The 144,179-nt window shown below is 44.4% G+C and overlaps 3 protein-coding genes across 4 annotated transcripts in view; all 3 read left to right on the forward strand.

Annotated features, from left to right (window-relative positions):
- The first annotated feature begins 8,642 nt into the window (after positions 1 to 8,642).
- LOC137438421 (uncharacterized) lies at positions 8,643 to 9,864 on the forward strand. Its single transcript, XM_068133540.2, has 2 exons — positions 8,643 to 8,858; positions 9,002 to 9,864. Exons 1-2 carry the CDS (start codon positions 8,646 to 8,648, stop codon positions 9,740 to 9,742), a joined length of 954 nt encoding a protein of 317 aa, XP_067989641.2. The 5' UTR covers positions 8,643 to 8,645; the 3' UTR covers positions 9,743 to 9,864.
- A 23,888-nt stretch (positions 9,865 to 33,752) lies between these two features.
- Positions 33,753 to 118,818, forward strand: LOC137421110 (TBC1 domain family member 2B-like). 2 transcript variants are annotated; one of them, XM_068106837.2, is made up of 14 exons: positions 33,759 to 34,037; positions 48,631 to 48,974; positions 57,697 to 57,809; positions 58,830 to 59,032; positions 60,700 to 60,849; positions 60,935 to 61,156; positions 64,653 to 64,763; positions 68,860 to 68,990; positions 76,952 to 77,092; positions 77,270 to 77,623; positions 79,831 to 79,948; positions 103,677 to 103,862; positions 105,899 to 106,020; positions 116,931 to 118,818. In XM_068106837.2, exons 1-14 carry the CDS (start codon positions 33,834 to 33,836, stop codon positions 117,100 to 117,102), a joined length of 2,571 nt encoding a protein of 856 aa, XP_067962938.2. In that variant the 5' UTR covers positions 33,759 to 33,833; the 3' UTR covers positions 117,103 to 118,818. The 2 variants fall into 2 exon arrangements, with proteins under 2 accessions (XP_078628019.1, XP_067962938.2); XM_078771893.1 differs by lacking the exon at positions 48,631 to 48,974 and having other exon boundaries at positions 33,753 to 34,037.
- A 9,842-nt stretch (positions 118,819 to 128,660) lies between these two features.
- Positions 128,661 to 144,179, forward strand: part of LOC137421109 (death-associated protein kinase 2-like) — a 150,800-nt gene continuing 135,281 nt past the window's right edge. Inside the window, exon 1 of the mRNA XM_068106835.2 lies at positions 128,661 to 128,806. The gene's annotated coding sequence lies outside the window, so the exon portion shown is untranslated. The remainder of the gene's footprint in view (positions 128,807 to 144,179) is intronic.

Raw genomic sequence — 144,179 nt, forward strand, 5'->3', positions numbered from 1 at the left:
CCACCTACATACTAGCCCTCCGTGGAGCACCCACCTACAATCTAGCCCTCCGAGGAGCACCTACCTACAATCTAGCCCTCCCTCCGAGGAGCACCCACCTACAATCTAGCCCTCCGAGGAGCACCCACCTACAATCTAGCCCTCCGAGGAGCACCCACCTACAATCTAGCCCTCCGAGGAGCACCCACCTACAATCTAGCCCTCCGAGGAGCACCCACCTACAATCTGGCCCTCCAAGGAGCACCCACCTACAATCTAGCCCTCCGAGGAGCACGCACCTACAATCTAGCCCTCCGAGGAGCACCCACCTACAATCTCGCCCTCCGTGGAGCACCCACCTACAATCTAGCCCTCCGAGGAGCATCTACCTACAATCTAGCCCTCCCTCCGAGGAGCACCCACCTACAATCTAGCCCTCCGAGGAGCACCCACCTACAATCTAGCCCTCCGAGGAGCACCCACCTACAATCTAGCCCTCCGAGGAGCACCCACCTACAATCTAGCCCTCCGAGGAGCACCCACCTACAATCTGGTCCTCCGAGGAGCATCCACCTACAATCTAGCCCTCCGAGGAGCACCCACCTACAATCTGGCCCTCCGAGGAGCACCTACATACAATCTAGCCCTCCTGCCGAGGATCACCCACCCACCATCTAGCCCTCCGAGGAGCATCCACCTACAATCTAGCCCTCCGGGGAGCACCCACCTACAATCTGGCCCTCCGAGGAGCACCCACCTCCAATCTGGCTAAGTGGCTTTTCCACCGACTCAAACACTTAACACATTCAGCACACAATGTAAAGAACGCCAAAGATTTTATCAACAGAATCAGAAATGTCCACATCAAGAGTGATGAAATAATGATTTGATTCGATGTGGTTTCATTATTTACATCCATACCCATCAAATTAGCAACGCAGATCTCAAAACAACACATCACCAATGACCAAGAACTTGCGAGCAACAGCCGCCTCAGGTCTGGTAATCTCATCGCACTCATTCAACTCTGCCTCAAATCAATGTACTTTGTATTCGACAGCACCATATATCATCAACATGAAGGAACCCCGATGGGCTCACCCATCTCAGGACCCATCATCGAATTGGTGATGCAACGCTTTGAAAATCTAACGCTACATTGTGATCCTTCTCCGAAGTTGTGGCTGCGTTACGTTGACGACACATTTGTGATAATAATGAAGGCGGATGTTGACCGTTTCCACACAAAGATGAATTCAGCATGGCCAGCAATACAATTCACATGTGATGTAGAACAAGCTGGGTCTCTACCATTCCTGGATGTACATCTTTCCAGGGACGGAAACGGCAAGCTACACATGCAGGTGTACCGTAAACCTACTAACACAGACAAAGTATTGGAATACCGTAGTGGCCATCCCACCTGCCACAAAAGAAGTTGTGTTCCCGCTTAGTAGATCGTGCAAAAACACACTGTAGTGACCATGAGCAACGCCGGATGGAAATGCTGCATGCCACACAACTTCTGCGAGAAAACCACGACCCAAATGCATTTATCAAATCTTGTCGCCGGAAATCCAACTACAGCAACAACAATCCAACCACAACTCCACACACGGTGGCACATCCATACATACAACACACTTCTGAAACCACAAGCCGCATTCTATGTGAATACAACATCAACATCACCCACAAACCACAAACATCCTTACGAGCACAGCTGTCAAAGCCAAAAGACCAAGTGAACAAAATTTGACAGAAAGAATGTCATCTACAACATACAATGTGAAGATTGTGAAGCCAATAATGTGGGCCAAACATCCAAATGCTTAACCGCAAGGCTAACTGAACACCAATGTGCTGTAAGACGACAAGACAGGTTGTCATTGGTTGCGACACACATACACACACACCAAGACACATTCTCATGGAATCAGACCACGATCCTTGGCACAGGATCTTTGAGAGTGAACCGCGAGATTATCGAGGCCTGGTAATCTGATGAAAACTCCATCAACAGACACATCGACTTACACCCCAAATACAAAGCACTACGCAATCAATTACAGCGTCAAAAACGGCAGAGTCATTTGAATGCAGGGAAGCCATGTGATTGGCAAGGACTTGGACCCAATCCATCACGTGAACCATCCCAAACGGAACTTAACGGTTAACACCACACTCAACGCCTCTGAGGAAGAGAACTTGTTTGTTCTTGAAACGTCAGGCTATTAATTAAAAAAATTAAAATCATTTTACTGCTCAGTGTGCTGCCATTTACAATATATATATATATATTGTTGTGGATATGAGGATTGTTTTTTTATTGTGTTTTTTTTTATTGCTTTATTCTGGACCCTCCTGCCTCCAGTCTGTGTATAAAGGCCAAAGGTCGTTCCGTAGTTATTTCATAAACAATCACGTTAGCCAATCATAGATTTCCTCCTTGTTGGTAGTTATTTCCTTATTCTGTGTATTAGGCTAAGGATTTGTCTTCCATTAATTGACACTCCATTGCACCGAATTCAAATAAATAAATCCCCTTTCATTCCCATTCCCAAAGCCTTTCCTGCCAACTGCATTTGCTGCAGCTGTGGGTTGTTGTTTTCACCGCGACTCCATGAGCCACGAGGTAGGCTTGGAGAAGAAGGGGGAGGAGCTGCCGAATCCTGGGTGTGCCCACCCATCTTCATCAAGGGTGGAGCCAGAGGGCCCGTGCCGACCAATCAGGGCCGAGGCGAGCTCACCGATGGGCGTGTTCTAGCGGCCGGCGGCTTGATTGCCCGCGGCGTTATAAAAAGCGCACGCGGAAGCCTTTGAAAGGAGTGATGAGAAGGAAGCCTCTGAGAGAAGTGCGCGAGAGTGATGAGAAGGAAGCCTCTGAGAGAAGTGCGCGAGAGTGATGAGAAGGAAGCCTCTGAGAGAAGTGCGCGAGAGTGATGAGAAAGAGTCGAAGGAGGGTTGCGTTAAAGAGACAAGTGTCAAGAAAGAGTTGCGCTCCACCAGCAGGTTGGCTCCACCAGCAGTTCGGCTCCACCAGCCGTTTTGACTCCACCAGGAGCTTCGACCCGTGACCCCACGGGAACCAGATTGCAGTGGCATCGGTGGCCGTCAAGCTCCAGCCAGCTCCGTGCCTTCCTCCCCTTCTCTGCCGTCCCAAACCATTCCAGTCCTTCCATTCCTGCCTGCAAATTCCCCATTCGTGTGAGTCCGTCTTTGTTTGTTCTGTCCAGGGTATTAATTAAGACTGTAATAGGTAAGCTAGAATTTTCACTGTGTCTTTCTGGTCCGTCCCTCTTTCTGTCTTTATTTTATTATCCTTCCTTCTCCTTGGTTACTTTTGATTGTAAATAGAAATAAATTATATTCGTATTCCCTACTTCTGTCTTCCTCTTCTTCACATCCGTGTCGCCTTTGTCTTTTCCCCATTGAATATCTGTGGCACGATTTGGCCCACGTTTAAGGGATCGGGTCTAGTCATTGTAAAAACGGTTCGGGCCGCGGCGCCATCCGCTCGGCAAATCAACATCTTATCCGCGGTCCGTAACAATATATATATTGTTACAACCCGGGGTTCAGGTCTACTACGAGGGGGTTAGCCGCCGTTCCCTCCCGAACTTACCGGACCTGTGGATGCCATGCACGAATAACTTCATCAGGATGCGAACCAGTAACTATGAACGCCAATTGGCCCATCACACGATACCTGTACCACGTGACGGTTTCAATCGGGGAACGTACCTTCCCTCCGGCGGTACACCACTTTAGACGGCCGAGTGAAAACCGATGGTAACCGCCAGAGTAATGCTAATCTTGTTCTGGTCGATCTTTAATTTTGGAGGAAAAGACATTCACGTTCAGAAAGAAAAGGAAACGTTTAACGATTTGATTTATTTACAAATATTTCGTGAAACTATTCAATAGGAAAGAAAAAGGGACAAGAAGCAGAAACCTAGCTTATTCTATGCCTTATTACAACAAATAGACACGACATGGGCCCAGCACACTTTCACGGGGGAGGGGAAAACAAACGTTGGAAATCTGATAGCACAAAGGCCACGATGTGCCAGATAACTCTCCTCGCGACGACCTTCGCCCTGGTGTCGCCACTGAGCAGTGCGAGCAGGTAATGGTGATCCCAGCAAGAACACGAGCAGGCAAGGTCGATCGTCAGCATGGACTTGGGTAGGTGAAGGTCGATCGTCAGCATGGACTTGGATAGGTGAAGGTCGGCACATGCAGGTGAACAAAGTCGAATGCGAAGAGGAGTGCCAATAAAATGTGTTCAGCCACAAGGTCCAGTGTGAAAGAGAGTAATGCAGGCACGTGCTGAGGCCTGTGAGAGGGTCTGACCAAAAGAGGGAATCCAACCATGTGTGCTTCCAACAAGATCCAATGTGTAAAGAGCCAGTCATGTGCAGAGCTAACAAAGAGAGAGTGTATCCAAACACGTGTGCATCCCACAAAATCAAAGGCAAAGAGAGAAGAGAACAAAACACGTGTAGAGGCCCGCAAGAGGATCTGGTCAAGAGCGGATGGACACGTGCTCTGCTAACAGTCCAAAAGCCAAGAGAGAATAATGCAGGCATGTGGAGAGAGAGAGAGAGACAGAGACAGAGAGAAAGAAAAAAAAAACACGTGTGCAAGGCCCTTTTGTCAGGCCCTTTCCGAGGGTGGGGGGGGGGTTGTTGGAGGGTATCCTGGCTCCCGATTGGTGGAGCCCGTTACTCCGCCCCACAAGCTCCCCCAAAGTGATTCAGGCTCTGATCGGTGGAGTTCCGTTTCCCCTGCCCCCACAAACTCTCTCGGTGGGACCTTTACCTGGTGCTTGGATGGTGGGCCTTTGAGACTGTGTGCATTGCCTGGCAAATTATCCCTTATGAGTGGAGGGGCTATCTTTCCCTTCCCCAACGCATAACATAATGTCGCATTCCCAGGGTGAACCGAATTGGGGACGGATTAGCTGAGCAAGCTTATCACTCCGAGGCGTTCAGTCAATGATGGCAGAGTTAATACGTGCGGGGGAATGAGACAGTGAAGGGTAACAAGGCTCTTACTTTCACAGACCCCACTGGATGTCTTCGAACCTGCAATAATTAATTCAACCGACATGGAATTATAATACAAAAATACCAGCTTTATTGAAAGAAATGCTGGTAACAAAAGAATGCACGGTAAACCTAATATTCCGAAAGCCCAAGTCACACCGGGCCTGCGACCAGGTTACGACCCAGCTGCGACCGAAAATTTTCTTAATCGCGGGAAAATCGTAGAAAGAGCGCGCGACTGGTCGCAGAAGTCGTGGGTGATCGCCAGAGCAAAATCAGTCGCAGCAAGGTCGATGGTCATGTTCAAAACTTCTGACCTGCGATTCCAAATCGTAAGAGGTCGCAGACAGGTCTTACATGGTCGTACCACCAGTCGTGCATGATTGCGGGTCAAGTAGTCGCACGATTGGTCGTGCTACTAGTCCTGCCACCTGACGATTGGTGGTGCCACCTGTCGTTTAACCTCACGATCGGTAGTGCGACAAGTCACGACCTGTCCCGACGGGTTGCACGACCTTATGCTTTCGGAATACTCGCCCACCGCTGGAGGTGCCTCCTCACAACCATGCAACAGGAACATGAGACTGTCAAGAATATCTTGAGTGCGTGCCTCTGCCTGCATAACATGATGCGGATTCGGTACCCTGGACTGCAGAACCGGGACGTTGCCTGCATGGGGAATGACCACCAGGTCATTCCTGGTGCTTGGAGGAACGAGGCAGTGCTTCAGGACATGCAGAACGTGCAAGGCGAGAATCGTGCGACACGGGAAGCCAAGGCTGTGCGCGTTTACCTCAAGCACTACTACAACAACGTCGGCAGTGTCCCATGGCAGGATGAAATGATCTAGTAACTGTTGTGTGAATGTTTGAATTTTGATATTTTTTTTGAGATGTGAGATATGCACTCTGATATGCATTGTGAGCTGTGAGACCTTATATAGACAGGTGTGTGCCTTTCCAAATCATGTCCAATCAATTGAATTTACCACAGGTGGCCTCCAATCAAGGTGTAGAAACATCTCAAAGATGATCAAGAGAAATGGGAGGCACCTGAGCTAAATTTCAAGTGTCATAACAAAGGGTATGAATACTTATGTAAATGTGATATTTCCGTTTTTTATTTTTAATAAATTTGCAAAACTTTCTAAAATCCTGTTTTCTCTTTGTCATTATGGGGTATTGAGTGTAGATTGATGAGGGAAAAAATGCATTTAAACGATTTCAGCATAAGGCTGCAACATAACAAAATGTGAAAAAAGTGAAGGGGTCTGAATACTTTCTGAATGCACTGTAGATGACTTCTTTACTAAATTACTTCTGCAATACCCTATCCCATTGTAACTTTCTTTGATGTATTCTCACTATAAAGTTGAGGAGGTAAATATTACTGTGAACGAACAAGCTGATATGAGACAGCCTGATAATCCTGCCAGAATCTAATTATTATAGGTTCAACTCGTTAGCAAAATGAGTCACAATTACACTGTTGCAGTGCAGGAGCAGCCACTATACTTTATGGTTCATTAACAAGAGTGCTGCTCTGTACACTGTACAGCATCATCATTCTGGAGGTTTCTCACTGCAAAGCAACCCACATGATAATATGTCATCCATATCAGGTTTTTTTTTTTGTTTTTTTTTGTTTTTTTTGTATACAGAGTCGAGGCTCGTGAAAGAGCTAACATTTATCAAACAAACAAATCAAACAAACAAGCAAACAAAGTATATAAAAAGGGGAGCGGTCGACAAGATGGGGAGAGAAGGGGAGGAAGCACACAAACACAACATTTGAGAGCAGGGACATCTGGATGTTTGGATATAAACATCCAGAATTTTATTTTTGAGCTAATTTTTTGTGGGTATGGTGGTGGACTTATGACAGGAAACTAAAATGGCACACCAGATGTTGTGGTTCCAAATATCAGCGGAAGGCAGCGATGCAAATGACTTTGGTTTTAAGTTTCTCGGAACCATGCAAATTTCAGCAGCATTACCATGTCACTCTGAGATTGTCACTCAATCGGATCAATCAAATTTCAATCGAAAATGGAAAAATTAATACTTATATCTGTGACATGCCACCAACAAACGATTCATTGTCGAGTGATGTGATTCAAATAGGATTTTACTCCAGCTGTGTTTTCTGCAGTGTGAGATTTTGGAGATCCCTGGTGTTCAAAAAATGTCAAGGTCACTAAGAAATTGCTTTGCAATACAGTACCGTACTGTATTACAAGAAGTGAAATCAAGTGAAGTGACCAAGTGCTGTGGCTGTAAAGGATATTTTTGATTTATTATTTATTAATTTCACTGGGCTGCATTTGAAATATTTTTTTCAGAGGTCTAGGTTATCTCAACGTTTCCTATATGTTTTTTGCATGCTGAATTCAGAAATGTATCTAATTTCGTTCAATCAGGTCAAGTTTTTATGCTATCTCAATTTTAAGGAAAAAAATAATCAAAAATTTTGTTTTTTAAATTAGCATTTTAAAAAATTCAAAATCAGTCTTACATTGACAGAAAATGTACAAACTATACATATAATGACACACAAGTACACTTAATGTGGAAGAAAGTGCTTTCTCAATTACTTTCATTTCAATTTCAGAAAAATATAGATAAATCGTTGTTTCTGGCAACACCCAACTTCAGTCGCTCCAGCAGCTGCGTGGCTCAGTCTGGTGTCTCCTGTCCACTTAGGTGCACGTGAGCGGCAGTACGTCCTGCGTAGTGTCCTCCTTACTATAACATTCCTGTGATTCACGATGAATTGAAAGTGCAAGAATGACCCAAACAAGTTCTGCTATATCTGTGGTAAAGTGACCATGCCAGACCGGCAGTCTAACATCACACGTTTTGTAAGGAAAAGCTATCACGCATACTTTGGAATGAAACTTGGTGACCAGGACAAAGCCTTTGCCCCTCACATATGCTGCAAAACGTGCGTTGAGAGTCTGCGGCGCTGGAGCCACAAGAAGATTGAGTGTCTGCCTTTTGGTATCCCAATGGTGTGGAGGGAGGGAAGAGATCATACTAATGACTGTTATTTCTGTATGACAAACCTACAAGGTGAGTTTATCAATTTTGTTTGAGTTTAACTTTATGTTTAATAAATTCCCAAACATTCTAAATTGTTTAACTTTATATATCATGTCACCCCCTTGACGGTATGTCTATCTCTTTCATTTTAGGCATAAATCGAAAAAACAAGCAACACTTAAAGTATCCAGACGTTCCATCTGCCATTAAACCAGTGCCTCATGGACCAGGAATTCCAATTCCAGCACCGCCCGAAAATTGCAGACATTCGGCGTCCGATTCCGATGAATAAATGGAAGATGGTGACATATCTGGTACATATCAACCTACGGGCGAGACAAGTCAACCCAAACTCTTTAGCCAAGCGGAGTTGAACGATTTGACACGAGATTTGTGTTTGTCCAAAGAATCTGCTCAGTTGCTAGGGTCATGACTTTGTGAAAATCGTTTGTTAGCTCCTGAAACTACATTCTCCTGGTACCGCAGCGGTGAAGAAGAGTTTCGAGAATATTTTAGTTCGGACGATGAAGTTTCTCTGGTTTACTGTAGCAACATCACCGGCCTCATTGCAGCTATGGGTTTAGCGTATGATCCTACAGAATGGCTCGTCTTCATCGACTCCTCAAGTAGAAGCTTGAAAGCAGTACTACTCTTCAATGGCAACAAGATCGCGTCTGTTCCGGTGGGTCACTCGGTACAGATGACTGAGAACTATAGTAACATGGAGCATTTGCTAACTGCTTTGAAATACAAAGATCACAATTGGATGATTTGCAGAGACCTAAAGGTATGTTGGTGTCAACCTAGTTACATATATTTTTCTACTTTATTTATTGAAATATTCTTAACATGGATTAAAATATATATTTTTAATAAACTGGAATAACAAATTTTAAAACAAATATGTGTGTTCTTTATTTTTATTTATAGGTTGTGTCCATGGTGCTGGGTCTACAAGGCGGCTACACCAAATACCCCTGCTTTCTCTGTCTGTGGGACAGCCGAGCAGACAAGCAGCACTATGTACAACGCAACTGGCCAGAAAGATCTGGCCTGGAACCAGGTTCCCACAACGTTGTGTCACACGCTCTTGTGAATCCTCAGAAGATTCTACTTCCGCCACTGCACATCAAGCTCGGACTTATGAAGAATTTTGTCAAAGCACTGAACAAAGAAGGTCGAGCTTTCGCTTTCCTGAACAAGAAATGTCCTCGCGTAAGTGAGGCCAAACTGAAAGCAGGCATTTTTGATGGCCCTCAGATCAGGGAGCTTATGAAAGATCCTAAATTCAACGAAAGTATGGAGAGCAATGAGAGGAATGCCTGGCTCTCATTCAAATCCATTGTGACGAACTTTCTGGGCAATCACCGAAGTCCAGAGTATGAATGTGTTGTGGAAGGGCTCCTGCAGAGCTTCCAGGCTCTTGGTGCACGCATGTCCATAAAGATGCATTTTCTCAGCTCGCATTTAGACTACTTTCCGGAAAACTGTGGTGATGTCAGCGAGGAGCAAGGAGAACGGTTTCACCAGGATATTCGAGTGATGGAAGAGAGGTACCAGGGCCGATGGGATGTCAACATGCTTGCAGACAACTGTTGGTGCCTCAAGAGAGATGTTACAGATGCGACACACAGACGAAAATCTTTGCGAAAGCCATTTATTCCGCATTAATTGTTTTCCTTCGTCTTTTTAATGTTGAATTTCACATTAACGGTACTTGTGCATCATTTTATATATAGTTTGTACATTTTCTGTCAATGTAAGTCTGATTTTGAATTTTAAAAAGGCTAATTAAAAAAACAAAAATTTTGATTATTTTTTTTCCTTAAAATTGAGATAGCATAAAAACTTGACCTGATAGAGCGAAATGAGATGCATTTCTAAATTCAGCATGCAAAAAGCATATAAGAACCGTTGAGAAAACCTAGACCTCTGAAATGACGCAGACCAGTGAATTATCAATGAATTTTTATTTTTTATTTTTTATTAATGACTTTTTTAATTTTAAAAAAGTTACAGCTTCAGATGACACACAGGTGGTTGAGGTATATGCTATTAGCCAATTGATTAAGAAATTATTTTACGACTACTATTTATTGATTTTAATTATGCAATTAATCAATCAATTATTGTACACCTCTGTGTGCTGCATGGCGGTATCGCCGAAGGCGCCCCGGAAATGCCGCGCTGGAGGATGTTATTTATTTATTTGGCATGGGGGAGGTGTACTTTGAATGTATCTGTACTTGTTTGTTTGCTGCATTAGCATTTCATGCAGGGTCAGTATGAGGATGTGAAAGAGGTTGAATGTTGTGGACACAACACTGATGTCCAGAGGTTGTGGGGTTAAATCCAGCTGAAGACAGCAGTATACTCCATAGGCCCAAAACACAAAAGCACCCCAAAACACCAAAACAGATGAAAACACCCAAACACACACCCAAAAACACACCAAAACAAGCCTTGTTTGAAAAGGTCTACATCTGGAGATCACATTTTGGTATGATCGCAATACATGACTTTCAAAATGATGTAATCTACCCCAGGTTGCTCAGTGCGCATGTGCAGAAACCCCCAAGTAATGAGGCCCATTGTGACGCAGTCTGTATGTGTGTGTGTGTGTGTGCCAGATAAGGATTGTAGCATGAAATGGCTCACAAAGCTTTTAAAGAAGTCAAACATACTTGGAAACCTATCTGTGAGAAATAGGTGTGCCTCTGCACATCAAAGGATTTGGAGAACTTTCTGATCAACTTGTCCAAAAAGTTGATGTTGTCGTGGAAGAGTGTACACTAATAGAATGTCCACACCTCAAGAACAATGTCAAAGATTTAATTTAATGGAGAAGACTCACTCAAATATATAATAAGGATTACAACATAGTTTGACAGTACTATGCCGGCGTACTCAAACAGGACTCCATACAACGTATTCAGCAAATCTTCTGCCCGATTCGGTTTGTATCTTGTCTTTTATAGTGTTATCTTGAGGCAACAGGAATTCTTCTGTGCTTTGAGGCATCAGACTGAACGATGAGAGGTCGAACAAGGGGTCAGGGATTTGAGGCAAGTTGTCGCCATCAGCATGGTAAAACATCTGTTGTTCATTCAACTCAGGCCATTTGAGATAAGCTTTTAAACATGAAAAGAATTCACACATGGTGTTTTTTCCATGCCGGTGCCAGACGTTGTTCTTTACATAATCCTACTTTGCACAGATTATCAATGCACTCTTTATTCGTTCGTATTTCAAACTACAGCAACACACAACATCTATAATTCATAATGCAGATTACTCAAAGATTTATCACTAAGTATATGTTTTTTTCACTTTATTAGCATTCCATATTCCAAAGATTATAACACTGCTGTGCACCACGATGTGTATTATAAAGCAACACTCATGTTCCCTAGCTTTCCTAAAATTGAGCAGAGTAAGAACAGATTTGAACAGGATGCAAGCGATAACTCACGTACTCCATAGAAGAGGGACGTTTCAATAAAATCAGAAGTCCATGTGGACTTCTACAATATCTTGCAGCCTGTACCGCAAAAACTCCTTACCACGTGGGTCTGTAAAAGGCCCGTAGATACATAGAAGTGTGTGTTCTACCCAAAACGTTGTGCTTCTTAACACCGATGGGGAAGGCTACTCCGAAGGCCATTGTTTATTCCGAAGAAGGTTATTCCGAAGGACGGACTAACACCGAAGGCCATCATTCTAGATTTTTCCATCTATTGGTGAAAGAGGTGTTGGTGCGTGTCGTTGGTTATCTCTGTTTGTGCGTTTCAGGAGGTGCAACAGAGTGCTCCCATGACTCAAAGTATCCACATCTGCTCTGGTAAGGGATCACGGTTCATGGACCAAGCTGTTGAATTTTTGTTGTTCTCAGTTTTGTTCGGAGGGCTCTTTTCAGGATCGTCACCGAACCATGGACTGCCTTGCCTTCAACTGTAGCTCGTTTGCGGTAATATTCCGGGTGATGGTTAAAAAAAAAAAATCTCAGTGAGGTTCTTCTTCATCATTTTTTATCTTCTTTGTCTTTATCAAGCTCAAAGTATACACCAGTCAACCAGCCGCATGCCTTCTCAAATATGCACACAAATTACCTGAAATGGCACCACCAAGGGTGTACAAGCTTTGAAATGGTATCCAAGAAAACAACAGTGCAGTATACGACAGATAGATTCCACGAGTAGAAGTTCAGCAAACACTACCTCACAGTGTATGATATAAGAAGCGAAGCTGAATCTCCACAGACAAATACACAGTAGTAGTGTATATATGTTGCTTCTGGGACACTCTCATTTTCCCATTGACTTACATGTTAATTTTTCCCCTCCCTCATTGCCCCTAAACACCTCTATTTCTCTCACCCTGTTCTTTACGAACCTTCTAACCTTTTGACATGTTATCCTTATTCATTAGACCACTTAAACAATGGTCCTTCTGTGTGAACCTGTGATCCTTCTGACCTTATGGACCTTTTAACCTTTTACTCTTAATATCATCTGGTGAATCATCTTTGACCCACTCACACAACGACACTACAAATATTTGTTTATGCGTGGGAAATAATTTAATTCTCTTGCCATGCTTCACCATCTAATATATTAACAAAAAAGATGTTTGAGTTTGGTTCTTTATTAAGATATTTTAACTGAGCTAAGATAAAATGGTAAACCTCCCTCAATGTTCTTGTTTGAGCACCTCCAGTGCCACACACTTTTTGGTAGGCTCTGTCCACCTTTTGTTAAGCTCCGTTCACTTTTTGGTAACCCCCCCCCTTTTTGTTAAGCCACGCCCACTTTTTGTGAAGCCCCGCCCTTTTTGCGAAGCCCCACCCACTTTTGATAAGCCCCGCCCACTTTTGCTAAGCCCCACCCACTTTTGCTAAGCCCCACCCACTTTATAAACTCTTTAGCATTGTATCATTTCCAGGTAATACATTACATCATTTTCAGGGAATTCCCATCACATCATTTCCAGTTAAGACACGCCCAGGGAATTTCCACAGGAAATGACACACCCAGTCCTTATAAAAGGCACCGACCACACAGGCTTTTTCAAACACGCTTTCTGCTTCACTTGAGAATGGACTGCTATGCCGAAATGGAATGGGATAACTTTGCTATTCCTTGGAGTCCTACTACCTGTGTAGAACTCAACCTTCAGATTGATGAACTGGACTCGAACCTCTTATCAATGGAGGTAAGTTTGTTTATTTATTTATTTATTTAATTAATTATTAATTTAATTCTTTATTTTAATTTTTTTTTTTTTTAGATGAGACTCGTGTAAGAGTTAACAAAGTTTATTTTAATATTCATAGAGCTTGATTTATACAAATAAAAATATTGTATTAAATTAATACATTGTTATTTTCTTTCACAGGAAATTGTATCTGAGATACGAAATGAAAATTCTGCTTTTAACACAACTTGGGATGAAGTTATTTTTTTGTTTGAAGACATTTTGAACAACCAAGACCCCCAGAACGAGTTCTACCTTGATGACCCAGCCAAAGAGTTATACCTTGGAGATCCACAAAATCCTGAAAAAGAGTTTTACCATGATGATACTTGTTGTGAGTTATCAAAACAAAACCCACTGAACAAGTTCTACCTTGATGAGCCAGAATACAAGTCATACATTGGAGACCCACAAATTTCTGAAAATTGGGAAAGGGGAGTTCTCCCTGATGGTCCGCAGTTATACTATGTGAGACACATCATAGAAACCCTAAAAAATTGTGAAATGGGAATTCTCCCTGATGTTCCGCAGTTATACTATGTGAGACACATCATAGAAACTGTAAAAAATTGGGCAAGGAGAGTTCTCCCTGATGGTCCGCAGTTATACTATGTGAGACACATCATAGAAACCCTAAAAAATTGGGAAAGGGAAGTTTTCCCTGATGGTCCGCAGTTATACTATGTGAGACTTATCACGGAAACCCCCAATATTTCTGAAAATTGTGGTTCTACCTTGGGAACTTGGAAAGATGGTTATATTTTTGGAGACTCGGAATGGGGGTTTTGTTTTGATGACTCGGAATGTGATACCTATCTTGGAGGCTCAACAGGAATGTGGTTATTCCTTGGGAACTTGGAAAGTTGGTTTTATTTTGGAGACTCTACCTGTGGGGTTCCTCTTGGAGACTCTTTGGATTCTAAAGCAATGAACAATGTTCTTTATTTAATGACGCTTGATTTAAGCAATATCAAGAAAGTTCGAGGAAGAAAATGCTGGAAAATTCTTTCTTCCCATTTCTACTTCTTCAAACTTGAAAGCCTTGAAAGACAGAATTGGAAGAAGAGGAAAAAAAAGAAAAAGAAATACGTATTTAAAAAAAGAAGAAAAGAAAGATTATGTTAGGGTTTGGGTGGGATTTTGAATGTGAGGGTTAGGGATGGGATTGGGTTAGGGTTGGGATTTTGAATGTGAGGGTTAGGGATGGGTTGGGTTAGGGATGGGGTTGGGTTAGGGTTGGGTTAGGGATGGGGTTGGGTTAGGGATGGGATTGGGTTAGGGTGGGATTTTGAATGTGAGGGTTAGGGATGGGGTTGGGTTAGGGATGGGGTTGGGTTAGGGTTGGCATTTTGAATGTGAGGGTTAGGGTTGGGGTTGGGTTAGGGATGGGATTGGGTTAGGGTTGGGATTTTGAATGTGAGGGTTAGGGATGGGTTGGGTTAGGGATGGGGTTGGGTTAGGGTTGGGTTAGGGATGGGGTTGGGTTAGGGATGGGATTGGGTATGGGATTGGGTTGGGTTAGGGATGGGGTTGGGTTAGGGATGGGGTTGGGTTAGGGATGGGGTTGGGTTAGGGATGGGGTTGGGTTAGGGATGGGTTTGGGTTAGGGATGGGGTTGGGTTAGGGATGGGGTTGGGTTAGGGTTTGTATATTATTATGACTCACTCACACATACACACACACAAAAGTTAAGCCCCAACTGGAAAGTTGAGGGATTCTGTGTTTGGGGTTCACAGATTTAAAAACGCATCCCCATTATACACACACAAAAGTTAAGCCCCAACTGAAACGTTGTGGGATTCTGTGTTTGGGGTTCACAGATTTAAAAACGTATCCCCATTATACACACACAAAAGTTAAGCCCCAACTAAAAAGTTGTGGGATTCTGTGTTTGGGGTTCACAGATTTAAAAACGTATCCCCATTATACACACACAAAAGTTAAGCCCCAACTAAAAAGTTGTGGGATTCTGTGTTTGGGGTTCACAGATTTAAAAACGTATCCCCATTACATTTTATTTATTTATTTATTATTTTCAAGGGTATTATCTGCTTACTTGTGTTTTTTGTAATTCTTGCGAGTAAAATGAACCCAAGATTTCTTCTCCATTTAAATCATATAATTTGTAGGTCCAATGGACTGTATCCATTACATCAATGATTTTAAATAATTCACGAGTCCATTTTTGTGTATAACCTTTCTCAAAATGACTTTTCCATTTGTATATTCTTACAATATCACCAACTTTGAACTTGGGCTTTCTCAAATTAATCTCCTTTTCATATTCTAATTTTGTAAATGTTTCTGATGGTTTTGATTTTGTTGATGAATGAACTGTATTATTGTAATTATCTACAATATCCTGAATTAAATACACCCATTTTTGAGAACCGAGTTGTGTGAATTTTTTATATAATTTCTCTTTTAAAGTACGATTAAAACGCTCAATAACAACTGCCTTTCCTTCATTAAAGGTGCTGTATAATTTAATACCCTTCCCCTTAAGAAATTTCATGAATATTTTGTTATAGAACTCTGTTCCCTCATCAGTCCATAACTTCTTTGGTTTCCTTTTATCCCGATCAAATATTAGCTTAAAGGCTAACATTAAAGTATCACCCCTTTTATTTTTTAAAGGGACAACCCAGGCAAATCTACTCCTCAAATCAATAACGGTTAAAGCATACCTGTATCCCCTGTCATTATTCAGTTCAATTAAATCAGCGGACCATATGTGGTCGGTGTATTTAGAATAAACCTTCCTTCTTTTAAACTTTGTGATTATAGGTTTGTGTAATTCTTCAGCCAAAAGCTCCTCAGTCTTGATAACATCATTAGAGCCTAATAGTTTTTTGAGGAATAACCAAGACCAAGTTTCAATTTAGCATTTATCAAATTTCTCACAATAAACCTATCAACTTTCTCTCTCAACGTTGGATTTTGTATCAAAGACAAATTATACAACATTTCGCTGTCGGCTTTATGTTTTTCAGTCAACGTAGTGGTTTTCCCATAAGCAATATCATGCTTCATACACACTTCGTCAACCCTATTTGTAGGTTTAGACCAAGGTTTAGGATTGTCAGCCTCATCTAATCTTTTATCCAAGTTTGTTCCTGGACCACAGAAAGAATACCCTGGAAGGTGTAATTCCCCTGGAATTCCAGTTGTTGTAAATTTACTTCCTGACAGAAACTTTTGTATGTCTCCTCCTCTTTTAGGAGAGATGAATTGGCACTTTTTAGAGCCACACACTTGACATATTCCTTTTTGATAAACTCTATAATTTTTAGCTTTAACATAAGAGATATTTTTAGATTTAGATTTCTTTTTACATTTGAGACAATAACTCATATTTATTTATCAGAAAAATTCCGACAGAGTATCAAAACCTTTTTGGTTTTCAACATATACATTTCAATCTTTATTTTTAAAACATAAAGAATCCTAAGGAATGCCTTCACTCTCTCCTCCATTTATTTACAAATAAAAACTAACTAAAGTCAATGACACCAACATCATCAATCACATAATCTTTTCCTTCTTCTTCTTCTTCTTCTTCTTCTTCACCACTTTCTCGTTTAAATCTCCTCCCTGAAATTGAAGACATTGACGTTATTTTTGAAACCATTATCTTCATAAGAGTTGTTAATTCTTTAATTTCCTCTTCGGTGCGTTGAGATTGATTTATTTGCTGTAATACACTCAATCTTTTACGAATCTCACTGATTTCCATCTTTTTATATTTTTCCTCCCTCTCTCTTTGCTCCCTTTCCTCCCTCTCCTCCTTCTCCTTTTTCTCCCTCTCCTCCTCCTTTTTCTCCCTTTCCTCCTTCTCCTTTTTCTCTCTTTCCTCCTTCTCTTCTTTAACTCCTTCCTCATTTATCTTAGCAATTTTTGATATCAATATTTTCACAGCATTCATTCTTTCTTTATTTTCCTCTTCGGTGAGTTGAGATTGATCTTCTTGCTGTAATACATCCACTCTTTTTTGAATCGCTCTGATTTCCATCTCCCTCTCCTCCCTCTCTCTTTGTTCCCTCTCCTCCTTCTCTCTTTTCTCTCTTTTCTCCTTCTCTTCTTCAACTCCTTCCTCATCCCTTGCTACCCTTGAGTTTAAACCCCAAAGAATATTATACATATACTCATCTGGATTTTGAGATATTCTTGTATCTATAATTATTTTTCTCATAATAGGATACCAATAAGATTTGTTGACGATTTCTAAAAGAGTTTTATATTTCATAACTTTGAGAAGTTCATTTTTATTTAATACTTTAAACAAGTCTCTATTTGTGGGTTTAACAATATCAGTATAAGGCCAGTTTTTTATGACAAAATTCCGATGTATATGCTCCAAATCATAAGGTATGTAATACCGAGCACCCTTTTCTTGTAGGTATCCTTGAATACAAAAATTATAATTCTCTTGTAGTCTTCTTCCTGCCATTTATGTATCAGAAATATATGTGAGATTAATATTATGACAGGTAATACCACCCCATCTTCCCACTACCAAATCGGTTTGTATTCCTCGGCTTTCTAGCCTTATCTCATGACCTTCCTTCTTTGTCATGCTAACCATCGCTATACTATCATATATTTTTCTTTTCTTAAAACCATGTATTTGTTGTTTATTAATTGTACTTCCACATAAATCCTTATCCTCACCAAGTGGATAATATTCTTCTTTACGAGACTGATTAAAATCATGTAGGTCTTCTATGTTTATTGAAAAAGACCAATTATACCCTAAATCAGGCATATCATACCCACATTTATTAATTCGCATATTAACTATATGTCCTTCTTTATAAAATTCAATTGTAAGCAGGTAGTTAAATTCAATGAGGAAAGGTGTATGGTCAGTATAACCAGGTGTTGTGGTTGTAAATTTTACTTGTTTAACAAAACGTGCTGTTTTCTTTAAAAATATATATTGTGATAAATCACTAAATCTAATTAAGTCATTTGCATCTGTAGGGTTTGGATAATTGATTAATTTATAAGTATTCTTCATATTAATATTTTTACTTACACTATATTTTTGTCGTTCAGCCTGTGCCTTTGTATAATAATTTGATAAATCAATATCCTGAGAGGATTTTCCAAAGATAGAACCATCTTTTCCAACATAAGTCATTTATATTAGATTAAAAATGATATCATAAAAATTTTCATTATTGTTGAGTTGAAATAATACATATAAACATAATTGACCACAACATTTAGAATTAATTTCTTGAACTTGAAATGTTTGATAAACACCATTCTGTAAGAATTGTATTACTTCAACAGGTGGTGGCATACCATAACTATCAAAATAATATTTATCCTGACTATTATGAATACAAACCCAATGAGAACCATTCTGTGTGTCTAAATTCATAATAATATTCTTTGTATTCTTATTTATATGTATTAATTCATCTCTCATACAAATAACCACATTATCAATTTTAGTGTTTTACAATACTTAGTAAGTTCTATATTTGACGTTGTATTCTTTCCAAATTGTTTAAACCATTTATCCATTTATTTATGAGAAAGATACAATCCATTACCCCGTTTAGTTAGTTTAACACCCGCTTGAGCGATAGAGGAAAGCATATCTCCAACCAACAATCTAATCTAGCTTTATCAGGTAGACTTTCAAGTTTTTGAGCAAAATCTACAATTACACCACTTCCACTAATTTGGTTCTCCAACTCCTTGTTATGTCTTTCCAATTCTTTTTGAGCTTTTAGTTGTGCCTTCCTTTCGTTAGCAGTTTTTACCGCTGCTGAAATACCACCAGTCAATGCTCCCGCCGCACTTAAACCAGCAAATAAAGGAATTAGAAATGGGAGAAATCCTCCTCTTGACTCGTCTATTGAATATTTCTTTAACATAGGTTTCGTCATTTTAATTTTAAGTGAACCAGTATCATTTAGTGTTTTTACTTGTGTGTGTGTGAGTAAAACATCAATTCTTACAGCTCCTTTTCTTTGAATTGTATTAACATTAATAATACAAGGCTTTTGATTTTGAATACAAGATGTTAATTTATTAAGATTGATTTGATTAACATATACCCCAACCATTTATTTATGAGAAAAAACCTATGTGATATTAATCATAACACCATTATCTGTATTAATCTGTAATTCTGTTTCCTCCAAAAGCAAACAATATGCATTAACCTCTTCACTCTCCCCTCTTTCAATGTATAGAGAAGTATCCACTCGATTAGACTTTATAGTTTCCTTTTGAGAACTCAGGTCAATTGCGTAGATTGTATAAAGTTTTTGAAACGCAACCATATCCAAAATAGGATCATTATTACCATTACTTTCACACACCTTTTGGTAGGACTTGTAGGCTTCCGCATAATCATTTTTTTCCCAATCAATTTCCAATCTATCTCGTGGATAAAATGTGCCATCAAGAGAAACCCGAAGTTGTTTTACCTTAGCATTATCACTCAGCACATTATTCTTATTAGTACCGTCCTCTCCATCTGGTTTTTAAAAAATGAGCCAGAGGTATCGTGGCTTTCCTTGAAGAACACCCAAATTCCAAGTGTAGGTAGTGTGTTCCAGTTTAACGTGTTGACATCTTCTTTTAAGGTATGATACATTTAGCGGTTTCTTTGAGTTAAGTCTTCTATTTAACATCTCTTCCGTTTTAAGATTAGGAGTATATTCACTGATATACCAACACAAATCATTAATAACAAATTTATTGTTGTCTCCAAAAGCATTTTCATCCCCAAAAAGCAACCTATTTACATTATCATTCCTTTGTAGTTGAAATCTAATTTTAAGACCATACAAAACTTTATCATAATCGCAAAATCCAAATATACCTTTAAGAGGTACTGCTACGGTAAAACTATTCTCTGCTTTTGTTTCATCATTATACATTGACTTCCTTTGACTATAACCGGGGTCAGCATTTGTTCCCGTTGACATATCAGGAATAAAACCTTCAACAGCTCCCTTACCCATTCTATCACTAAACGAATATAGTGTAAATTTCATCATTTCAGATGTAGCAGAGACATAATCAACCGCTTCAACCTCTTGTGTTCCAATATACAGGCGGACACTGTCAAACATTTTCTAGAAGAAATCATTTACGAGTGTAGCATTAGTATTATTCGCAGCCTTAGTGAATTTAAATTTAAACAGCAAGAAACTATCAGCTATATTCAAGTAAGTTTGTTGATTATTTATTTCAAAACTTTTTGTTCCGTTTGAATTCCAGTCTGTTCCTGTTATAGCATTTACCTTAAAATAGTCTTCCTTTTTCGTGGAGTTTGAAATGATAATTGTATCATCCAAATCATAGATACTATCAATCGCTTCCATACTTGTATTTATATAGTATTAAAATCGTTGAAACCCTGACCCAAGTATTTTAATGATTTTTTGTCGTTCTTGTGAAGATAGTTGAGTTTTACCTTTTTTTATTTCTTTGATTGCTTGTAATTTATGAGACTCCTTTTGAGCATCTTTTATACTCTTTATAGCACCCGCAACTGAACCCACGGCAGAAGCAGTTGAACCAATTAGGTCTTTATGTTTAAGGATGGTTGAACCAATACCCATTAGAGTATCAATTATCCCATCTCCTTTATTTCGAAATTGATGACCTACACCTCGTTGTCTCTTTGGTTTATAGTATCCTCTACCCACATACCTTGTATAGTATGGTGAAAGGTACATGCCCTCCCCTGTAATTATTTTATATTTTCCCAACTCGTGTTTTCTCACAATAACCATTATTTATTTATTGAAAAACTTCACGTAGGTGAATTCTGATGGATATAATTTCATCATTAAAGGATATCATACGATTATCTTGGTCGGTTATCCTAAAATTTACTCTGTATATGGTTTTTCCTGACACAGGTAAATAGACAAGATTTTTTGGTTCCATATTAAATTTATAACCAATCGGGGTTGAGTATGCACTGAATGAAAATATTGTATTTGTTCTTATTCCATCGTTATAAGCACCATCAATCAAATCACAATGAATTAATACTGAATTTATACCAGAGGATATTTGGATAACATTATCACTGTAAAACGTCCCGTTATTTTCAATCTTTTTTGAAGAGAAACCCAATAGCTCTCTAAACGAATTTTCAATCGTGAAATCAACTTTATAATTATTTTTAAGTTTAATAGTTGATTTTGAAGTGTGTTTTTGAATATCTATTACAATATTTTTTGGTTCATCACCTTTTTCTTTCATAAGGCGAGAGACTTCTGAAGATATTTGAGAAATCTCGTAAGCTCCAGGTGAAACGGTTATAGTTTTATATCCACTTCCTGGATTATAACTAAACTTGTTGTTTTTCTCTGTGATATTAAACAAGGTATTATAAGTTTCCATCGACAATAAAGATGCCTCATATGAGGTAAGGGGGTCAAGTTGTAGTGGGTAAGGGAATGAAGCTGTGTAATCGCTCGTTGTGAAATTAAAACTAAGAATTGTGCTTCTCATCTTATTTAATATCTAATAAAATATCTTTGTATTGACATTTATTAATTATTTTCATATTCATCAACTGATCTAAAATGGCTGAGGATTCATTAAAACAATTGTTGTTTCCAGCCTTCTTACTACCTAACAACAATAATAGCCTATTAACTAATTGTGATGGGTCATTTGGAAGAAAACTAACACCTGAACCAAGTTTACTTAAAGCATCAATAATATGTTTCTCCTTCTCATTCTTCTTACTTTTACCAGCAACAGAAACTCCATAATCAAGTGCATTTAACAACTCAATATATACCCTATCTTCCTCTCTTTCCATATCAAGTGGTTCCTCAAAATATTTTGAACCGCTGAATCCGGGGTTTGTTAGAAGAAACATTAATCTTGGAGTTAATTTAACATTTGGTTGAGTAGAACTCAAGAACATCAATTCATCATTAAATATCAATACCTTTTCTTCCACAAGATGAAACACTGCTGGTTCTTCTGTTGGAATGAGACCTGCTCTGGTTTTTGAACCCGCCGAATATTCATTGTTTTGAAGAGCTTCCACAACATAATTAGGGGGTTGATTTACCTCCTCAAGTTTCCGAAATAATCCCTCGTCATCATATTCTAATTCACCAAGTTCTTGTTTTGTTATCTGACTAAAATCTTTGAGCATTTGAAGTTTTTTCGGAGTAAATTCTACCGTGGGAACTGTAGGTGAGTGTTGAGTTTTCAAAAGTGGTTTAAAGAATTTCTCTTGTTTTCTTTCAAAGGCTTCTTCACCAGTTAGTTTCTGTCTCCGTTTCTTCTTTATCTCTTCCTGTTGTTTAACAACTTTTGAAACCAACTCTTGATGTTCCTTAAACTTTCTTGCTCTTTCTTCAGCATTCATTTAGTATTGAAAAATATCATTTAATGAATTGTAAAGGTCAATGGGAAAATTTTCCTTTTCTTCATCATTATAGTAAATGTGTTGAAATAAATCTTTTTCTTTAAATATTTCATCAAATTCTTTATTGGTATTAATACGAGTTGTTATTTCTTCTTCACTAATACTTGTATCTCTGCTTTTCATACGTTTGCGTTGAGTCTCCTCATCGATATCAAAACCGAATGATAAAATCTTAACTCCATCACCACACAATTGTTTAATAATTTGTCTCATTCCTTCAGGATTAGTTTCTAAAATCCCAAGACCATTAGATTTTACTTTATTTAACTCACTCTTACAATGTGAATATTTTGTAGAACCAAGAGAGACCTCCTCAAATATTTGACCTTCGTTCCTCAATCGCATATGTTCCTCCATTGAAATGTAATAATAATCTTTCCCTTCAACTTCTCCTGGTCGCTTTGCTCTAGTTGCAGTACTCACAAAACGAATCATAGGGTGTTTTAAAAAAAAACTTACAATCTTTTCATTTTTACTATTCAAGAGTTTAGATTTATGAAAGTTCTTTCCTGAAGCAGATTTACCCACAAGATTAATAATAATAGTTATCATTTATATATGTAATTATGTTTAAAATAAAAATACATCCTTTAATATCTCATCTTGTTTCACAACAATATATTTATATTTTTCAATCGTGTGTTTCATATAATTTTCAAATTCTTTTTTACTACATAACGTAGAGCAATTATCTCTCCAAAAATTATTTACATCTATTGAATTTAACTTAAATAAAATAAAAGTATTGGCATTGTTTCTTATTGAGCGTCGAGGGAGTTGAAAATATGATTGACTAAGATATATACAATTACAAGAAGAATGTCTCCCTCTTGTATAGTAGCTATCCATTACTGTTTGGTTTCTCTCATTAACACAATCATCAAAGATGACGAGGTTCTTTTTTGATTTATCTAAATCTTGAGGTGAAGGTATATCATCCGTATTATCACTGAGAATACAAGTTATGGGTTTTGGTTTCGATTTTGATTTCTGTGTATCACAAAATAATTGTATTATATCTTCAATATTATAATCATTTAGTTTGTTTTGAAGTTTAAATAAACCGATAATGTCTTCCTTTTTAAGACCTGCATTAAAACCCTGTGAGAGTAGTTGATACTCGGGTTGAAAACTAGACTTTGTAAAAATTATTAAATTATCATAATCTAAAAAATTAGGACCAAGGAGCATCTTTAAAAGTAAACAGGTTTTTCCACATCCGCTTGAACCAACTATTAGACATCTCAATGAATTTGGAATGTTTTTATGGTTATTAAATTTTATCTTATTTTCCCAAACGGGTAAAAAATCATTCATTTATATATTTGGAAAACAAGTCATCTAACTTTTTTTGAGCTATTTTAGAAACTCTATATTTTATCCTGAGTTCGGGTTTAATTTCAAGATAATTCATTATTTTATTTATATAGTATCTTGTATTAACATTTCCATTAAAATTATTTTGAATAATAAATATCATTAAACCCTTATACATTTCCTCAATACAAATAGTCTCTTCCCTTGAAAGAAATGGTGTATTATCATCACAATACTTAACATTCATCTCTCTTATTAATCTTGTAAAGTAATTCATTTTTGGTTCTAATTTAAAAGAGTTATATATTTTTTTATATTTTTTATTATCATTAATTAAAATTAAATCACAGAAAATACATTGTTTATATGAACCCTCATTATTAAGCCCTATTCTATCACAAGCCGGACAATTCTCTAATTTATCATACTAGGGCATGCCCGTACTATATATATATCTAAAATTATATCCCCCCCCTCTATTTACATGAAATGGTTTGGTCCATTCGCAAAGCCAAAGCGAACGGCTTGCGAGTACGGTGACAACCCCCCCCCCCTCTATTTACATGAAATGGTTTGGTCCATTCGCAAAGCCAAAGCGAACGGCTTGCGAGTACGGTGACAATCCCCCCCCCTCTATTTACATGAAATGGTTTGGTCCATGAAATGGTTTGGTTCATTCGCAAAGCCAAAGCGAACGGCTTGCGAGTACGGTGACAATCCCCCCCCTCTATTTACATGAAATGGTTTGGTCCATTCGCAAAGCCAAAGCGAACGGCTTGCGAGTACGGTGACAACCCCCCCCCCCCCCCCTCTATTTACATGAAATGGTTTGGTCCAAAGCGAACGGCTTGCGGAGTTTGGTAAAGAAATCGCCATAGCTCGGTAACTACTTGTCCGATTAATATGAAACCTTGAAAAGGCACATCCTCAGGTCCCCAGCAATATACCTGGCAAGTTTCAAGTATATCGGACCCGTGGTTGTCGAGAAACAGCGGTCACAGACACACAGACACACACACATACACACACACACATACACACACACATACACACACACACACACATACACACACACATACACAGAGAGATTACTGGAATTATAGATAGATGGAGAGTCTGGAAATTCTAAATATCCTTCAGAACTTATCATATTTATATGGTAAATTTTTACTTAAACTAAACGCAAGTTTATTCATTAATAAATACAATGTTTCAAAGCACAAAAGACAAATTTCAATCAATCTCTACTTCAGTGAAAGATATAGAAAAATATGTCAAAGATGTTAAATTGAACAAAGATAAATATGGAAATTTTTGGGTAAAACCAGTTATGGAAAATAACATGAGCCCCTCTATTTCATTTAAAGGAAGAGCTCTAACTATACCTGGAAAGACATCCATTAAAGTAAATCTAACAAAAGTTTCTCCTCTACTCCTGGCAATTTATTCAAAGCTTGAAAAAGTGATTGACCACGATACTTTGAAAAAGAATGATAAGACCATCAACAATACTCGTGGAGAAATTTGTATTTACTTTAATAATCCAAAGGGTGTAGATCTAAGTAAAATGAATGATGTTAATATTTCTGGTGAAATGTCATTTCGTTCTATGATAGTTAGAGATTATTTAAAGATAACTTTTGATATTAAAAATGTAGAGATTGAATCCGTTAATGAAAGAAAGTATATTGGTATAGATGGAAAGGTTTTTTTCTGCTAATTAAATATGAGTCATTACAGCAGTGAAGATTTTACTATTTCATTGAACTCGGACGATAGTGATGATAGTATTTCATTGAACTCGGACGATGGTGATGATAGTATTTCATTGAACACAGATGATAGTTATGATACTAATAGTTTGTGCTCAAATGATAGTTATGAGAGTAGCTTTATTGATGACTCTGAGTATGATTCTGAGTATTCATGTGATAGTTATGACTTAGATGATTCTGAGTGAAAAAGTGTTTTAGTTTAAGCACAGCGATATATATAAAACGGAGCTGTAAAGCTCAAAAGTGTTTTATTTTAAGCACAGCGATATATATAAAACGGAGCTGTAAAGCTCAAAAGTGTTTTATTTTAAGCACAGTGATATATATAAAACACCACGTTTTCTCACGCTATAAATATGGTTTATTGTGATACTTGCGAGAAGGAAGTAAAATATTATAAACAACATATTCTCACCGCAAAACATACATACAATATTCTTAACAAACTTTCCCCTCTTCCACCTAAAACAAAACATTGTAAGGTCTGTAAAACAACCATCCTCAAGAAGGGGTTTAAAGCCCATCTTAAAACTAACAAACACTTGTCAAAATTGTTTACTATTAAAAACTCTGATGGTGCATTCAAAGGACATATTAAAATAAGAGTCTTTAACTTCAAACCTCCTGAACCAGAGTCTATAGTTGATGCTGTAGAAATAGTTAAACCTGCTGTTCAAACGTTGATTGAAAAAACACTAAAAGAAATGAAACCACTTAAATTTTATATGGGAGTAAAATTAGAAATGACAAAGGACGAAGGAGTTATAGATACACCATACATGAGAACTGCGCCACACTTTATATCTTCATATCAAGATTTTAAAACATCAGGAGTCTATGATGAACTTATTAAACAAGAGCAAGATGTGGATAATTCAATCGTAGGAAGTGGATTCAATATAGGAAAAATTATTTACATAGACATTCATATTCTTAAATCAGATCCTCTAAAAGCTTCTTCTTACATTGATTTACCCAGTGTTATCAAAAATAGAAAAGCAGTTATCAATATCAAAAATAAAGACAATAAATGTTTTCTCTGGTCTATTCTAGCACACTTACATCCTCCACATTTTCATGATGAAAGAGTATCTCATTATAAAAAATATGAGAATACATTAAATACGAAAGATCTAAAGTTTCCGATGACTTTAAATGATATTCCTAAATTTGAAAAGTTGAATAATTTATCAGTTAATGTTTATGGTCTAACAGAAACAAACAACATTCAGGTTTTAAAGCTTTCTGACAATTGTAAACAAACTCATATTAATCTTCTATATTTTAATTCAGACGAAAATTCACATTATACATACATCAAAGATATTACAAAATTAATAAAACCACAAGTATGTAAAAGAACAAATAAAATATATATTTGTATGCGTTGTCTTAACTTCTTCCATACACAAGAAAGATTAGATAAACATTCAAATTATTGTGGTGAACATAAGTCAACGGTAATCAACATGCCTAAAAAAGGCTCAAAGATCACATTCAAAGATGAAAAGAAAACAATAAAACATCCATTTGTTATATATGCTGATTTTGAAAGTATTTTAGAAAAAATTGATACTGCTTCTCCAGATCCAAAAGAATCATACACAAATAAATATCAAAAACATACTCCTTGTGGTTTTTGTTATTATATCAAATCATCCGTTGGTGATAAATATAACAAGTTAGAGATGTATAGAGGCTCAAATACCCCAGAGGAGTTTGTGAAACGACTAGAAAAAGACTGTGTTCGATTAACCAAGATAATGAGAGAAACCAATAAACCAATGTCCTTAACAAGTAAAGAAAAAAGAGAATTTAAAAAAAACAATGTCTGTCATATTTGTGAGGAGAAAATTGGTAAAGGTCTAAAGGTTAGAGACCATTGTCATCTCACTGGTAAATATAGAGGTCCGGCTCATCAAAGTTGTAATATTAATTATCAACTCCCCTCTTTCATTCCTGTCTTTCTTCATAACAATGCTCATTATGATACACATCTATTTATCAAGGAACTCTCAAAGACTTCTGGAAGTATCTCAGCAATTCCAAACACGGATCAGAAATACATTTCATTCACAAAAACAATTCACACATCTCCTATTACTCATATCAGATTTCTTGATACATTTAAATTCATGGCAAGTCCATTGGCTAACTTGGTTCAAAATCTAAAAGAGTTTCCATGTCTTTCAGAGTATTTTTTAGATAAAGATTTTCTAACACAAAAGGGAATTTACCCCTATGACTATATGGACTCATTTGAGAGATTCAATGAAACACAACTTCCTTTAAAAGAAAATTTCTATAACAAATTAAATAATAGTCATATATCTGATAAAGATTATGTACACGCACAAAATGTTTGGAAAAAATATAACATTAAGAATCTTGGTGAGTATCACGATTTGTACCTCAAAACTGATGTGCTTTTGTTGGCTGATGTGTTTGAGGCTTTCAGAACAATCTGTCATTCTGGATATGGATTGGATCCTGCTCACTATTACACTGCTCCTGGATTGGCTTGGAGCGCGATGTTAAAAATGACAAAACAAGTTTTGGATTTGATAACCGATGTTGATATGCTTTTGATGATTGAAAAGGCAAAGAGAGGAGGAATTTCACAAGTCTGTTCAAAGAGATATGCTAAAGCAAATAACAAGTACATTCCAAATTATAATCCATCGGTAGAGAGCTCCTACTTGATGTATTATGATGCGAACAACCTGTATGGCTGGGCAATGTCTCAGGCTCTTCCTTATGGAAAACTTAGATGGGTAAAGGAAAAAGATTACAAAAAGGTTTTACAAGATGTATGTATCTCTACACAAAAAGAATTGAATGATTCAAAGGTTGGTTATTATTTTGAGGTCGATTTGAAATATCCAGAGGAACTTCATAACCTACACAAAGATCTCCCATTTGCTTGTGAAAAGGAAAGTCCAAAGAAGGAGTGGTTAAGTGATTATCAACAATCATTTAATATAGGTGAATCAACAGAAAAATTACTTACTACATTATATAACAAGAAAAATTATGTTCTACACCAAAGAAATTTGCGACAATATTTATCAAAAGGTCTAAGAGTAGAGAAGATCCATCCATAGGGTTCTAAAGTTCAATCAAAGTCATTGGTTAAAGGGGTACATTGATTTTAATACACAAAGAAGAACAGAGTCAAAAACAGATTTTGAGAAAGACTTTTATAAATTGATGAATAATGCGGTCTTTGGTAAGACCATGGAGAATGTGAGGAAAAGACAAAATATCAGACTATCAACATCTTGGAAACAAGCATCAAAATTAATTAATAGACCGAGTTTTACTCGAGCTGAGGTCTTTACTGAGAACTTTTGTGCGATCCATTTGATTAAAGAGAGTATTGAAATGAACAAACCTATTTATATTGGAACATCAATTCTTGATTTATCAAAGTCATTAATGTATGATTACTTTTATAATAACTTGAGGAAGAAATATCAAAATGATGTTCATCTACTTTATATGGATACAGATAGTTTTATTTTGCAAATTAATACTGATGATGTTTATTCAGACATGAAAAAGGACATTAATATCTATGACACTAGTAATTACAGTCCAGAGAGTGAGTTGTTCTCTTCTAAAAATAAAAAGGTGATTGGAAAGTTTAAGGATGAATTAGGAGGAAATGTCATGAGTGAATTTGTGGGATTGAGGTCTAAGGCTTATGCTTATAAATACATTGTGAATAACGTTGAAAAAACTGATAAGAAGTTAAAAGGCATAAAGAAAAATGTCATTAAAGAAACAATAAACTTTAAGGATTATTATAACTGTTTAACAACAAAGAAAGAAGAGTTTAGAAAGATTAATGGAATAAGAAGTTATAAACATAAATTATATTCAGAAGAGGTGAATAAGAAAGCATTGGGGGCTTTTGATGATAAGAGGTTTATTTTAGAAAATGGAATTGATAGTCTCCCTTATGGTTATATAAGTATATAAGTGATAAGTTAAAAAGGGGGGTTAGGGATTTTAACGGGCTACCGCCGCCTTTTTACTATTATATAAATGATAGAACCAAGTACCAACCAGACTAAAGAGTGGAGGTGTAATCAACCTTGGTATATAAATGGTAAACATAATGAATGTGAAAAATATCAAATAGGTATAATTGAAAAGACAACTGGTAAAAAAATTTACAAAACAAATAAGAGAATTAATTTAAATACCGGTGAATTGGGTAAAAAAGATGGAAATATTTTTGAGTGGACGGAAAACTTTGATGGTTGCCAGGAAAATATATACTTTAATTTAAAAATGGTATGTGGCACTGGAGGCGCTCAAACAAGAACATTGAGGGAGGTTTACCATTTTATCTTAGCTCAGTTAAAATATCTTAATAAAGAACCAAACTCAAACATCTTTTTTGTTAATATATTAGATGGTGAAGGGAGTGGCAAGAGAATTAAATTATTTCCCACGCATAAACAAATATTTGTAGGGTCGTTGTGTGAGTGGGTCAAAGATGATTCACCAGATGATATTAAGAGTAAAAGGTTAAAAGGTCCATAAGGTCAGAAGGATCACAGGTTCACACAGAAGGACCATTGTTTAAGTGGTCTAATGAATAAGGATAACATGTCAAAAGGTTAGAAGGTTCGTAAAGAACAGGGTGAGAGAAATAGAGGTGTTTAGGGGCAATGAGGGAGGGGAAAAATTAACATGGAAGTCAATGGGAAAATGAGAGTGTCCCAGAAGCAACATATATACACTACTCACAGTGGGGTTAAGTTGGTCCGTCTTAGTCATGGAACAGGTGAGTCACTGATCCATGTTCACATACAGAAGACCCCTGATTCCTCCTTCACTGAGAATGTCGATTTTTAAAATGCTTTGCAACACTTGAAAACAAGTGTGACAGCTCAGGAGAACTTGTTGTTTCCTTCGCCTCCTCATTTCCCTAGCTCCTTCTCCTTCCATTCTGAAGACGGTTCTTTTATTTTTCTCCTTTGGTTGTTGGTATTGGTGTTGGTGTTGTTGTTGTTACTACTTAACGGGAAATTTAACCTTCACTGGCGCACCATTAAATGTGTTGGTGTTGTTGTTGTTACTACTTAACGGGAAATTTAACCTTCACCGGCGCACCATTAAATGTTAGACTAGTCCGTAACATAACAGTCGCGTATTGCATTTATGTATTGTCAGGTCCATGGCCAATGAACACCGGTCTCAGATGGATAGCCAATCGGTTAATTCCAAGGCAGCAGTCCGAACTTGGCGGGATCTTTTTTGGCGCGCACGGGACGGGAAAGAACTGAGGTCTTACCTGTACGAGCACACGGGGTCTAATCTGAAACCCACAGAACAAAGAAACGCGACACAAGAATAAAATGCACAATAAATTAATTTAATGAAAATAAATGCGGTATGATCAAAATAAAAGGTGAGGTAAAACTATAATTCCTATGGTGAGGATCGTCCATTCTCAGACACAATTATACAACAGAGGAATGATAAAAGAAAATAACTGTTCATTAGTCGGCCGGTACTCAGCTCCGGCCTCGACAAGTGCTGTGGGATGCCTGGTGGCCATGGAACGGGTCCGCAGTTTGGCTAACAGCCCGATCGTCGACGGGAGCAAGATGGTGCCGAATCGCTCTTCCACCACGCTACAAACGTGAGGTAACTCGGGCAGGCGGCCCCGGTCTCTCCCCACTACGTTCGAACTGCCATGAGCCCCGCGAAGCGTCGCTTTCTGGCTCCTCTTCGACGGCTGTGATAATCTCTTCCCTGAGAGTGCGAACAGTTCACAAAGGCTCTGACATCACTCCACATCGCGCCCGGGCACAAACACACAGCCGTTCCCTCACACGACCAAGAACAAAGAGAGCGAGCAAGGGGGAGACGTCTTCTTCTTCTCTCTCTCTCTCAAACGTTCGACCTCTGACGTCTCACTGTGTCCAATCACCGTGTTCCGCCCAATTGCTCCATGGTCGGATCGTCGAATGACGAAGATCGGGGCGTGGTCTCTCCGTTACGATCCATCGGAGGTCGGAGTTTTGTCTCTTTTTGCAATTGTCGGTTGTTGTGGTTTAAGGGTCCGAGTTCATGGCTGGCCGAGTGGATGTAAAAACATAAAGGAACAAGAAAAAGAGCAATCAGAGATTGCAAACCCTCGCCAGGATGTATTTTCAGTGGTTTTTAAGGCTTTAGTGTTAAAACAAATATGGCGGCCGAACCACGTGACCGATGACGTAATCATAATATTTTTCCTAAACGAATTTATTCCTCGATTATGCTCAAGAATTTCATCTTGATCGGATGAAGTTTTGTACTTGTCGAATTATGACGTCATAATGGAAGCACCTATGACATCATCATTAACATATTCTATTCCCCATGTAGAGTTCTTTACAATGAGCCATGTCTCAAATTTTTCGATTCAGCACTTTCGGAGATATAGAGGTGCAAAATTTTTCGGTTTTTCCAAGATGACGGCCGAACCACGTGACCTATGACGTCATAATTATCATCAAAAAATTCTACAGGTGGAGTTGCACCTACGGTGAAAATTTCCTGTCAATCGGACCAAGGGTTGCAGAGAAAATCATATTTATTCTGTGCAGACAAGCGGACAAACAAACAAAGAGACAAACAAACGGACTCAAATGCAATACCCTCTCCTCTGGCGAGGGTAAAAATCACAAGGGCCAATTACACACTGGGGAATTAATCTTAAGCCCTGTATAGTTAACACAAAAACCACGACCCTTATGGCGACATGCAAACACTCATAACCTGACAGGTTCCCTGCTTATTCCATCGAGGTACTGCTTCTTCGCGTCGATGGTCCATCCTAAAATCTATACGATCCTAACTCCACTATGGTATTTCTTCCCTACCTCCACAAACGTAATAGTATTTATATTCTGTATGCAGAATGAAAATTAATACACAAAAAGTCCACAGTTGTCACGAGACTACACTGAGTCTTCGTAGTTGTCACATGACCTCAAACAAGGAAATGAGGCCATTTGGCCCACCATTGCCGTGGTGTACTCCTGGCCCTGGGTTAATATTTGCTACAGCACATTAAACATCAATGTTCATCAAAACATCGAAGAGTAAGCAAGCAAGTTATCGCTGGCACCCTAAATGAATTACTCCCGTGATGAAGCTGATTCTAAGGGTCTTTCACTCTCTCACCGCAGGGAGGCAGGTGGTCTTTTTGTTGTCTACCGGCTCCTCTCCCGCATATCTGCCCCAGCTCTGTCTGTGCTCTGTCCCCCAAATATTCCTTCAGGACACACAAGATCTGCCAGAAAACCTCTTCTTGTGAAAATGCCAAAATCAAGACTCTCTACTCACCTTTTCTCTTTCATTCCTCTTTTTTCCCGCCTCTCGAACAATCTCCCACATTCTCTTCACTCCATCTCCTCCCTCCAGATCTTTAAAACAGCTGTTCACCACCATCTCTTATCATCCCCCTTCCAAAACCTTGATCTTTTCTACCCCCCTTAAAACACCCCAAATCCTCCTCTTTCAATCTCCGACTTCATTCCTGAAATTCCTAGTGGTGTTTTTTTTTTTTTTGTTATATACCGTTTACGGGGGTCTCTCTCTCGGGGGTCTAAACTCAGACACGAGCCTCGATTCTGTATACAAAAATAAAGAAATAAATAAACAACTTCCTGTCGTGCCTACCACTAAGAAGTGGGAAGGTAATGGCAAACCATCCACGACTGTAACATTTCTTGCCACGAGGCTGCTTGAGCAGCACGGGAACCTGTCCTTGGACAGAAGTGCGAGGTGTTTCACGTGAACCAAGTGTTACCAAGAAAGAGTGAAGTGCCACCAGCCAGGACTTGTCCCCAGCGGAGAATAGTTATGCCCTCGGGTCTCACTGTACGCATTCTGATATGTAGGTGCGGTTTCGGCGTTTGGGAAGACATTTTCACTTTTGTCGAGAGTTGGTCCACGAAGAACTTTGGTGCGCTGCGCCATGGACGGCGAAATGTTTGATTTCACGTGCGTCATGCAAATCCGATGGGTGAGTTACGACCCACAGGTGGGTTGTCTGCTGCTGCGGAGTACGTCGCACACCGAACTCATTGGCCGCATTCCATTAGCTGGCGCTACTCTGACCTGCGGAAGGCAAGAAGGCCTTTTCGTCGTGCGGTCGTTGGGGCGCGAACACCTGTTTAAGGTAATACACAGCCCCGCGACCCTCACACGTTACGAATAGCGAATCAGCTGCACCTAAGTTACTCCTGACTTCAGGACACAAAAGTTGTCATGTTTTTACAAAGTATAGGTATTCTATGTATTACTGTTAGTATTACTGTATTACAACGTCCACATGTTAGCAACGGTACCCGCCCTATGGGCGGGGCTTCAATTGGGAGGCCTAAATGAAAAGGCAAAATATGAGAAATTGAAGGATTTTATTTTATTTTAAACGATTTATATAAACATCCGTTAAATCATCAAAATCAAAACAGTATTTGTAGAATTTCAATAAAAGCCACATCACTGTTCATATCGGTAAATATTCCATCGTGTTTGGAAAAACTGGAAAAAAAATAATGGAAAAACAAGAAAGCCATATAGGTATCCATGGAAATCTCCACGCATGGCTGGCGGACTTCCTCTCTAGTCGTAGTCAACGTGTGGCCCTGAATGGGTTTCTCTCATCTCCTCTTCCTGTTCAGGCTGGAGTTCCTCAAGGTAGTGTTCTGGGCCCTGTGCTTTTTCTGGTCTTCATCAATGATCTCTCTGACTCTCTTGAAAATCCTCTCTATCTCTTTGCTGATGACTCTACTCTCTGTCGCTCCATTCCTCATCCCTCAGATCGGCAGTCCGCAGCCTCCTCACTCTCTGCAGACCTGGACAAAATCACAGACTGGGCAAACAAGTGGAACATGTCTTTCAATCCTGATAAATCTCACACTCTTACGATGTCTCTCCGAAAAGACCGACTGGAAAACCCTTCCATCCACTTTCTGAATAATCCTCTCCAAGAAATTCTGTCACACAAGCTTTTGGGTCTCACTATCTGACATGATCTTTCCTGGGAAAACCACATTTCCAAGCTGGCCTCCAAAGCCAGTCGCCGACTGGGCATCCTCCGTCGTGCGAAGTCCTTCCTTGGCACACCTGAGCTCCTCGCCACACCTGAGCTCCTCACCACATACAAGGCTTTCATCCGCAGCTCAATGGAATACTGCTCTCCCCTCTGGGCTGGTGCTCCTGCCTCACACCGAGCTCGTCTTCACACTGTTGAAACCAAAGCATTCAGAATCATTGGAATCTCCCGCGATGACGCTATCTCCGAGGGCCTTTCACTTAATCACCGCAGGCAGGTTGGTGGTCTTTCCGTCTTCTACCGACTCCTCTCCGGCCTTGCTCCCCCAGCTCTCTCTGGGCTCTGTCCCCCAAATATTCCTACAGGTCGCACAAGATCTGCCTGCAACCCTCTTATGGTTAAACTGCCAAAATCAAGACTCTCTGCTCACCTTCACTCCTTCATTCCTCTTTTCTCCCGCCTCTAGAACAAACTCCCTCACTCTCTTCAATCCCACTCCTCCCTCCAGGTCTTTAAAACGGCTGTTCACCACCATCTCTTATCTTCCCCAATCCAAAACCTTGATCTTTTCTACCCCCGCTAATTTCACCCCAAATCCACTTTTTTGAGGTGACTTTTGACTTCTTTCCTGGAAGTCCTTGGTGTCCTTGCGTTTTATACCTATCCTGCCCCCCCCCCCAGGCTCTCTCCCTCCCACACATCTCCCGATGTCCCTGCTCTCAAATGTTGTGTTTGTGTGCTTCCTCCCCTTCTCTCCCCATCTTGTCGACCGCTCCCCTTTTTATATACTTTGTTTGCTTGTTTGTTTGATTTGTTTGTTTGATAAATGTTAGCTCTTTCACGAGCCTCGACTCTGTATACAAAAAAAAAGCCGATTTTACTCCAGGGGGTCCCAGGATTACCCACCCAAAATTTCGTTGCGATTGGTTCAGCCGTTTTTGCAGTACCTGGGAACAGACATTTGGCGAATTATAGTAAGATAGACGGATGTTGTAAGATTTAACACTTTATATTCCACAGCAATTATGATTGACACGAGGGTAAAATGAATGTATCGGTAGGTACTTTAAATGAAAGTACCGATCCTTGGTTCATATTGGTACCTTATTCATTTTACAAAATGGAAGTACCGATCTTTGGTTCATATTGGTACCTTATTCATTTTACAAAATGAAAGTACCAATACTTGGTTCATATTGGTACCTTATTAATTTTACAAAATGAAAGTACCAATCCTTGGTTCATATTGGTACCTTAGTTCATTTTACAAAATGGAAGTACCAATCCTTGGTTCATATTGGTACCTTAATGATTTTACAAAATGAAAGTACCGATCCTTGGTTCATATTGATACTGTTACGGACCGCGGATAAGATGTTGGTTTGCCGAGCGGATGGCCCCGCGGCCCTAACAGTTACCCCGACTAACCCGATTCCCAAACGTTGGCCAAAATCGCGCCACAGATATTCAATGGGGAAAAGACTAAAGCGAAGGATGTGAAGAAGAAGAAAGACAAAGGGTAAGGTATACAAATATAATTTATTACTATGTACAGGATTGAAATAAACCAAGGAAGAAGGAAAGATAAGAAAATAATTTACAGAAGATATTAGAGACACAGTGCAACGCTAGCTTACCTACAGTCTTAATTAACCCAGGGACAGAACAAACAAGGACAGACTCATCTGGGGAATGATGACAGGAATGGCAGGAGGTGGATGGCTGGAGGGAGAGGAAGGTCCACGGGTACTGCAGCACGATCGGCGCGTTTAGCAGCCGTCGTTCCTTCGCGGCCCTGGTCAAGAACTGCCGTCAAGGCCCCAAGCTGCTGTAGCTGAAGCTGCTGTTGTTGCTGCTGTGGCTGCTGCTGTTGTTGCTGCTGTGGCTGCTGCTGCTGCTGCTGCTGTGTGTACATCGCGTGCTCTTTCCAGGACTCATCTGAGGTGGGGGCGCCTTCTGCGGGTTATATATGCCACGCCCCTGAACCTTCGCGAACCTCCTTGATGTTTCTCTCCACACCCTCTCCAAGTCCAACCCCTTGTTCGTGGTTGGTTGAGTGGGGCTGACTCACTCCTCCCCTCTATGACGAGGTGGGGACACGCCCTTCTTCCCCGACCCGAGCACATGTTCAATGGTGGTTTTGGGGCTAAATCAACAACCCACAGCTGTAGCAAACCTGGCAAACTGCCCAGTGCAGTTGGCAATGGAGGCTTGGAGGGGATGTAGCTGGAAATTGAGGCTTGGCAATGACGCAGTTGGAAATGGAGGTTTTGGGAATGGGAATGAAGGGGGATCTATCTTATTTCACTTGGTGCAATGGAGTGTCATCTTAATGGAAGACAAGGCCTTACCCTAATACACATAATAAAGATATAACTACCAACAAGGGGGGAAATCTATGATTGGCTAACGTGTATGCTTTATGGAATTAACTACGGGAACGCCCTTTGACCTTTATACAACACTGGAGTGAGGAGGGCGATATTTTACAACAATTTACTGTACAATAAAAAAACACAATAATAAAAACACAATCCTCATATCCACAACACTGCACCCTCCTCCTCTTAGGCACGGCCCGGGCCTATAACTTTAACTTAGTGTGACACGTAGGTGTAGTTCCCTCTACATTTAACTTGACCCTGAGTGCGACAGTTTTAAAACATAAATAAATATGTCCCGCTGCTCCATTGAACCCTACCTAACAGACTCACGCCCACAACTAACCGAATTGCGGAATGGTCTTCAAACTATACATGGACGGTGGGGAGCATTATTGACAGTGACGCTATTTTATTTACAAAACTAACCCAGGACCTGTGATTGTTCTTTCTGGGGGGGAAACAGTCTGCTCTGCATCAATGCACCATGAAAGCACCCAAAAACGCACCAATACACCCTCAAGCACCAATCGGTGCACAGTCATCACTGTTCATGAAAATAAACACAACAAACAAACCCCAAACCCTGCTGGTGGTCTCTTGCTCTTCGGCTCCCTCTGCTGGCTATTACTATCTTGTTGTTGTCATCTTCTTTGCTGGCGGCCTATTTGCACTATTAAAATGCACCCAACGTGTCCATTTTTATTTTCTTTATTTATGGCCCACAGGGCCGACTAGTGTGGTTCACCTGTGGGGCATCGGTGCCCTGTGATCAAGGTCCGCCAGCAAGATTTCAGGCCTTCATGGCCGGTTCCAGCAGAGGGGCCATGCCCCAACCCATGGGGTCCATAAGTGGTGCTCAGCCACAGACATGTGGTCCATAATGTGGTGCATCGATGCAGACAGCTGGTTCTGGGAGTTCCGGGCGCACAATGGCGGACTCACGCACGCTCCCCTCGGTGCCCAGTGGCGCACAGGTCCTCATGTGGGAGACAAGGGGGGAAAAGACAGATGAGCGAGGGGTAAGGTCTCAAGGGTACACATCAAACAAGGCAATGCAAGGCGAAGTGCGTACGGAGAGCGAAGTGAGAAAAGCTCGTCCCTACCATACGTCACCCCCCCCCTTGTCACCTACACTACCCTTGCCCTTACCCCATATGTACAACAATCTACACATTTACAAATCCGTCGCTACCGTCACATCTTCCCCCTATACCAAATTCGTCTTCACTCCCTCTACTTCAAAATTTGCCATCACCCAATTCATCGTCAATCCTCATAAGGAGGAAGAGATGGAACATCAAGCACAATGTCACACCCACGTCATGATGCGTCTCACATTCCAAACATTTGCATCAAAAATAATAAAACAACCTGGCATGGTGTGGAGGTACGTCATCTCAGGTGAGTGGATGCAGATGGTGCAAGGAGACTTCAATCCAAACTATCCTCTAAATGACTTTAACACACTTTACACTACCCGGGGTCTTTCCCTGCCAAACCATTGGCAATCTTACTCTATGTGGTTTTAAAAACCAATTCCCATTGACCAAACTGTGGTGCTTCTCAATTTGGGGTCTCACTCCCCCGATTCATCTCCCTGTGCCCTTACACAATTTCTGGGCTGGGTCGTGCAGCTCTCCCAGCAGGTCTACCCACCTGCACACCTCCACCACTGTAGTTGCCTCCGAGCTTACCTTTTCATTACCTAACCTATCTAACTGGGGAAGGCCCCTCCTGGCTCTGTCACCCCTCGGTGCACTCTGGCACTGGGCTACCCGGGTCCGTCCTCCGGATCCTCGGGCCCCATCCACAACAACTCTACCGGCTACCAGAGCCCACCTGCGGCCTCACCTGGCCGACATCCTCACAGTGGTGAAGTGCCCAAACCAACTACACACACCAACAGGCTACACGCCCAGCCATTTCCACGACACTAATGCACCCATCACTACACTCCTGTGCAACTACCCGCACCACAGATGCCAATATCCAACCACAATTTACCTGTACCCTCTACCTAACACTTAAAATACCCTCCCCGGGTATTCGTGATGGGGGTCCATCCTTCCCCCATTCACACCTTCGCACCATCCACTCCACTCCATAGTTTCCACCATACTCACTCCAAGACCATCCATTGCAATACTCCATATATTCCACACTCCATGTATTCCACACTCCATGTATTTCACACAACCATTCTCCATACACCTGTTGTTGCACACCTGTGCAATCTTACCTGGTGCCAGCTGCACCCTCCTTCCTTCCTGGACCATTTGGTCAGCACAATACTCATCACCATCACTCACTCAAACACTGCTCCATACACCTGTTCAGTTGCACACCTGTGCAATCACACCTGTTCACCATACACACGGCATCATCTAATCTACCTGGTGCCCTGCTAACTTAGTGCTCCCCGTCTTCCCTTTAAACTAAGCACATACCACGTCATTATCATCCACACTAATCTCCCTGCATCCCCACTACAGGTATCATTGTCACTACCTAAACCTTACCGTTACCTATTGTCATCTTCTCTAGATCCCTACCGTTATATCCTAACCCTCCCGGGCTAGTTTTCACTGCCAAACCCCATAAATCTAGTGCTCCTTTGCCCCCCGTTGTGAGAGATGGCAGAGTTGCCATCCCATCACATCGGGTATCTCTCACTATAAATTTTGCACACCAAATTCCAGCCAATCAAAAATTTGCCAATCACTACCAATCATCTGCCAATCATCACTCTGCCAATCCTCAAATTTTGCTTTTCAATTTCGGGTCCAAAACACTATCCTCATCATCACAGTCTACTCACTTGAGCCTCTCGGTGCGCCAATTCACTTCTACAGCCCGGCTTCGCACAGCCGAGCAATGAATGCGGGTTGTTTGGTGCCGGCAGCTGGATGCGTCCGGCATTCAGTGCTGGGAAGGACGCTTACCCGGGCCGAGATCCCACGCACCATCTCGGCACAGAGCCGTCCAATGGCCCGATCTCGACCTGCCAGAACGCCTCAACAAAAAGGGGTCGCCATGACGACCCTTCCTATTGGGCTGCCCGCTCCGCCTAGTGGAGCACGGACGCGGCCGTTCCGAGCGAGGCCCAGCGTGGATCGCGTACGGCGGTTCTTTCGAAACCGCCGTGGTTCGGATCCCCGCTGGTCCTCGCGGCACGCGAAGCTGCCCGGCGCGCACCGAGGGCCCGATTCGGCTATACGTCGCTCTAACCGCTAACCCGGTTACCGTCGATGCTTCACCTGCATGCTTACACCCCGCAGCTCGTTCGTTGCTCACACATCCAGCCGTCTCCATGCTACTTGTCATTGCACCTTCTCTTCCACACCCAGGTACACTCATTCTGCTCACAGACTTGGTCACACACCTGACCACCGCACACCTTTGCACACACTCATCGTTCGCACACCTCACCAACACACCTCTTCGCGCCCCCTCCTCGGTCACCTCCTCTGTGACAACCACAGGTGTGTTCTCACTTGCACACCCAACCACGTGCCTCACTACTAACTCCAGCGTGCATTCCCACACACGCTCTACCATTCCAGGTGTGCATCCTTCCATTCCAGGTGTACATCCTCTCTCACCTGCCACAACCAACTCATGCTCCGTGTCACTCTCACTACTCTCACCTCCACACTTGGTCGCGCACTCACCCTTACTCTCGCCAGCGCACTCTTTACTCATGCACCCGTCCGTTATGCACCTTTCTCGCGCACACTCTCCCTTTACACCCTCTGTAACACTCACCACAGGTGTGCATTCTCCCTTACTCTTGACAGCGCACTCTTTCCTCATGCACCCGTCCGTTACACACCTTTCTCGTGCATCCTCTTGGCAACACTCTGCCGTTACACCCTCCGTAACACTCACCACAGGTGTACACTCTCTCGTTACATCCTCTGTAACACTCCCCACTCCGTGCTTCCATGTGCCCCCTCGCACACGCGCTACGACCAACTCACTCTCGACAGCACACTCACTCCTTGGCTCGCACTTTTTCCTCACACACCCCAGAGTCGGACATTCTCGCACACCTCCTCTCTCGTATGCCGTACCTGTCGCACACTTCACCAACGGCCTCTCACGAACACCCGGATCCAAATCAACCCCCAAGCCGACTGAAGCTCCCCTCACATCATATACATTTCCACGTATATCGCCACTCACCTTGGCACCTCGTCTCCGCACGTCCTTCGCCACCTGCAAACTCTTTATTTGGTTAGCGAGCACACCATCACGATTTGAGCACCGACCTTGCACATATTCCATCACCTCCTCCTGTATTTCTCTCTTAGTTTCCGTCCGTCTCTTCTTAATTTCACTCACCCCCTCTTTCACCTCCTCTAACTTTTGCTTCACCTCTTTTATTTCCCGGTGCGTCTCCTCAATTTCGTCCTCTAAGGCTACCTTAACCGTTTCTATGTGCGTCCTCACCTCCCGGTCCTTCGTCTCCATTACTTCTGTCACCTAGTCCAACCTCGTTGTCAGTCCCTCACGTACCATCTGACATTCCCTCTGTGTCGCTATTAATTCGTTCTTGATTTCTTTTTGTGTCGCTTTTAACCCCCCTAGTACCGCAGTGTTCTTTTCTACTTGATCCACTAGTTCTTTTTGTCCCACCGTCAGCTGCTCTATTTCCTGCGTCAGGTCCTCTATGCCCCCTTGTAACCTAGCCGTATTATTCCTCACCTCTTTCTCCATACGCTTCTCACCTCGCTTTACCTCCTCGCGTACCCCCGAGACCTCCTCGCCTACACCTCGTCGTATCTCCTCCTTCATCTCCTCCATCTCTTTAGTAGATGCCGCCCTCATCTGTCCCAATTCATCCCTCTGAGCATCCAATTTAGCGTCTAACCCGATTTTCACCTCTTCTATCTGCTCTCCCATCCGTTTGATTTCCCGGGCGGATTGCTCCCCTATCTCCCGCAATTTGCCTTCCATCCTATCTTCTAGCCCCCTTAACCCATTTTTCACCTCTTTTATCCCGTTGTCTAACCCCTCAAATTTGCTGTCTATCTTCCCAATTTGGGCACTGGTACCCCTCGCTTCGTCCCTCATTGCCCCCATTTGGCCCCCAATCCTATCCATTTTTGCATTCAGTTGGGTGAAGAATAATCTGAGGTCAAACCCGGTTTGCCCAGCGTCCCCAGCCGCCACCGCAGGCTCGCCCTCCGCGGCGCCGCCATTTTGGGGCCCTCCAACCACGTGCGCGAGGGCGCCATTTTGCGCGCCTGAAACCTCCTCAACCACCTCCTCATTGTTCTCCTCCATTTCCTCCCTCTGATCCTGGGTTACCCCTAACCCCTCTTCTAGCTCACCCACCGGCATCCCGTCACCTTGACCAGCCATGGCGCGACTTTCAAATTTAGGATTTTATAAAATACAATTTTGGGCCACTCGTAATTTGAGCGCACTAAGCGCTTCAGGTCCGAATCCGACACTCCTGACACCAATTGTTACGGACCACGGATAAGATGTTGGTTTGCCGAGCGCAGCCCTAACAGTTACCCCGACTAACCCGATTCCCGAACGTTGGCCAAAATCGCGCCACAGATATTCAATGGGGAAAAGACTAAAGCGAAGGATGTGAAGAAGAAGAAAGACAAAGGGTAAGGAATACAAATATAATTTATTACTATGTACAGGATTGAAAGAAACCAAGGAAGAAGGAAAGATAAGAAAATAATTTACAGAAGATATTAGAGACACAGTGCAACGCTAGCTTACCTACAGTCTTAATTAACCCAGGGACAGAACAAACAAGGACAGACTCACGCGGGGAATGATGACAGGAATGGCAGGAGGTGTATGGCTGGAGGGAGAGTAAGGCCCACGGGTACTGCAGCACGATCGGCGCGTTTAGCAGCCGTCGTTTCTTCGCAGCCCTGCTCAAGAACTGCCGTCAAGGCCCCAAGCTGCTGTAGCTGAAGCTGCTGTTGTTGCTGCTGTGGCTGCTGCTGTTGTTGGTGCTGTGGCTGCTGCTGCTGCTGCTGTGTGTACGACGCGTGCTCTTTCCAGGACTCATCTGAGGTGGGAGCGCCTTCTGCGGGTTATATATGCCACGCCCCTGAACCTTCGCGAACCTCCTTGATGTTTCTGTCCACACCCTCTCCAAGTCCAACCCCTTGTTCGTGGTTGGTTGAGTGGGGCTGACTCACTCCTCCCCTCTATGACGAGGTGGGGACACGCCCTTCTTCCCCGACCCGAGCACATGTTCAATGGTGGTTTTGGGGCGAAATCAACAACCCACAGCTGTAGCAAACCTGGCAAACTGCCCAGTGCAGTTGGCAATGGAGGCTTGGAGGGGATGTAGCTGGCAATTGAGGCTTGGCAATGACGCAGTTGGAAATGGAGGTTTTGGGAATGGGAATGAAGGGGGATATATCTTATTTCACTTGGTGCAATGGAGTGTCATCTTAATGGAAGCCAAGGCCTTACCCTAATACACATAATAAAGATATAACTATCAACAAGGGGGAAATCTATGATTGGCTAACGTGTATGCTTTATGGAATTAACTACGGGAACGCCCTTTGACCTTTATACAACACTGGAGTGAGGAGGGCGATATTTTACAACAATTTACGATACAATAAAAAAGCACAATAATAAAAACACAATCCTCATATCCACAACAATACCTTAGTTCATTTTACAAAATGGAAGTACCAATCCTTGGTTCATATTAGTACCTTATTCATTTTACAAAATGAAAGCACCGATCCTTGGTTCATATTGGTACCTTAGTTCATTTTACAAAATGGAAGTACCAATCCTTGGTTCATATTGGTACCTTATTCAACTTACAAAATGGAAGTACCAATCCTTGGTTCATATTGGTACCTTATTCATTTTACAAAATGAAAGCACCGATCCTTGGTTCATATTGGTACCTTAGTTCATTTTACAAAATGGAAGTACCAATCCTTGGTTCATATTGGTACCTTATTCAACTTACAAAATGGAAGTACCAATCCTTGGTTCATATTGGTACCTTATTCAACTTACAAAATGGAAGTACCAATCCTTGGTTCATATTGGTATCTTATTAATTTTACAAAATGGAAGTACCGATCCTTGGTTCATATTGGTACCTTAGTTCATTTTACAAATGGAAGTACCAATCCTTGGTTCATATTGGTACCTTATTCATTTTACAAAATGGAAGTACAGATCCTTGGTTCATATTGGTACCTTATTAATTTTACAAAATGGAAGTACCAATCTTTGGTTCATATTGGTACATTATTCAATATACAAAATGGAAGTACCAATCCTTGTTTCATATTGGTATCTTATTAATTTTACAAAATGAAAGTACCAATCCTTGGTTCATATTGGTACCTTAGTTCATTTTACAAAATGGAAGTACCAATCCTTGGTTCATATTGGTACCTTATTCATTTTACAAAATGGAAGTACCGATCCTTGGTTCATATTGGTACCTTAGTTCATTTTACAAAATGGAAGTACCAATCCTTGGTTCATATTGGTACCTTATTCAATTTACAAAATGAAAGTACCGATCCTTGGTTCATATTGGTACCTTAGTTCGTTTTACAAAATGCAAGTACCAATCTTTGGTTCATATTGGTACCTTATTCAATTTACAAAATGGAAGTACCAATCCTTGGTTCATATTGGTACCTTATTCATTTTACAAAATGAAAGTACCGATCCTTGGTTCATATTGGTACCTTAGTTCGTTTTACAAAATGGAAGTACCAATCTTTGGTTCATATTGGTACCTTATTCAATTTACAAAATGGAAGTACCAATCCTTGGTTCATATTGGTACCTTATTCATTTTACAAAATGGAAGTACCGATCCTTGGTTCATATTGGTACCTTAGTTCGTTTTACAAAATGGAAGTACCAATCCTAGGTTCATATTGGTACCTTATTCATTTTACAAAATGGAAGTACCGATCCTTGGTTCATATTGGTACCTTAGTTCGTTTTACAAAATGGAAGTACCAATCCTTGGTTCATATTGGTACCTTATTCATTTTACAAAATGGAAGTACCAATCCTTAGTTCATATTGGTGCCTTATTCATTTTACAAAATGAAAGTACCGATCCTTGGTTCATATTGGTACCTTAGTTCGTTTTACAAAATGGAAGTACTATTCCTTGGTTCATATTGGTACCTTAATTCATTTTACAAAATGGAAGTACCAATCCTTGGTTCATAATGGTACCTTATTCATTTTACAAAATGAAAGTACCGATCCTTGGTTCATATTGGTACCTTATTCAATTTACAAAATGGAAGTACCAATCCTTGGTTCATATTGGTACATTATTCATTTTACAAAATGAAAGTACCGATCCTTGGTTCATATTGGTACCTTAGTTCGTTTTACAAAATGGAAGTACCAATCTTTGGTTCATATTGGTACCTTATTCAATTTACAAAATGGAAGTACCAATCCTTGGTTCATATTGGTACCTTATTCATTTTACAAAATGAAAGTACCGATCCTTGGTTCATATTGGTACCTTTGTTCGTTTTACAAAATGGAAGTACCAATCCTTGGTTCATATTGGTACCTTATTCATTTTACAAAATGGAAGTACCGATCCTTGGTTCATATTGGTACCTTATTCATTTTACAAAATGGAAGTACCGATCCTTGGTTCATATTGGTACCTTTGTTCGTTTTACAAAATGGAAGTACCAATCCTTGGTTCATATTGGTACCTTATTCAATTTACAAAATGGAAGTACCGATCCTTGGTTCATATTGGTACCTTATTCATTTTACAAAATGGAAGTACCGATCCTTGGTTCATATTGGTACCTTAGTTCGTTTTACAAAATGGAAGTACCAATCCTTGGTTCATATTGGTACCTTATTCATTTTACAAAATGGAAGTACCAATCCTTAGTTCATATTGGTGCCTTATTCATTTTACAAAATGAAAGTACCGATCCTTGGTTCATATTGGTACCTTAGTTCGTTTTACAAAATGGAAGTACTATTCCTTGGTTCATATTGGTACCTTAGTTCATTTTACAAAATGGAGGTACCAATCCTTGGTTCATAATGGTACCTTCTTCATTTTACAAAATGGAAGTACCAATCCTTGGTTCATATTGGTACCTTATTCATTTTACAAAATGGAAGTACCAATCCTTGGTTCATATTGGTACCTTATTCATTTTACAAAATGGAAGTACCAATCCTTGGTTCATATTGGTACCTTATTCATTTTACAAAATGGAAGTACCAATCCTTGGTTCATAATGGCATCTTAATGATTTTACAAAATGGAAGTACCAATCCTTGGTTCATAATGGTACCTTATTCATTTTACAAAATGGAAGTACCAATCCTTGGTTCAAATTGGCATCTTAATGAGTTTACAAAATGGAAGTACCAATCCTTGGTTCATAATGGTACCTTATTCATTTTACAAAATGGAAGTACCAATCCTTGGTTCATATTGGCATCTTAATGATTTTACAAAATGGAAGTACCAATCCTTGGTTCATAATGGTACCTTATTCATTTTACAAAATGGAAGTACCAATCGTTGGGTCATATTGGTACCTTATTCATTTTACAAAATGGAAGTACCGATCCTTGGTTCAAATTGGCATCTTAATGATTTTACAAAATGGATGAACCAATCCTTGGTTCATATTTCATTTTTACACCTTGGTTCATTTTACACAAATAAAGTACCGACCTTTTTATTCTCTCAATATTGGCAACTATGCAAACAGCTTAGGATAGGACACTTTGGGTTCGGGGCGATTAGCGTCCGCATGTTAGCAACACGCGTCCGGAGCGGTGATCTCTCTGGCTAGAACCATTTAGCCATTTTGGTGTCGTGTTTGGTGCAGTACCACCAGGTATAGCAGGCTCAGACGAAGCACGGTGGTGCCTGCATCAGAGACTTGCTTTATGCTCATCGTTAAAAGTAAACAATGACAGAGGTTTTTCACAATGTAGTGAGCTTCCCAGAATCTTCAATTCTCGGTCAAAGACCCTCATAATGACATTGGTTTTCTGGTGTGCTACCTGATTGAGTTTTTAAAGAGAAAATAGTCGTTTGAAGATAAAAAACCAATAAAAAAAACAGTTCACTGCTGATGTACAAAAAACGACATCGTGATTATATAGCTCGGATGGATTCCAATTTTACTTGACAGAGGAGTGAGACCAAATTGGGTACTGGCAATTTGTCAGATCTAGAAATTATGTCGTCTACACAATTTATTTATTGCACATATATGTGAACATGTGTCCATGCACATGGGAAATACAGTTTCCCATGTGTAATTACATGTAATGTAAAATGTGACTTCAATACCTCAAATATTCCCCTCTCTTCCTCTTCCCCATCTCCCCCCCCCCCCCCTCCTCCCCCAACCCACTCCTCTCCCTCCTCATTGCACGCACTGCACAGGGGAGAAAATCACACACAGGGGAGAGGAGGAGAGGATCACACACAGGGGAGAGGGGGAGAGGATCACAAACAGGGGAGAGGGGGAGAGGATCACACACAGGGGAGAGGATCACACACAGGGGAGAGGATCACACACAGGGGAGAGGATCACACACAGAGGAGAGGATCACACACAGGGGAGAGGATCACAAACCGGGGAGAGGGGGGAGAGGATCACACACAGGGGAGAGGGGGAGAGGATCACACACAGGGGAGAGGGAGAGAGGATCACACACAGGGGAGAGGATCATACACAGGCGAGAGGATCACAAACAGGGGAGAGGGGGAGAGGATCACACACAGGGGAGAGGATCACACACAGGGGAGAGGATCACACACAGGGGAGAGGATCACACACAGGGGAGAGGATCACACACAGGGGAGAGGATCACACACAGGGGAGAGGATCACACACAGGGGAGAGGATCACACACAGGGGAGAGGGGGAGAGGAACGCATACAGGGGAGAGGATCGCATACAGGGGAGAGGAGGAGAGGAACGCACACAGGGGAGAGGGGGAGAGGATCACGTACAGCGGAGAGGAGGAGAGGAACGCACACAAGGGAGAGGGGGAGAGGACTGCACACAGGGGAGAGGGGGAGAGGAACACACACAAGGGAGAGGGGGAGAGGACGGCACAAAGGGGAAAGGGGGAGAGGAACACACACAGGGGAGAGGAACACACACAGGGGAGAGGATCACACACAGGGGAGAGAGGGTGAGGAACGCACACAGGGCAGAGTGTGTGGTGGTCCTACGTTTTACGTTCGTCTATGTGCCAAGTGTGGTCAATGTTGGTTGTGTGAGTAACTTCTTAAGACTGAATGTCAGTAAATGTAATCTTCCCCATAGGCTTCCAGCAATGATCAAATGATTATCTGGTTGAGAAACTTGCAAGACAAGCGAAGCGAGCTGATTCACACACAAGGGCACACCTGCTTTGAGAGCAATGCATCAGACACATCACCACGATCAATCCTTGTTCAAGAAGATATTTTGAGTAAATCCGAACCTCGGGCACAATTTGAAGATGAGACTGGATTATTAGAGGGTGCTACTATGGACTTGAGTACAACAGAGACTCTCACTCAACCTGTTGTATTGAGTCAGGATGTTGTGTTGCAAGCTGAGAGTGCGCGAGAAAACTGGATCAGCATTAAAGAGAATCAACCACAGAAATGCGATTTTCTAATTGGGTAAGTTATGGTAAAGCTACTGTTTTCAATTCATTCGTTGGCTTTTTGGTCTAAATTAGAATCATGTGTTAGTAATGCTATACTCTCTTTGTTTTGATTGTTTTATGTAGTATGTTTAATAGCAAGGAACATGAAACAGGGTTATTAATAATGGAGTAAAGAGTTTAATTTAAGAGAGAACAGCAGAGAATATTTAATTTAGCATATGGTTGAGCGGTCATGTGAAAATGCTGGGGGGAGGGGTGGAGGGTGGTACCAGCTGAGTGTTTGAGAGAAAACTGTTTGATCATTAAAGAGTATGTATTTAGATACGAGATTAATACTAACCCCCCCCCCTCCCCCCCAGCCCCACCTCCTCCTCACACCCATACCACCCCCAATTCCCTCATTGCATCTTTGTGATATTGCATGATTATACTGGCAGGATATGCATGATGCAATATACATCAGTGGAATAATTTAGTCCTACTATAAATATTCAGTCATCCAGCGTTGGCACATGCTAATGGAGTGTAAAAACAATTCTACTTTATATGAGATGTCTGTCTGTCTGTCTGTCTGTGTGTCTGTGTGTCGCCATTCTTCTCAGAGATGGCTGAACGGATCTTCGTCAAACTTTCAGAGGTTCATCAGTGAGTGCCTGGAAGTGTTTTAGGCCAAAATAAAAACAAAACAAACAAAAAAAACCATCGGTTGTTTTCGAGTTAAAAAAAAAAAAAAAAAAAAAATCGCTCCATAGTGCCTACGCCTCTTTAAATTAATGACAGTTATATACAAGTACACATTCGCATAAATGAATACAAAACAATCACCAGACATTTGAATACAAATAAATCAAACCATTCCGGAAGTGTACAAATTTGGTATACAGCTTCTTCTTCTTCCTGATCAGCACCACACTTAACTCAAACGTGAGCCACATTCACCCACCAGCATATATATCAATCCCCTTCCTCTCCTGCCTCCCCCTCCCCTCCCCTTCCCCCCTCCCCTTCCCCCCTCCCTCCCCTTCCCCCCTCCTTCCCCTTCCCCCCTTACCTCCCCTTCTCCTCTCCCCCCCCTCCCCCTCAACAATATTAATACTAATACTATCCCATCTCCCCAAGGGATTCCTTTCTCCGCCTTGACCAAACGTCATGTTAACATTTATAGAGCGCTTATTGTGCCGTTTTCATGGGAGCACCGGCCCCTACCAGAAGTAAAAAAATATTATAAACCTCAAACACGTATGATTACGTTTTGAAACAGTCGCAAATGCTGTTAAACACTAAACTGCGTTTAGTGTCCGCTTTGTAAACTGTGTTTAGTAGCGGACACCGTTTAGTGTCCGCTAAACTGTGTTTAGTACTGGAAGCTTCCGCTTCCGGTCTTGCCGGTGAGGTTTCTTTTATTCGCAGCTGTCCACGCTCTCCATCAAAATCAAAGTTAAGTAATTGTTCCCATTTGTATTTTCGTTATAACTGTATTTATTTTATGGTGTGTGTACGTATAGTGTGTCCCGAGGAGGATTTTCGGTGAAAATCTTTCATACCTGTATAGAAAATCGTGTTAATTTGTGTCGTGTCTTTTGAGGCCTTGTACAGTGTCCAAACTTGAGGCTTTGTTTTTCTTTCAGCGGTCCGTCGTTTGTGCTCCAATAATTTTCGTTCTCTGTTTTTCCCAGTCTTTTCACCCCATAGCCTACTTCCTTGTTTAAAATCTCATCTAAAAAAAAAAAAAAAAACAAAAAAAAAAATTCCTTCTCTGTTCTTATTCGTTGTTCTCATTCGTTTATTCGTTCTTATTCGTTCGTTCGTTCTTCGACCACGTGTTTCTCCCCCATTGCCCCAGATAGTTTTCACTGTTAAACTTCAAAATGTTTACACTTTCCCCTCAAGTTCTGTATTCCGTCGTATATTATAACACCTTTTTCTTCGTCTTCTTTAAAAGGTTGCTTTCGAATTGCTCACCAAATCTATTCATCCCAAAAAAAAATTCCATCTCTTACAGTGCCTCTTTTCTACATTCCCTAAAATCTCCTGCACTCAATCCTCCCTCCAGCGTCATTAAACGTATTTTTGACTCGAAGGTCACAAGAAACTCATTTTGCAATAAATGTTCGTTTCCCATTAATCGTACACTTTCAAAAATCCAATCTCACCCTCCCATCCAAATCTTCCTCATAACCCCTCCCCTCCAAATCTTCCCCATCACCCCTCCCCTCCAAATGTTCCCCATCACCCATCCCTTTCAAATCTTCCCCCTTGCCCCTCCCCTCCAAATCCTCCCCATCACCCATCCCTTTCAAATCTCCCCCCTTGCCCCTTCCCTCCTAAACTCCCCCCACACCCCTCCGATCCAAGACTCCCCCTCGCCCCTCCCCTCCTAGACTCCCCCCTCATCCCTCCTCTCCAAATCTCCCCCATATCCCATCCCTTTCAAATCCCTCCCCTTGTCCCTTCCCTCCTAAACTCCCCCCTCGCCCCTCCCCTTCAAATCTCCCCACCCTCATTTCTTCTCAATTTCCCCCCTCTCACTCCCCCTCCTCAAAGCGTCCTCCCCGCTTCTTCCCCCTTCCAACTCTCACCTCCATCTCCCCCAACCTTCTGCCTTGCTCTTCCCCTCCTCAAATAACACCTCATTGTGCCTCACCCAATCACCATCAAACCTTTTGTCCGCCCCATCCTTCCCTTTCTCCGAGCTATTCTGAAATCTCTGAGACGCCTTCAACAGCTCTCCCTACCTCTTCCACCTCTTCCACATCTTACCCTAGCCCTCCTCCCCCCTGTTCTGTATCCGATGCTCCCCCTTCCTCTTCATTAACGGTATGGACCTCAAACATCCGGGGCCTTCGTTCAAACTTAACTGATCTCTCTTTCAGCTCTTTCAGCTCTTTCACGAGCCTCGATTCAGTATATATATAAAAAAAAAAAAAAAAAAAAGGCTCCATACAGGTTGCTTCTGACAAACCAGACGTGATCTGCTTAACAGAAACTTTCCTCCTTCATGATGTCTCTGATTCCTTAGTATCTCTCCCGGGTTACTCCCTCCTCCGGTATGATAGACCTGAGCCTCGTCCTGGAGGTGGGGTTGCTATCTTTATCAAAAACTCTCTTCCTCACTCGCCCTGCACTGCACTCTCTCCACCTCACCCCCAGGAATACCACTGGCTACGGCTTCCCCTTCGCTCCCACCTCTTGTTCATATGTGTGTTGTACCATCCACCAAACAGTGATGACTCCATCTACATCACGCTGTCTGATAATATGGACCAACTTCTATCTACTCATCCCAACTCTCTCTTCCTCATATGTGGTGATTTCAATTGTCACCATGCCAGTTGGCTGGGTATGGGTACCTCTCTCACCAGCCATGGCTCCTCAGCAAAGGACTTCTGCGACTCACTGGGACTGACACAATCTGTCAATTTCCCGACCCGGATCTCAGTCAACGGAGCATCTTCTCTTCTGGACTTGGTGATGACTAACTTTCCTGAAAATGTCTGCTGCTCTTCTTCTGCTCCAATCGGCTCATCTGATCATGTGCTTGTTACAGTGGACATCTCTCTGACCATTCTCAGGGAGCCTGCTCAGTGTCTACGGGTCTGGCATTTCACTCAGGCCAACTGGCACGGTCTTCAAGCAGCCATCAATCATCTGGACTGGTCTCCCATCTCTACCACCTCTGACATCAACTCATCCTGAGAATTCTTCCAAAGTAAATTGCTCTCTCTCATGCACAGATTTATCCCATCTCGTCTTCAGTTGTCATACCCTTCCTCCCGTCCATGGTACACGGAATCATGTGGTGAGGCTGTTGCCCAGAAACAACTTGCCTTCGTCTCCTGGAAAGCAAATCCAATGGAAGGAAATCTCATTTCCTTTCACAAAGCCCGAAACAAGTGTGTGTCCACCCTCAGGAGAGCCAGGAAACAATATCTCTCCGTTCCCAAGACCGAACTCTCTTATCTGTCTCCCTCTTCCAAATCCTGGTGGCATCTGGTCAAATCTGTTTCTGGTGGTTGTTCCCCCTCCATCCCCTCCCTCACCTCAAACGGCCACATGGCTGACTCCGCACGTGAAAAAGCTGAATGCATCAACTCTGTGTTTGCCTCTAAATCTTGTGTCCCATACCCATCCCTCTCTGTACCCACCGTACCCAGTCATACCCAGCTGCTCCTGGACTCCATGTCCATTCCTCCTGACAAGGTGGAAAAGTTTCTGTCAACCCTCGACTCTGATTCTGCAACTGGACCTGACGGCATCAGCCCACGGGTCCTAAAATCCTGTTCTTCCACCCTTTCACTCCCTCTCTCTGTTCTCTTCACACTCTCTTTTGCTCAAGGTCTACTGCCATCTGCTTGAAAATCAGCCAACATCACCGCTTTGCACAAAAAAGGTGCAAAAACAGATCCTAGCAACTACAGACCAATCAGCCTTCTCCCAATTATCAGCAAAGTCATGGAATGCATCATTGCTTCGGATATGAAATCTTTCCTCTTCTCCAATGGCTTGATCTCTGATCATCAATTTGGTTTCAGACCAGGTCACTCTACTCTGGACATGCTGCTTCTGCTGTCTCAACAATGGATGGAGGTCCTCAATGCCAAACAGGAAATTAGAGCTGTCTCCCTCGACATATCACGTGCCTTCGATACGGTCTGGCACCCCGCTCTACTCACCAAACTCTCCTCCTTTGGTATCCATGGAAATCTCCACACATGGCTGGCGGACTTCCTCTCAAGTCGTAGTCAACATGTGGCCCTGAATGGGTTTCTCTCATCTCCTCTTCCTGTTCAGGCTGGAGTTCCCCAAGGCAGTGTTCTGGGCGCTGTGCTTTTTCTGGTCTTCATCAATGATCTCTCTGACTGTCTTGAAAATCCTCTCTATCACTTTGCTGATGACTCTACTCTCTGCCGCTCCATTCCTCATCCCTCAGATCGGCAGTCTGCAGCCTCCTCACTCTCTGCAGACCTGGACAAAATCACACCCTGGGCAAACAAGTGGAACATGTCTTTCAATCCTGACAAATCTCACACTCTTACGATGTCTCTCCAAAGAGACCGACTGGACAACCCTCCCATCTACTTTCTGAATAATCCTCTCCAAGAAGTTCTGTCACTCAAGCTTTTGGATCTCACTATCTGCCATGATCTTTCCTGGGAAAACTACATTTCCAAGCTGGCCTCCAAAGCCAGTTGCCGACTGGGCATCCTCCGTCGTGCGAAGTCCTTCCTTGGCACACCTGAGCTCCTCACCACATACAAGGCTTTCATCCACAGCTCAATGGAGTACTGCTCTCCCCTCTGGGCTGGTGCTCCTTCCTCACACCTAGCTCGTCTTCACGCTGTTGAAACCAAAGCGCTCAGAATCATTGGAATCTCCCGCGATGACGCTATCTCCAAGGGTCTTTCACTTTCTCACTGCAGGCAGGTTGGTGGTCTTTCCGTCTTCTACCGACTCCTCTCCGGCCTTGCTCCCCCAGCTCTCCCTGGGCTCTGTCCCCCAAATATTCCTACAGGTCACACAAGATCTGCCTGCAACCCTCTTATGGTTAAACTGCCGAAATCTCGGCTCGCTGCTCACCTTCACTCTTTCATTCCTCTTTTCTCCCGCCTCTGGAACAAACTCCCCCACTCCTCCCTCCAGGTCTTTAAAACGGCTGTTCACCACCATCTCATATCTTCCCCAATCCAAAACCTTGATCTTTTCTACCCCCGCTAATTTCACCCCAAATCCACTTTTTTGAGGTGACTTTTGACTTCTTTCCTGGAAGTCCTTGGTGTCCTTGCGTTTTATACCTATCCTGCCTCCCCCTAGGCCCTCTCCCTCCCACACATCTCCCGATGTCCCTGCTCTCAAATGTTGTGTTTGTATGCTTCCTCCCCTTCTCTCCCCATCTTGTCGACAGCTCCCCTTTTTATATACTTTGTTGTTTGTTTGTTTGATTTGTTTGTTTGATAAATGATAGCTCTTTCACGAGCCTCGACTCTGTATACAAAAAAAAAAAAAAAAACTGAAAAGGAGGAAACTTGGGGTGTGTTCAGTTACCAAGCTGCCAGCTAGCGCTTGCCAAGCCAGCTGTTCCTTATCAACGGATTTGAATTGAGTGCTTGGTTGAATGCTAAATCCACTTGGTGACCGCTCGACATGAAACTTGGTAAATATACACACCCCCCTCCAATGTTATGGAGGCTCGACCCTAGATCTACTGTAATCTATATATCCCAGAGAGGAATGACCCATAGTGAGCGGGTGTATCAGTGAAAATCCGATACATTTTGACTTGCAGCATTTGAGGATTTCGCACGGGCAATGGTGGCGATGGGGATCTGCTTTGAGCGGCCTCACAGGTTTATTTTAATTCGGATCTAATTTCCGTTTTCGGTTTTAGTAGCACGTTAATGTCGACAAAGACCCTGGTAAAACAAATTCGGTCAACATCCAATGGAGTTTGAACAACTTGCGGCTTTTAATGACAACGTGGGGATTGATGGGTCAGATGGTTTTCTCAAATGTTCTTCAGGACCTTGTGGGTTTATTCTGACTCTGATTCGATTTCTGTTTTCAGTTTTGGTCATCGCTGCTGAACAGTCGACTACAACAAATTTGTGGTTGAACAGTCGACTACAACAAATTTGGTGAAAATCTGATAAATTTTGACTAACATACAAACTTGAAAGATTTACCGTTGGAAACGATGACCATTACAACGTTAACTACAACCCTCTCCCCTCATCCCCTCCCCCCACCACTCTCTATCTCTCCACCCATCCCTCTCTGTCTCTCCTCCACCCCTCTCTGTCTCTCCTCCACCCCTCTCTGTCTCTCCTCCACCCCTCTCTGTCTCTCCTCCACCCCTCTCTGTCTCTCCTCCACCCCTCTCTGTCTCTCCTCCACCCCTCTCTGTCTCTCCTCCACCCCTCTCTGTCTCTCCTCCACCCCTCTCTGTCTCTCCTCCACCCCTCTCTGTCTCTCCTCCACCCCTCTCTGTCTCTCCTCCACCCCTCTCTGTCTCTCCTCCACCCCTCTCTGTCTCTCCTCCACCCCTCTCTGTCTCTCCTCCACCCCTCTCTGTCTCTCCTCCACCCCTCTCTGTCTCTCCTCCACACCCCTCTGTCTCTCCTCCACCCCTCTCTGTCTCTCCTCCACCCCTCTCTGTCACTCCACCCCTTTCTGTCTCTCCTCCACCCTCCTCTGTTTCTCCTCCACCACTCTCTGTCTCTCCTCCACCCCTCTCTGTCTTTCCTCCACCCCTCTCTGTCTCTCCTCCACCCCTCTCTGTCTCTCCTCCACCCCTCTCTGTCTCTCCTCCACCCCTCTCTGTCTCTCCTCCACCCCTCTCTGTCTCTCCTCCACCCCTCTCTGTCTCTCCTCCACCCCTCTCTGTCTCTCCTCCACCCCTCTCTGTCTCTCCTCCACCCCTCTCTGTCTCTCCTCCACCCCTCTCTGTCTCTCCTCCACCCCTCTCTGTCTCTCCTCCACCCCTCTCTGTCTCTCCTCCACCCCTCTCTGTCTCTCTTCCACCCCTCTCTGTCTCTCCTCCACACCCCTCTGTCTCTCCTCCACCCCTCTCTGTCTCTCCTCCACCCCTCTCTGTCACTCCACCCCTTTCTGTCTCTCCTCCACCCTCCTCTGTTTCTCCTCCACCACTCTCTGTCTCTCCTCCACCCCTCTCTGTCTCTCCTCCACCCCTCTCTGTCTCTCCTCCACCCCTCTCTGTCTCTCATCCACCCCTCTCTGTCTCTCCTCCACCCCTCTCTGTCTCTCCTCCAGCCCTCTCTGTCTCTCCTCCACCCCTCTCTGTCTCTCCTCCACCCCTCTTGGTCTCTCCTCCACTCCTCTCTGTCTCTCCTCCACCCCTCTCGGTCTCTCCGCCCACCCCTCTCGGTTTCTCCCCCACCCCTCTCGGTCACCCACCCCTTTCTGTCTCTCCACCCACCCCTCTGTCTCTCCCCCACCCCTCTCTGTCTCTCCCCAACGCCTCTCGGTCTCTCTCCCACCCCTCTCGGTCTCTCCCCATCCCCTCTCGTTCTCTCCCCCTCCCATCTCGGTCTCTCCCCCTCCACTCTCGGTCACCCACCCCTTTCTGTCTCTCCACCCACCCCTATCTGTCTCTCCCAAACCTCTCTCTGTCTCTCCACCACCCCTCTCTGTCTCTCCGTCCACCCCTTTCTGTCTCTCCGCCCACCCCTCTCTGTCTCTCCCCCACCTCTCTCTGTCTCTCCACCACCCCTCTCTGTCTCTCTGCCCACCCCTATCTGTCTCTCCGCCCACCCTTATCTGTCTCTCCGCCCACCCCTCTCGTCTCTCCTCCACCCCTCTCGGTCTCTCCCACACCCCTCTCGGTCTCTCTGCCCATCCCACTCGGTCTGTCCCCCACCCCTCTCGGTCCCCCACTCCTCTCGGTCACCCACCCCTTTCTGTCTCTCCGCCCACCCCTTTCTGTCTCTCCCCCATCCCTTTCTGTCCCTCCGCCCACCCCTCTCGGTCTCTCCTCCACCTCTCTGTCTATCCCCCCTCCCCCTTCTCCCTTCTCTCCTTCTCCCCCTTCCCCTCGTCTCTCACTCTCCACCCCTCCCCTCTTCTCTTTTCCCTCCTCCCTTAATATTCCCGTCACAAAGCGACCCCGCTTTTCTGGTACTTTTGGTAATATATATATATTATATTTACTGAAAAATGTGTTTCTTTATCATCATTTAAACTTGTTAATGCTCCATGATAATCCCATTGTGCATGGGCAGGTACTTGTTATACTGGACTGAGGAACGATCAACAAAGAAGAGCAACCCTTTGCAAAAACTTTCACTGAGCATGAGCAAAAGAAATCTGCCAGGCAAATCAAATATGGTTAAGTGTAAGTGTTGGTATCATCACCATCATCATCATCATAATCATCATCATCATACTAAAGTACACAATTTGGTGTCTGTCTGTGGTCAATGCATCCGGTCGTTATTTTACCAAACTTAATAGGCAGACAAGAAATCATAAGACAGAGATTGTAGCTACTTCGACCCCTGCCCTCGAGGGGGGGGAGGGAGGAGGTCCAGTGGTGGCACCAATACAACATCTCTACGTAAATTGCACCATGTAGCACTGATCCAAGCATTGGTGGTTCATATTGGTACCGAGCCGCATCATCAGGAGGAATTACATACTTTTGAAATGATAATGGTAATAATAATTATAATGGGACATAATGATAATGATACATAATGGTACTAATAATAATGATAATGGTACAGAATGAAAATGATAATAATAATAATGAATGAATGAATGATAAAGGCCCATAATGATAGTAATAATGACATAACTGAAAATGATAATGATAACGATAATAACAATAACAAACGTTTGATGCCCCTTTGGACCATTTTTAGACATTTTAGCCCGTTTAGACCCTTCTCGACAATTTAGACCTTAAATGACATCCCTTTAAGACCCCATTAGGCCTTTCAGACGTTTACACCTTTTGACCTTTCGACCTTTCATTTGTAATCAATGGCCTTTCATTTGTTAAATCCCTTTATTTATTTCCCACACAACATACATCACACAAAACAACTCCAAGCGAGGGTATGCAATCTCCGATTGCTCTTTCTAGTTATTTCTGCAAGCTCTTGGGTGAGCATAGTTTGGCTGTAAATTGTATTTACAAAACGAAATTTTTAGGAAATGATAAAATGTTTAGTTTCTGGCTATTTAAACATTTAATGAAAATTTCTAATTCACAGCACTAGTTTTAACTAATGTAAGTGCTTAATTAATTAGTATAGCTCACACTAGAGTGTAAACAAAGATCTGATGTTAAGCTGCTTTGAATCAAGTGTAGATTACTGGTGTAAATTCCGAATTGGTGTATTATTGGCAGGTGCTCTTAATAGACATTCCAAGGATGGAGGGTCTATGACGTTCAAAATCGCCCAAGAAATCAGCAGCCCTGTGCCATCTGAGGCTGTGCCTGGCATATTTGGTGGACCTTTTGCATGCAAGGAAGCGTATCAGGAGCCAAGCGCATCTCGGGAGCTACAGTTAAAGATCATCTCGCTACAGCAAGAACTGCATGCTCAGCAGGTGAGCAATGGTCACACCATGGCTTGGAAAGATGGAGGACAGTATGCTATTGGAAATTGTACATGCATAAAAAGTCAACTTCGAGGCACTTGCACATCGTATTAAAAATGAAATTGCATCAATTTCAATGTATTTTGACCAATCTCAAGATCTCAAGATGATCTCAAGTTTTTGCGCCAATCTCAAGACGCACTGAGCTTTCTCCTGTGAAGTCGCCATTTTCTTTTACATTAAACCACCAGACTTGAAAATAAATAAAACTTTGAGTTTTTGTATCACATAAAACAAAGGGTATCGTTGTTAATATATTTAGTACCACAAATTATACAACCAAAGTTGTCCAGGACCTTTTGGAACACCCTGTATATTTCTTAACATTTAACATGTTGAAATGTTAATGTGAATTTTTTAACATTTTCAGAATATGTATTACTTATAGTTTCTTTGTCAGAATGCCTTCACTTGTGTCTCGATGTACATGCACGTAATCACATTTATATTATGGCTGCCAGCATGTAAAACACAAGGACACAAGTGCTGCGAGTGCAATAACTTGTCACATTCAAAACTTGCCATCGTCATATTAGCTAGTATGACTTGTGAAGTATTGAAATGAATGAACCACCATTGGAGGCCATTTTCCCCCACAGAGCAGGGGTTGGCCTTTTTCGGGCACCGTGGTCCCCTTTTTGAAGCAATGTTTTATGGCCGGATGCCCTTCCTGCTGCCAACCCTCGTAGTCGCCTCTTCGACACACAGGGAATTACCAGTGAGCTGGTACTCAATTTGCGGACCTCGGATGGCAGGCTGAGTCAACCCCCCAGGTGTTAATTCAGCGATCAACCGGGATTCTAACCCAGGATCCTAGGATCCCAAGCCGGCACCCTAACCGCTAAGCCAACACCAGGCTCCAAGCATTGAAATGGACGAAACACGAAAATTGAATAATTGAGCTCACTTAAAGCAGAAAAAAATACTATTGCTAAATCATTATACCTCACGCAGCCAAATATGTGGTTTCATCTCTGAATGTACCACCAAACAGCAGTTATGTTGTCAATTTTTTCTTTTGATGCAATACTGCAATCTTGTGTCCACGTCAGTTGGGATTAGGAAATCTGGAAGTGGGGTGATCTTACAGAATTATGCATTGGAAGTAACCTCTACAAAGCAATCAAGGTGGCTAATGCAGACTCATTATTGGTGCATAGTTTTCTGTGTGATTACAAAAGGTTAATTTTTTAATGCAAGAGTCTAGACTCATGGAGAGAGAAAACGACAAAGGGCAGCAGGTTTACAAACTAGAGGAACAGAAAGGGAAAGAATCAGCATTTGTAGAAAATATTGGATGTCCATGGGTGACGATTCCACAATCGTGAGACCAAGTGGACGAAATCAATACAGGGTGAGCAGGTGAAGGTGAGGATTTCTTCCTGGCTTTAAGTTGGAGATGATGAAAATGCAATGATTTGGTACAGCAATTTGGTTTTGGTTTGGTTTCTTCTCCAAATGCAATATAAGAACTTATTTGACGGCTTTTCTGCCAACTTTTACTAATCTTAAAATTGGGCCTTACTTTAGGTATGTCCACATCTTTATTTGCATTTATTTCAGAAAAGAAAGTTTGTAGATAATCTAATTCAATGTTGGTGTGCCTTGTGGAGCAGCAGCTGGTTAAGATCCTCCAACAGTGCATACGATGCTCCCAAGAGGAGATTTCGAACAACTCACCTGAAGACGCCGTCACCGATTTACAGTGTCCAGAGAAGCTTCAAAAGCAACAGCGGCAAATTTGCGATCTGACTGCATGCTTGGCGGTCAGTTTCAATGTCAAAACACACTTTTGATTTGTTGTTGCTGGAGAAGAAAACTCATTATTCATGCATTTTCTTCTGCTTGCAGATATCTGAGCAGCAGAAGGAACAGTTGGTGTTGGAGGTATCTGCACAAAGGAAGGAAGTGGTCAACCTGAAGGAAACAGTTAGTGCTCTACGAGAGATGACGCAAGCCAAAAATTCTGCTAACATTCAGCTAGCCAAGGAGCTACACCAGCTTAAAGAGCAGCTGAAACACCATCAACCAGGATTTTCCTGCACTTTGCCAACCTTTATGTTAGAAATAAAAGTAAATCATTTCATTATTTCTTCAAAAACAATCATCATATTAAATTGGAATGTTTAACAGTACAATCATACTTTTAAATTGTAAAGCTCATGTGTATATATATATATATATATATATATAGATACGTATATACACACATATATATATATACATGAGAGAATTGCAAAGATCTTTCAAGGATTAGTGGACTTTAAAAACCCTAATCCTAACAACATATTTTATGACCTAATCTTACCAAATGGGGTCTTTTCGCACCATAACTCAAAAACATTCAATATCAATAAATCTGCCAAAGTTTCACATCAATGACTAAACATGATGTTTCATTGATATAGTCGACAAACATAAAAAGACAAGGCAGATACATTCAAAGTACACCGCCCCCATGTCAAATAAATAAATAACATCATCCGGCACACGGCATTGTCGGAACGCCTTCGGTGCCTGGTGATGCCGCCATGCAGCACATAGAGACGGTATTTAGTCTAGTAGGAAGACTAGGTCCCTCTGCACCCCCCGGAGATATACTTCTAATCAGTGTTTCTAGATTGGAAAAAATGTGTAGAAAATGACTAGCTATGGCCCCAAGCTGAAAAAATGTCCCACATACCATTTTTATGCAAATTACTGCTGCAAATTTTATGCAAAATTATGCAAATTTTATGCAAATTTTTGATGAGGAGTAGAGTTGAGGGGTCTTTGAGGGCTTCATCGAGGTGCTCTCGGTTGCAAGACTGGGTCATTCTGAGAAGCACAGCAGGGTCAGAGATCATGATGTTCTCCTCCTCAGTGAATCTCTCCATCAACAGCCTCTCCATTGCCTCACACACTGTTTTGAGGCAAAAGAGGGACTTTGCGTAGGCCTTTCCACTGAGAACACCTTTGAGAGATCCACTTGTTACTAGTTGTGCCTCAAAGAGAATCTCTGCATATCCAGAACCACGCATCTTGTGTCCAGTGAGCATCCCGATGTAGTTCATGGATGTGTGGAAGGGTCCAATCGTTACTACATGACTAGCAAATTCATTTGGCCAGCGCCAGATGATGGGAAGGGCTTTCATGCAGACACCCAGATCAAATGTATTCAGGACCCATCTCTGACCCACCTCAGCAGTTGCTGCCTCGGAACGCTTCAGTAGCTCACGAACAACTGCGTTGTCTGTGATCGGTTGGTGGATAGGCTTGCAGTAGTCGACTGTTGATTTGCTGGGTGGGGGAGAACCAGTTGCAGAGGTGAAACCCCCTAGCCCAGGCACAGGCTGCAGGCCATTGCCATGCCATTCAGGCACCAGGCACAGACCGATCACAGACAACGCAGTTGTTCGTGAGCTACTGAAGCGTTCCGAGGCAGCAACTGCTGAGGTGGGTCAGAGATGGGTCCTGAATACATTTGATCTGGGTGTCTGCATGAAAGCCCTTCCCATCATCTGGCGCTGGCCAAATGAATTTGCTAGTCATGTAGTAACGATTGGACCCTTCCACACATCCATGAACTACATCGGGATGCTCACTGGACACAAGATGCGTGGTTCTGGATATGCAGAGATTCTCTTTGAGGCACAACTAGTAACAAGTGGATCTCTCAAAGGTGTTCTCAGTGGAAAGGCCTACGCAAAGTCCCTCTTTTGCCTCAAAACAGTGTGTGAGGCAATGGAGAGGCTGTTGATGGAGAGATTCACTGAGGAGGAGAACATCATGATCTCTGACCCTGCTGTGCTTCTCAGAATGACCCAGTCTTGCAACCGAGAGCACCTCGATGAAGCCCTCAAAGACCCCTCAACTCTACTCCTCATCAAAAATTTGCATAAAATTTGCATAATTTTGCATAAAATTTGCAGCAGTAATTTGCATAAAAATGGTATGTGGGACATTTTTTCAGCTTGGGGCCATAGCTAGTCATTTTCTACACATTTTTTCCAATCTAGAAACACTGATTAGAAGTATATCTCCGGGGGGTGCAGGGGGACCTAGTCTTCCTACTAGACTAATTGGGAGGGAGAGATATACAATAATTGATTGATTAATTGCATAATTAAAATCAATAAATAATAATCATAAAATAATTTCTTAATTAATTGGTTAATAGCAAAACTCAACCACCAGTGTTTCATCCGAAGCTGTAACATTTTGAAAATGAGATAATTAATCGAATTAAATCATTAATCGATTAATTGATTAATCAAAAAATCATAAATACCTTTTATAGCCACATCACTTGGTCACTGTCATGTCCGAATATCAGCTTCCTCGCTCAAAAGGTGCCTGAGATATTACCCAGATGAGGAAAAAAAGAAAAAAGTGATTAATACCAAAAATAAATATATAATAATTGTAAAATAATTAACGTATTAATCAACTGGCTAATAGAATACCAAAAACCACCACCGTTTCATCCGAATCTGTAACAAAACAAAACAAAAAAATTAAGCCATTAATCAAATAATTAAATAATGAATGGATTAATTGATTAATCAATAAATCAAAAATACCCTTTACAGCCACATCATTTGTTTTACACTGTTGTGTCCAAATATCAGCTTCCTAACTTAAAATGTGCCTAAGATATTGCCCAGATGAGAAAGAAAATAAATAAGTACTTAATTAATCGATAATAATTAAGTAATTAATTGATTAATCATAAAACAAAAAAATACTGTTTTTGCCGAAGCACGTGCTCACTACTGTGCCAAAATTTCAGCTTCCTAGCTGAAACGATAGCTGAGATATTGCCCGGAAAAACAAACAAACAAGAAACTGGAGTTAAAATTGAGTACTCCCTTTCAGCGCGCGTCATCTCCGGGCCCCCTTTGGTGCCTGGCGATGACCTCATGCAGCGCCTGGAGATGGAATAGGAAAGGAGTGGTATACAAAAAAAAAATCTAAAATGAACCTACCAACTCGGGATTATTATGACCCCCAACTCAGAAGCACTAAATTTCATTCAATGAGGAAATATATTTAGAGTGGGTGATGTTTTTGTGATAAACAAATTTAAGCATATATTTTTTAGAGGACTTGCTCAATACAAATGTCATGTGAAGTAATTATATATGCAAAAAAAATGAACGAAAACAACTGGGGTCTTTTTGGACCCCAGAGAGGATTTGCTTGTAATTCTGTGCAGCAGGGTGGGATCTCAAAACATCATGCACATTTATTAGCAGCACATGTCGGTAAACAAGCTAATAAAACATGAAAGACATTGTTGAACTAATATAAAAATAAAGTATCAAAATGTAGGCCTGTGGTCCAAAAAGACCACTGTTGGTAGGATTAGGGTTGATTTTATAACAGGTAAAAAGAATAGTTCATCAATGAAGTTTTGTGCAATGATCTTGTCTATACCCTGACCAAGTTATACATAAAGTGATGATAATTACACAGCTAAATTGAACCCACAAACTATGGGATGCGAATAAGGCCACAATGATTTTCAACAGTGAAGTGTGACAATGTGTATATATTGTAACTACTTTCACAATACTGTCTTTCACAGAGAGAGCTGAAATTTAGCAAATCAAAAATGGACTTTCTGTCGGGTGAAGTTAATGCTCAAGAAAATCTACGTCTAGAAAGTGAAAGACGGGAAAAAGAGTTATTGGACAAAGTAAGTTCCCCCCTCCCCAACCCAACAGTGCTTGATGCTTATATAGGAGCTTACTTATATTTTGTGTGTGTGTGTATGTGTGTGTGTGTGTGTGTGTGTGTGTGTGTTTTGTCAGTTGTTATCTCCATATGTGGGTTTCAGAAGGTGGAACTGAGTCCTCCCAGGTCTCGAAGTATCCACCTCCGTTTCAGTAAAGGGGAAAAGGGGAGGCTAGTTAGGAGTGATGATTCACAAAACAAGCTGTGAGGTTTTGTTGTTCTCAAAGTTTTGTTCTGAGGGCTCATTTGAGGATCGTCAACGATGCCCGGCCAGCTTCAGTTAATTTGTTAATATTCCCAAGGATGGCTTTTAAGATCTGTGTTAGGATCTTCATCATTCCCGTTACTCCAATAATCACTGGCACAATTTGGGCACTCTCCAGATTCCAGGATCTTTTCACTTCATTTTTTAGGTCTTGGTACTTGGTCATTTTCTTGATTTCTACATTGTTTAAGCCAAAATCGTTAGGAACTGATACCACAATTGGGAATGCTGTTTTTTCATATTTTTATACCTAAGTATAAAGACAATGTAGTTCAATGTAGTAAGTATAAATAGTAATACAATGTAGTAAGTAGTAATAATAATATAATGTCATAAGTTTCAATAATAATAATGTAATAATATAATGTAAATATAATGTAGTAATAATATCATGTAGTAAGTATAAATAGTAAATACTAATAAAATAGTAATAAATAGTAATACAAAATATTATACAATGTAGTAAGTATAAAGACAATGTATAATGTTCAAATTGACAATCTGCTCATAATGCTTTGTTTTCTGTGTTCATGCTCGATGGGATCATTATGTCATATGTGAGCATTGCTTCCTTCTTTCAGTGATTACTTTTGTTTCATGGTTCCATAAGTTTTCTGGGACTGGGATATTGAGATTCTTCGAGATATGCTGGCGGATTACTCTACAAACGTTGTTGTGCCTATGTGTGTACAGCTGTTCTGACATGAGTTTTTGACCCCCCAATACAAGGTGGCTCGTGCCTTCTGTTTCTACCTTTCAAAATCTACACTTGTCCGATTGACTCGGTCCTGCCATCTTCTTAAAGCCATTGGTGCTTATCTCATCTTAGCTTTTCCAATGAGCCCAATTTGTCCCTCTTCCTCCCTGATTGTGACTACCACTTTGATTGTAGTGGGTAGGCTTGCATGCTCCTGTGACCATTTGGGCTATACTGGCAGGAGCTTTGCCCCTGATAGGTCTTACCAAGCAAGGCAGGTCAATGGGTAGGAGCCAGACGAAGAGTAGTCACACATTTTCTTGGGGGTAAGAAAACAAAAATTTCCACCTGGTCTCGGGGCCCCCAGGGGATGTTTGGATATGGACACCTAGCAGGGCTAAAACAAGACCTGTCAAAGGCCAGGGGAGCTCTCTGTGAGTCAACGGCCATCCATATCTGGTGCCCAACTATGTCTGCGGACGTCCTCCTGCAGTCGGGTTACCTCTTTCTAGGAGGTTGGTGGCAGGATTTGCACTCCGGCCACACTAAAAACATGTCATTCCACAACAAGCACAAAGAACACAGCTAAATAAAACCTACTCCATTGGAGTACCTCCTGTGCAGCTACCCTTCGCAGGGCAGCTCACTGGATGACGGGATGGGGGCAAAGCCTTCAGGACCCCCATTCTTTGATAATAGGAGGAAAAGCACAGGGTAACTTTCTTGGGTTGGGTTGTGGAGGTGTGTGTCGGGATGGTGCCGAGGTGTTGACCACTAGACGACAGTCTCCTTGGGTTAACCTGAGGTGGTCCCTTCGGGTAGGTGCCTGGAACGTTCTTACTCTAAGAGAGGATGATCACCTGTCTCTGCTATCATCTGAGCTCTAGCGTTTGAACATCAGTGTTGCAACACTTTCTGAGGTTTGGAGGTCGGATAGTGAGTGGTAAGATCATGGTGGGTGGTCTGGCCGGATAGTGGTAAGATCATGGTGGTTGGTTACACCTACTACTGGTCTGGTCGCTTCGTCGGTTACAATGCCCAGGGAGTTGCTATAGCTGTGTCCAATAAGCTGACTCCCATGATAGTTGAGGTAACACCGATCAATGAGCGTATTATGAGACTGAAGATTTGTCCTTCTTTGGGTGTCATTTCCCTGGTCTCTGTATATGCTCCGACTGAGGAAAGTGATCTCACTGTGAAGAAGGCATTATACGCCACGCTCTAGTCTGTGGTTGATCAGTGCCCCAGGAGAGATACTCTTCTAGTCTTGGGGGATTTCAATGCATCGACTGGCACTGACAGGGATCATTATGAGGCATATGTTGATCCCCATTGATTTGGGACTGTGAACCAGAATAGCACTAAGTTCCTCGGCTTTGCAAGAAGTCAGGGACTTTGGTTGGCTGGCTCATGGTTTCAGCACCCACAGCCTCATTGCTGGACTTGGTATTCCAATGCTGTTGGTGTGGCGAAGGAGATTGACCATGTGCTCATTGATGGTCGATGGCGGATGCTCCAGAACTGCATGGTCTACCGGAGTGCTCTCTCAGTTCCTCAACACTGACCACAGGCTTGTTGTAGCAACTCTGAAGTTGCAGCTCAAATCCAAGAGAATGCTACCATCCCAGCCTCGGCTGGATGTGGGCAAGATCAAGGAGGAGAGGGTAGCTGAGGAGTTTGCAAGCAGGTTGAGTGGGGTTTTGGGGGGTCTGGATGCTTCGGGAGATCCTGAGGAGTTGTGGAGTGCCTTCAAGACCACCATCCTTGATGTTGCCGGTGGCTGTCTTGGAACCCACCATCAGGCGAAGAAGAACTTTGTCTCTCAGGAGACGCTTTATACCATCAGCCAGAGTCTCAGGGCCAGGCTCGATGGCAGAGCTGAACTGTTCCGGGAGCTGAGGCGTAGAACTGTACGCTCGCTGAGGGCGGACAAGGAGGCCTATGTGCGAGGAATCTGTGAAAGTACACGAGGCCAAGAATCATTTGTGGACATGTGGTTTGCATTGCGTTCCTCTAAGCCTGTCCCTAGGTATACTGCAGTTAGAGCAGAGGGTGGTGGCCGCTTGACTGTGGAGTCTGAAGTGAAGGCCCGCTGGGCCAGTTACTTTGAGTGGCTGTACCAGGCTGACCCACCGGCTGTTGAGTTGGATGTCAGGAGTGGTGCTATCCCAAATGCTGACCCCACCAATTAACTGTGAACCGCCTTCACTTGTGGAAACACAGGTGGCGGTGAACTGGCTGAAAGGGGGGCAAAGCTCCTGGGATTTGTGGCATCCATGCTGAGCTTCTCAAGGCTGGTGGAAATGCTGTACTTGAGTCGCTGCATGCAGTTCTGTTCTGTACTCTGTTTGGAGCACAGATATCAACCCAACAGACTGGAAAAGGGGCCTTGTTGATCCCCCCTGGAAAGGGAATGGTGATCACCAGGACTGCAACAACTACCAAGGGGTGACACTATTCTCGGAGACGGGCAAGGTCTTTGCTTGGATCATTCTTGAAATGGTTAGCCGCCATTTTCTCGAGCACCAGCGACCAGAGCAGTCAGGCTTTACACCATAGGAGTGCCTCATCCTATAGAATATTTTAATGATAATTATGACGTCATAGGTCACATGGTACAGGCGCCATCTTGGAAAAACTGAAAAACTTTGCACCTCTATATCTCAAAAAATGCTCCATGGAAAAAATTGAAACATGGCTCATTGTAAAGAACTCCGCATGGGGAATAGGCATTGTTAATGATGACGTCTTTGCCATAATTATGACGTCATAATTCGACAGGGACAACGCTTAGTCTGATCAGTTTGAAATGTATTGAGAGTGATCTACACAAAAATTATATTAGAGAATATAAATGTATGATTTAATCGCTCACATGGTCTGGCAGCCATATTGGATCAAAGAGGAAAACCCTTCAAAAACAGAAGAGTTGCCTCGCACCAAGTTGACTGCGCATGGTAAGTATTCTATGAATACCATCTGGTTGTCATGAGTGCCCATTATTTGCATGGCTTCCGAGTGGATATGTAGCATTTGATTCCCTTTTATGATTCACTGATTGACAAAGTAAGCTCACCTAGATTGTTTTCCCCACAGTACAATGACATGGTGGAATGCTATGAGCGACTCGAGCAGAGACTTGTCGTCACACTGCAGTGGCTGAGAGCAGCGGATGCAGCCTGGCAGGGGCCTACACTTGAATTCCTTGCCAAAGCATGTCCACTGAGGTTTGCCTGCATGCGAATGAGCAAAGGTTCAAGGCTTGGAAAGAGTAACTACTATATCAGAGAGATGTCTGTCTGTCGCCATTTTTCTCAGTTGGCTGAATGGATATTCGTCAAACTTTCAGAGGTTCATCAGTGTGTACCTGGGAGTGTTTTAGGCCAATATATATATATATATATATGGAAAAAAAAAATCGTTTTTTGGAGTTAAAAAAAAAAAAATCGCTTGATCATGCCGAAGCTTTTTAAAATTAATGACAGTTGTATACAAGTACACATTCGCATAAATAAATACAAAACAATGACCAGACATTTGAATACAATTAAATCAAACAATTCCGGAAGTGTACAAATTTGGTATTACGGCTTCTTCTTCTTCCTGATCGGCATCACACTTAACTCAGAAACGTGAGCCACATTCACCCACCAGCATATATATGCACCCCCTTCCTCTCCTGCCTCCCCCCCTGCCCTCCCCTTCCCCCTTCCCCCCCCCATACCCCCTACCCGCCGCCCTCCTCCCCCCTCCCATGCCCCTCCCCCCTCCCCCGCCCGGCAACGCCGGGTACTTCTGCTAGTATTTAATATATCCCTTGCTCCTCAACGTTTTTAGTGTGTAGATCAAGAAACAATCTGAAGGGGAATTGTAGAAAAGGCCTTCTGGACTGTTCTGCAGGAATAAAATGAACACCCTTGATTGTAAACAAACATTATTTTCACAATCTGCAATATGAAGGAAATCAGCCAGATTATATATTATCATGTGCACCGCCCTCCTGGATTAGGGCTAATACCCAATAGACAGGTCTATTCAGGTCATGTGAACACTTGATTAATACACTAATTAACCTGGATGAAGGCAAGCGATTCTATCTGCTCCACTGTCGCCAATCTCTAAAGGTGCCGGTAACTATCGGATTGTAATAATCTCCTTTATTAATTTAAAGCCCTCCAGGGAAAAGCTCAACAGACTGCAGCATTTTAATGAGTGTGGCAGGACTTGGGGTGAAGCAGACACGTTGTTCTTATGAAACATACATAATTTATTGGGATGAGACATCATAAACAGAGCAAACTTTGGGACAACAGAGAATAAATAAATAAAAGAAGCTCTTTTATTTATTATCAGAAACGTGAGCCACATTCACCCACCAGCATGTATATGAGCCCCCTATCTCTCCTGCCTCCCCCCTCCCCTTCCTCCCCTCCCCTTCCCTCCCTCCCAGGGTTGCGATGCCGTACGGGCTAAGATTAGCAGAACTGCATTTCCCCACATCAATATTTCGTTGTATTTGATAGCCCTCAGCCGCTCAGCCTTGTCAATATTTACAGTAGTAAAATTAGATTACACTGCAGCTGTCCACGCAGAACCTCAACAAAAGGTAATTACAATGTTCGCTTTTCAGGCCAGTGCAGCAGGTGGAAAAAGCAGCTAGAAATCGGTTTTCGTTCCATGTCTGAGGTGGAACTTGAAATTTTGCACATGTATAGACAACTATATGGTGGGCTCTGGGTAAAAAGTTCTCCACGAAATATCCGTACTACACAGCACTGTGGGGTGTTGAAATTTGCTACTAGGGTCCAAAAGCTGCTTTTTGGCAATTCAGCCATTTTTAAGGACTCATATCTGCAACACCACTAATACATGGGCTATTGCACTTGGTGAACCTGAAGATTGAATAACTTACCTTAAAAATTCAAAATCCTAAGGTTGTCCTTGCTTTATTAAAATAATTGTCATGACTGAAACACAGTCATTTTTCATAAATAATCGCAAACACCCTCGTTTTCAATACATCAAAGATTCCTAACTAAAGCCATGCCAGACACCCAATACAACAACAACAACAAGAACAGGCATTTTAAGGCCATTTTCCCTGCTAGAGCGGGGGTTAGCCTTGCGGTCCCCATGACAATCTTTTCCATTTTGCCCTATTTTCTACATCTCCCCTTGTTAACACCCTTGCCCGCATTTCTTCTTCCACCACCTTTAGCCAAGTCTTTCTCGGTCTTCCCCGTCCTCTACTTCCTTTTACATTCATTTCCATCACTCTTTTCAACCAGTCACTTTTATCCTTCCTCAACACATGACCAAACCATCTCGACCTGTTCCTCTTCACAGCATCCATCACAGGCTCTATTCCCATCATCTTTCGCAATTCATCATTTGTCTTCCTCTCTCTCAACGATACTCCGCACATTCACCGAACCATTCGCATTTCCACCCTTTCCAGCCTTCGTTGCTGCTCTACGTTCATTACCCATGTCTCGCTCCCATAAATCATAACACTTCTCACACATGCAGCATACACCTTTCCCTTCAGCTTCAACGACACTCCCCTCCTCGTCAGCACGCCACTCCGTTCCCGAAACTTCTTCCATGCACATCTCACTCCAGCAACAGTTGCCGGGTCTGATCCACCTTCTCCATTCATCATTTCTCCTTGGTCGCAAAATGTTTTCACACCTTCCAGCTTCACGCCTTCATCCTTACAGCTGTGCGTGCTCTCTCGTACATTGCCACCACTACTCTGATCAACCATTCCTCCACTCCTAACTTCCTCAATGCCCATGTCACTACTTCACGTGGAACCCTATCGAATGCTTTCTCCAGATCAACAAACCCAAGAAACAACTTCTTCCTCTTCTCCATGTACTTCTCCTAACTAATCCCAGTAGAGAAATAATTATCAAACATCAAAACAATCCACTGTGAATGTCTGTCAAATGAAGTATCAAGGTCTTGTAATCAATAATGCTTCTGTTGTAGTTATCGTAATCAGGTACTTCAGTAAATAAGGATTTGAAGAGTGGCATTTGGCCTTTTCGGCCTTTTCCATGCACCCATTGCTTCAAGACTAGGCAAGTCAGACAGTCTAAACTGCAGTTTCTGAGAGTTATCAGAACAGGGTTTTCAAAGAGGAAGCAACAATGTCGACCGTCAATTATGGAGGGAATAATCATGCCTGGAGTATTGTGATTTATCCAAAGAATCATTATCTGCCACATTTTGATGTGCTAATGGGTCCGTTGGACCACATTTTCATTGGGCCTCACCTTGTAGCATACCTGCCTGATGTACTCAGGGAGTGGCAGGGGGCGGGGGTGGCGGAAAGGGGTGGGGGTGGGTCCCTGGGGACTTTTGGGTTGTGCTGGGTCACTTGGGTCTTCGTGGTCTTCATGGTCTTTTGGGTTGTAAGGATCTTGGGAGTCTTAATGGGTCTTCAAAAGTCAAAGGGGTCTCAGCAGTTTAAAGGGCTAAAAGGTACTTTACAACAATATGTAATTAATTAATAGACGTTAAAATTATAGACGCAAAAAGACGCAAAAAGCATGCCTCACACACACATACCAGATGTAAAGATACGGCGTGAAATCTTCCAGGGAGACAGTCTTTCCCCCCTTCTGTTTTGTCTGGCTCTGGACCCACGAAGTGATCTCATCAATGAACAAGGACACGGATACACCCTAACAACCAATAGACTAACATCCAAAGAAATAGGAAAGGTGACACATCTACTATACATGGATGATTTAAAGCTCTTTTCACCAAATAACAAAAAATCGACAGAACAACTAAAACTAGTAAAACGGTTTTCCAAGAATATTCAAAAGAAATTTGGAGTAGACAAGTACGCCAAGTGCACATCTGTACAAGGTAAACCAGCAAAAACAGATAACATAAAAATTGACCTTGAAACAACAATACAACAGTAAGAAAACGAAGCATCATACAAATATCTCGGGGTAGAAGAGGGCCACCAAATATGTCACAAACAAATGCGCAAACACAATCACCAAAGAATACCGACATAGAGCGAAACTGATCCTGAAAACATAACTCCCAATGTTCCAATGTAGCTGCTGATTAATAATAAACTGGCCCCAATCAGAAATCAATAAGTTAGACATCAAAACAAGAAAACTCCTTACCATCCACAAAATGTTTTACAAAAACCAGTGCATCCCGAGAATGTACCTGCCAAGACGAGAGGGAGGGAGCGGTCTGATGGAACTCAACCAGGTGCACAGGGCGATGAGTGTAGGATTAGGTGAGCATGTGAAATGCTCAACAGACTATCGGATGCAATTTTTATTGATAGAAACTGCAAGACAGAAACTCACCTTGCAAATAATTTACAAAAACAGGTGCGAATGGAAGATGCTGCATAGGAGGGTGAAACGGCAGCAAATATAGCCCCATTAATTGCAAAAAAGACAAAATAAATATATAAAAATAGATATCAAGAAATATACACCAACAGCTGGGAGAATGACAAAAGAGCAGAAAAATACAAAAAAGAATTGGACAAAGTGGAGATAGACAAAAAAGGCTTATTGGAATGGCTAAGAAGAGGTCAGCTCAACTGGGACAGTGAACGAATCATAACTAGAACGGTACTCAGTTGAGAACATACCTCCGCTTGGTTGGCCATATCTCTCAATGGTGAAGAATTACTGAAATAATTATACTAGCCGGATCTGGATCCGAATATTCACCGAAATTGAATCGATTCTTCCTTGTCACACACACAACCTGTCCACCAAGGTTCGTCCAAATCCATCCATAACTTTTTAAGATATCCCGCCATGTATGGTTTTTGGCCCTATCTCTCTCAATGGTGAAGAATCACTTTAGAAATTAAATAATTCTCATATCCGAATCCATATTCAGATCTTCATCAAAATCTAATCTATTTGTCTTTGTCACACACCCAACCGGTCCACCAAGTTTCGTCCAAATCCATCCAAAACTTTTTGAGATATCCTGCTATGTATCATTTTTGGTTCTATCTCCCAATGGTGAAGAATCACATTTTAAAAACTCCAGGAGCTGGATCCGAATCCAGATCTTCACCAAAATCTAATCATCTCGCCCTTGTCACATTCGCTACATCTCTGCCAAATTTCGTTCGAATCCGTCCACAACTTTTTAAGACATCTTCTTCACAAACAAACAGACGGACAGACAAATGGACAGACAGGGGTGAAAACATAACCTCCATCCACCTTTGGTGGCGGAGATAATAAATGCCCAAGATCAAGGACACTACACCAATGGATTTTAAAAAATGGTGGGACTGAGCCTGACAAACAAGTGTAGATTCTGCAAGACAGAAACAGAAAGCACTAGTCACGTACTCTCGGGATGCAAAAAACTATTATCAGAACAACTTTACACACAACGGCACAACAAAGTATGCAAAGTGATTCATTGGCATATCTGCAAAAAATTAAACATCCTTGTACCAGAAAATTCATGGAAACACGAACCAAGGGCAATCATTGAAAATGAGGACGTCATGCTCACGTACGACCTGTTGATTCCATCGAGCTTGAACATAGAAAACAAAGTATTGCGTCCGGACATTGTACTCAGGAACAAAAAGGAAAAGACAGCTTTCATGAAAGAAAATGAACAAATACCAGGACCTCAAAAATGAAGTCAAGAGATCTTGGAAGCTAAGAGTATCGAAATTGTACTGGTGATAAGTAGAGCAGCAGGAATGATAAAGAAGAACCTCACTGAGATTTTGAAAGCCATCCCCAGGAATATTACCACAAATGAACTACAACTGGAGGCAATCCGGGGTTCGGTGACGATCCTGAACAGAGCTGTTGGAACAAAGCTGAAAAAGTTGAACAGTTTGGTCCATGAACCGTGATCCCTTATGGAAGAGGAGGTGGATACATTGGGTTCTGCGAGGACTCTGTTCCAACTCCTGAAACCTGCAAATGGAGATAACAACCAACGAGAGAGACACACACACACACTCCATCCGATTATATGAGATATTCACGGTACTTATCCCATCGAATCTTTGTGAAGGTATGAGTATCTTGTTTCTTAACAGGTGATATGTGCATGCCACACATTTGGTCCGATTTTTGACGCCTTTTCTACCAAATCATCGCAATTCACCTCTTCCACGGAGGACGCCATCACTGGATAAATGTAGTGCTTGTTGTGAGAATATTGGCTGATGATTGGCTGGGCATCAATACTACTATGCCACGCGACCAACTCGCTGCCCCGCGAGCGGATACGCTATAAGAAAATAGTGCTAATTATTAACGGCAAATACTTAGTGCTGGACAAATTTCACGATGCGAATTTTTTATATTGATGCGAAAATATTGTTGTGGATATGAGAATGTTTTTTTTTATTGTTGTGGTAAAATGTTGTTGTAAAAGGTTGTTGTAAAATATCACCCCTCCTCCCTCCGTTTGTGGTTGTATAAAGGTCAAAGGGCGTTCCCGTAGTTAGTCCATAAAACATACATGCAGGACACGATATATCTTTTTTGACAGTTATATCCTTATTATGTGTATTAGTGTAAGGCTGTGTCTTCCATTAATTGAAATACTCCATTGCACCAGTGAAAGAGATAGATTCCCTTCATTCCCACTCCCAACACTTCCATTCCCCCCTTTCCGTCAATTCGCATTGCCAACTGCATGTTGGGCGGTTTTCCCTTCATCCGCCATTGACCACGAGGCAGGGTTGGGGGAAGGAAGGCGGGTCCCCACCTCGTCAGAGAGGGGAGGAGTGAGCCAGCCCCACTCGACCAACCATGAACAAGGGGTTTGGCTTGAGAGGGCGGGGAGAGAACGTTTGGGGGAGGTTCGAAAAGGTTAAGGGGCGGGGCCTATATAACCCACGGCGGGGGTGTTCCCAGAGAGATGCACTTTGAGTTGGTCTGAGTTGGTTGGGAGTCGGTCGTCAAGTGCAGAGTGGTGAAGAGTCAGTCAGTAGAGGTGGTGGTCAAGTGGTTGCGTTGGTTGCGGTGAGGAGTCGGTGGTAAAGAGTGAGGGACCAAGAAAGAGAGAGAAAGAGTCCTGAAGCAAGAGAGGAAGTTGTTGAACTGGGTGGGACTAAGCAAGAGAGGAAGTTGTTGGACTGGGTGGGACTAAGGAAGGAGAGAGAACCCGTCACACCAATCCCCCAAGCTCCGCGTTGGCTCCACCAAGCGTTCACCTCCACCAAGGCTCCACCAAGCTCCGCGTTGGCTCCACCAAGCGTTCACCTCCACCAAGGCTCCACCAAGCTCCGCGTTGGCTCCACCAAGCGTTCACCTCCACCAAGGCTCCACCAAGCTCCGCGTTGGCTCCACCAAGCGTTCACCTCCACCAAAGCTCCACCAAGCTCCGCGTTGGCTCCACCAAGCGTTCACCTCCAGCCATCCACCTCCTGCCATTCCTGCCATTCCTGTCATTCCCCGCGTGAGTCTGCCTTTTGTTTGTTCTGTCCTGGGTTAATTAAGACTGTAGGTAAGCTAGTATTTTCCCTGTGTCACCTGCGTCTTATGTGCTTGTAAATAAACGTGACTGCTTTCTTTTTGCTTGTGTGTAAATAGTCAATAAATTTAGTAGTATTTCCAAACCTTTTTGTCTTCTTTTTCTTCTTCACATCCGTGTCGCCTTTGTCTTTTCCCTATTGACTAGCTGTGGTGCGATCCGGCCAAAGTCCTGGGTGAATCGGGTGAGTCAGGGATCCTGTTAGGTCGCGGTAATACACCACCGCTCGGTCATCATAACATCTGTCCGCGATCTGTAACAATATGTTTCTGAAATTTATTCAAGTGCAGATCAGTTGCACCCTTTTAATGCATAGAAACTGAACGAAAGCTCAGACCTGCTCATGGCCTATTTTGTTTGTTTGCCTCTGCATTTCATTCCTATGTTCACATTCAAATTGCCGACTCTTCTGTGAACTTTGAATAAAGTTTGCTTTGAAAACATGAACTTGCAATTCCAAACCTTGCTGAAAAGATTGCTCCGCAAATTCAAATGCATCCTTGGGAAAATTAAAATGTGAACTTAATTTGTACTTGACTCATCAGGCGGGATCAATGTAAAAAAAAAACTACCTCTTGAAAACGGTTGACATGTTATTCCTTCATTATATGATGAGAGTAGTGATGAATCTGACGCCAAGTTGTTTTTGCACCCTCTGAAACAGTTGCTACGATGCCCATGGATTTCGTGTGCCTCTTGAACTTGAAAAGCAGCCATCAGGGCCAAGTCGTGCACAGCTTCTGCAAGAGTTGGTTGGAAATATTCAGAATGACCCTGATGACTTTGTAAAAGTTCAACAATCCAAGTGGGTCTCAAAGGAGAATATTTTTCTTTTCCCAACTGATCTCATTACCTTTCCTTTCTTCCTTTTTCATATTATTTTGTTTTAAGTTATTTCCTTCCTTACCCATGCATTATTTATCAACGCGAGAAGCACGTTAACATTGGAACACAATCATTATGTCTGTGTTCTCGTTTTTAGGTGGACAGCATTGTTCGTATCTGGTGAACTGTCCCCTTCTACCGAAGTGAAGCATCTGGTGCGTTCAGGTGTGCCTCCTGCATACCGACCTCGTCTCTGGCGCTGGTTTGTGAACCGCCATGTAGGAAATGAACGCACCGCTGCCCCCAAAGAGTACTATAATTTATTGCTTCAGGAGATGGCAGGCCAGCCAAATCCTGCTGCCCATCTTGTGGAGATAGATCTAATGCGGACACTACCGGGACATCAGAGGTTTGCCTCACCCGATAGTCCAGACATTTGCAAGCTGCGGCGGGTCCTTCTTGCCTTTTCCTGGAGAAATCCTGACATTGGATACTGCCAAGGACTCAACAGGCGAGATATTCCAATACTCACGACTGTTGTTTTATTGCCGATTCAGCCTTTTAATTTTATATAAAATGAATTTTTTTTAGAATCACTATATTTTCAATTCCTTCTACACCCAAGGAATAATCAGGCCTCTACAATACCTAAATATGCCTACTCTCTATGTAATTAATGAATTTCAATTAAATTAAGGGGGGAGGAGAGATGGGAAGGGGTGGGAGTCCAGAGGGAGGAGGATGGGGGAGGTGGGAGGAGGAAGGAGAAGGTGGGGGGGAGTGGGAGTCCAGAGGGAGGGAAGATGGGGTAAGAGTAAGTACCCGACATTGCCAGGCAACGCCACGTACCTTTGCTAGTATATACTGTATATCAATTTTAAAAAGGCTCTTCTGGCTAAACAGTTGCATCGGCTCCATCTGTTAAACATACGCTTAGGAGAGCTACAGTCCCATACTTACCAATAAGATTGCACTGCAGCCAATACCAGGAAGATAATTTAATTCTCAATTTTATAGACCAGTCCACCCAGGAGACGGAACATCCACAAAACAGTTCTGGGGATACCCAGAAACAATGCACGGTCCAGACACGATGGTCTGACTGCGTTTCCCACCAAAACTGGATGTCGCCAGCATAGAAAAACTCTAAAAGTAACATAACTGACAGATTACAGGGGGGAAATCAGACAAAAATTGGGTAAAAGGGTTGATAATTTTAGATACACACATTGTGATGGACGGACGTCGTCTAACTAGACATAAAAGCAACACATATCTAATAACATGATTAATTAATTCACACTTACTCTAGATATTCATTTTAAGGAAATAACTGCTCTATACTAATATATACTAGTGGGGCATGTTTGCAGACTGCATGCAGATACTGGGATGCATCCTACGTGCAGACATAATAAATAGAAGTTTTATATCGTAGAATAAGTGGATTTTGAAAGAGCTTTATATGCTTCCCGAATTGGTTTGGGTTTGCATTTAACAGTTTAAAGATTTAACAATTTTAACAATTTAACAAATTTAAACAATTTTAACAATAACAATAATTTAACAATTTAACGTATGGTAATTTTTAATGTAAAAAGGTCAAAAAGTTGCTAAATATAACTATTATTTAGAATCTAATAGGATGCTCGGCAATGCTGGGAGACAGATTTTCTGATTCCAAGTCGAAGATGCATTAAGAGATACAAATGGAACTTATAATCTGAAGTCAAAAACAAACAGTGATTTTTATATTATTATAGTTGTTCCGGCGTTTTGCATCATTAACAACAAAGCCAATTCAAGTTCTCAACATCGTAAGTTAACATCTCTCCTTTTTGATACGTTGATTGAATTTGGATTTGTGAAGATTGTGTAATAGGCTGCGAGAACGACAGCCATTTTATCTCTGATCTGTGTTCAATCCCTGAGCTGACGATAAGCATTGTATTACTTGCATAATCCCGCATTGAAATCTGACTGTTCCAAAGGGGCGGGTCCAAGCGAGCCTCACCCAGCTGTGTGTCCCTGTTCATCTTCCTGTTCCTGTTCTGGGTGTCTCTGGCGGCTTCCCTGGGTGGTGTATTTTATCATCAGGGTCATGCAAAAACACAGGTTATAATAAAATGACTGGAGCTGGATCTTCACCAAAATCTTATCAATTTGTTCTTGTCACACACCTAACATGTACACCAGATTTCGTCATAATCCGACCACAACTTTTTGAGTATCCTGCTCACAGACAACTAGACAGACAAACAGACAGGGGTGAAAATATAACCTGCATCCACATCCAGTGATGGAGGTAACTCGAACGACCCTCGGTAGAGTGCATCCCTCCATCAGGCTGAATAGTTTACATATTGTATCCCACTGGTAGGCTGGATCTGCCTCCAGACTTTAACCAAAATCCAATCGGCTTGTTCTTGTCACCCACCCAAGTCATCCACCAAGTTTTGTCATTACCCTTCCACAATGTTTTGAGATTGCTCTTGGACATGTTCCAAATTCTACTTCTGAATACCATTGACAAAGGCAATTTCAGGCCATCCAGTGTATTCCTTGCCAAGAGAGGGCTTCAGTAATGCTAATATTCAGGAAAGAGTTTCAACATTTGATTATATTGGTGTACAGAAAGGTTCAACAAAGGTTCATGTTTGGAAGAGGTGGATATGAGAAGCCATGACCAAACTTGTTTTTATTATTGTTTCCCTGCAGACTGGCTGCCATTTCCTTGCTGTACTTGGATGAAGAGGAGGTGTTTTGGTGTCTGGTAGCCATTGTGGAAAAGATTATGCCTAAAGACTATTATGGCAAGAACCTCTTAGCTTCACAGGTGCTTTATTATTGTTTGTTATTAATTATCCTTTGATCACCTTACTCACTGGCGTTCATTCCTTTCCTTTGTCCCTCCCTTTTCCCATTTATTGCATTACCTTTGTGTGTCTGTCCAATCATGTCTTCCACTACCTACCCCCCCCCCCCCTACTGCCCCCATTCCGGTGCTTCAAGGTTGCAGCTCATTGGCACAATGTCATGCCATTTCCCATTTCTATTGAGGATATTTTAAAATAAGCCCCCCACTATTGCTGTTTTTCGTTTTGTTTATACAATTGGTGCCCCAAATTTTAATAGGACCACAGTTTCTTAGTTTCCCCTCCCCAGGAGCACTAAACCAGCATTTAGGAGGGAAAACAAAATTCCTGCGCTTTCAACACTCTAAATTTCCAAACTGCATCAATTTCCGAGCTGTATCTCGGAGCTGGCTGGGACTTTTGGAATGAAATTTTGCATCAACAATGAGAATATAAAGTATGCGGGGTTGACATAACCTTTTTGACCTTGACCTAATTTTAAAGTAATGACCCAATTATAGACATTTAAACATTTTTCGACACAACTCGACTAAGGCTTGTCCAATCGGAACTAAATTGCCCTCGCTAGATAGCCTAGAGCAGGTCGCATTTACTCTTAATTTACATCATATCCCTCTTAATTAAAGGTCAGGGTCAAATCACGGTCTGAAAAATAAACACTTTTTTTGTCATCGTTCAATTTTTACCAATGCGACATCTGAAAGACTGCTTGGCCTTACAAAATGTTTTTGCATCATAATAGTGGATTTGTACTGAAGTTGTGCACCTGATATTTGATTGTGCCCTTGACCTACTTTTTCGGATTTTGACCTAATTAACAAAAAACACGTTTTTGATCATAACTTGGATGATTTTCCTCCGATTTCCATAACGTGAGTTTATTGGAAAGACTGTAGATGGGGACATATTTTCTTAATCTAGACTCTATCCCTAAATGTTTAAGGTCAAGGTCATATGGTGGTCCGAACAAAATATGGCCATCATTGGATTGTGGGCCTATTGTAAGTCAAGGGTGATCGTTATACGATCCAACAGCTGGGAGAATGAATATATTTATATATATTGTTACGGTTCGGGGTTCGGATCTACAATAAGGGGGTTAACCTCTGTTCCCTCCCGAACTTACCGGACCTGAGGCTGCCGCACACAAATAACTTCGTACTTCGGCAGGTTGCGAACCAGCAACTACGGACGCCAATTGGATCGTCGTGCGATAGCAGGGTCCAATCGTCTAACACCGCTTACCTGTACCACGTGACGGTTTCAATCGGGGAACGTACCTTCCCTCCGACGGTGTACCACTTTCTTTTGTTCCTGGATGGAAATTTAGACGGCCGAGCAACCGTTGGTACCCAACCGGGCTAATGCTAATTTTGTTACAGCCGATCATTACTCTGGGTGCGAGCAATGGTAGACCAATGGAAGAAAAGACACTCACGGACAGAGGGAAAGGAAATGTTTAACGATTCGATTTATTTACAAGCACTTACAGTGCAACTTATCGATAAGAAAGAAAAAAGGACAAGAGGCAGAAACTTAGTTTTTTCTATGCCTGATGACGATTACTACGAATAAACACAACAAGGGCACCCATCACACATGCACCGGGGAAGGAGGGGTGGAACGAATGTTTGGTTTTTTTCCAGGCTCCCAATTGGTCAAGTTTGTCCCCCCACCCCCCACAAGCTCCTGCAAAGTTTCTCAGGCCCTGATTGGTGGAGTGTCACGAACCCTCCACAAGCCCTCTCGAAGGGACTTTTACCTGGTGCATATCCCAATGGTCTTTGGTCTGTATTCTGTCTTTCAAGACATTTCATCAATAACTGTGGATGCAATATTGGTGCATTTGCCTGGCTAATTATCCCTTATGAGTGGAGGGCCTGTCTTTCCCTCCCCAACACATAAAGACATACTAACCCGAAATAAGGGGAAGTGGCTAAGATAATGTTCTGCTATGAAATAACTATTGTAAGGGACCTGTATGGTGGTTGCCATTACTTCTTAGCGATTTCCCAGAACCGCAACAATATATATATATATTGTTACAGACGCGGGTTTTGATGTTATATTGACCGAGCGGTGGTGTATTTAACCGCGTCCGAACAGTTACTCCCCGATTAAAACCCGATTCCACCCGACGTTGACCAGATCGCCCCACAGATATTCAATCGGGAAATCTCTAAAGCGACCGAAAGAGAATGAAAAAGAAGAAGAAGAAGAATACGGAGGAAGAACAGATTTTATTATACACACACAAGCAATGGATGGAAGAAGCAGTAACACAGCGAATCGTTAACTTACACTATTCATTCTTACTTAACCCCAAGAAAATGAGTAGGACAGGACGTTCACACTTACACAGGGGATATATGCAGGCAGGTAGGGCTTGAGATGGATTGCTTGAGAGGGAGGCAAGGTCGGGAGGCCGCAGTTCGCAATTCCTCGCGGTTTTGGCGGGAAACCCTCCGTCGTGTATCCACTGCGGTAGACGTCACGCGCTGGTTCGGCACACCTGCTCCTCTTCCTGGGGGTGGAGCCGTCTCCCTCCTTTCAGCGCATCTCTCCAAAGCTGGTTCCCTTGCCGAGTACCTCTCCTCTTTGGCTTGGAGCGTTTCACATCTCACCGCCTCTTGGTGCAGTCTCTTTGCTCATCTCCCAAGGCCTCTCCAAGTCATCTCCCAAAGCAGTCCCTTACAGTCGCTTTTATCACCTCGAGCGAAATCAAGCCGCCGACTCCGAGGGCACGCCTACCGGGTCACTCACCGCGGTGTTGATTGGCTGTTAGGGCTGGTTCACTCCTTCCCTCTTATGACGAGGTGGAGACACGCCTTTCTTCCCCAACCCTACCTCGTGGCCAATGGTGGTTTGAAGAAAACCGGCCAAAATGCGGAAGGCAATTGGAAGGGAGGTTTTGGGGAAATTGGAAGGGCCTACGCTTATTTTGTTTGATACAATGCAAAGTCAATCTAGTGGGAAAACACATATTTAGCCTACATGGAATAAGGAAATACACTATTTAAAAGATATATCGTGACCTGCGTGTAAGTTTCATGCAATTAACTAGGACGCCGACTGCGACCATTATTTACATTAACAGGGTGTTACCGTACTTTTGTAACGTTCACATTGTAACGTTTCCACATTCGTTACACGGCACCCTCCTTTCTTCAGGGTCGTTCTCGGGCCTATTAAACTTTAACTTAGTGTGACACGTAGGTGTAATTCCCTCTACAATTAACCTGACCCTGAGTGTGACAATCTTAAAACACAAATAAGTATGTCCCCCTATTGCATTGCATCCTGCCTAACAGACTCAAGCCCACAGCTAACCGAATTACGGAATTATTCTCAAACTATACATTTACGGTGGGGAGCATTATTTACAATGACGTGATTTCTTATTTACAACGCAACCCAGGACCTGTGGTTTTTTTTTTTTTTCTTTTTAGGGAACAAGAGAAAGAAATTCCTGTTGGGAGGGAGGAGACAGCACGCATTGCATCGATGCACCAGTACCAATACCACCAAAGCACCCAAAAGCACCAAACACCACAAAGCACCACAAAGCACCCAAAAGCACAATCCGGTGCGCAGTCACCATGGTTCATAATAAACACAACAAAACAACTGGTGGTGGTCTTCTCTTTCTCTGCTGGGCCGATGTTCTTCCCGACGTCTTCTGGCTTCATGCGGCCTATTTGGACATAATAAAAAGCACAACTTGTGTCCATTTTTATTTAGGGCCTCAGGGGCCAACTAAGGGTGGTCCACCTGTTTGGCATAGGTGCCACCTTACCGAGGTCCGCAAGCAAGATTCCCTGGCCACTATGGCCGGTCTCCAACAGAGGTGCCCTGCCCCAGAACCTGGGGTCCATCAAGTGGTACTTGGCCGCAGAACAGCGGTCCATACAGTGGTACATCAACGCAATGCATGCTGGTTCTGGGAATCTCGGGCGCACAATGGCCACCTCACGCACGCTCCCATCGGCACCCAATGGCGCACAGGTCATGTGGGAGACAAAAGAAAGACAATTGAGCGAGGGGTAAGGTCACAAGGGTACACGTCAATAAGGCAATGCAAGGTGAAATGCGTACGGAGGGCGAAGTGAGAAAGCTCGTCCCTACCGTACGTCACCCCCCTGTCACCTACCCTACCCTTACCCCATATGTACAAAAATCTACCCATTTACAAATTCGTCACTACTGTCACGTCTTCCCCATATTTCCCCTATACCAAATTCGTCTCCACAATCCCTTTACTTCAAAATTTGCCATCACCAATTCATCATCAATCCTCATAAGGAGGGAGAGATGGAATTACGCACAATGTCACACCCACGTCATGATGCGTCTCACAATCCAAACATTTGCATCATAAAAAATAATCAAAACATGGCATGGTGTGGAGTACCTGTCACCTCAGGTGAGTGGATGCAGATGGTGCGAGGAGATCCTTCATCCTAACTATCCTCTAAATGACTTTAACACACTTTACACTACCCGGGGTCTTTCCCTGCCAATCCATTGGCCAACTTACACTATGGGTTCTAAAAACCAATTCCCATTGACCAAACTGTGGTGCTTCTCAATTTGGGGTCTCACTCCCCCGATTCATCTCCCGGTGCTCTCGCACAATTTCTGGGCTGCGACGTCTAGCTCTCCCAACAGGTCTACCCACCTGCACCTGCACACCTCCACCACTGTAGTTGCCACCCGAGCTTACCTAGCTCCTCACCCTAACCTAACTAACTGGGGACAGCCCCTCTCCTGGCTCTGTCACCCCATGGTGCCCTCTGGCACTGGGCTACCCGGGTCCGTCCTCCGGATCCTCGGGCCCCATCCACAACAACTACTACCGGCTCCCAGAGCCCACCTGCGGCCTCACCTGGCCGACATCCTCACAGTGGTGGAGTGCCCAAACCAACTACACACACTAACAGGCTACACGCCCAGCCATTTCCACAACACTAATGCACCCATCCACAATACCATTCTGCAACCGCACCACAAATGCCAATATCCAACCACAATTTACCTATACCCTCTACCTAACACTTACACTACCCGCCCCGGGTACTCGTGAAAGGGGTCCACTCTTCCCCCATCCACACCTTCGCACCATGCACACCACTCCGTACCACTTACTCCAACTCTCTCCACACACCTGTACTTGCACACCTGTGCTCTCACTCTTGGTGCCGCCTGCACCCTTCTCTCCCCAAGCGCATTCGCGCTGATCCACAACACTCACTACTCACACACTGCTCCACACACCTGTCCAGTTGCACACCTGTGCAATCACACCTGTTCAATTCTCAACCACACGGCATCATCTCATCTAACTACTCCCCTCTGAAACTCGCGCTTCCCAGTCATCCCTTTAAACTATTGCGCTCCCTCGTCATTATAATCCACACTAATCTACCTGCGTCCCCTCTACAGGTATCAGTCACTAACTAACCTTAACGTCACCTAATGTCATCTTCGCTAGATCCCTAACAATATAACCTAACCCACCCGGGCTAGTTTTCACTGCCATACACCCCATAATCTATTGCGCATTTGCCCCACTTTTGTGAGGGATGACAGAGTTGCCATCCCACCACATCGGGCATCTCCCACTACCAATTTTGCACATCAAATTTCAACAAATCAAAAATTTGCCAATCACTGCTGCCACTCCTTTGCCAATCATCAAATTTTGTTTTTCTCTAATTTTGGGGCCAAAACACTATCCTCATCACACAGTCTACTCACTAATGCCTCTCGGTGCGCCAATCCCTGTCCAAAGCCCGGCTTCGTAAAGCCAAGCCATGAATGCGGGTTGTTTGGTGCCAGCGGCTGGATACGTCCCGCATTCGGTGCAGGGAAGGAGGTTTACCCGGGCCGAGATCCCACGCACCATCTCGGCACGGAGCCATCCCATGGCTCGATCTCGACCTGCCGGAATGCCTCAACAAAAAGTGGTCGCCATGACGACCCTTCCTATCCAGCCGCCCGCTCCGCCTAGTGGAGCCCGGACGCGGCCGTTCAAAGCGAGGCCCGGCACGCACCGAGGGCCCGATTCGGCTAAAAGTCGCTCTAACCTCTAACCCGTTTAACGTCGATGCTTCACCTGCATGCTTACACCCCGCAGCCCGTTCCTTGCTCACACATCCAGCCGTGCCCATGCTCCTCGTACCTTTCCTTACACACCCAGGTACCCTCATTCCACTCACAGCCTTGGTCACACACCTGACCACCGAACACTTTGGCACACATTCGTTGGTCGCACACCTCACCAACACACCTCTTCGCGCCCCCTCCTCGGTCACCTCCTCTGTGACAATCACAGGTGTGCTCTCATTCGCACACCCAACCACGTGCCTCACTACCAATTCCAGCGTGCATTCCCACTCACGCTCTACCATTCCAGGTGTGCTTCCTTTCTCACCTGTCACAACCAACTCACGCTCCTTGTCACTCTCACTACTCTCACCTCCATTCTTGACAGCGCACTCACCCTTACTCCCGACAGCGCACTCTTTCCTCAGGCACCTGTCCATTACACACCTTTCTCGCACACACTCTTGCGCACACTCTCCCGTCACACCCTCTGTAACACTCACCACCGGCGTGCATTCTTCCTTGCCTTTGACAGCGCACTCTTTCCCCATGCACCTGTCCGTCACACACCTTTCTCGCGCACTCCTGCGCACACTCTCCCGTCACACCCTCTGTAACACTTACCACACCGCGCTTCCATGTGCTCCCTCGCACACGCGCTACGACCGACTCACTCTCGCCAGCACCCTCACTCCTTGGCACGCACTTTTTCCTCACACACCCCAGAGTCGGACTTTCTTGCACACCTCCTTTTTCGCACACCAGACCTGTCGCACACTTCACCAACGGCCTCTCACGAACACCCGGGTCTATCTCGACCCCCAAGCTTATTAAATCCCCTGGCGCATCATACGCACGACCATATTGGTCACCACTTACACCAGGTCCTCTTCCTCTTCGCTTCTCCTCCATCACCTGCGAATCCCTCATCCGGTTAATGAGCACATCATCACGATCCAAACACAGACTTTGGACCAATTCTTTTATCTCTTTCTTATCCCCTCTCCGTCGCTTCTTAATTTCGCTCACCCCTTCTTCCACTTCTTCTAATTTCTGCTTCACCTCTTTTATTCCCCGGTACGTCTCCTCAAGCTCGTCCTCCAAGGCTACCTTGACCATTTCCATGTGCGTCCTCACCTGCCGGTCCTTCGTCTCCATTACCTCTATCACCTCGTCCAACCTCGTTGTCAGTCCCTCACGTACCATCTGACATTCCCTCTTCGTCGCTATCAAGTCATCTTTTAGTTCTTTCTGTGTCGCTTTTAACCCCCCGAGTACTGCAGTGTTCCTTTGAACCTGCTCCGTTAGTCCTTTTTGTCCCTCCGTCAGCTGTTCCACCTCCTGCGTCAGGTCCTCTATGCCCCCTTGTAACTTTACAGTCCCCTTTCTCACCTCCTTCTCCATATGCTCCTTACAGTGCCTCACCTCCTCGCGCACTCCTCCGACCTCCTCACTCACTCCTCTTCTGATCTCCTCTCCCATCACTTGCATCTCCTGCCCAGATGCCACCCTCATCTGCTCCATTTCCTCCCTGTGAGCATCCAGTTTGGTTTCTACCCCCATTCTGACCCCCTCTATCTGCTGCCCCATTTGTTTAACTTCCCTTTCCGCTTGGTTCCTCATGTCCCTCAATTTGCCTTCCATCCTGTTTTCTAACCCCTCTAACCCCTTTTGCATCCCTTCCATTTGATTCTCTTGAGCGGCCATTCTGTTTTCTACCCCCATGAACCCATTTCTCACCTCTTTTATCCCGTTGTCTAACCCCTCAAAATTATTGTCTAACTTCCCAAATTTCTTGTCTAACTCCTCAAAATTATTGTCTAACTTCCCAAATTTCTTGTCTAACTCCTCAAAATTATTGTCTAACTTCCCAAATTTCTTGTCTAACCCCTCACCAGTACCCCTCGCTTCGTCCCTCATTGCTCCCATTTGGCCCTCTAATCGCTCACTATCAGTCCTCGCTTCGTCCCTTATTCGCTCACTATCAGCCCTCGCTTCGTCCCTCATTGCTCCAATTTGGTCTCCCAGCCCCCTGTTCTCTTCCATGAGGGCCCGCATTTGCAGCATGAATAGGCCCCAATCCATCGGCGGCGCTACCACGGTCGCGGGCGCGGTCGCCGTGGCCATGTGCGAGGCGCCATTTCGCGCGCCCGCCCCCTCGTGCGTGACGACGCTATTTTGCGAATCTGCTACCCTCACTGCTTCGCTCTCCTCTTGTCCCTCATTTTGGTCCTGGATCGACCCTGCCTCACTCTCCCCCACCGGAACCCAGCCGTCTTGGTCTGCCATAGCGCGACTTTCAAAATTCGGGTTTTTATTTTTTTTGTAAAACACAATCAAATTTCGCCGTTATAATTTCGAGCGCGGGAAACGCGCTCCGGATCGAATTCCACTTCCCGACACCAAAATGTTACCCTAATGGTACAATTGGTGTTCCACAATTTGGGCCTAACTGAATTTAGTCCCAGGTCCGAATCCAACTCCTCGACACCAAATGTTACTGTACTAACACAATTGGTGTCCAAAATTTGGGCTAAATAAATTTAGTCCCAGGTTCGAATCCAACTCCTGACAACCAAATGTTACAGACGCGGGTTTTGATGTTATATTGACCGAGCGGTGGTGTATTTAACCGCGTCCGAACAGTTACTCCCCGATTAAAACCCGATTCCACCCGACGTTGACCAGATCGCCCCACAGATATTCAATCGGGAAATCTCTAAAGCGACCGAAAGAGAATGAAAAAGAAGAAGAAGAAGAATACGGAGGAAGAACAGATTTTATTATACACACACAAGCAATGGATGGAAGAAGCAGTAACACAGCGAATCGTTAACTTACACTATTCATTCTTACTTAACCCCAAGACAATGAGTAGGACAGGACGTTCACACTTACACAGGGGATATATGCAGGCAGGTAGGGCTTGAGATGGATTGCTTGAGAGGGAGGCAAGGTCGGGAGGCCGCAGTTCGCAATTCCTCGCGGTTTTGGCGGGAAACCCTCCGTCGTGTATCCACTGCGGTAGACGTCACGCGCTGGTTCGGCACACCTGCTCCTCTTCCTGGGGGTGGAGCCGTCTCCCTCCTTTCAGCGCGTCTCTCCAAAGCTGGTTCCCTTGCCGAGTACCTCTCCTCTTTGGCTTGGAGCGTTTCACATCTCACCGCCTCTTGGTGCAGTCTCTTTGCTCATCTCCCAAGGCCTCTCCAAGTCATCTCCCAAAGCAGTCCCTTACAGTCACTTTTATCACCTCGAGCGAAATCAAGCCGCCGACTCCGAGGGCACGCCTACCGGGTCACTCACCGCGGTGTTGATTGGCTGTTAGGGCTGGTTCACTCCTTCCCTCTTATGACGAGGTGGAGACACGCCTTTCTTCCCCAACCCTACCTCGTGGCCAATGGTGGTTTGAAGAAAACCGGCCAAAATGCGGAAGGCAATTGGAAGGGAGGTTTTGGGGAAATTGGAAGGGCCTACGCTTATTTTGTTTGATACAATGCAAAGTCAATCTAGTGGGAAAACACATATTTAGCCTACATGGAATAAGGAAATACACTATTTAAAAGATATATCGTGACCTGCGTGTAAGTTTCATGCAATTAACTAGGACGCCGACTGCGACCATTATTTACATTAACAGGGTGTTACCGTACTTTTGTAACGTTCACATTGTAACGTTTCCACATTCGTTACAATATGTATATATATCTATATCTATATATATATATCTATATATATATATATATATATCTATATATATATATATCTATATATATCTATTTATATATATATATATATATATATATATATATATATATATATATATATATATATATATATATATATGTATGTATTGTTGCGGACATGAGGACTGTATTTTTTTGATTGTGTGTATTATTATTATTGTTATTATTATTCTGCGCCTCCTGCCTCCGGAGCTGTGTAAAGGTCAAAGGGCGTCCCATAATTAGTCCATAAAGCATCCACACCCCAGCTAATCATAGAATACCCCTGTTCAACAGTTATACCTTATTATGTGTTTTAGGGTAAGGCTGTGTCTCCCATTAATTGAAATACTCCATTGCACCAGTGAAAGAGATAGATTCCCTTCATTCCCACTCCCAAAACTTCCATTCCCCCTTTTCGTCAATTGCCATTCGCATTGCCAACTGCATTTTGGGCGGTTTTCTCTTCATCCGCCATTGACCACGAGGCAGGGTTGGGGAAGAAAGGCGGGTCCGCACCTCATCATAGAGGGGAGGAGTGAGTCAGCCCCACTCAACCAACCACGAACAAGGGGTTGGACTTGGAGAGGGTGTGGAAAGAAACATCGAGGAGGTTCGCGAAGGTTGAAGGGTGGGGCCTATATAACCCACAGCAGGGCGTTTCCCAAGCGGCAGAAGGGAGATGATGAGCTTTTACCGAAACTGTGAGAGAAGTCCAGAGTTGAGCTGCAGATCGAGCCACCGAAACTGCGAGAGAAGTCCAGAGTTGAGCTGCAAATCGAGCCACCGCAACTGCAGCCACAGCAGCGTGAGGCCTGGACGGCAGTTTGGAGCAGGGCCGCGAAGGGGCGGTGGCTGCCCAACGAGTCGATCGGGGCAGGACTAGTTGGACCTCCCTATCCCGCCAGCCATCCATCTCCCGCCAGTCCTATCATCATTCCCTGTGTAAGTGTGCTCATAGTCTGTCTTTTGTCTTGTCCCTGGGTAGTAACAATAAGTCTGTATAAGCTAGTATTTTCACTGTGTCACCTGCGTCTCATGTGCTTGTAAATAAACGTGACTGCTGTCTTTTTGCTTATGTGTGTGAATAGTAAATAAATTTAGTAGTATTTCCAAACCTTTCTTTGCCTTCGTTTTCCTCTTTGCATTCGGTCGCTTTAGAGTTTTCCATATTGGGCAGCCGCGGTGCGATACGGCCAACGTTTGGGTGGAATCAGGTTCTAGTCGGGGAATAACTGTTCGGTCGCGGCAACACCACCGCTCGGTAAAATAACATCTTTAACCGCGTCCGTAACAATTGGTGTTTGGGATTGAGATACGGACCCGAAGCGTGCTTAACGCGCTCAAAATTACAAGCTGCTGGAAATTTGTGTTGAAAAGCAAAAACCCGAATTTTGAAATCGCGCCATGGCTGGTCAAGGCGATCGAATGCCGGTGGGTGAGCTAGAGGAGGGGTTAGGAGTAACCCAGGATCAGAGGGACGAAGTAGAGGAGAACATTGGCAATGTGGTTGAGGGAGTATCAGACGCACAAAATGGCGTCCTCGCGCACGTGGATGTAGCGGCACCAAATTTTGCCGCGCCCGCGACCGTAGCAGCGCCACTGGTGGATTGGAATCTTTTTATGATCCAAATGAAGGCCCTTATGGATGCTCAGAGTGAGCAAATAAGGGCTCAGAGTGAGCAAATGAGGGCTCAGAGTGAGCAATTGGGGGTAATGAGGGCTGATAGTGAGCGATTGGGGAGCGAAATGGGGAACCGGATGGAGGCTCAGAGTGAGCAAATGGGGGCAATGAGGGGCGAAATGGGGGGCAAAATGGGCGAAATGGGGGGCAAAATGGGAGAAATGGGGGAACGGCTAGAAGCTAAATTTGAGGGGTTAGACAACGGGATAAAAGAGGTAAAGAATGGGTTAACGGGGGTGGAAAATAGAATGGCTGCCCAGGAGAATCAGTTAGAGCAGGTGAAAAATGGGTTAATGGGGTTAGAAAATAGGATGGAAGACAAATTGTGGGAAATAGGGGAGCAATCCGCCCGGGAAATCGAACAGATGGGGAACCAGATGGAGGAGATGAAAGAGGAGATACGACGAGGTGTAAGTGAGGTGGTCTCGGGGGTACGCGAGGAGGTAAAGCGAGGCGAAAAGCGTATAGAGAAAGAGGTGAGAAATGGGATGGCAAAGTTACAAGAGGGAATAGAAGATCTGACGGAGGAGGTGGAACAGCTGACAGAGGGACAAACAGAGTTAGTGGAGCAGGTTCAAAGGAACACTGCGGTACTAGGAGGGTTAAAGGCGACACAAAAAGAAATTTAAAATGACTTAATAGCGACACAGAAGCAATGTCAGATGGTACGTGAGGGACTGACAATGAGGTTGGACGAGGTGACGGAGGTAAAGGAGACGAAGGACCGGCAGGTGAGGACGCACATAGAAACGGTCAAGGTAGCCTTAGAGGACGAACTTGAGGAGACGCACCGGGAAATAAAAGAGGTGAAGCAAAAATTAGAGGAAGTGGAAGAAGAGGTGAGTGAAATTAAGAAGAGACGGACAGAAACTAAGAGAGAAATCCAGGAGGAGGTGATGGAATATGTACAAGGTCGGTGCTCAACTCATAATGTGATGCTCGCTAACCAAATAAAGAGTTTGCAGGTGGCAGAGGAGGTGCGGAGACGAGGTGTCAAGGTGAGTGGCGATATATTCGGAAATGTATATGATGTGAGGGGAGCTTCAGTCGGCTTGGGGGTTGATTTAGACCCGGGTGTTCGTGAGAGGCCGTTGGTGAAGTGTGCGACAGGTCTGGTGTGCGAAAAAAGAGGTGTGCGAGAATGTCCGACTCTGGGGTGTGTGAGGAAAAAGTGCGCGCCGACCAGTGAGTGTGCTGTCGAGAGTGAGTCGGTCGTAGCGCGTGTGCGAGGGAGCACATGGAAGCGCGTAGTGAGAAGTGTTACAGAGGATGTAACCAGAGAGTGTACACCTGTGGTGAGTGTTACGGAGGAAGTAACGGGAGAGTGTGCGCAAGAGTGTGCGCGAGAAAGGTGTGTAACGGACAGGTGCATGGGGAAAGAGTGCGCTGTCAAGAGTAAGGGAGGATGCACACCTGTGGTGAGTGTTACGGAGGAAGTAACGGGAGAGTGTGCGCAAGAGTGTGCGTGAGAAAGGTGTGTAACGGACAGGTGCATGAGGAAAGAGTGCGCTGTCAAAAGTAAGGAAGAATGCACACCTGTGGTGAGTGTTACAGAGGGTGTAACGGGAGAGTGTGTGCGAGAAAGGTGTGTAACGGACAGGGGCATGGGGAAAGAGTGCGTTGTCAAGAGTGGTGGTGAAAGTAGTGAGAGTGACAAGGAGCGTGAGTTGGTTGTGACAGGTGAGAAACGAAGCACACCTGGAATGGTAGAGCATGTGTGGGAATGCACACTTGAGTTGGTCGTGAGGCACGTGGTTGGGTGTGCGAGTGAGAGCACACCTGTGATTGTCACAGAGGAGGTGACCGAGGAGGGGGCGCGAAGAGGTGTGTTGGTGAGGTGTGCGAGCGACGAATGTGTGCCAAGGTGTTCGGTGGTCAGGTGTGTGACCAAGGCTGTGAGTGGAATGAGTGTACCGAGGTGTGTAAGAGAAGGTGCAATGACCAAGAGCAGGGAAACGGCTGGATGTATGAGCAAGAAAGGGGTAGCGTATGCGTGTAAGCATGCAGGTGAGGCATCGACGGTAACCGGGTTAGCGGTTAGAGCGACTTATAGCCGAAGCGGGCCCTCGGTGCGTGCCGGGCTTCGCGTGCCGCGAGAACCAGCGGGGATCCGAGCCACGGCGGGTTCGACAGGACCGCCGTACGCGATCCACACTGGGCCTCGCTTGGAACGGCCGCGTCCGTGCTCCACTAGGCGGAGCGGGCAGTCCGATAGGAAGGGTCGTCATGGCGACCACTTTTTATTGAGACGTTCCGGCAGGTCGAGATCGGGCAATTGGATGGCTCGGTGCCGAGATGGTGCGTGGGATCTCGGCCCGGGTAAGCCTCCTTCCCTGCACCGAATGTCGGACGCATCCAACCGCCGGTACCAAAGAACCCGCGTTCATTGCTCGGCTGTACGAAGCCGGGCTGTAGACGTGAATTGGCACACCGAGAGGATCTAATAAGTAGATGGGTGATGAGGTTAGTGTTCTGGACCCCAAATTAGGAAAACGAAAGTTGATGATTGGCAAAGGATTGGCAAAGTGATTGGTAATGGCACAGTGATTGGCAGATGATTGGCAAATTTTTGATTTGTTGGAATTTGGTAAGCAAAATTTATAGTAAGAGATGCCCCATGTGATGGGATGGCCAATCCACCATCCCTCACAGTGGGGGGGCAAAGGAGCACTAGTTAATGGGGTTGATGGCAGTGAAAACTAGCCCGGGTGGGTTAGGATATTGTGTGTAGGGCCCTAGAAGATGACATTAGGTAACGTTAAGATTAGTTAGTGACAAGGATACCTGTAGTGGGGACGCAGGTAGATTAGTGTGGATTATAATGACGAGGGAGCGCAATAGTTTAAAGGGGCGACTGGGAAGCGCAAGTTTCAGAGGGGAGTAGTTAGATGAGATGATGCCGTGTGAGTGTGGGAGGTGTATAGAAGTGTATTGTGAACAGGTGTAATTGAACAGGTGTGATTGCACAGGTGTGCAACTGGACAGGTGTGTGGAGCAGTGTATGAGTGAGTGAAGGTGATTGTGTATTGTGCTGACCGAAGGGTCCAGGAAGAGGAGGAGGGTGCAGGTGGCACCAGGTGTGATTGCACAGGTGTGCAACAACAGGTGTATGGAATAAATGGTAGTGTGGAGTATATGGAGTATTGGAATGGATGGTCGTGGAGTGAGTAGGATGGAAACTATGGAGTGGAGTGGATGGTGCGAAGGTGTGAATGGGGGAAGGATGGACCCCCATCACGAATACCCGGGGCGGGTAGTGTAAGTGTTAGGTAGAGGGTACAGGTAAATTGTGGTTGGATATTGGCATCTGTGGTGCGAGGTGAAAGAATGGTATTTGGATGGGTGCATTAGTGTTGTGGAAATGGCTGGGCATGTAGCCTGTTAGTGTGTGTAGTTGTTTGGGCACTCCACCACTGTGAGGATGTCGGCCAGGTGAGGCCGCAGGTGGGCTCTGGGAGCCGGTAGTAGTTGTTGTGGATGGGGCCCGAGGATCCGGAGGACCGACCCGGGTAGCCCAGTGCCAGAGGGCACCAAGGGGTGACAGAGCCAGGAGGGGCCTTCCCCAGTTAGATAGGTTAGGGTGAGGAGCTAGGTAAGCTCGGGTGGCAACTGCAGTGGTGGAGGTGTGCAGGTGGGTAGACCTGCTGGGAGAGCTACACGTCACAGCCCAGAAATTGTGCAAGGGCACCGGGAGATGAATCGGGGGAGTGAGACCCCAAATTGAGAAGCACTACAGTTTGGACAATGGGAATTGGTTTTTATAACCCATAGTGTAAGTGGCCAATGGATTGGCAGGGAGAGACCCCGGGTAGTGTAAAGTGTGTTAAAATTATTTAGAGGATAGTTAGGAAGAAGGATCTCCTCGCACCATCTGCATCCACTCACCTGAGGTGACAGGTACTCCGCACCATGCCATGTTTAATTATTTTTGATGCAAATGTTTTGGATTGTGAGACGCATCATGACGTGGGTGTGACATTGTGCTTGATGTTCCATCTCTTCCTCCTTATGAGGATTGATGATGAATTTGGTGATGGCAAATTTTGGATAGAGGGATTGTGGAGACGAATTTGATGTAGGGGAAATATGGGGAAGACGTGACGGTAGTGACGAATTTGTAATGTGTAGATTTTGTACATATGGGGTAAAGGCAAGGGTAGTGTAGGTGACAGGGGGGTGACGTACGGTAGGGACGAGCTTTCTCACTTCGCCCTCCGTACGCATTTCGCCTTGCATTGCCTTATTGATGTGTACCCTTGTGACCTTACCCCTCGCTCATTTGTCTCTTTTGTCTCCCACATGACCTGTGCGCCATTGGGCGCCGAGGGGAGCGTGCGTGAGTCCTCCATTGTGCGCCCGGAATTCCCAGAACCAGCTGTCTGCATCGATGCACCACATTATGGACCACATGTCGGTGGCCGAGCACCACTTATGGACGCCATGGGTTGAGGCATGGCCCCTCTGCTGGAACCGGCCATGAGGGCCCGAAATCTTGCTGGCGGACCTTGGCCACAGGGCACTGATGCCCCACAGGTGAACCACACGTAGTCGGCCCTGTGGGCCATAAATAAAGAAAATAAAAAGGACACATTGGGTGCAAGTTTTAATACAAATAGGCCGCCAGTAAGAACATGAAAGAAAGACAACATCTGGAAGAACAAATAATAATAACCAGCAGAGGGAGCCGAAGAGCAAGAGACCACCTGCAGGGTTAGGGGTTGTTGATTTATTTTTATTATTAAACATGCACTGAACATTGATGAACTGTGGTGACTGCACCGATTGGTGCTTGAGGGTGCTTGTATTGGTGCGTTTTTAGGTGCTTTCATGGTGCATTGATGCAGAACAGACTGTCTCCCCCCCAGAAAGAACAATTACAGGTCCTGGGTTAGTTTTGTAAATAAAAGTAGAGTCAGTGTAAATAATGCTCCCCACCGTCAATGTATAGTTTGAAGACCATTCCGCAATTCGGTTAACTGTGGGCGTAAGTCTGTTAGGCAGGGTGCAATGGAGCAGCGGGACACATTTATTTATGTTTTAAAAACTGTCGCACTCAGGGTCAGGTTAAAAGTAGAGGGAACTACACCTACGTGTCACACTAAATAAAAAGTTGTAGGCCCGCGCCGTGCCTAAGAGGAGGAGGGTGCAGTGTTGCGGACATGAGGACTGTATTTTTTTGATTGTGTGTATTATTATTATTGTTATTATTATTCTGCACCTCCTGCCTCCGGAGCTGTGTAAAGGTCAAAGGGCGTCCCATAATTAGTCCATAAAGCATCCACACCCCAGCTAATCATAGAATACCCCTGTTCAACAGTTATATCTTATTATGTGTTTTAGGGTAAGGCTGTGTCTCCCATTAATTGAAATACTCCATTGCACCAGTGAAAGAGATAGATTCCCTTCATTCCCACTCCCAAAACTTCCATTCCCCCTTTTCGTCAATTGCCATTCGCATTGCCAACTGCATTTTGGGCGGTTTTCTCTTCATCCGCCATTGACCACGAGGAAGGGTTGGGGAAGAAAGGCGGGTCCCCACCTCGTCATAGAGGGGAGGAGTGAGTCAGCCCCACTCAACCAACCACGAACAAGGGGTTGGACTTGGAGAGGGTGTGGAAAGAAACATCGAGGAGGTTCGCGAAGGTTGAGGGGTGGGGCCTATATAACCCACGGCAGGGCGTTTCCCAAGCGGCAGAAGGGAGATGATGAGCTTTTACCGAAACTGTGAGAGAAGTCCAGAGTTGAGCTGCAGATCGAGCCACCGAAACTGTAAGAGAAGTCCAGAGTTGAGCTGCAAATCGAGCCACCACAACTGCAGCCACAGCAGCGTGAGGCCTGGACGGCAGTTTGGAGCAGGGCCGCGAAGGGGCGGCGGCTGCCCAACGAGTCGATCGGGGCAGGACTAGTTGGACCTCCCTATCCCGCCAGCCATCCATCTCCCGCCAGTCCTATCATCATTCCCCGTGTAAGTGTGCTCGTAGTCTGTCTTTTGTCTTGTCCCTGGGTAGTAACAATAAGTCTGTATAAGCTAGTATTTTCACTGTGTCACCTGCGTCTCATGTGCTTGTAAATAAACGTGACTGCTGTCTTTTTGCTTATGTGTGTGAATAGTAAATAAATTTAGTAGTATTTCCAAACCTTTCTTTGCCTTCGTTTTCCTCTTTGCATTCGATCGCTTTAGAGTTTTCCATATTTGGCAGCCGCGGTGCGATACGGCCAACGTTTGGGTGGAATCGGGTTCTAGTCGGGGAATAACTGTTCGGTCGCGGCAACACCACCGCTCGGTAAAATAACATCTTTAACCGCGTCCGTAACAGTATATTGTCCTGTCACCGGTGATTAAGACCGCCGGATGACGAATAGCCGAACCTTTTTACTCCCGAGGCGCCTCACAAAATGGTGGTTATGAGCACGCGAGATGGAGGCTGCAAGACGTTCACCTGAACAGAACGAAAATCAACACAGGTTTATTCCTGAACCCATGAACAAAGAAACACGACAGATAAAAATACAACAATAATGATTTGAATGAAAATAAACCAAGGAATAAAATGTATGCTGAGGGAAACTAAAATTCGCTACTTTGAGGATCCTCAATTCAGACAAGGGGAAAGATAATAAAAATATAATGTTTCCTTATTAGTGCACTTAGCTCGTCCAACGAGTTCTTTTGGTGAAGTCGGCAGTTCAAGGTGACGCCGGCCGACAAAAGGCCCGCGCGTCGAGGTGCCCAAAATGGCGCGGCGCCGTGCGCCGAAACGCCCAGGTGCAAACCAGGCGGCCAATACAGCCTCCTCTCGATTCCTGGCCAGCAAGCAAAACGCGGCCCTTAGCTCCCGAAAAGAGCACTACAGCAGCCAAAACCTCCTCACAAATAGCAAAAAGCTCCAAAAATACAAATAATATAATACAAAATACAAAATAGCAAAAATACAAAACAGTACATAAATAAATAAATACAACAATATAAATAAATACAAAAAAAACAAATAGCAAAAAAAAGCAAAAATCCTCATATAGCATAAGCTCCAAAAGCTCTCCTCAAAAGTGCACAAAGCAAATGGCCAGCTTCCTTGTCCGATCTCCTCACCAACGTCTCTCGAAGCTTCTCGATGACGTCACAACGACCAATGGCGAAGCTGTTTTACAAATCACCCCATGCTCGGGGTGGGGGCTAAGATAAATCACCCCATGCTCGGCCCACATCCTCTGGGCCAATCATGATCTCCTGGGGCATGGCCTTTTCCCTTATTAGGTCCATTAGGGGGGGGGGGGTGGGGCTTGCCCTGACCGGCTCTGCTTAGCTTCTTGCCAGTGTGGTAAATGTTGCTTAAAGGAGGTTTTCATGGCTGGCTGTGGCAGCAAATCGTAAAGGGAAAATTACAGAGCGAAAATCACGTACTGGGGAAAATTAGCCTTAATCCCTAGAGCTAATTAGCACTGCTTCAACCCCCCCCCCCACCCCACCCCCCCTTCTTACCTTCCCTACGGTATCCTTCCACCTACCCCCACAAATGTAACAATATATATATATAATTATATCTATATATAATTATCTATATATATAATTATATATATATATATATATATATATATATATATATATATATATATATATATATTGTTACGGTCCGCGGATAAGGATGTTGTTTGCCGAGCGGAGGCACCGCGGCCGAACAGTTTTCCCAGACTAAACCCGATTCCCGAACGTTGGCTGGATCGCGCCACAGATATTCAATTTGGAAACCTCTAAAGTGACCGAATGTAAAGAGGAAGAAGAAGACGTACAGAAGAATAACGGGTTTTATTATTTACACACACAAGCAAAAGGAGCAGTCAAAGTTATATAAAGGGAACATGGAAAAAGCAGGTGACACAGTGAAAATACTAGCTTATACAAACTTAATTAAATACCCAGGACAGAACAAACAGAACAAACTCATGTACACAAGAAGGATGGAATGGCAGGAATGAATGCTGGAAGGAGGAATGGGAAGGTTCAGCTGGGGCAGATGGTTCGGGCTTGATCCCGCACGGGACGTCGGCTGGACCTCGACGGCCACCGATGCCACCGCTATCTGGTTCCCGCGGGGTAACGGGTTGAAGCTGCCTGGTGGAGTCAACGCTGCTTGTGGAGCCAAAGCTGCTTCTCTGGCTCACCTCAGGGCGCGTCTGCCGTCTCTGGCGCAACTGCTTGTAATTGACCTTGAACCTTCTCTCTCTTCAAAGCTCATCTGGATCTTCTCACGCAGTACCTTGCGCGCGCGCTTTTATAACGCCTCCGGCGATTAAGCCGCCAGCCTTCAGGACACGCCCATTGGTGTGCTCACCTCGGCCCTGGTTGGTCGCGCGACCCTCTTGCTCCGCCCTTGATGACGACGGGCGGGCACGCCTTTCTTCCCCGACCCGAGCACATGTTCAATGGTGGTTTTGGAGGGGATGTAATTGGCAAATTGAGGCTTGGCCATGACGAAAGGGGAAATGGAGGTTTTTGGGAAGGGGAATGAAGAATGAAGGGAATCTATCTTATTTCACTTGGTGCAATGGAGTGTCATTTTAATGGAAGACAAAGCCTTAACCTAATACACAGAATAAGGAAATAAACTACTGAACAGGGATATTATAGTGTCCTTCATGTATGCTTTATTGAACTAACTACGGGAACGCCCTTTGACCTTTATACACACTGGAGCAAGGAGGGCTCAGACTAAAACAATAATTCACAACAATTGGTATACAATACAACACAATAAAAAAACCTCAATCCTCATATCCGCAATATATATATATATATATGTATATATATATATATATATATTGTTACGGTACGCGGTTAAGGATGTTATATTTGCTGAGCGGAGGCTCCGCGACCGAACAGTTGTTCCCCGACTAAACCCGATTCACCCAAACGTTGGCCGTATCGCGCCACCGCTATTCAATCGGGAAAAGACTAAGACGACGAATGCAAAGAGGAAGAAGAAGACGTACAGAAGAGTAACGGGGTTTATTATTATTTACACACATCTATCTATAATTCCAGTAATCTCTGTGTGTCTGTGTGTGTGTGTGTGTGTTTGTCTGTGACCGCTGTTTCTCGACAACTACCGGTCCGATATACTTGAAACTTGCCAGGTATATTGCTGGGGACCCGAGGATGTGCCTTTTCAAGGTTTTAAATTAATCGGACAAGTGGTTCCCAAGGTATGGTCACCGTACTCGCAAGCCGTTCGCTTTGGCTTTGCGAATGGACCAAACCATTTCATGTAAATAGAGGGGGGGGATATAATGTCGTTCGCTTTGGCTTTGCGAATGGACCAAACCATTTCATGTAAATAGAGGGGGGGGATATAATTTTAGATATATATATAGTACGGGCACGCCCTAGTAAGCAAAAAGAGCAGTCACGGGTATTTACAGCAGACATGAAAACGCAGGTGACACAGTGAAAATTACTAGCTTATACAGACTTAGTTACTACCCAGGACAGCACGAACAAAACAAACTCACGTACGCAAATGGGGAACTTGCAGGCAGGAATGGCTGGAAAGGATGAGCAGGTGGGATCACAGGGCACAGCGAGCAGGTCCACTCCGGGCGGGAAGCGGGGAGCCGGCAGCTCCTTGAAAGCCGCTTTACAGCGCACGCCGGCAGGGTCACTCGGCGGGTTGAAACGAGGCTGGTTGAAGCGGCTCTTTGTCAAAGGCTTTTCGTATCTCTCACGCAACTCCGGTGCTACTCTGAACTCTCTCCCGGTGGACTGCCGACCCTCTTACGCACCTGGACTCATCTGCCGTATCTCTGGTGTCGCTTGTCCCAGCGATCGTCGCACCCTTCTCCCCAAACCTTCAGCGCCGGTCTGACACGCCCTCTTCGGTTTCGGTACCGCCCTCCCCCCCCCGTGCTCTGTTTCGTGACCTTGTATGGTAATCCCACGGGCTTGTCTCCTTATTTGGGCATGGCGCCGACGGCACGCCCCTCATGGCGAGCCACGGGCTTGTTTCCTTATTTGGGCATGGGGCTGAACAGCCCCGCCCTTCGTGGTGCGCCCTGGGCTTGCCTCTCCCTGGCGCCCCCGCCCCTCCTGTTCAAACAGAGCACGGAGCACATATTCACTATCGCAGCGAAATGAGAGGGCGTGCACCCCACGCTTGTGAACTGCTTTACCCACAGATGGAGAGTTTGGCTGTGAAATGGAATTATTGAAGGGGAGCTATTCTTAATTGATTCGGTGCAATGGAGTATTATTTTAATGGAAGACAAGGCCTTACTCTAAAACACATAATAAGATATAAGCAACTGAACAAGGGTTTTATCGGGTCCTGCAATGTGGTGTTTCATGGAATAACTACCGGGACGCCCTTTTAACTTTTACACAACACTGGAGGCAGGAGGCGCAGAATAAACAATAATAATAATAAAGCACACAATAAAAAAAATACAGTCCTCATATCCGCAACAATATATATATATGTATATATATGTATATATATATATGTACCGTCACATGAAAAAGTAAGTACACCCCATGTAAAGTTTTGAGTTTTTCAACATATTTCAACATACAGCTATTTGATCTTCATTTCAACAATATTGATAGATAAAGGTGATATAATATCACAAATATCATGAAACATTTACATTTAGTAGTCCATTGTATAATTTAAATAAACATAAATGCTAATTTCGCATGTGGAAAAAGTACGTACACCCCTACATTTATCACTAATTCAAATACCTAAAATTAGAATGAGGTGCACCAGCCCAGGTGCAAATGATTAGAACATCGTTAGAGAGGATCTTGGAGGAACCTGTCTTATTTAAGCCACAGACATTTAGTTTGGTTTGCTCTTTGTTGTTGAAGTGTGCGGCGTCACCATGCCCAGATCAAAAGAGCTCTCTGAGGCCTTCAGAAAGAAGGTTATAGATGCCTTCGAGTCTGGGAAGGGATTTAAAAAGATCTCCAAACAATTTGAAATCAATCATTCGACTGTCCGGAAGATCATCTACAAATGGAGAAGATTCCAAACAACTGCCAACTTGTTCAGGCCAGGCCGCCCCAGCAAGTTCAGCCCGAGAGCAGACCGCAAGATGCTGAAAGAAGTCTCTAATAACCCCAGAATGTCATCACGGGACCTACAGGTAGCTCTTGCCACTGTTGATGTCAAAGTGCACGAGTCTACCATAAGAAAGAGGCTGCACAAATTTGATCTACATGGGAGGTGTGCCAGGAGGAAACCTTTGCTGTCCAGAAAGAACATCAGGGCAAGACTAAAGTTTGCCAATGAACACCTCGGCAAAGACCAGCACTTCTGGAACAATGTGTCCTGGACAAATGAGTCAAAGGTAGAGCTATTTGGCCACAGTACCAGAAGACATGTTTGGCGAAAACCAAAGACAGCATTTGACCACAAGAACCTGATACCAACTGTAAAGCATGGTGGTGGAAATATTATGGTTTGGGGCTGCTTTGCTGCATCAGGGCCTGGGCAGCTCACCATCATAGAATCCACTAGGAATTCTTCATTGTACCAGAGGGAGCTTGAGGATAATGTGAGGCCATCTGTCGGATAGTTGAAGCTCAACCGACGGTGGACCTTGCAACATGACAATGACCCTAAGCATACCAGTAAATCCATCAAGGAATGGCTGAAAAGAAAGAAATGGAGGGTTCTGGAATGGCCAAGTCAAAGCCCGGATCTAAATCCCGTCGAGATGTTGTGGGGGGATTTGAAACGAGCTGTTCATGCAAGAAACCCCTCAAACATCGCACAGCTGAAAGAATTCTGCATGGAGGAGTGGGCAAAAATTTCTCCCAGTCGATGTCAGAGACTGGTAGACAGTTATAAGAAACGCCTACTTGAGGTTGTTTCTGCCAAAGGGGGCAATACCACCTATTACAGCCAAGGGTGTACTTACTTTTTCCACATGCGAAATTTGCATTTATTTTTATTTAAATTACACAATGGACTACAAAATGTAAATGTTTCATGATATTTGTTATATTATATCACCTTTATCTATCAATATTGGTGAAATGAAGATCAAATAGCTGTATGTTGAAATATGTTGAAAAAGTCAAGACTTTACATGGGGTGTACTTACTTTTTCACGTGACTGTATATATGAGGTTGTTTCATTTTTACTGCATTGTAGGATTTGCTCACGTGTTGTTTGCAGGCTGATCAGCGTGTACTGAAAGACATGCTGGAGGACAAGCTACCCAGGCTGCATACTCACTTGCTGCAGCAGAACGTGGACCTATCTTTGATCACCATAAACTGGTTCCTTGTATTATTTGTTGACAGTTTGTCGACTGACATTCTGCTCAGGGCCTGGGACTCCATCCTATATGAGGGATGCAAGGTTAGACTGCTTTATTTTGATCCAACTCACTTTCCTCCACTTTAATAATTTGGGAATTTAATCACATCATCGTTTTTTGTGCAGAGGTTTCTTAAGTTCAATCTTAATTGATTTCTCCTTGTCTAAATTACTGTGCATCAGTGGTTTAAATCGAGTTATATCAAGTGGGTGGTAGTGCAGATCACTGGGTGGCAAGCTCTTTCATTGAGATGCATTGTCTGGGTTCCTTCCCTGGTGAGTTGGCCAGAACTGGTGATTGCCAGCAGAGGGCACTGCCTCTCAGAGGCCAATGCCCATTAGATGGATATGTGATGCTGGTTGTTCCACCTGAATTTAATTTTTTTTTTTTTGTTGTTTACAACATCGAGGCTCGTGTAAGAGCTAACATTAATCACAAAAAAACAAACTGACACATAAAACATATGATAAGGAAGCGGGAGACAAGATGGGGCAAGAGAGGGAAGCATACAAGTACAACAGTGGAGAACAGGGACATCAGGAGTTGTGGACATGAAGGATGTAATGGTTTCTCGTGTGCTGTGGTACCCCAGCTGAATTCACTAGTTTGTATGTCTCCACCGACAAAGTCGCCGGAGGCATTAAATTTTTGGGTTGTCCGTACGTCCATCCGTCCGTACGGGCTAAACCTCGTTTTTCACAGCAACCATATGTCCGCTGAGACAAAACTTTCAGGGTAGCAGTGACACCCATGCGGAATGTTTTGATGATAATTGTGACGTCATAGGTCACGTGGTATGACAGCCATCTTGGATTAAAAGCAAATAATGAAAAAAAAATTTTTCTCGGAAACCGCTGAATGGAAAAATTTGAAACTTGGCACATTGTCAAGTACTCCCAATGGTGAACAAAAGCATGGCAATGATGACATCATAGGTGAAGTGGTATACCAGCCAAAAATGTTTTAATCGAATTCCTTATCCTAAAAATCTGAAATTGCATGCACATGATCTATGACCCATTTGTATTGAAATATTAAATTTATGACATAGGTCGCATGGTTTGGCAGCCATTTTGGATTGAAGGAATATATTAAATAATTATATCACTGAAACCGCTCACCCTATCGATACGAAATTTTACAAATATCATCTAACAGCACTGTTGGATATAGTTTGAAAATGATGATGTCATATGTCACGTGGTTGGGCAGCCATCTTTGATAGAAAAACGAACCTAATCCGATCAACACGAAACTTCGCAAACGTGATCCCCGACCCATACATATCCAGAGTGATGGCATCTACCCATTGTGGGATTATGTGGAGGCATATTGTCGACACAGTCGCATTGTTCTATTTGTATTTTACTTTCTTATTTTTTTGTATACAGAGTCAAGTTTAATGTCAGAGCTAACACATTACACACAAAAGCATGCATGGACCCATAACACATACAATAAATAAAGGAAAGAGGGCCGTTGGGGGGGGGGGGGGGGGGTGGAGGGAGGGATGGAAGGGGTACATGGTATGAAGCAAATGAACACTACTAGGAATTCCAATTTCAATTACTGCTTGTATTATCTTTATGAGTAGGACTGCTTACAGTAGCTCATGCATGGTCGAGACCAAATGGTCTCAATTTTCTTGTTTGAAGTCAGTTTCTCCTCAGTGTCATGGTGTGTTTTTCTTTCTATGATTTTTTTGACATCCACACAAACTTCCAAACGACACAGATTGCTACTGGAATCGGCATATACTGGCAAGCGAGCCATATTGATCCTTGCAAACGACACGGATTGATATGAAACAACACAGATACTGGAATTTTATATGAAACAGTACATTTGGGATCAAATTGGTGCCCATTAAATTGGTGGGAAAGTTTCATGTTCATATTCTGTAAAAAAAAACATTTACGATTCACTTGGCGCCCTGTTTTAAACATTGATTGGAAAAAAAAGGAACTTTGAAGAAATTACACAATGAGATGGAGGTGAGGCAGCATTAAACGGTAATTATTCTCAACTGAGATAACTAAAAAAGTGACAAACAATCCCTTTTTCTTTTTCTCAAAAGGTGATCTTCCGATTTGCTCTGGCCCTCTTTAAGTACAAAGAAGAAGAGATTTTGAAGCTGCAAGATTCTTCTACCATTTTCAACTATTCAAGTTGTTTTCCACGAATGATCCTCGATTTCAAGTGAGTGACCATACAATAGTTTGTGTGAATGTCTATACGAGTTATAACTCATCAACACAAAATAAACTTAGTGTGGGGTTTTTTCGACCGTTATTAACCAGCATTGTTAACTGCTGCAGATTTATTTTATTCCTAACTCAAGACCCTGAGATCTCAAGGCAGCCACGTTAACTGTTCAGCCAACACCAGGCTTCACAGACAAGGTTACCTGTGCATACCTGTGCACACAAGGTTAATCCTGATGTACTGTCCGCAAGAAACAAAATCAAAGCTGACAAATCAGATAGCAGTGCCAATGTCCCAATATAGGAAATTGGTCACAATGAATATGAATGAATGAATGATCGTTTTAAGGCCATTTTCCCCGCTAGAGCGGGGGTTAGCCTTGCGGGCCCCATGACAATCATGGTTCCCTGTTTAAGGCAATGTTTTATGGCCGGATGCCCTTCCTGACGCCAACCCTTGGTCACGCTCTAACGATGCCCAGAGATACGGTGTACCTATTCTGAATCCGGGTACACACCGTGGAGTTTGCCAGTTAAGAGGAAGCATCGTTCATTTTTGCAGGAAAGCACCAAATTTGGCACAGATGTAGTATGGACCTATACAATTGTTTTCCTGAGGGGCGCCCAAAAATTCAGAACCCCTGGTGGCGGCCATATTGAATTTCAACATGACCGCCCTCTGTGACCTATTTCCCTCAATAATTTCTATACTATGAGCGATAACACCACAGTTCCAGTGTCTTACCCCATGTTTTCATGGTCTCCGAATCCAATGGGATCAATTGCATAAAGATTGGCATCCATCATCTTTAATTTCAAGATGGCCGCCATGGTGTTTCCATTTTCCTTGAATCTCTCATAGTATTTTAGGTAAAATTTCAATTCCAAGTGATACACATTGTTTTATTGGTCTCTGATAACAATGGAATGGTATTAATTAATCAAAGTTACATGGGGTAAGACACTGGAACTCCCCTCAGGAAAACAATTGTATAGGTCCATACTACATCTAGCACCAAATGTAATGTTTCGATACTATAGTATGCCATGTAAGACGTGTCTGCCACAGCGTTTGATTGCCATTATTTAATTAGTTTATCTAATCACAATCTAATCAATAATAATAATACTTTATCTGTGTAATACATGTCCATTATGTCACTTTTATTTTATGTATGAATTATATATATTTTTTCAAATCCTATTTCTTTCTTTCAGATTGAGAAAATGTCCAAAAAGTTCACCCTGGTTCAACCTCACCCTAGTGGGAGCCATGATGATCCACCAGACATCCCATCAACTGACTGGAGTCTATGTGTCCTTTGTCAAGAGACGACATCAGAATCGCTTCAACAGCCAAAGAGGGGCACACGCTTGGATGCTGATGTGAGCTACAAGTTGTTGGATGGTCAGCTGAAGTTAGCACAGGAAAAGGGCTACGATCCATTCAAGATCGACCTCGATCGCATTGATGACGGCAATGGCATTGAAATGACATTGATATCGAACACTGCATCGTGGCATAAGTCCTGCAGAAGTAAACTTTCTGTCTCCAAAATTGATAGGTATGCCTCTGCCAAGAGCGGACATTAGATGGATCAGAAGCACAGCAGGGAGGTAGTCCAGTGAAAACACGTCGTCTCATCAATCTGTCACACATTAGTGAGCAATCAGAACCAACTTGTTTCTTTTGTGATGGACTGGGTGGAGATGCTGGACTCTATAGGGCTTCTACATTTGGTTTAGACGAAAATGTCCGACGCTATGCTGTAATGCTGAAAGACACTCACTTGCTAAGAAAACTTGCTGGAGGAGATATGGTGGCTATTGAGGCTAGGTATCATAAGCGGTGTCTAAGTGCACTTTACAACCGTGCCTCTAAAGTGTTCTTAGGTCATCAATCTAACAAAGCAGACAGGGAAGAGGATCAAAGGTGTCGTAGCATTGCCTTTGCTGAATTATTGTCTTACATTGAAGAGGCACGGAAGTGTGAGCAGGGTCTTGCCACTGTCTTTAGGTTAGCAGATTTAGTGAACATCTACAAAGACCGACTGATAGACCTTGGTGTTGGAGAGGATGTGAATGTGAATTCCACACGTTTGAAAGACAGCTTACTGTCATACTGTCCATCCCTGTCAGCCAGTAAAAAGGGGAATGATGTGATACTAGCTTTTGACACTGATGTTGGGGATGCTCTGAAGAGAGCTTGCGAAAGCGACTTCGATGCTGCAGCTATTAACTTGGCCAGGGCAGCACAGATAGTGAGAAGACAGATCTTTCAAGGGAATTATTGTTTTGATGGGACTTTCGCAGATGCCAGCATTCCAAGTTCTCTCTTAGCTTTGGTGACCATGATTTTAGAAGGTCCTAGCATTGTGCATCAGACAGGGAAAGAGGAGTCAGTTGCAAAAGCAGGTAGGACTTTTGCACAGTTGCTTGCATTTAATAGTGTGAAATCAGCAGCAAAGGAAAGGGAAACCGTTCGCCACAACAGAGACCGAGAAAATCCGGTACCAATCTACATAGCATTAAAAGTACATTCTGAAATGCGCAGTCGGCAGCTCATAGATCGCTTCTATAGTCTAGGACTGTGTGTGTCGTACGACCGCATCGGGATTGTCAGCGAGTGCTGCAAATGCTGCTATTCAACAGTTTGAAGCCGATGGTGTTGATTGTCCTCCCAAGCTACGCTCTGGCGTTTTCACGACAGCACAAGCAGACAATATCGACCACAATCCCAGCTCGGTGACTGCAAAGGATTCCTTCCATGGAACTGCGATATCGCTTTGCCAGCACCCAACAGAGGATGATCCTGGAGAAGACCGTGGAAGATTGATAATATTGAAAGAGGGACCCAAACAAATTCAACCACTCCCTGCAACCTACACAAGTGTGTTGCCTGCTGATGGCTTTCCAAAACACCTCTTTGCGCTGAAACTGCAAGGGCCTGTAAAGGCAATGTCTGATGCATGGGTGCAAGACAGAAAGTTGGAGACAAACTGGTTGGAGGAACTGAAAAGATGGTATGATTCAGGGAAATCAGATCGTGATGAGTTCATATCTTGGGCTGCATATCATGCTGGCCACCTACATCAGATGGTGAAGCCGAAGGCGACCACAGCCTTGATGCCAATGTTTAGAGAAAAATCAACATCTGTTGCCATGATCACTCACGTCATAAAAGTTGTAAAGGCTGCCACACAACTCAGGAATCCAGAGCAAGTACCAGTCATCACGATGGATCAACCCCTCTATGCACTTGGCAAGCGGATACAGTGGAGTCATCCTGAACTTTATGGTGAAGACAAATTGGTTATGATGTTGGGGCCACTGCACACGGAGATGGCTGCCCTCAAGACAATTGGTGATTTCATGGACAGCAGTGGATGGACGAATGCCATAACCAAGGCTAACATCGCTACAGCGGGTACAGCTGATTCTCTAATCCATGCATCCAACTTGTGCAAAACCAGGCACGCACACCAAGTCACAGCAGCCGCACTACACATTTTGCAGAAGAAAGCATATGGAATGTATCTGGAGGTCACAGATCAACCAAGAAGCTTTGACGACTGGTGCTCAGGACAAAGAAATAGCCATCCACAGTTTTTGTACTGGTCTACTGTCTTAGACTTCCAGCTGTCCATCTTCCAGTTTGTCAGATCCATTCGTTGCTCAAACTTCAAGCTCTATGTGGAGTCCACAGCACAACTAGTATCCTGGTTTTTTCCAGTGGATCACACTAACTATGCCAGATGGTTGCCTGTTCATGTGCGAGATATGTTGGTGCTCCGAGAAACTAGTCCACATGTCTACCAGAACTTCTGCCAGGGCTCATTCACTGCCAACAAGACTGGATGGAAATTCTCATCAATAGGCCTCGATCAGGCTCACGAACAATTGAATGTACTCGTGAAAGGAGACGGTGGAGCGGTTGGCCTGACTGAAAACCCTGCTGCACTGAGAAGGTGGATGACAGCGGGCCCTGAGGTAGCTCGAATGATCGAAGAGTTTGAAGAGTTGTACTTGAAGCCGAAGGAGCAAAGGGACCTACACCATGAACAAACTGGTAGTATACAACAAGCATTTGCCAAAGATGTGCGCTCCCTTGTTTCAACCATTGAGAAGATGGGCAACTCGTTCGAAGATGACAGCAATGATCTTCTATCACTTGAATTGAAGGAAATAATGCCATCCAGCATTAGAGAGACTGTCATGCACGTTAAAAAGATTGGTAAAACACAGTACCAAACATTCATAGAAGAGCGTCTGGAGAAGCAGGAGAAAGCTATAGATGATGTAATCTCTCGGAATAAGCTTCCACTTTTCAATAGTCCAAAGGAGGTTGGTCAATCAAAGGTGAAGGGAATGATAGCAGAACTCAAGAATGACTGCCATCTGTTTTCACGATTGTACATTGTGAGTCAGCAGCGAGAAGGAGACTTGGACAACTTCTTCTGCCATGAGAACCAGGCGTTTCCTCCAGCGATCACCAACAATGGCAAAATGCGGCAGGGCGCTAAATCGGACCTCTTACAATCGTTGGAGAAAGTTTCCCCTGTTGTCCATGTGGGTCCACAGGTGGAGGCAAAGGTCTTTGATGGGGCGGCAGTTGTCCACCTTCTGCCAGGGGACTCAACAAAAAACTTCTATGAATATGGCCAGAACATTTTCATCCCATACTTTGAAGGACAACTGCGAGACACCAGCCGTGTAGACATTGTATGGGACACCTATCATCCAGACAGCCTAAAATCTGCCACATGTCAAGAGAGGGGGTCCAGATCGCGCCATCGCATTCTACCTGCAACGAAGATACCAGGGAACTGGAAAAGTTTCTTGCGGAATGATGAAAACAAGGAGGAGTTGTTCAGATTCTTATCGCATATGGTGGTGGATGGTTTGAAAGGAAAGGAGATCTATGCAACTATTGGTGACAGCGTGCTAACATCGCAACCAGATGCCAACATCAAGAACCTGAGCCCATGTACACAAGAAGAAGCGGATACAAGAGTCCTTTTACATGTCCTGGATGCCGTGAAAAAGGGGAGAAAACGCGTATTGATTCGAACTGTAGATTCTGATATTGTGGTCTTGGCAATAGCACACTACTTTACCTACCAATCACACGGTGTGGAGGAACTCTGGATTGCCATTGGCACTGGCAAAAGCTACCGCTACCTTGCCATCCATAAAATTGCCACCGGCCTTGGCCGCAGGAAGTCCGAGTCTTTGCCATTATTTCATGCCTTCACTGGCTGCGACACAGTGTCATTTTTTGCCCAAATTGGGAAAAAGACAGCCTGGAAGGCTTGGGAGGCATACCCCAGCATCACGCAGACCTTTCATGCTCTCGCTTATAGGCCATCTTTGGACGCTATTACTATGGAACTACAGAGCATAGAAAGATATGTTGCCATCCTCTATGACCAGACTACCGAGATGAAGTCAGTGAATGACATGCACCAACACTTATTCACGAAGAAGGCAAGAACAATTGATCACATTCCCCCAACAGCAGACGCCTTCGAACAACACCTAAAACGTGCATGTTTTCAGCCTGGACACATATGGAGTCAGGCACCTGTGCCCTACCCAGAACTTCCATCACCAGCTGATTGGGGCTGGATGAAAACAGGGACTTCTTGGACACCAATTTGGACCACAATACCACTGATACAGGAGGCATGTTCAGAGCTTACAAGCTGCCATTGTAAGTCGGCCTGTAAAGGAAATTGTAAATGCTCCAGGGCAAATCTGCCCTGCACATCACTGTGTGACTGCGATGGACAGTGCTTGTGGTACTACGCGTCTGTGCGAGAGCCTCCACCTTTCAAGTGCCCACAATATTTTAAGTTAAAACTGCAACTGTGTGTAACTTTGATTAATTAATACGATTCCATTGTTATCAGAGACCAATAAAACAATGTGTATCACTTGGAATTGAAATTTTACCTAAAATACTATGAGAGATTCAAGGAAAATGGAAACACCATGGCGGCCATCTTGAAATTAAAGATGATGGATGCCAATCTTTATGCAATTGATCCCATTGGATTCAGAGACCATGAAAACATGGGGTAAGACACTGGAACTGTGGTGTTATCGCTCATAGTATAGAAGTTATTGAGGGAAATAGGTCACAGAGGGCGGTCATGTTGAAATTCAATATGGCGGCCACCAGGGGTTCTGAATTTTTGGGCGCCCCTCAGAAAAACAATTGTATAGGTCCATACTACATCTGTGCCAAATTTGGTGCTTTCCTGAAAAAATGAAAGTTACACCCTTTTGTTCGGTCTTAACTGCCTAAGTAGTGATCATTCATCCCAGCAAGCTGGTGCTCAATTTGCTGACCTCGTAGGATGACAGGCTGAGTCAACCCCCCTGGCGTTAATTCAGCGATCGACCGGGATTCGAACCCAGGATCCCAAGCCGGCACCCTAACCGCTAAGCCAACACCAGGCTAAAAATTGGTCACAATCAGAAAAAAAAAATATCAAGCTGGAAACAAAACAAGGAAACTGCTTATTATAAACAAAATGTTCTATAAAAACCGATGCATCCCCACAATTTTCCAGCCCAGACGAGGATCATCTCACATCATGGGTGCACATCGCCTATCCCTCATGAAAGTGGATAAGATAAAGTGGTGTCCATTAAGAAATATCTTCGGCCTTCCTGCGATACAAAAATTGGGGAAAAATACAAACAATTCAATCAGCAAACAGATCTTTGGTTATTGAACCCAGAAGCATCAAATATCCTTTCAGATCAACTTTATCCTGATAAACTATTTCGTTGTTATTGATTCAAAAAGCACAGAAAATTATAATTTACAATGGCAATTCAATCGTCATTCTTTGCGAACAAAGTTTCACTTCGATTTATGTTAGATTTTTTTTGTTCATCAATGGGAATCTACTTCTTTTGTCATATGCAGCACATGGCTGCAGGTGGCATCATTTATTGGGGGTGCAGATGTGCCACTGATGCAGTGCCCCCTGGATGTCAGAGTAGGAGTTTGGAATTTGTTCATTGTGTCGGCGATATTGTGGTATGGGTAGTATGGATGATTGCAGAAAGTATGGATGGACTGAAGGAGAAGATGAACAAGTGGAAGGAATGTATGGAGACAAAAGGTCTGAAGGTGAATATCGGAAAAACGAAGGTGATGGCAAGTGGTAAAGCATGTGGTGAGGTGGAAAGAACTGGGAAGTGGCCATGTGCTGTGTGCAGGAAGGGTGTCGGAGTGAACTCCATTCAATGTACAATGTGCGCTGAGTGGTTTCATCAAAAATGTAGTGGTTTGAGAGGGTCATTAACCAGTGTGGCAGCGACATTCAAGTGTAAGGTGTGCACAGAGGGAGGTGCAGATGGAGGAAATGTTGAGTTGGATCTTGGAGACGGCGTGAAGCTGGAAGGTGTGAAAACATTTTGTTACCTAGGAGACATGCTGAATGGAGAAGGTGGATCAGACTCGGCAACGGTTGCTAGAGTGAGATGTGCATGGAAGAAGTTTTGGGAACTGAGTGGCGTGCTGATGAGGAGGAGAGTGTCGCTGAAGCTGAAGGGAAAGGTGTATGCTGCATGTGTGAGAAGTGTTATGATTTATGGGAGCGAGACATGGGTAATGAACGTAGAGCAGCAACGAAGGTTGGAAAGGGTGGAAATGCGAATGGTTCGACGGATGTGCGGAGTATCGTTGAGAGAGAGGAAGACAAATGATGAATTGCGAAAGATGCTGGGAATAGAGCCTGTGATTGATGCTGTGAAGAGGAACAGGTTGAGATGGTTTGGTCATGTGTTGAGGAAGGATGAAAGTGACTGGTTGAGAAGAGTGATGGAAATGAATGTAGAAGGAAGTAGAGGACGGGGAAGACCGAGAAAGACTTGGCTAAAGATGGTCGAAGAAGAAATGCGGGCAAGGGCGTTAACAAGGAGAGATGCAGAAAATAGGGCAAAATGCAGAAGATTGTCATGGGGACCGCAAGGCTAACCCCCGCTCTTGCAGGGAAAATGGCCTTAAAATGCCTGTTGTTGTTGTTGTTGTTGTCGGCGATAGCTCACCTCCTCTTCACAAAGGACACCCATTGATCAATCGCTCTGCCTGTGAAACACCAGGATGAACGTTTATAGCTGGGCCGAGATCAAACCCAGGCTAACATTAAACTAGAGAGGTTCCAGGGAACCTGAACTCAACTGGTCTATTTCAATATAGTCAGAATATGCATAGTAGAACCACAAACTATATAGTTTATATGTGCTAAAAATATGACAAAAATTGATTTTTCAATATGGCCGCCCTGCCGCACCCATTTTTGGGCGTGCAACGCCCAAATGCAATCCCAAACTAATTTATGTCTTAAAGATGCTGCATAACAAGTTTCATCAAATTTAATCAGTATTTGTGACTTTTAGAGCGTAGACGTCGAATTGTTTACAGACGACAGACAGAAAGACAGAAAGACAGACAGAAGGACGACGGACGACGGATACTGTGTGTCGACAAAAACTCAGCTGGACATAGTCCAGTTGAGTTAAAAAAGTACAAAGGCAAAAAGTAGTTCGTATTTGAGAATGGGTAATTGTTTTTTCTACTGTCAACGAAGGCTCATGTAGGTGCTTGTACACATACCACTTGCAGACCAATGATGTTGGTTAGACATTGTTCTACTTTTTACATTCATCACAAGATATATTCATAGTCATTGGACAAATGCATATAATATATGTGATTTGAACCTGGGTTCTCAGCATTATGGGTTAGGGGGTTTAGATGGGAACACAAACAGGCCATCCTATTCTACCATATAAAACGCAATGTCAGTTTGTGTATTTGTACAGATTTCTGTCCCCCTTCATAAGGGTAGGTTTTAAAGTTTAATGTAGTAGCACGTATGCGTGTTCACTTCAGTCTATTTTTGAGGATAAAACAAACTCTGTTTGATAAAGCAGCTGTTCACCACCATCTCTTATCTTCCCCCATCCAAAACCTGATCACTTCTACCCCCATTAATTCACCCCAGATCCACTTTTTTTGAAATACCGACTTCTTTCCTGGAAGTTCTAGCAGTGCCCATGTGTTTTTCCTCTCCCTCCCTCCCCCCACCTTCCCATGCCTCCTCCCTCCCCCCCCCCACCTTCCCATGCCTCCTCCCTCCTCCCCCACCTTCACATGCTTCCTCCCTCCCCCCCCCCCACCTTCACATGCCTCCTCCCTCCCCCCCCACCTTCCCATTCCTCCCCCCCCCCCCCCAAGCCCTCTCCCTCCCACAGATCTCCCTATGTCCTTGTTCTCTGCTGTTGTACTTGTGTGCTTCCCTCTCTCTCCCCATCTTGTCTACCACTCCCTTCATTGTATGTTTTGTTTGTCCGATTGTTTTTTTTAAACTCAACTGGACTATGTCCAGCTGAGTTTTGGTCGACACCCAGTGTCCGTCGTCCGTCTGTCGTCTGTCTGTCTGTCTGTCTGTCGTCTGTAAACAATTCGATATCTACGCTCTACAAGTCACAAATATTGATGAAATTTGATGAAACTTGTTATGCAGCATCTTTAAAACATAAACTAGTTTGGGATTGCATTTGGGCGTTGCACGCCCAAAAATGGGTGCGGCAGGGCGGCCTTATTGAAAATCAATTTTTGTCATATATTTTTAGCACATATAAACTATATAGTTTGTGGTTCTATTATGCATATTCTAACCATATTGATATAGACCAGTTGAGTTCAGGTTCCCTGGAACCTCTCTAGTTTTGTGATTGATGTTATCTCTTACACGAGCCTCAATGTTGTATACAAAAACAAAACAAAAATAAACTCGAAAAACATATTCCATAAAATAGTAATTATGTCTCTTCTATTGGAATTGTAGACGGTGGCTTGTAAACTGAGCCTCAAGGGTGGTGTACAGAAGCGTTCTTTTTAAATAACAATAAAAACAAGGCGCAGGGAGGGGAAATTCGCTGCACATGATGTGCAACACGTGCAGAGTAAAACGAGTGTCCATTTACATGCATATAAAAAAAAAAAACCACCTTTAGAGGCCATTTTTCCCCGCAAGCGGGGGTTGGCCTTTTTCGGGAACCGTGGTTGTATGTTGTTTTTCGGTCCCCTTTTTGAAGCAATGTTTTACGGCCAGATGCCCTTCCTGACGCCAACCCTTTTTGCTGCCTTTAACGACAAGCAGGGAATTACCAGTGAACTGGTACTCAATTTGCCGACCTCAGAAGGATGACAGGCTGAGTCAACCCCCCTGGCGTTAATTCAGCGATCGACCGGGATTCGAACCCAGGATCCTAGGATCCTAAGCCGGCACCCTAGCCGCTAGCCCAACACCAGGGATTACGACACCATTTACAGAAGAAGACGAAGACGATTATCGATGTAAGACGAATTTACTCTCAGACGAAGCACACAACACCATTTACATCCATATGATGTCTTATAAATAAGGAAGATATAAGCACACCTGGCACTAGGCCGAGGCTTCAGATTTTGGCACGCTCACGAGGCTGCTCCGTCGAATAAATTGTTCAAACCTGTCATTTTTGACGGGCTTTTTACTATTATTAATATATTATCCAGCTCACAGCTGGAAAACAATCACTCGAGGAAAAGCTGGTGCACCGGAAGTGGATGCGATTTAAAATATCCAAAAGTAAGGACTTCATATAAATGAAATTGCTGTATTACATTTTTTATTTGCGTAACCCATTATATCTTTTCATAATGTAAGCTTACCTTAAAATCGTGTCCGTTTAATCACCCCACTCTGTGGAATTTAATACTGAGTTCAGATTGTTCTATCTTGTTCTAGCCCAAGAAACCAAAGCAAGTGTCCTACCTCAGTGTTCCTCGACATTCTTGTTTATCAAATGATAGTGCCATTGTGTCTGTCCCACCAGGAAACTATCCCATCTTGCCTTTCGAGAACTGAACCCAATACGGTCTCGTACACTGATGCAGCTGCGGGCAACACACATGGCTCGCCTGAAAGAAGAACTGGGAGAGTTTGAACGGCTCCAACAGGATATGCCGTCTTGGCGTGACAGAGACAAAACTCTGAAGGCCCCATGACAGCACCAACCAGCAATGCCAGAAATGGACTGTGCTTACTACCGGAGCTGACACCGTCAGGCCAGTGAGCTTCCCTCTTCATGAAAAATGGCGAGTTGTATCAAATTTGTTTGTTTTGCCTCCTTGGATTTTGCCTCGGAATTCCGGTTCTTATCGTCACCGTTTGCTTTATGCTCCATGTGTCCGGGTACGAATGCATCACTCATTTGCATGAGCCTCAAAGAGCAGAATGCATTTTGCAACGTCTACATTTCCCTGTATGAATTAACGATAATTTTAACCCTGATCTCGCAATAGTAGAGGGTGGTCAGTGATTGTTGATTTAGATAGTTTGTAAATAAATGCTGCTTATGGTCACATGACCATGGACACAGCGGTTGGGTATGGATGCACCTCAAGTAATGTTTCCTGCACATTATTCCATGACAAATGGGGCTCGCAAGGGGGAGGCATTAGACAAGTTTTTGAAAACTTTACATGGAAAGTGGCCTAACTTAAAAGTAATTCTTCCTCTTTATTTCTTGATAATTTAACCAGTTGCAAAAATAACTCCATGAGCACCTGTTTGGATTATAGGCCACACCGTCACCTTTGCATTGGGAAGTTTCCGAATACTTAAAGTTTAAGTTTTGAACGACTACATTATTAAAAGGAGGATTACTTTTGGGTAATCTAACATATAAAACGCAATGTCAGATTGTGTCTTTGTACTGTTGTCTGCCCCCCTTCATAAGGGTATGTTTTAAATGCCAAACTTTTAACACGAATGTGTGTTCACTACGGTCTGTTTTTGAGGATAAAACAAGCTCGAAAAACATTTTCCATAAAAGAGTAATGATGTCTCTTCTATTGGAATTGTAGACGGTGGCTTGCAAACCGAGCCTCAAGGGCGGTGTACAGAAACGTTTTTTTTAAACATCAATAAATGCAAAGCACAGGAAGGTGAAATTCGCTGCACGTGATGTGCAACACGTGCAGAGTAAAACGAGTGTTAATTTACGTCTGTAAGATGTCTAATAAATAAAGAAGATATCAGCACATATGACACTAGGCCGAGGCTTCAGACTTTGGCTTGCGCACGAGGCTGCACCATCGAAGAAACTGTTCCAAGGCGTCATTTTCGATGGATTTTTTTTTACTCGCGCTCATATATTTCCCCCCATTTCCACCATTACTTACCAAACTGACTTGAATCACTGTCTACCTCTCCCTGGGTTGGAAACTCGGCCTAGCTTAAACTGTCATCCTGATGTGTCACAGCCAGGGTGAATCATCAATGTGTGTGCCTTCCCTCGGAAACGGCAAACCACCCAGTGTAATCCCTGCCATGAGGCCTTTTGGCAGCACAGAGCCTTTCTTTGGGCAGAGAACCAGAGTTATCGTTTAATCCATCTATTATTGTGAATTTTACTTGATTCGTATACAAATTGTACATGTGTTTTTGTGTAATACATTGTATACAGACAATTTAGGCTAATTAACGATAATCCTTTGCGATATGCACTCGTGTAATAATTATCTTGTATTATATGTAGAAGAGGTTTATAGTTTTAAAGAATGCTCATATATTGGTACCACATTATTGCTTTGTGTGCACAAGGTCAGGTTGAAATATTTTGTGAAACGTGTCCTGTGTCTTTTGCAAATGCATTTGGATGCACTATCGATGTAAGATTATTCCTTAAAGTGAACAAAATAAAAGTTTCATTGCATTGCACGGCATGTGTGTTTGTTTTGACATACAGTATATGCTGACTTCCTGTGTACAATACCCCAGCATCCCCTCTCCCTACCTCCCTTTCCCAGACTCTCAGAGAACATCCCCTTCCCTGCTCCCTCCCTCCCCCAATCCCCACTCCCAGCATGCTACTTGTTTGTCCATGTCTGTTTTCTTATCCTTCAGATTATGGGAAACGACCTCGAGTGTACCTAGCCCTCAATGACGTCACAGTGTTTACATTGGTAAAAATGAATATTGTAGTAAATATTTAATTTTATAAAGATGTGCCACTTTTCTTTATGAAGCTATAATTTTTGATATCTGTATATAATTTCCTAATAACTTTAAAAATTGCAGGATTGACTAATAACAACAGCCTTGATTGACTGTAAACAACATCATCTGAGTAGGTGAGGCAGCCATATCACACATATTTTTCTGTCGTGTTCATTCGCAACCACCTTCTCAGATCATCGGCTGGTTGTCCACAATCAATCAAGCATGGTACAATAGCACCATTAATACCTGTCTCTAATTAAGTCCAATGTTCGTCACATTGAAATAAGCGTAGCCTGGCTGTAACCCACAATTCCTTGCAGTAAATGTGACGTAATTGGGTTTGGAGTTTCATTACTTCTGCCACCAAAAATGGATGGAGGTTATGTTTTCATCCCCGTCTGTCTGTCTGTCTGTCTGTTTGTTTGTTTGTCTGTGAACAAGATATCTCAAAGAGTTGTGGACGGATTCGGACGAAATTTGGCAGACAGGTAACGTATGTGAAAAGGACGCAATTATTCGATTTTGGTCAAGATCCGGATCCGGATCCGGCTACTGGAATTTTTAAGTGATCCTTCACCATTGGGAGATCGGGTGAAAAACGATACATAGCAGGATATCGCAAATGGTTGTGGACGGATTTGGACGAAACTTGGTGGATAGATTGGGTGTTCGACAAGGAAGAATCGTTTCAATTTTGGTGAAGATCTGAATATGGATTCGGATATGAGAATATTTAATTTTTAAGTGAACTTCACCATTGGGAGATAGGGCCAAAAACAATACATACCAGGACATCGCAAATGGTTGTGGACGGATTTGGACGAAACTTGGTGGATAGATTGGGTGTTCGACAAGGAAGAATCGATTTAATTTTGGTGAATATCCGGATCCGGATCCGGCTGGTAGAAAATTTTAAGTGATTCTTCACCATTGGGAGATATGGTCAAAAACGATATACAGCAGGATATCTGAAAAAGTTGTGGACGGATGATTTTGATTCAATATGATTCTGTTTGTGATTTTCTGGTCTACTCTGGGATACAAAACGTAAACTTTTCACATGGTGGATGTATATGCTCTCTACTGAGTGCCGTTCTAGTTAAGTGGTGAGACAGGGGATGTTATAATTGGTAAACTTAATTTAAACTAGCAAAAAGTACCTGTCCCAAGTAACAGGAAAAGTTAGCAAAACTGATGGGAAAAGATTCGTTCATCTATCAATTTAAAGTGCAGGGTGTCCCAGAAATCTGGACCCACAGGAAATACAGGCATTTGTTCTGAAAGTTAAAAAAAGAACATTTCTAACGTCTTCTTTACATAATTGAGGAAGGAAACAACCCTGAAGGCTCACTATACCAATCAATAGAAGGTGGGGCTGGTGTTATTACATGTTGCTGGACAGAGAAGAAGAAGAAGACCTCAAATGGCCTGTGTGTTATTTCATGAAAAACACCCTGAGAAGCCAAAGCCAACGCATCGATTCGTCGGCAAAGTGTTGCAACGATTAACATTTACCGAAGTGTTGCTGATATATATTTCATAGTGGTCGTCTCGCTCTTCTACACATGAAATAAATTCTGAAAATGTTATTTAGTGGTTGTAAGAAGTCCCCACCCCCAAAGGAGGAATAATAAATGAATTTAGTGTAAATCGTGTATACACCGTGTATTTCATGGACTTTAAAAAGGTTAATTGTGTTGCATTCTTGGTTTCACTCACAGCCAAAGCTTTTTTCTTGGATTGAGTCAATTTTTTCACACAAGCCCCACGCAGGAATTTATTCCTGTTCATTAAAAATATATATATCTGTATTATAAAACAGTGAGTGTCTGTCCTTCCGTCCCCAAACGACTCCCTCAGTTTTGGGGCTAGCCCCGCCAAACCTTCTGTGGAACGTTTTGGGGTCCCAGCGGATGATCTAAGGTCGATAGGAGGGTTCATAAGTTCCTCAATAAAATTATGATTTTGAAATTGACTCCATACCGACCTGCTACCGAATCCGGAAGTAAACAGATGACGAGACTGAACTGGTTTGATAAAGTCTACAATCGTGATTTAACACAGTATTTTGTTTTAGTATTAATGTATGATTGGAATGTTGCTGTTTGGAATGAAAATAGAGATATTGAGTTTAAGTACGAATGAGGAAATGACATGAGGATTTCTACTTTCTAACCGTGACATTCGCGGATTCACCACATGCAGATTCACCATTGACTGGGTGTCGAACCATTCAGACGGGGTATGTTTTTTGTGCAAGTCCTTCACGAACCGGCTGTCCATGTCTGACGTTCGCATGAAGGTGGCACAAGAATGTGGAATTCATTGGTTCCATGGTTTATCATTCACCGTTTCCGCATTGTTTGCTTTTGACTTCCCACCCTTGCATAGCACGTACATATATGTAAAGGAGTTTACATATATGTAAACTCCTTGTGACTTACCCCACTGCGGCAAAAGGCGGGGTTTGGAACATTCGATTCGGGCTTGGGCGGGGCAATATAACCCTGTGCCCAGAGCCCCCCGCTTCAGAATACGTGAGTGATCGGCTGAGTCAGAGAGCCAGAGCAGTTCGGGTGAGAAGAGTTACGAATCGGAGTTGTGAGAAGACGCGCGTTAGATTGCGTTGTGTCGAGTCAGATCGGAGGAACTGAATAACTCCGTGTATACAAACTTTGCCTTGCTCCCCGTGCTCTGCGCAGTATTAATCGTGCTGTAAAGACGACCCGCGCCGGGCCACAGACGCGCGTTTTTGCTTCTGCCTGCCTTTGCCGATATATGTGCCGTGAGGTTTTTCCCGCCTGCCTGCCTTCGCCGGGATACGTGCTGTGACCGCCAGAGGGCCACGCCGGGTGAGCTGTTCCTGGAGCGACCGAAGCAGGCGTGTTCGGCGCGCGAACATTCTTCCTCCACCTCCCTATGTGTGTAAGTGGGCCCATTGTCTGGGGAAATAAGTAGGACTGCTTAAGACTGCCCTGTGTCCCTTTTCTTCTACCAAGCCCTGTAACTAGTGTAAATAAACCTGTTATTTCTTCTGATTCGACCGTCTTGTGTTTTCCATCATTGTCTTAGCATGGTACGAATTAGATCGCTCTGATCGGGTTCTATAAGAAAGGTAACAGCACTGGTCACATGGTACGCCATCCGCTCGGGCGTACGCAATCACGCGTGGTTCGTGCGAGACTCGATCCCCACTTCCGCTGTGGCGTGGGTACTCAAGGTACGTGCGAAATTGTCCCGAGACCCTTTTCCACGTCTGCCCGGAAGTGGCGACTCAGTCTCGCGGTTTCGAAGACCCAGAGAGAAAAAGGGGCTTAATCTCCCCTTTGTAAGGGGACGGGCTTCGGAAAACTGCAACAATTTAGTAGAGGAGTGGGATTTGGAACCCTAAAAAAATTTTGGACACCAAATTGTACATATTGGCCGCAACAATTTGGTGTCAGTGGATTGGGATTTGAACCCTAAAAAAAAAAAGTTTTGGACGAATTGGCTCCAAATTACAAGCGAACGAAATTATTTTTAAAATCAAAATTATATTCGTACCATGGCTGGCCAAGGCGGTCGAATGCCGGTGGGGGTAGATGAAAAGGAAAAATTAATGACCCAGGACCGACAGGGACAGTTGGTAGTGGAGGAAGCAGATGAGGGTGCAGCAGCTGGCAAAGAAAATGGCGGCGCCTCACACGTGGCGACGAGAGCCGAGCCCGCGATGCCAAGGTACATGCAACTATTCATGACCCAAATGATAGACGAACTTCGGGGACTAAATAATAACATGAATAAAATGAATGAAAGAATGGACACCCGAGGGGATAAATTGAAAGAAATGAGAGACGAAGCAAGGTGTGATATGGAAAAATTGAGGGCAGAATCAAAAAGGGACATGGAAGAGGCAGGGGAGGACATTAGGCGCGGGTTGAGCGAGGAGGTCGCAGTGGTACGCGACGAGGTGAAGCGATGTGAGGAACGCGTGGGGAGCGACCTTGAGCAAAGGACAGGCAAGTTGACCGGGGATATGGAAATCATGACGCGGGGTGTAGCAGAGCCGACGGTTGCCGAATTGGACAAAGAAATTTCATGGGCGCCGACGATTGTCGTGATAGAAAAAGAAATATTTGGGGCCGAAGAGACGGTAGAGCCAGAGAGCAAATCGTGGGAGAAGGTGATGGAATCCGCGCAAAGTCTGTATTTGCACCATGATGCCGGGCTTGCTAATTCAATGGAAAGTTTGCAGGTGCAGCTGGGGAAGGAGGACCCCGAGATGAGTGGAAAAAACTGGTGCGAATGTGTTTGGCACGCACAGGTTTTTGGCGCGCTTGGGACAGAGACGAGACCCGGGCATTCGCGGAAGGTCCATTGTGCGGTGTACGAGAGAGTGTGGTACGAAGTACGAGAGAGAGTGTGCGCCGAAGCGTGAGCAAGAAAAGTCTGTGCCGGAGTGTGTCAGAGAAGAGTGTGTTCTGGAGTGTGTAATGGGAGAGTGTGTGACAGAGTGTGTGCAGGAGTGCACACCAGAGCATGTTGCAGAGTGTGTGCAGGAGTGCACACCAGGCGGTGTTACGGAGTGTGTAACGAAAGAGTGTGTGCGAGGGTGTGCGATAATGAAGTGTGTGAAAGGCGTGAGTGCACCTAGGTGTACAGGTACGAGTACGGAGTGTGAGGGAGAATGCACACCAGAGGATATGGAAGGAGAGTGTGCAGTAACGGCGCGGGGACGCCTGGGTGTGCGAGTGTGGAGTGGGTCGTGAGGTGTGAGGACGTGGCTCAAGCATCGACACCGACCGGGGTAGCGTTTAGCAGGACGGAGAGCAGACACGAGCCCCAGGTGAGTGGTGTGCAGCAGGGACCAGCGGGGATCGGTGCCGCGTCGGTCTCCCAAGGACCGGCGTGCACGATTCGTGCCGGCCCCCGCACTGTATGGTTGGTGCCAGGCCGTGGCGGCAAAGGCAATCGGCGAGGTTCAAGGGGAGGTAGGAGATTTTGGAGCTGCGCGCCCTGGCGGGTGCGGTGCTCCGACTGTGGCCGGTTGGACCATCGTGCGTGGGACCGTGAGGCCCCGCGCAGGGATGGAGCCCTGCACCTCGACCCATCCATACCTCCTCCCTTGGATCGAAAATGCCGGACGGACACCCCATACAGGAGACCAACCACCCGAATGGATCGCTCGGCCCCTCGAGGCCGAGCCGTGACGACATATATCCACATGAAGAGGCTCGTAGCGCAGCGGACTGTGAGTTGTGTACCCCACGTGGGGGAATGGTAGTATCACCATTCCTCACACAGGGCCCATGAGCATTAGTTTAGGGGGATGGCAGTGACAGGCACATGGAGGTGCCAGCAATGGTTACCTCCACGGGGCACCGAAGCTAGCCAAGGGAGGGCTAGGATAATGTTAGGGATTTAGAAGACCTTAGAGACTGACTTTTAAGTAGTGACACCTGGACTGTAGAGGGGATGTAGGTAGCTTAGAAGGATGATAACGAGAAAGGGAGTGCATAGTTTAAAGGGACGACGGGGAAGCACGAGTTTGAGGGGAAGTAGTCAGCTAGATGATGCTGTGTGTGTGAGAAATTGTGTGGAAAATAAAAGGAATTGTGTTTGAGGTGTGCGAGAAAAGTGGTGTGTGAGCACAAAATGGTGTGCCAGATATTTGGTGTGTAAAAGTAGTAGTGTGAATTGACTTGTATGGTGTGCAAGACAGATGGTGTGGAATAAATGGTGTGGAATGCTTGGTGTGTGGAATAAAAGGCGTGGAATGCATGGTGGAAGGAGTGAATGGGGGGAGGTGGAACCCATTCACGGACGCCTGGGGTGGGTAGTGTAAAGCCAGGTAGAGGGCGAAGGCAAAATTTGTATGGATATTGACACCTGTGGTGTGGGCAGTAGCACGAAGTGTTTTGTTGGGTGCATGAGTATGTGGAATGGCTGGGTGTGTGGTTTAATTGGTGCGTATGGTTAATGGGGCACTCCACCACTGGTAGTTTGTCGGCCAGGTGAGGCCGCAGGTAGGCTCTGGGAGCCGGTTAGTTGTAATGTTGAGTGGGGCCCGAGGATCCCAGGAGAGGACCCGGGTTGCCCAATGCCAAGGTGGGCATCAGGGGGTAAAGTGCCAGGAGGGGCCTTCCCCAGTTCAGGTAGTCGCAGGAGCAGGTAAGCTCAGGTGGCGACTTCAGTGGTGGAGGTGCGCAGGTAGGTAGACCTGCTAGTGGAGCCACACGACCCAGCCCCGAAATTGTGCAAGGGCACAGTGAGAAAATTCGTTGGGAGCGAGACCCAAATTTCAAGGGCACCGCAGTGTGGGCAATGGGAATTCGGGTTCTTAGAACCACATAGTTTAAAGAGGCCGATTGGCAGGGTACGACCCCGGGTAGGTTAAAAGTAAATGTCAGTAGTGTAGTTAGGATGTGAGAAATCCCTTCGCACCATCCACAGCCAGTCACCAAGGAGGACGAACCTCCACACCAAGGCTCTGTGAACCGTTTGGATAGTAAAGACGCATCAGGACGTAATGTGACTGTGTTTGTTCCATCCCTTCCTTCCTGGGAGGGATTGGGAGACGAATTTGGATTAGAGGGGGATATGGGAGACAAGACGTAGAGACGGATTGTAAATACAAGGGGGGTTCGGGTAGTGTAAGCCGACGGTGGGGGGTACGGACAGTTAGGGACGAGCCTGCTCTGCTCGCTCTTCCACGCCCCTCGCACCGCATTACCTTGTGTTTCTGTGTGCCATTGCGTCTTTTCCGCTTTGCTTGGTGTGCCTCGTCTCTCCCCCCCACCCCAGGACCATTTTGGAGGTGGAACTGTGCAGCAACGTCGACCTGTGCAGCATCCCTTCTGCACCTTGCTACATCTGTGCAGCCGAACTGCCCAGCACTTTGCTGCCATATCCTTCTGCTGCACCCTTGTTGCACCTGTGCAGCACTTTGCTACCAAGCCCTTTGCTGCACCTTGTCACCCATCATGGACCACAAGCCTTGTGGCCTTGCACCTCTGCTGTGCAGCATTTTGCTGCAAAATCATCTTGCACATTCGGACCACTTGTTTGAGTGGCATTAATGCCAAGCAGTCGGAACACATGGGAGGGGCCCTGCCTGGCAAAGAAAAAAAAGAAATGAAATAAAAGCATTTTTGTGCATTTTATTATGGTGTGCTAGGCATGAGAAGATGTGTAAGTTTAGATAGCCCTGAAGATTAAAAATGGCCTGAATGCCGGTCCGGGGGCTAGCCGGTTTGATATATGCACACAGAAGAAGCAAGATGCAAGAAGCAAGCAGCAAGTGTCATGATTGATGTGTGTTTTTGCTGTGCTTTCTCTCCCCTCCAATCTTCTCTTCCAAAAAGAACAGGTCCTGGGTCATAGAATTGTAAATAAAATTAAGTTTTTTGCTTGTAAATATAAAAATGCTGCCCACCGGCTATGTGTTTAGTTTGAAATTCCGGAAATACTCGGGTAGTTGTGGGCGTGAATCTGATATGAAGCTGCTCAATGCAATAGGAGGGACATATCTAGTGTTTTAAAACTGTCGCACACACTGGTTAGAGTAAATGTTAGGGGGAACCACACCTATGTGTCACACGTAAAAGTAAAGTTAATTGTGCATGTCATTCTCTAACCGGTCGTTCCATTGGTGGTCTCAACTCGGGGACGAGTCTGACGAGAGAGGGGTGTAGTGTTGCGGTTTTGTGGTTTTATAATAAAGGTTAATTTCCCCTCATAGTTAGTTACACTACAATATGTAGCCTCGTTTAAGCTCAGTTATTTCTTCGTGAATGAAAGCATAGACCTTTCCTGTGTTTAGTTTTGCGTTGAGTAGGATAATGAGAATTAGGTGCCTTTACGATGCTTCGATGCTTTTGGTTTTGGTGCGAAATACCATGAGGCAGGCCTGAACAAGTCGACCAAGGCCGAAGGAAGGCGGAGGAGGAGCCAACGGTAAGCACGAGCCGCCAATCAGGGCTCGAGGGGAGTGAATTACCACTGCGGCAAAATGTGGGGTTTGGAACATTCGATTCGGGCTTGGGCGGGGCAATATAACCCTGTGCCCAGAGCCCCCCACGTCAGAATACGTGAGTGATCGGTTGAGTCAGAGAACCAGAGCAGTTCGGGTGAGAAGAGTTACGAATCGGAGTTGTGAGAAGACGCGCGTGAGATTGCGTTGTGTCGAGTCAGATCGGAGGAACTGAATAACTCCGTGTATACGAACTTTGCCCTGCTCCCCGCGCTCTGCGCAGTATTAATCGCGCTGTAAAGACGACCTGCGCCGGGCCACAGACGTGCGTTTTTCCTTCTGCCTGCCTTTGCCAATATACGCGCCGCGAGGATTTTCCCGCCTGCCTGCCTTCGCCGGGATATGTGCTGTGACCGCCAGAGGGCCACGCCAGGTGAGCTGTTCCTGGAGCGACCGAAGCAGGCGCGTTCGGCGCGCGAGCATTCTTCCTCCATCTCCCTCTGTGTGTAAGTGGGCCCATTGTCTGGTAAATAAGTAAGACTGCTTAAGACTGCCCTGTGCCCCCTTTTCTTCTACCAAGCCCTGTAACTAGTGTAAATAAACCTGTTATTTCTTCTGATTCGACCGTCTTGTGTTTTCCATTATTGGCTTAGCATGGTACAAATTAGATCGCTCTGATCGGGTTCTATAAGAAAGGTAACAGCACGGGTCACATGGTATGCCATCCGCTCGGGCGTACGCAATCACGCGTGGTTCGTGCGAGACTCGATCTCCGCTTCCGCTGCGGCGTGGGTACTCAAGGTGTGTGCGAAATTGTCCCGAGACCCTTTTCCACGTCTGCCCGGAAGTGGCGACTCAGTCTCGCGGTTTTGTAGACCCAGAGAGAGAAAGGGACTTAATCTCCCCTTTGGAAGGGAGCGGCCTTCGGAAAACCGCAACAATATATATATATATATGTTTGTGTGTGCGCGTGCAAGTTGTTGTTGTTGACTGCTACTTGCACATGTGGGTGGGTTTGCTAAGAACTGCCAGCCTAGTATTTTGCATGCATGGCGATACAACATTGTGTGTACCGTCCATCAGATGTACGTTAAGCCAGAAGACCCGTACTGTGACCGTGTGTCAGCACTGGTTCAATCACTCATTGGTGGGTGGACGTTAGAGATACCACGGTGTCTTTCTTGAAAAGTGGGCGAGTCATCGCCGACATCATGAAGAAATGACAAATTCCTGCCTAAAGCTGCGGGTAGCAAGTGGTCTACCTGGTCTTCTTGTATGTTCCCTCACACCTGGTATAATACACTACTTGCCATCTTACATTGTGCACGTTGTCTGAACAGCAGCTCTAACTCCACAAGTACAAGCTCAAACAAGTTCACACTCCGAGGTTGTACTCATGTCATGTAGATGAATGTCTATCTTTGGGGACGAAGAAGGACAACCATGATGATCATGCCGATGTTCGTGGTTATTCGGGTGTGTTTGTGTTTGCGGATGACGACGAACAGTTTACCTGTCAATGCTGGAAACAAACTTAGCTCGTCCACGACCCTCTGACCGAGTTCCACTATAAAAGCTCGCCAGACCCTGCTCGTCCCTCCTCCCATCAAACAAGGCACGAGTCAAGGCGAGCGGAGACACCCCGCCCAAACACCGGGGAATCCACGACAATCAGCGGGATACGACCTGGCCCGGTGCGTGATTCGTCTCCACTTGCGCTGCCTCGCTCGGAGCACACCTTGATGGTGTTTGATGTAAGTAACTACATCGTGCGTAGATCTAAGGTGTGCTCCCAGTTTGTACTTCATTTTGTGCCTTCAAATACTCACATCGTCTTCGTATCGTACCACGAAGCGAGTTTCAGAAATGTACCTGGACTACGCACCTGTATTTCATAACTTGTGTGGTCACCAAGCAGGTTCAACCTGTGCGGGCCCTTTTAGACTTCATAAAATAAAACCCGGTGGTCTTCATAAAAACGATCTGATCCGATCAGCCATATGTGTGAATCACATGTAACATATTATATAACCGTGGTGCTCTCGCCCAACATACGGTGCAAACTTTCATTTGATTCTTTATTTCATTTCATTTATTTATTATCTTTATTTCAATTCATTTGACTCGGGCGAGCAAAGAACATTCTCTGGTGAGTTTGTAAAGTCTCTTTGTCACTTGTTAAGTTCATGTGATAGATGCTGTTGAATAAAAACAATAACTTACACATACGTTATTACGATATACGTCAATGGAATAAAAATCAATCAGTGTACATATATATATATATATATATATATATATATATATATATATATATATATATATATATATATATATATATATATATATATATATGGATGTACAGTATATATGGATGTACAAATGTATGTGTATATATAGGTATATATATGTATATATACATACAGTGCATTCAGAAAGTATTCAGACCCCTTCACTTTTTTCACATTTTGTTATGTTGCAGCCTTATGCTGAAATCGTTTAAATTCATTTTCCCCTCATCAATGTCCACTCAATACCCCCATAATGACAAAGAGAAAACAGGATTTTAGAAAGTTTTGCAAATTTATTAAAAATAAAAAACTGAAATATCACATTGACATAAGTATTCATACCCTTTGCTATGACACTTGAAAATTTGCTCAGATGCCTCCCATTTCTCTTGATCATCTTTGAGATGTTTATACACCTTGATTGGAATCCACCTGTGGTAAATTCAATTGATTGGACATGATTTGGAAAGGCACACACCTGTCCACATAAGGTCTCACAGCTCACAATGCATATCAGAGCAAAAACCAAGCCATGAGGCCGAAGGAACTGCCTGCAGAGCTCAGAGACAGGATTGTGTCGAGGCACAGATCTGGGGAAGCCTCCAAAAAATATCTCTGCTGCATTGAAGGTTCCCAAGAGCACAGTGGCTTCCATAATTCTTAAATGGAAGAAGTTTGGAACAACCAGGACTCTTCCTCGAGCTGGCCGTCCGGCCAAACTGAGCAATCGGGGGAGAAGGACCTTGGTAAGAGAGGTGACCAAGAACCCGATGGTCACTCTGGCTGAGCTCCGGAGATCCTCTGTGGAGATGGGAGAAACTTCCAGAAGGACAGCCATCACTGCAACACTCCACCGATCTGGGCTTTATGGCAGAGTGGCCAGACGGAAGCCTCTCCTCAGTGAAAGACACATCTCTCTCCCTCAATCCTCTCTTGCGCGATTTTCGCACGCATATATCATACCTCAAGCGCGGGTGTGACACGCCCTCGTCTGTTTCGATACCGCCCTCCCCCGTGCTCTGTTTCGTGACCTTATATGGCAATGCCACGGGCTTGTCTCCTTATTTGGGCATGGAGCCGAACGGCGCGCCCCTCGTGGCGAGCCACGGGCTTGTCTCCTTATTTGGGCATGGAGCCGAATGGCGCACCCCTCGTGGCGAGCCACGGGCTTGTCTCCTTATTTGAGCATGGAGCCGAACGGCACTCCCCCTCGTGGCGAGCCACGGGCTTGTCTCCTTATTTGGGCATGGGTCCGAACAGCCCCGCCCCTCCTGTCCAAACAGAGCACGGAGCACATATTCATTATAGCAGCGAACGCCGCTTCCAAAGCCAGGCCAGTTGAGGGGGCGCGCACCCCACGCTTGTTAAGTTGCATTACCCAGAGAGGGAGAGTTCGGCTGGGAAAGGTAATTATTGAAGGGGAGCTATCCTTATTTGATTCGGTGCAACGCAATGAATTAGTGGACCACAGAGCCTTATACTGACATTTACTAAGGACATAACTACTGAGGGGGAAACTTATGATTGGCTACGTGTGTGCGATGGCCTAACTAAGGACGACCTTTGATCTTTACAAACGGAGGTATTTACAAGGAATATTTACAGCAAATTACACACACAGTTCCCAAATCCTCAACAATATATATATATATATATATATATATATATATATATATATATATATATATATATATATATATATATATAGTTACGGATCGCGGATTAGATGTTATTATGGGCCGAGCGGATGGTCCACCGCGACCTAACAGTTCCCCCGATTCTTCCCCAACTCACCCGATTCCACTCGAACGTTGGCCAAATCGCGCTACGCTAAATCAATGATGGAAAGGACACAACGACTGGGATAGATGAAACGACGCAAGGGGTACAGTTCTCAAGACCTCCGGAGGAGGATATAATTAGTGGTGGAGAAAAGGGGTAGATTACAAGGTAGAGTGAGGTAAAAGACACAGAAGAGATGGGCACTTAGTTACAGTCTTATCTTATCCCCGACAGACCACAGACAAACGGAACAAGGCTGACTTACACAGGGATTGATGGCAGGGAAGGACAGGTAGTTCGATAGCACAAGGTGCACCTTGGCTCGGGGACAGGATCAAGCACGGTCCAAGAGGTGCAGGGAGGCCTCACAGCGCTCGGAGGTGGCGTCTCTCTTGCTTCAAGCTCAGCGCGCATCTGACGTCACCTCCCTCTTCCTGCGCATGCTCAGCGGGGAGTCACACGCCCTCGGCTGGTTGGCTCCACCCCAGATGGGACCGGTCCGCCGCTTCTATTGGGTGCGGGGGTTACCGGGCTCCGCCCTTGATGAAGAGCTGACAGGGAGCCCCTATTTGGTAACCCCGTCGAGCACATGTTCGATGGCGGCTCGTTGGAAAGGACTGGTGCCCTCCCAACACCCCCTACCAACCAAGCCAGAGTGAGGACGCACACTCCCCGCGCCCGCCGCTGCTGTTGTTGTTGTTGTTGTTGCTGAACCGTGAGGAAGAGCTGCGGGGAGGTATTGGGAGGTCCTAAACTTCCTAACGGTGCCATACAATCACATTCTGGTGCAACGAAGAGTCAGAATTAATGGAAACGAGTCCTTAACTAACATAGACTAAGAATAACTAGCAAGATGTCCTATAGTTGTCTTACATGAGATGCGGTGAACCTGGGTGCGACATTTAATGGGGGAAATAGGGGGAGGTCGGGTCTACAGAGTGTTGTTTACAGGAAATGGGACTAGGGAATGGGGGATTGGGGATAGTTGGGAAGTATTGAGGAAATAGGGGAATATTTACAAGCGGATATGGATGGATGCAAATCCCATATCCGCAACATTGCACCCTTCTCTACCTCGGGGCGACCCGACCCGATAAATTTTTACCTACTTTAGTGTGGCACTCAGATGTAGTTCCCTCTACTATTAACTCAACCCTGAGTGCGACAGTTTTACAGATGTTCACAAATGAGTAAATATGCCTCCCTGCGACGTTGCACCCTTCTCCTAACAGAAACACACCCACAGGATAACCGAATCGCGGAAAGCATCCTCAAACTAAACATACAGCCGGTAGGGAGCATTATTTACAATTGACGCTACTTTATTTACAAGACTAACCCAGGACCTGTGATTGTTCTTTCTGGGGGGGAGACAGTCTGCTCTGCATCAATGCACCATTAAAGCACCCAAAAACGCACCAATACACACCCAAGCACCAATCGGTGCAGTCACCATTGTTCAAGAAAATAAAAACAACAACCCCTAACCCTGTAGGTGTCTCTTGCTCTTCGGCTCCCTCTGCTGGTTATTATTATTGTCTTCCAGTTGTTGTCTTTCTTTCATTTTCTTACTGGCGGCCTATTTGCAATAAAGTGTGCCCAACGTGTCCATTTTATTTTCTTTATTTATGGCCCACAGGGCCGACTCCGTGTGGTTCACCTGTGGGGCATCGGTGCCCTGTGGCCAAGGCCCGCCAGCAAGATTTCGGGCCCTCATGGCCGGTTCCAGCAGAGGGGCCATGCCCCAACCCATGGGGTCCATAAGTGGTGCTCGGCCACAGACATGTGGTCCATAATGTGGTGCATCGATGCAGACAGCTGGTTCTGAGAGTGCCGGGTGCACAATGGCCGACTCACGCACGCTCCCCTCAGCACCCAATGGCGCACAGGTCATGTGGGAGACAAAAGAGACAAATGAGCGAGGGGTAAGGTCACAAGGGTACACATCAATAAGGCAATGCAAGGCGAAATGCGTACGGAGGGCGAAGTGAGAAAGCTCGTCCCTACCGTACGTCACCCCCCTGTCACCTACACTACCCTTGCCCTTACCCCATATGTACAAAATCTACACATTACCAATCCGTCGCTACTGTCACGTCTCCCCATATTTCCTCTATACCAAATTCGTCACCACAATCCCTCTATCCAAAATTTGCCATCACCCAATTCGTCATCAATCCTCATAAGGAGGAAGAGATGGAACAACAAAGCACAATGTCACACCCACGTCATGATGCATCTCACATTCCAAACATCTGCACAATAAAATAACAAAACATGGCATGGTGTGGAGGTACGTCATCTCAGGTGAGTGCATGTAGATGGTGCGAGGAGACTTCAATCCTAACTATCCTCTAAATGACATTAACACACTTTACACTACCCGGGGTCTTTCCCTGCCAATCCATTGGCCAACTTACTCTATGGGTTCTAAAAACCAATTCCCATTGACCCAACTGTGGTGCTTCTCAATTTGGGGTCTCACTCCCCCGATTCATCTCCCGGTGCCCTCGCACAATTTCTGGGCTGTGACGTGTAGCTCTCCCAGCAGGTCTACCCACCTGCACACCTCCACCACTGTAGTTGCCACCCGAGCTTACCTGCTCCTTAACCTAACCTATCTACTGGGGAAGGCCCCTCCTGGCTCTGTCACCCCACTCGGTGCCCTCTGGCACTGGGCTACCCGGGTCTGTCCTCCGGATCCTCGGGCCCCATCCACAACTACCGGCTCCCAGAGCCCACCTGCGGCCTCACCTGGCCGACATCTAACAGTGGCGGAGTGCCCAACCATTCACACTCATACTAACAGGCCACACGACCAGCCAATTTCACCACACCAATGCACCCATCCACAATACCATTCTGCATCCGCACCACAAATGCCAATATCCAACCACAATTTACCTATACCTTCTAACTATTCTTTAAACTACCCTCCCCGGGTACTCGTGAAAAGGGGTCCACTCTTCCCCCATCCACACCTTCGCACCATGCACACCACTCCGTACCACTTACTCCAACTCTCTCCACACCACTCATTCCAATACTCCATGTATTCCACACACCTGTACTTGCACACCTGTGCTCTCATACTTGGTGCCGCCTGCACCCTTCTCTCCCCCAAGCGCATTCGCGCTGATCCACAACACTCACTACTCATACACTGCTCCACACACCTGTCCAGTTCTCACACAGCATCATCTCATCTAACTACTCCCCTCTGAAACTTGCGCTTCCCAGTCATCCCTTTAAACTATTGCGCTCCCACGTCATTATCAAACACTAAGCTACTACCTCCCCTCTACAGGTATCAGTCACTATCTAAACCTTAACGTTACCTAATGTCATCTTCGCTAGATCCCTACACACAATATCCTAACCCACCCGGGCTAGTTTTCACTGCCATACACCCCCTAATCTATAGCGCATCTGCCCCCACTATCATGGGAAGGGTGGCAGGGATGCCACCCTTACCCACCGTCATACGGCGTGAGTGGGACCTTGTGGGACCACCTCGTATGCGAGTCGTTGCCCGCCTGCCGGACCCCGTGCGTCGCCCCTTGCGGGGTCAGCGCAGGGCCGAACCGGCCGGGCCCCCACAGTACATTACCCCCAAGGGGCTCCCGTGCCTCCCCTGTCCCTCTAAAAACTACCCCTGTTGGTGTCGATGCATGGGTCACACTTCCGCAACCCGCTACCCATTCCATACCACCACAACCTTGCTCACTCACACCTCGCACCTCTCCCATCACCGGACCCTCTCGCTCGCACCCTCGTTCCATACCCTCCGGACCAGCCATACACCTCACTCTTGGCCTCTCACGAACATCCGGGTCCATCTCGACCCCCAAGCTTATAAAATCACCTGGCGCATCATACGCACGACCATATTGGTCACCACTTACACCGGGTCCTCTTTCTCTTCGCTTCTCCTCCATCACCTGCGAATCCCTCATCCGGTTAATGAGCACATCATCACGATCCGAACACAGACTTTGGACCAATCCTTTTACTTCCTCCTTTATCTCTTTCTTATCCTCTCTCCGTCGCTTCTTAATTTCGCTCACCCCTTCTTCCACTTCTTCTAATTTCTGCTTCACCTCCTTCATCTCCTCGTGCGCCCCCTTAAGTTCTTCCTCTAACTCCACCTTATTTTTTTATATGTGCTCCCTCACCTCCCGCTCTTTAACCTCCATCACCTCTACCACCTTGTTCATTTTCCTCGTCAGGTTCTCATGTACCGTCTGACACTCTTTTTTAATTACCCCTACGTCCTTTTTCATCTCCTTCTGTGTCGATTTTAAACCCTCTATTACCGCTGTGTTCTTCTTTACCTGGTCCCCCAACTCCTTTTGTCCCACTGTCCCACCATCCCACTCCTGACACCAATTGTTACGGATCGCGGATTAGATGTTATTATGGGCCGAGCGGATGGTCCACCGCGACCTAACAGTTCCCCCGATTCTTCCCCAACTCACCCGATTCCACTCGAACGTTGGCCAAATCGCGCTACGCTAAATCAATGATGGAAAGGACACAACGACTGGGATAGATGAAACGACGCAAGGGGTACAGTTCTCAAGACCTCCGGAGGAGGATATAATTAGTGGTGGAAAAAAGGGGTAGATTACAAGGTAGAGTGAGGTAAAAGACACAGAAGAAATGGGCACTTAGTTACAGTCTTATCTTATCCCTGACAGACCACAGACAAACGGAACAAGGCTGACTTACACAGGGATTGATGGCAGGGAAGGACAGGTAGTTCGATAGCACAAGGTGCACCTTGGCTCGGGGACAGGATCAAGCACGGTCCAAGAGATGCAGGGAGGCCTCACAGCGCTCGGAGGTGGCGTCTCTCTTGCTTCAAGCTCAGCGCGCATCTGACGTCACCTCCCTCTTCCTGCGCATGCTTAGCGGGGAGTCACACGCCCTCGGCTGGTTGGCTCCGCCCCAGATGGGACCGGTCCGCCGCTTCTATTGGGTGCGGGGGTTACCGGGCTCTGCCCTTGACGAAGAGCTGTCAGGGAGCCCCTATTTGGTAACCCCGTCGAGCACATGTTCGATGGCGGCTCGTTGGAAAGGCCTGGTGCCCTCCCAACACCCCCTACCAACCAAGCCGGAGTGAGGACGCACACTCCCCGCGCCCGCCGCTGCTGTTGTTGTTGTTGTTGTTGCTGAACCGTGAGGAAGAGCTGCGGGGAGGTATTGGGAGGTCCTAAACTTCCTAACGGTGCCATACAATCACATTCTGGTGCAACGAAGAGTCAGAATTAATGGAAACGAGTCCTTAACTGACATAGACTAAGAATAACTAGCAAGATGTCCTATAGTTGTCTTACATGAGATGCGGTGAACCTGGGTGCGACATTTAATGGGGGAAATAGGGGGAGGTCGGGTCTACAGAGTGTTGTTTACAGGAAATGGGACTAGGGAATGGGGGATTGGGGATAGTTGGGAAGTATTGAGGAAATAGGGGAATATTTACAAGCGGATATGGATGGATGCAAATCCCATATCCGCAATCCGCAATCCCATATCCGCAATCCCATATCCGCAAATCTTATTTGATTCGGTGCAACGCAATGAATTAGTGGACCACAGAGCCTTATACTGACATTTACTAAGGACATAACTACTGAGGGGGAAACTTATGATTGGCTACGTGTGTGCGATGGCCTAACTAAGGACGACCTTTGACCTTTACAAACGGAGGTATTTACAAGGAATATTTACAGCAAATTACACACACAGTTCCCAAATCCTCAACAATATATATATATATATATATATATATATATATATATATATATATATATATATATATATATATATATATATATATATATATATATATGTATTGTTGCGGCTCTCGACGCCGGCCTTCTCCACTTACCAAGGGGGGATTAGTCCCCTTGTCTTTGACTGGCGGACGGGACCCGGGACCTATGACGTCCTTCCCGGACAGCGCGAAATAGGGTATTAGGACTAGAATCGCTATTACCGAATTACTCGCGCTGCCCTGAAATGAGGAAATAAGCCCCGCACGAATCGCGCGTGTTGAGACACTGAGCAGTGCATACACGTGATCCGTGCCATTTAGATGGTGAACCCGGTTCTAGCGATCTTGTTCATACCACGCTTAGTCAATGGATAAATCACAAAAGCGGTCGAATTGGAAATGGAAAAACAGAATTTATTTCCACTATTTACAATGGTTCAGAGAAAAGAGGACACAGTGTAGCCTTAAAACAGTCTTAACTTACTACCCAGGACAAACGGGCCCGTCTCACACACAGACACACTCACACGGGGTTTGCAGCTGCAGGATGATGATCCGTGTCCAAGGATGGCTCTCGTGCAGCTCCCTCCAGTTTCCGGCTCGTCCTATGCAGATGGTAAGTAGGGAAGGCAGGAGCTCTCCGCGTGTCGTTTCGCGCACAAGGGTTAATACGGGGCGATTTGGTAGGGAGCGGTTTTGGCGGTTAGCGGTTATCACTGGCGGATATTACCGCGTTTACTCGCGTGGCTGAAGTAAGCGCTACTTGCCACCGGCGCGTCTGGCTGCCTTTCCTTTGGCGCGTACGTTATACTCGAGATATAGTGCAATGTCTCCAAAGCGAGCGAGCGCTGCGAATCAAGTTCTTCAAAGTCCTCTTGATCAACAAGTCCTCTCACGTGCGCTCTCCCCTTGTGAGTCCTTTGGGTTCTCCAAGTTGTGCTGGTCAGTCCTTTTCAAGGGCAGTCCATTCTCTGTGAGTCCTGTTGGTAAGTCCTGTTCAAGGGCTTTGTGCAGTGACGTATATAGGTACGCCCCACGAACCTTCTAGAACTCACCAGACGCACCTCTCCACGCCCCCTCTCACCATGCCGTTAGAGCCCTGGTTGGCTGGTGGCTCTTACCGTCATCGCCTCTGACGGCTGCCTTGACGCCGCCCCCACCCCGACCTTGCGCTCCTCCTCCTTCTCAGGCCTACCTCGTGTTACTTGACTAGTGGGCGGGCGAAGGGCAGCAAACGCTGTGGGCAGCCAAAGCATAACAAATGCTGCGGGCAGCCAAAGCATAACAAATGCTGCGGGCAGCCAAAGCGTAGCAAATGCTGCGGGCAGCCAAATGGGGCGCGGGATCAATTATGCCCATAGAGGTGGAATTGGAGGGTGGACGCAAAAGTGAGCGGGACCTAAACTCATGTCTTTACACAACGCAGATATCAATGGGGGAAATGGCCTATACTTACACATACTATGACATAACTAATACTACATGTGGCCTACGTGTTGCTCGTGGACTAACTATGGGGGGGGAAACCCTTTAACCTTTAATGATCAATATGTGCCAATCTCAAAACCGTAGCAATATATATATATATATATATATATAATATATATATATATATATATATATATATATATATATATATATATATATATATATATATATCGTATATATCCTTTCGATCCAACTTGGAAAAGTTTGCAAGGTAAAGTTTTGAACTTCGTTGGGTTTAAACTTATGATTCTGAAAGATTTCTGAAGACGGTTGAGTGTGGGTAATGTAATCCGAACCTTTGTCTCCCAGTGGGTGGGAAAGGATACAGAGAGAAGCAGGCTGTTTGCACTCCAATAAAACCGGGTTCGTGCTAAGTCCACAAAATTATACCTTCTTCATTATAATGAGTTGCTAGGTTACCATGTTAATTTGTACTAGCAATGTTAATATCAGATGTTTTTGTTATTGTTGTTGTTGGTACTGCGGGGCAGTTCTTGGATTTGCTTCCACGACTTGTCTCACTCATCCATGTGTCCTGTTTTACTCCATCCGGGGTTCAGCAAAGCGAGCACATCCGATTCTCATCATTTGTGTGTCACATGGTCGAGTACACAACTACACTGTCCTTTGAGTTTATGGGTCTGCATTCTATTTTTGCTGCAGCATGTCTCACTGCAAACTGCTATTCATGGTGTTTTGTAGACCGGGCATTTGCATCCCGACTTTGGAAGAGATATTTAGAAAGTTTTTCCTGTCTTCTCGCACTCACTTATGGATGTCAACTATACTCACAGGACCTTTTTGAAAAGAGCAGGCAAAGCATGTGCTGTTCTTCTGGCAAAATAAAAGAATCAGGAAGTAGCTAATAGTGCATGAGATGAGATATGTTTGATACTCTTTACAGAACTTTAGTGTTGTCAAAGCTGTTTATTGGCACGGTTGTGCTAGGTGTTTTGCCATTGCCTTCCCAGCAGCCAGTCATGGCAGCAATTTTGGAATTTTTTCAGGGTGCCGGTAATAAGTTGCTTACTATTCAGGAAAGATCCGAGGGATCATTCACGTCCACTAACTAATGCTGGTAGACAGGACACTCAGTTTAACGCCCATTCGAGGACGGCACACACATTGATGAATTGCCCTACCTGTGAAACACCAGTTTTGTAGCTCGGGCGAAATTCCAACCCATGTTTGACTGCTCAGATGAGATTGTGCGAAAGGGGGGGGGGGGGAAAGGGTGGAGGGGGAAAGGGGATGAGGAGGTGGGGGGAGAGGAGGGGGTAGGGAGGGGGAAAAGGGGGGAATGGGGGGAAGGGGGAGAGAGGGGGGCAGAGGGGGGGGAGGGGAGGCAGGAGAGGATTTTTTTTTTTTTTGCCTAAAACACTCCCAGGCACTCACTGATGAACCTCTGAAAGTTTGACGAAGATCCGTTCAGCCAACTTTGAGAAAAATGGCGACACAGACAGGCAGACAGACACACACAGACAGACATCTCTCTTACATAGTAGATTATTGTACTGTAAGTAAAGGTAACTGAAAATCTGTTGCCTGCTTTTTTGCTGATAACATAACACACGGTTGAGTGTAACACACATAACACACACGAGTCTAGATTGTCCTGCCATCCCAGCATAGTACATATCCTACTACAATGCCCCCCGCCCCCCAACCAAAATATATAATGTTTTGGATGAAAATAAATTTTATATAATTGAGTAAAAAACCAAAAAGTTAACCTTGGTCGTACTTCTCTATCCCCCACCTCCCGGTCTCATATCAACACAGGTGGATTATAAAAATAATACTGTTCTATTTCTGGCATTTCTTGCCTTGGAGGAAGCTTGCGGGGTTACTGTCCCACATGTTTTCTTTTCCAACATGGAAAACACAACTCTTGGTTCCAACCTCCTGTTTACATTTGTTTTCTTTTTTTCTTTTTTGATCACAGATAAACTTATCGCTGCTGAAAAATACTAATGGCCCATATTAGTGTTAACATGAGGCCCCATTATATGGGAAAACCTCTGCCCTGTCAAACAATGTTGCCCTGAACTGCTCCTCTTTTCACTCTTCTTCTTTTGAGTTTCGCACAATCTTGTAAAAGAAACTTGGTCCGATGCAATGCCCGATGATGGCTACGTCATCACTTAATCCTTGAAAGGAAGCCTCAAGCCAGCTGCCTTGTTTGCTCAAATTTGCTTATTGGCCAAAACTTAAAATGGCACTTCGGCCTAGTTTTTCAATTCAGTAACCTCAACTACTTATTGTACATATAATAGCGTCATTTGAAATCAATCTGTTTATTTTCATTACAATGAAGGTTTGTTGTCAACTTTGCATCCAAAAATGCAAAGATATTATTGATCTTATTTATCACAAAAGTTCCCCTTTAAATTACATTGCATTTTCTTTTGTTTGTTGGATGTGGTTAAGATAAATACTCAAGTCGATTACTTCAATAAACAAAACTCATTTTTACATACCACTCCCATTAAGATGAATTTGACGAGAGGTGATCTCTATGTATTACATATGGATGATTGGGGGAGGAAGGACAGGGGAAGAGTTAAAGGTTAAAAAGGTTAAACAATTTGAAAAGGTAGAACATGGAGGATGATAGAGAAAGGAGGGTAGAGGAGTGAGGAAAACAGGGAAATATGTTTGGGTTGGAGATGGGAGTCGGTGAAGGAAAGAAAGAGACGTGTATAGAGGATATATATGGGAGTTGATGGTTGGCAGTTGGGTTGGTGTGTTAGGGTAAGAGACATCAAAGTGAACCGTATTTGGTTATGTAATAAAAAGATGAACCCTGTACTGGATTCATTGTGGAAAAACAATTAAAACAAGAAAGAGTAATCTGAGATTGCAGACCCTCGCCCAGACATGCTCTTAGTGGCTTTTAAGGCTTTTGTGCTAAAAAAATATGGCGGCCGAACCACGTGACCAATGACGTCATCATTATTTTTTTTCTAAACTAATTTATTCCAAGATGACGCTGAAGAGATTTCATCTTCATCGGATGAAGTTTTGTACTTGTCAAATTATGACGCCATAATGGAGGCACCTATGACATCATTAACATATTTTATTCCCCATGGAGAGTTCTTTACAATGAGCCATGTCTCAATTTTTTCTATGCAGCACTTTAGGAGATATACAGGTGCAAAGTTTTTTTTTAGTTTTTCCAATAAGGTGCCCGTACCATGTGACCTATGATGCCATAATTATCATAAAAAAATTATACAGGTGAAGGTGCACCTATGGTGAAAATTTTCCTGCCAATCGGACCAACGGTTGCAGAGAGTCAAATTTATTCTGTGCGGACAAACAAACAGACAGCCAAACAAACAAAGACTCAAATGCAATACCCTCTCCTCTGGCGAGGGTAAATATTTAAGGCTCATGGAAGCATTTACACATGCAGTGGTCTGCAAAAGTATTCACTCCCGACCAATAATGCCATGTTCCTATTAATGCGAATTTATTATCCCTGTTGATGAAAAGCAGCCCCATAACATGATGCTGCCACCACCATTCCTGACAGTAGGGATGGTGTTGACTGGGTGATGTGTAGTGGTCGGTTTGCGCCAGGCATAACGCTTTGAATTTTTGGCTCGTCTGACCACAAAACGTTTCTCCCATGCCTGCAGTATCATTAAGATGCTTTTTTCCAAACCCCATACAAGCTTTTAGTTGCATCTTTTTCAGTAATGGTTTCTTTCTTGGCATCTGTCCCTAGAGGCCAGCTTTGTGAAGTAATGGGATATTGTTGATTGATGAACACTGACCCCGATCTCGGACATAGAGCCTTGCAGATTTTTCAAAGTCATTGTTGGATTTGCAATGTCATCCTGAAACAGTTTCCTGCTTTCCCTGTTGCTGAGTTTTGATGGGAACCTCATCTGGGTAGAGTCTGGGTTGTATGATATATATTCGACTTCTTAATGATGAATTTCTCCATACTCAAAGGGATAATGAGTGACTTTGACATCTTCTTAAACCCTCTCCTGAACGGTGCTTCTCCACCGCTTTATGTCTGACTTATTTTGAAAGCTCCTTGGTCTTCACGTTTGCCTTGTTGGCTGACCAAGTGGGTTGCACCTTACATAAGTGGGGGAGATTAATATTCAAGTTAAACCACTGATTACATAAAGGTGAAACCTATTACACTTGTTTTGTAATGAAGGAACTGCGCTCCAACGCGAGTCGAAAGAATTGACGCGACCAAAGACGGAATTCGTCCGAGTTGCTTTATTGAAACAAAACAGCTCAGGTATTCTGACAAGCCCGTTTTTCGGGCAACAATATATATACACATTTATGTCGGGAAGTTTGCCCGGCAAAAGCTATACCGGGCATGCCCGGGTATCAAGGGCGAGCCTTGGAAAGGCGAGTCTGGACCTGCCCGGGCGTGTTTGGCTGCGGCCTGGCAAGTCGAGGCTGGGCGTGCCCGGGCGCTCTGGGCGAGCACTGGAAAGGCGATAGCGGGCATGCCCGGACGCTCTGGGCGAGCCCTGGAAAGGCGATAGCGGGCATGCCCGGACGCTCTGGGCGTGCCCTGGAAAGGCGATAGCGGGCATGCCCGGACGCTCTGGGCGAGCCCTGGAAAGGCGATAGCGGGCATGCCCGGACGCTCTGGGCGAGCCCTGGAAAGGCGAGAGCGGGCATGCCCGGGAAAGACGAGACCGGGCGTGCCCGGGAGGTTCGGGCGTGCCCGGGAACAGTGAGTCCGGGCATGCCCGGGAGAGGCGCGTCTGGCTGTGTTCTGGCCGGTGCAAGGCGATTATGTACATCCAGAGGTAACCGCTACACACGCCCCTCCAGAATCGACCTGCACCGGCAGGGTCAATTTAAGGGGGGTCCGGATGACCCGGCCGAAGCGACCCCTGGAGGGTCGTGGGGAGGGGTCTGACGTGGTGGTGGGTGGTCGAGCGGGGGGAACTGTGGACGGGGGGCGGCCTCGCCGCGGAGGAAGGGCCAACCGTGGTGGTCGGTCGACGTCCATGTGCGCCGGTTTGAGGCGGTCCACAGAAATCCGGTCCGGCCGGCCGCCGAAGTCGACGATGAAAGACTTGTCGCCCTGTCGCAGGACCCGGAAGGGCCCGTCGTACGGCGGCCGGAGTGGCCCCCGATGCGCGTCATGACGCACAAAGACGTACTCCGCTGTGCGAAGCGCCGGGGGGACGTAGGACTGGGGGTCACCGTGGCGGGACGTCGGCACGGGGGCAAATCGTCGGGCGGCCTCCTGGAGGTCCGAGCGCTGGCGAGCGGCGGACCAGGGACTGGTAGCGTCAGGCACGAATTCGCCCGGGACGCGGAGTGGCTGGCCGTAGACGAGCTCGGCGGCGGACGCCTGGAGGTCTTCCTTGGGGGCCGTGCGAAGGCCCAAAAGGACCCACGGCAGCCGGTCGGCCCAACCGTCGTCCTGAAGGCCGGCCATGAGTGCGGCCTTCATGGAGCGGGGAAACCGCTCACACAACCCATTGGCTTGGGGGTGGTAGGCCGTGGTGCGGTGCAGCGTGACCCCCAACGAACGGGCGACCGCGCCCCAAAGCTCAGACGTGAACTGTGGGCCGCGGTCGGACGAGATGTCCGCTGGTGCGCCGAAGCGCGCGACCCAGGTGGCGATGAACGCCTGCGCCACGTCGGCGGTGGTGGTGGAGGTGAGGAGCACGGCCTCCGGCCACCTGGTGGTCCTGTCCACCATGGTGAGCAGGTGGGTGAACCCCCGCGAGGGGGGCAGGGGACCCACCAGGTCCACGTGGACGTGGTCGAAACGCCGTTCAGGCG

Source organism: Myxine glutinosa, chromosome 2 (assembly GCF_964187855.1).
Source record: "Myxine glutinosa chromosome 2, kmMyxGlut1.1, whole genome shotgun sequence".
Lineage (NCBI taxonomy): Eukaryota > Metazoa > Chordata > Myxini > Myxiniformes > Myxinidae > Myxine > Myxine glutinosa.

What these genes read in the sequence shown, in the direction of transcription:
- LOC137438421 (XM_068133540.2), top strand. Translation starts at nt 8,646, where the DNA reads ATGGGTTTAGCGTATGATCCTACAGAATGGCTCGTCTTCATCGACTCC. An exon ending in TGATTTGCAGAGACCTAAAG is followed by an intron (nt 8,859 to 9,001) that starts GTATGTTGGTGT and finishes TTTTATTTATAG; the next exon opens with GTTGTGTCCATGGTGCTGGG.
- LOC137421110 (XM_068106837.2), top strand. Translation starts at nt 33,834, where the DNA reads ATGGACGGCGAAATGTTTGATTTCACGTGCGTCATGCAAATCCGATGG. An exon ending in GGCGCGAACACCTGTTTAAG is followed by an intron (nt 34,038 to 48,630) that starts GTAATACACAGC and finishes TCTTCCCCATAG; the next exon opens with GCTTCCAGCAATGATCAAAT. An exon ending in CCTTTATGTTAGAAATAAAA is followed by an intron (nt 61,157 to 64,652) that starts GTAAATCATTTC and finishes TGTCTTTCACAG; the next exon opens with AGAGAGCTGAAATTTAGCAA.